Below are 144179 nucleotides of genomic sequence, written 5' to 3' on the forward strand. Positions count from 1 at the left end.
TGCAACATATTTGGAATGGTTAGCTGTAATAATATGAAATTTATATTGTCAGTTTTTTTAAATATGAGAATATCATCAAACAGCAACCGATCACTATGCAATTTTAAATAACAAGACAAAAAAAATAAGAACCAAGGAAGGCAGAGAATTCTACAGATGAGTCTATTTTTTTTGGCTTTTTGCAAGGCAATGGGGTAAGGTGACTTGCTCAAGGTCACCCAGATGGGTAATTATTAAGTGTCTGAGCTCGAATTTGAATTCAGGTCCTCCTGACTCCAGGGCTGGTACTCTATTCACTGTATCATCTAGCTGCCTCCTGATGATACATTTTTTAAAAATGTCATCATTTGTAGTTTCCTGAGACTTGAGATTATAATTGTTACTTTCTTTTTTTTAACTTAAAATATTTAATTTTTTTTATCTTTTATTAAAGACTTTGAGTTTGTAAATTTTCCCCCTCAATCTTACTTCCCTCCCCCCCACCTCCCCACGGAAAGGAATCTAGTAGTTTACTTTCTACGGAAAGGCAGCTCCCCTGTGATCGCTTAGCAAATTTTAAAGTGGTAAATAGAAGGAGGGTGGAACTCAGCATTATCAGGAATATAGCCACTAATCTCTCATTGCATAAGTACTTAAAATTATGATCAATAGATATCTATTTTGGAGAACTGAATGCGTGGTTAATATTCTTCTCTTTCCTCTCCAGATCCAATCTGTAGTGGGCAAACTCCCAGGAGGGAAATTCCTTCTACTAGTGCAGATGGGTGACTCCTCTGCAAGAGTCAGAGGGGTTCCTGGTTCACCACGAGGGTAAGTGATTTGCCCAGTTTCCTACTTTACAGGTCGGAAACCAAAGGCAGCAGAAGCTTGGGCAATAACAGCTTGTATTTTGCCCATGGACTGCCAGCATATATTTTAAGCGAAGGGAAGACTCACAGTTAAGTGCTTGAGTTGCTTCTTTGAGAATGCTTGCTTTATTAATTTGGTCTAAGTTAATTGAGAAGAAAAAATAACTTGCTTACGTTATAATTCTACAACGTGCTGTTATTATGCGTGATTATTCCAAAGCATAAGAGCTGCAAGGAAAAGTGTTTGAAATCTCAGCAGGAGGCACGTCAGGCCCCCGAATGCTTCTAAAACTTTGTAATTTATTTTGGAAGAAAAAATATTGTAATCAGACGAGTTAGATATTCTCTCCTCTCAGGGCAATCCAAGGAACGCTGGAGCTTCTCGCTTTTTCGTGTCCAGACACTTGACAGGTGGCGGTGGGAGCCCCCCCCCGTGCTGGGCGCAAGCGTAGCTCCCTGCGTTGGGAGCTTTGCTTTGCCACTTCCCGCGGCTTCCAGCTCCCGGCCGTGGGTCGGGTCCCCCCAGGCCGGGGTTACGCGCTCCACTTGGGCCGTGGGAGGGGAATGCAGCTGAAACCGGCGGGCCCGTTGCTAGGATGCGGGGGGATGCGGGAGGATGCGCCGCAGACAGTCCGGACAGGGCGGGGCGGCAGGCTCCGCGTGCCCCCCCCCCCCCACGGAATCGGGCCCAGAAAAACCAGGCGTAGGGGTGGGGGTGGGGAGCGGCCCCTCCCTCCCCCCCAGCTGCGCAGAAAGTTCCATCCAGAGGTGGCGGCCGGCGGGGTCCCGCTGCGCAGGCGCACTGCGGGGCCGGGGGGGGGGTGCCGGCGTCTCCCAGAGGTTCCGAAGGCTCCGGCTGGCCGGCGCGCGCACGTCCCCGGGCGTGGGCCGGGCCCAACGTGCCTCCCCGCGTGCAGGCCCGCAGGCTCCAGCCGCTCCCGCCCGGCCCAAGTCCATTTTCAAAGGAGCGCGGGTGAGCCGCGGCCGACGTCCCCTCCCCTCCCCCCCCCGCCCCCGGCGGCTCCGCTCCGCCGCTGCCGCGGAGCGCCCCAGTGCGCAGTCGCGGTAACCAAGGCGGCCGAGGCGAGTGAGGATTTAAAATGGACGGCACATGCGCAGTGCGGCCCTCCCCGCCCCCCGCCCCGGCCCCTCCTCCTCCGGCTGGGCCCGGCCGGCCGCTCCGTGCCGCCGCCTCCCGGCCCGCCCGCGCCCGCGGAGCCCCGGCACGCCGCCGCCCGGCCCCGCCCCCCGGCCCGCCCCCTCGGCCGCCCCCCGCCCCGTCCCCCTCCCCTCCCGCCCCATTACAGATGGCCGCTCCCCCCGGCCTGTGGATAACGCCGCCGCCGCCGCCGCCGCCGCCGCGGCCCCCGCGCCGGGCCCTGTGACTCGGGCAGCCCGGAGACAGCGGACGAGCGAGACGCAGCGACAGAGGCCGGAGCCGCCGGCCAGCGACGTGCGAGCGTCCCCGGCCCGGGCCCCGCGCGGCCCGGCCTCCCGGCCCCGGCCCCGGCCCAGCCCGCCGCCCCTCCCCCTCCGGCGGCGGCCGCGGCGCGGGGCGGCGTGTGCGCGTGTGCCGGGGCCCGGGGGCGCGGGGGCGGGGCCGCTCGCCGGCTCCGGGCCTCCTCCGTGCGGCGGGGCCGGGCGGGCGCCGGGGGGGGGGGCCCCCGTGAGTGCGCGCGCAGGCGGGGAGGGCCGGCGGCTCGCGGTGTGGGCTCGGGGCGGAGCGGCGGCCGCGGCGAGCGTGGATGGATCCGCGCGTGGCCTGGATCCAGCCCGAGCAGAAGGGACCCGCTAATGCCCTGTGGATGCAGATCTGGGAGACCTCGCAGGGCGTGGGGCGCGGCGGCTCCGGCTACCCGCCCTACTTGTGCCTCAACTCCCCGGCGCTGGACACGGCCGCCGCCCGCAGCGGCAGCCCCCCGGCCCAGGCCGGCCCGGCCGCGGCGCCCGCCCCCGGCGGCGGCCTCGCCGCGCCCGCGCCCGCCGCGCCCGCGCCGCCGAGCGGGCTGGTCCCCGCCGGCCCGGCGGCCGAGGGCGGGCGGCGGCTGCACAAGTCCCCCTCCGTGTCCTCGTCCTCGTCCAGCTCCTCCACCAACGAGTCCGGCACCGAGAGCCCCGGCTTCTCCTCGTCGTCCTCGTCCTCCGGCGGCGGCGCCTCGGCCAGGACTCTGGCCGGGGGCGGCGGCGGCGGCGGCGGCGGCGGCCCCTTCCCGGGCCGGGCGGGCGGCGGAGGCCCCGCCGCCTTTTTTAACTTCAGCGAGAACAAACTGAGCGATCTCAGCGGCGCGAACGGCCACCACCACCACCACCATCACCACCACCACCACCACCACCACGGCGGCCTCCTGGCCCCGCCGCCGCCGCCGGCCCCGCCGCAGCCGCCGCCGCCGCCGCCGCCGCCGCCCGCCTCCTCCGGCTCCGTCCCGCAGCACCAGTACCACCCGGGCCGCAGGAAACGGGAGAACAAGGCCAGCACCTATGGCATGAACTACCTGCTGTCCGGCAGCCGCGGCGCCGCGCTGAGCAACGACCACCTCCCGCAGGAGCAGCAGCAGCGGCCCGGGACCCCCTGGAAGACCAGGACCTACAGCCCGGGCATCCAGGGGTGAGCAGCGGCCGGGCGCGGGGCGCGCGCGCGCGTGTGTGTGTGATTGTGCATGCATGCGTGTGTGTGTGTGATTGTGCATGCGTGTGTGTGTGTGTGATTGTGTGTGCGCACTGCACGAGGCGGAGCGGGGGGCGTGACCGGCCCACCCGACGGGCCCGGGCCGCCGCGCTTGAGACTTCCCCGGGCGGTGGGAGAGGGCATGCCGGGGAGAGCGAGCCGCGTGCAGCGGCCCAGGACGCGGCCCAGGGCGCCCGGGCTAGTCACAGCACCTCTTCCCTTACTGCCGTGGCGAGGAAGGGCGTTTGAAGTGTACTGGAAAGTGATGGTCGCAGGCTCTCTGGCTAGCGAGGAGGCGCCCCCTTTTAAAAATTTTGCTCCTTATTTGGCCCCCAAATCTCGAAAACAAACCTGGGTGCTAGAGATCACGGCTAACGGCAGAAAGAGATGGACAGACGTGTGAATTGGAGGGTACTAGGCAAAAGTCACTGGAACCGAGAGCCAGCCGGGCCGGCGTTTTGAAGTTGCATTTAGATGCAAATTAAATTGCTTTTGGCCTTTGAGGCAGCATGGTATAATTTACCACTGCTAACTTCAATTTGTCTTACAAGAAAAAGAACCATTTTTTAGTATGAGTGTTAATAGCTCAGATTATAAAATTTAACAGATGAAGGAAAAGACTACTGGAGTTTTATAGATGACTTCTCTACTCTGGCACCATGCAAAATTTCTATACCAATAATCACATAGAAATGGAATGGAAATTTGAATTTTTCTCCACTTTTTCAAACAAGGAATAAATGTCAATGATCTTATTTGTCTTAAAATTAGCAAGGGGTTTTGATTGTGTGGGTCAGAATTCCATTTTCCTAAAACATAAATGCAGACATCTTGAAAGACAAGAAATTTGGGGTATGTGTTGCACCAAATGATTGCATTTTTCTGTAATAATGTAATAGAGTAGCCTAAAAACTAATTCAAGAGTCATCTTTTGTAATACAATTTAATTGTGGCTAAATGATCATACTTTTTTTTAAAAAGTTGAAAGAATTGTAAGTCTCAGTTCTCATAGTACTCATTTTGTCATTGGAATATGTAACTGAAAATATTCAGCTCACTCAAGAAGCTTTGTTAGGTCAGTTATGTGTGAATTTTGGTGAAAATGTTGGATCCAAGGAAGTTTTAAAAAATGTTCTCCAATTTGATACTGTCCTAAATATGAATATTTAAAAGTACTCTTCTCTTTTCTCCCTCTTTCCCATCTCTCATTTTGCCATTTGTATGATTGAGAATTTGGAAACGAAGGCAAAAGATTTTCCTTCTTTTTTTTCTTCATTGAGTTCATTTCAATAAATATTAATAAGTGCTTCTTGTGTTAAAGCACTAGGCAGGCCACTTGGTACACTCTTGTGTTATGGACTGTTAAAGTTTATTTTTTTCCAAGCAATCAAGATAATAAACTATAGTCAATGTAGAAACTATCACTTGAATCTTTTAAAGTAGGCCCATCCAAATTTTCCAGCATTATACACTTATTAAGAGAACAGATTATTGTTGTATTCTCCAAATGTGTGTGTGTGTGTATGTGTGTGGGGAAAGTGATAGTAAAGGATTTTGTTTAAACTAGGTCTTTTTATTTCCTTGGGGGTGTTTTTAAAAATCAGTTTAAGTACTTTGGAATGCATGGAGATTGATACTTGAAAGTATGTATGATACATTATAGCCTCATACCCATAACTTGTTTCACCTGGTTTGAATTTGAAGTCTAAATGTGTGGCCCCTGAGAATGCTTAGCAAGGGTAATAGTTTTTAAATTTTTAAAAATGTTTTATAGCTTCCTAAGTAAAGATTGCATTTGTAAATTTGAATAGTATAATACTTCAAAAATTTTTGTAGAGTTCTTGTGTGCTTAAAAGTTAAAGTGTTTGAATAGAATGTCTTATTAAAAAAAATGAGACACATATGTCCTGTACTGTTTAGTAACATCTTATTTACAGATGGTTAAATATTGCCCATTTTGGGAGGAGGTATGTTTTAGTTTTGTAGTTTTTTATTCCCATCATACATGTCAGTGCTTTGCCAAATGATTTTGCAGACTGTACATAGTTGTCCATACTGTGTTGTTTATCATTACTAACCTCTCCATTGCCAGGTAGTAGAACATTTTTGTGGAACATGGAACATGGCTTAGAGTTAAGTGTTATAAGCCCTGAACATCTGTTAATTCTTAGTGATACCCAAATGCTTAGGGACTTTTATCTAAAATGTAACACCCCCCCCCCCCAACAATTCACACTTTCCCTTCTTTCCTTTGATGTCTCCTTGTATTTTTGTAAATTGAAGGCAATCTCACTTTTTTGCATTAAACAGAAGAGAGATTGATGGCTTGTCACCTATTTCCTGAAGGGGCTGAAGCAGTGGCCCACTTCTTATGTTACTTTCATGTTAACTATAGTTCTTTTAATAATGGGCTAAAGTTTGAAAGTAGAAAATCAGAATTGTATCAGAGATTAAGGTAGAAAAGACTATGGATTAATCTGCATCCAGTTTGATATTTGTGGCAACCTAGGCCCCAAAACTACTCCTTAGGTTTCTGCTTTGGGGGCTGAACCTGCCAGTGACTTGTGAATATGCCTAAAGTGATGGTTTAACACTACAAAAGGGGTCTAATCCACTTGAGTCTGGAAAGGAGCTACAGAAATAAGCATAGATAAAACTTCGGAATTTTCAATTGCCTGATTAGTCAAGTGGAGGATCTGTTGCCAAAACTGCCTATTCCTTCATAGTTTGAGGTTTGGTTGTGGAATTAGGTTGTAGCTTTAACTCATAGGCCAATTGGATGTTTGCCTGATGAACTATGTAACAGTCTGTATTTTTCTGGAAAAGTGTAGGGGGAGAATCAACAGTGGTTTTCTACTCTTAGAACAAGTAGCTTGGCATTATGAGTATTTGCCCATTTGTTTTGTGGACTTAACTGAATCTTGATTGTGATAAGGGAAAAGCAGGTCAAAGGGTAAAAGGAGCCCGAACAAATGGGAACTTTCAGAAGGAGAAAAGGGGACAGGTGAAATGTTTGCTTGGGTTTTGCTAATCTATATTTATATTGGTTCTCTTGAACACTTTTGATTTTCTTTTACATTAAAAAGGCAGTCTGAGAATAGTTGATAATTTTTGAGAATTAGAAGACAGCTTAAAATTGTGACTAAAAGAGTAATTTTGTCAGTGATATCAAAAAATCTAGTACCCAGTCCTGTCTCTGAACTTTCCTGGGTTACTATCTAGTATTACTTGATCTTCTTGGTTTCTGAAATAAATACCTTGGCTTTTTTTAACCTCTCATCTCCCTGCCACCCAACATTTTGAGGGTGACTGCAAAAATTTTTGCTTCATAAATCAGTAAAAGAGGGGGAGAACTTCTATGTGTGTGTGTGTGTGTGTATGTGTAGGAGAGACTAATTATTGAATAATAACCAAAAATAGAGTGTATATTATATATATATATATATGTTATAGAGAAGCACTTGGGTATTATTGAGATAGAAGTGGGGCTCACTGGTCTCTTTTTAAAATAAGACAGTGGGGTTAAGTGACTTGCCCAAGGTCATGAAGTTATCACTGGTCTTTTGCATTTTATGCCATCCCATAGGGATTAGGGTTGTTTTGAAATTGAACAATTGATGACTCAAAAAATATCCCCAAACTTAAAAAGTCAAGTCTGCCCCTTGTATGTAGTGCATGACAATGCCATACCCTTGGGTCTTGCAGCTCTTGAACTTAATGACCATTATCATGTGCCATATATTTAATTAGTGGTTATTGGTTGCAACAGTTTTTTGTATCAAGATCTTTCCTGTTGCCCCTTGGGGATACTTAATTTGGTTTATCTTTAATTCCAGTTACTCGAAGAAAAAAAACCAACAAATTACTGTTTTATTGTGTTTTTATATATATACACTATATAATAGAAGAAATATTCATTTAGATTTCAGAGAAGAGCAATTTTGGATTTATTTCTAACTTTTATGTTTTAAATTCTTTAATCCTATGAGGGAATTGAGAAAATCTAGGAACTTCATTTTCGGGGGCAGCTAGGTGGTACTGTGGATAGAGCATTGGCCCTGAGAGTCAGAAGGTCCTGAATTCAAATTTGACCTCAGACACAAAATACTTATTTAGCTGTGTGACCTTAGGCAAATACTTAATCCTGTTGCCTTACCCCCCCCCTCCAAAAAAAAAGAAAAGAAAATTTTTTCTTTCGGACTCTTATTTTTATTTATTTTTTCAAGATGCTTATTTCCTTTGTAGGACAGTTTAACACCACTATTTTGTATTTATATTTTCTCTCTGCCTCATTGCTTTTTGATACCTTTGTTGTTATACCCCAAAGAAAAGGTTCAACAGGCTATTTGAATATTTTTTAAATTAAGAATGTTTTTCTATAATCAGATATATATTTAGGTTCTATATGTATTCTATAACTGGATTTAATAATCAGATATAATATTTCCCAACTGATCGTTTTGCAGATGAGGAAATTGCAAGTACAGAAAGGTGTAAAGTGACTTCCTTATAGTTAAGCTTAATAGAACCAGCATCCTAGTTTCCTAAATGCACTAGGAAAATATTTTTTTTTCCTAATGACCCGTTGTACTGATGTTTTGGGAGCAGCTAGGTGGTAAAATGGATAGACTCCCTGGACCTCAGGAAGACCTAAATTCAGATCCTGCCTCAGATACTAACTGTGTGACCTGGATAAGTCACTTAATCCTGTTTACCTCAGTTTCCTCATCTCCAAAATAAACTGGAGAAAGGAGATGGCAAACCACTACATTATATTTGCCAAGAAAATCTCAAAGGGGGTTGGGAAGATTTGGAAATGACTGAATCACAAAAACAACAAACTCATGTTTGACTATTTTGAATCGACAAGATGCCATTTATTTTATATATACTCTTTATTCTAGCCCCACTCCTCATTTCCTCTCACTTAAGAGGAGATAGAGAGCCTGTGTGATATAATAAAACTTATAATAATAAGCTCAGAGTTCAAGTTCAAGCTTCTACATGGGCTTTTTGTGACATCACACAAGTTACAATCTCTCTGAACTTTAGTTTTATCATCTGTAAAATTAAGAATTTGTGTTTCTTTATATAAGGCAATACTCCATGATAAACTGACACTTCCTAACCCTTTACATGGATGTCTGCTGATGTTATATGATGTTATTGAGAATATGCCCCATTATTTTATATGAGTACTCAGGAGAACTGGGAGAGAAGTGCAATATGGAGAACCCTCCCTTCCAACATCAAACTTGAATATGTGTGTGTGCGTGTGTATATTTATTTTATTTTATTTTTTATTTATTACCCAATAACTTTTCCAGGGTTTGGATTCTACTTATAATGTTCAGGTTTTTTTTTAATACTAAAAAAATTATACAATTTTTTTCTTGTGAAAACAGCATAGCTACTAGCTTGGTGACTCTGGGCAAGTCAACTACAACTGCCTCCCCTCCAACACACCAACAAACCTCTCTCTCCTAATAGCATGGGTATTAGGTAACCTAATTTTATTCTTTGAAGAATAAAATACAGAAAGTAGGAAGTATTCTAAAAGTAAATAAACCTTATTGTAAAAAAGTGTATTTTTTAAATTCCAAAGTACTGAGAGGCAATGGGTATAGTTTGAAGAAGGATGAATTCAAAGTTAGGATGCCTGGATTTGAGTTCTGCCACAAATATATCCCTTTCTAATTATATAAACCTGGCTAATTCACTTTACCTTTTAGCACCTCGGGTTCCACTTCTTTAACATGGGGATAATAATACTTAAAGTCACAGGACTGTGAAGAAAGTTCTTTGCCAACTTTTAGCTGGGAGTTAGATGTAGTCATTGTGGCTATTGGGTTGAGTCAGGAGGTATAGAAAATGAAAACCTTCAGGTTAATACCCTCTTAACAATGACCAAGTCACTTTCTGGATTTATTACCTTATCTACAAAATGAGTGGAATAAACTAGATAATTTATGAGAGAGTTGGACTATAGGGGTTTGTAACTTTTTTTTTTTAATGGAGAATCATGGACCACTTTGGCAGACTAGTGAAGCCAAAGGACCTCCTCAGAATATTTTTTTTTAAGTAAATTCATAATAGAAGGAAATGCTAAATTTCACTTAGAGGTTAGTAAAAATAAACACATGATTTTTTCCCCCCAATTTAAATTCATGGACTCCCTGAAGCCCAAATCCATAGATCCCAGATTAAGAATTTCTAGAATAGATAATCTCAAAACTCCTTTCCAGCTCAATTTATGAACTGATAACATCAGGTTTTTTCCCATTAGTTCCTTCTGATTTGCTTTTGAATATGTTCAAATCTCTTCAATCCTAAAAAAAAAAACCCTTTTCTTTACCTTCTTAATCTTTCTCTTTGACTACTAACCTCCTGAAAAAAGTAGTCTGTGCTACATTTCCATGTCTCCAGTTCTTCTGCTCTTCAGCTGTTGAAGTTCTACTAGGTATTCTATTGAATCCATTCTTTTAATTCACTTTTCATCAAATTTAGTGACTTTTTTCAAAGATAACATCTTATAATGGGAACAGTTGATTTGTGACAACCCCCCTATAGGATATTCTTTCTTCCTAAACTGCAGTGCTCTTCATTCTCATTATATTTCTTTAATAGCTTCTTCCAGTTTGCTTCAATGATTGACTTTCCTAATCTTTTAGTAATGGTTTTTCCCAAGACTGTGACTTTGACTATTCTGTTTTCTCAATTCATTGGACAATTTAATTTTTTCCCATGTTTTTACCTATTGTCTCTCTACAGATGCTTTTCAAAACTTTTATTTCCAGTTGAACATTTAATTGGTGATCCATTCAAATTGGATCTATGAGCTTAAAGATTTGATAGTTTCTTTAGGATGCAGATCACAACCAATCTATGCCTGTGTCTTTCCTGGCTAAGCTTTCCCTTTAGTTTAACACAGGGTCTAATAACTGTTTAAGTCCTTCCTCTAGTCCTTCTGATATTCCAAGAATACTAGTGGTGCATTAGGACCTTCTACTAGTCATCCTAGGTTTTGTCAAGTGGCCGACCATCTTGTCTTATATAGTTCTTTATTTTTTTCTCAGAATTTCTCATTAATTATATTGCTTCTCACAATTGCCACATTCTTTATTGTTCTTTGTGTGATAATAATTTGTAATTATTTTGGAGGCACATTACTATTAAACTGAGTATCTGGTCACGACTTCCCCCTCCACCTTGGCAATCCATGAAACAAAGGCACTAGAGATACAATGACAAAAATGAAACAATCTCTGACCTCAAGAAGATAACATTCAAGTAGATGGAAACAAATTGTAATTACAAAATACATATGCATTCAAATGCCAGCATAACATATATTTGAGGCCATTTTGGGTTGAGGAAAGAACAGTAACAACTTGGGGATCAAGAAAAAACCTAGTATTCTGAAGGTAGTAGCACTTACTTAATCAGAGACTTGAAGGGAGTTAGGGATTCTGAGAGGCAGTAGTAAAGAAGGAACTGAATTCAAGGAGTGGGAGGGGGCCTTGGAAAATGAAAATGGAAGATCATGTGCAAAGCATCTAGGGCTCGTTTTTCTGGAATATAAACTCTGTGGTGAGGCGGGGAGAAGAGAGATGAAATTAATCTAGAAAGACTGAAAGGCCTAGTTTCAAATGCTAAGCAGAAAAATGACTCTCCAAGCTCAAAAAAGTCTTATTAGCTTGGAGAGTCATGTGATCAGACTTATACTTTACAAATATCAGTTTGGCATCTATATGAAGGATAGTTGGGAGAGTTAAAGACTGCCCCACCTAGCCGCCCCCTTGTACTTTCTTTTAATAGGTTTTTTAAATTTAATATTTATTTATTCTCATTTTGTATTCTCATGCTAAGAATTTGTTGTTCTGAATGTACATAGCTGATTCAGGAATTGACTCCTTCATCAGTAACTAGTAATCTTTTAAAATGTAACCAATATCACTTTTTGTAATCAGCAATCATTTATTTAAGCTCTTGCTTTGTATCAGGCACTATACTAGACTATATAAAAAGTGAAACAATTCTTTCCTTCAAGGAATTTACTTTCTGTAGAGTAAGATAGCATACACACACACACGTGTATATACAAATATAAATACTAGGTCATTTTTTTTCTGAGTTCAGGAAAAACCTTATTTATGTAAAACATAACATTTTAACCAAGCTTTGAAGGAAATTAAGCATCCTATGAGTGGAAAGTTAGGAGGGAGGGAATTCTGGGTATAAGGAGATAGTCTATGCAAATGCAAGAATATGGGAGATGGAATGTCACATAGGAGGAATAGCAAAAAAGACAGTTTGGGTGCCTGAAGAATGTGTCATGGGTGCTTAATCAGTAGTGCTGGTAGTTTTTAGTTGTTGGTTAGATATTTAGTTTCATTCAATAAATTTAATCGTAATTTGTCCAAGATTTAAGAGATATGCTTTTGTAAGGAGAACAAGTTTTTTCATCTGATAAGGGTGACTTGTACTTTGTTTAAAAGACTTAGAAGCTTCCTTTCCTTTTCTGGAGACTGAACTTAAAAATGACAAAAAGTCCAATTCTGCCTATCTTAGGGAAATCTTTTAGATTTTTTTTTCTTTTTAAGGTTTTTGCAAGGTGCAATGGGGTTAAGTGGCTTGCCCAAGGCCACACAGCTAGATAATTATTAAGTGTATGAGGCTGGATTTGAACTCAGGTACTCCTGACTCCAGGGCCAGTACTTTATCCACTGTGCCACCTAGCAGATTCTTTTTAAAAATGCACATATGTCAACCTTTGGAGCACAGGCCAAAGCTTCTTTCATATAGTAATGATTAATGACTATTATAATTTTAGACTTAGGCAATGCAGATTGTTTGAGACTGAAACTGTTCTTTGAAATTAGAAAATCCCCCTTCCCCCTTTTCTAAGAGACATCACTGGTAAGGATTCTCTTTTGCTTTAATTACCAAGAACAGTCCTGCTGTACTTGCTTGTTTATATATTTGTTTCTGGCAGTTTTTGTTTATAAATGTTCCTGTGCTTGTATTCTCCATTGCCTCACTCAAAGAGTGGAGGCAAGGAATAAACGGGCAGGAAATAATTGTTTAATTTTCTATAACACCCGTAAAACTGAGGTCCCAGAGGTCATCTAGTCTAAATGAGACAAGACATGTAAAGTGCATTGTAAACTTTAAATTTAGCACTATTTAAATCTTTCATTATTATTATTATTATTATTGTTATTATTATTTTGATAGATGAGGAAAGGCACTTGGGAAAGTAAAGTGATTATTCAAGTAGTAAGAGAAATAGAATTCAGGCTTATTTTTAACTTAGTGTTGAATCTATGAATCATGTAGCTAATAGTAAAAGCCTCTGTTATTCAGTACTTTTCTAATTAGAAAGCTCTAGTTTAGAAACTTATTCAAGACTAATGTGGAAACTAGACTGACAATATTTTGTTAGGAAGGAAGTATGAAAATGCAAGTTTAGTTATTTTATTGACAAGAAAAAAGTGAATAGGAGTATAAAAAGAGTGAGGTGACTCAGAAATATTAGGAATGATTAGGATTTATATTGTATAAAGTAATCAAGTGGAAAAGCAATAGTAGAAATATGCACCATTAATTATCCTCCAGTCACTTAGCAAACTAATAAATTCAGGAAATGAATTATTTTTTTCTTTCGCATCCAAATTTCCATTTTTGAAGGGGTTCTGAATATACTGAAAGTATGAAGTTTTAGAACTTCACAATGATAAGAAAGTGATTCAAAAGCCTAGTCAAAATTAACTTGCTCTCCTTTGGCTTCCTATTTCTACAGTCCAACTTGATTCTCTTTCTTTTTTTCTTTTTTTGATTTTCTTTCATCCTTTGCCAGTGCTCTGGACTAGGTTTTCTTAGAGTGATCTAGCAGGAACTTCAGATTTGCATATCCTCTTCTACCTTGTTTGTCTCTCAACTCTTTTTACCAGCCCTTTACATTGAGGAAGTTGCTTAGTTTTTCATATTTTAAAAAAGGGGACAGTAATGCTTATACCTCCAGTCTTTAGTGTTCAAAGACAAGACCAACTAACTATAAAGTAGACTATGAAAGTATATTATGTGCATGCAGCTATGTACAGCATGGTTTTTTAAGATTGGAAAGCAATTAAAATGATTATGTAATACTTTGAATAATACTTTTGCTAAAAAGATTTGTAAAACATAAATCAAGTGTTTCTTGTTTTCTTCATTTTACAAAAAGTGACCTTCAAAATTTAAAAATTTTGAATGCATTTCAATTTAATTAATTGCAAAGAATGCATTTAAAATTATTAAGCCATATAGATAAATATGAATATATTGTATAAAGCTAATTATGCTTATATATTATCTAGGTTTTAAAGTAAGTGTTGCAATTCTTCTTTGCATTTGATTTTCCAATCAATTTTGATTTGGGTGAGATTTCTCACCAGTTCTCAACCATTGTTCTGGAGGGATTACAGTACTAGATTTGGGAATCTACCAGATCAGTTCCTAAAGACTGCTTTTGACAGTTCTTGCAAGCAATGAGAAATCTTCATAAGTATATTCTTGTGAAATTTAAATACTCTACAGGCTACATCTTCAGTTCTGTTTATTTTCAAATACTGAAAGTTGTCATATTCTGATTTTGTGGTTTTTAGTTCGTGTCAACTCACTTTGATTAACTCAGATCTTTTGTTTTAATAATAGCCTGTAACTTTTGGGAATATAGAGTCAGGGATCACCATTTAATACGCATGTGTGTAGTATACATACTGGCAATGACTTGTCCAGGGTCACGCAGCTAGCAATCATTAAGTGTCTGAGGTCAAATTTGAACTCAGATCCTCCTGACTCCAGGGCTGGTGCTTCATCCACTGTGCTACCTAGCTGCCCCCCTTTTATTTCATTCTTGAAGAAGACCATGACATCAGGGAGGTGATGTCATGACAAGCACATGAATTGGTTTTGAGTGAAGGGGTGCTTGTGTTTCATTTTCTCCTCCAGGATCTTTTGGATCCAATGACCAGATATAAATCAGGACAACTAGAGATGACACTCAGGGTTAAATGTCTTGCCCAAAGTCAGTCACATAGCTAGTAAACGTCAAAATGTCTGAAGCTGGATTTGAACTTAGTTCTCCTGACCCCAAGGCCAGTGCTCTATCCACTGCGCCAACTAGCTAGATGATGACAATACTGACTCACTAATGGCTAATGGACTATAGTTTAGAAAAGGGTGATCTAGACTTCTGAAAAAATAGTCTGTGGGGCCTGAAAACACGTTAGGATGGCAGTTTTCTTTTCAATCACTGAGACAGAATGATGTCATGAGCACCAAGTTGAGCATGGGTGCTGTTTTATTTTTCTTCCATGATATTTTATTTTATAGTCTTGTCTTTTTCAGTTCAAACAGTCTGTCTTGAGACAAACTTTTTTCAAATTCCTTTATAATAAAGAAGTTTATTGTCACAGATTGTTAGTGATTCTTCTCACTGGAGTTCAGCCTTTGGACAGTTCATCTCTCTAACCTTTCTGGCACATAATAGGGACTTAAAATGCCTATTGAATTACATTGTGGATTTCATGGAAGATTGGGTTGGAGGTACTTTGCCTTGTTGTGATGCTGGTAAAGAATTAGCCAATTTAGATTAGATTTTACTTGATCATAAATGACTAATTTGAAAATCCATTGACTTTGGAGTTTGGATGTGACCTTGAACAACTTAACCTTCCTGATCCCAGTTTCCTCATTTGTAAAATGGGGGGGAGTTGAACTAGATGGCTTTTTGTTCTTGATCTATGATCCTATGCTCAATTTTAAAACGTGGTGAAATGAGCCACTGATCTGGTAGTTTAGACAGTGACGGAAATAATAAATAGTGTTGATAGCTGACTTTATGTTATTCTGCATTTGTATGGTGTGCAGAATGACAGAACATAGCAATGACTGCGTAGAAGATGAGAGAGACCCATTACCAAAGACTGAAAGGATCCTGGCTGACATAGACCAATATATCCCTGAAAAAGCCTATAATTATTCGGAATGTATTCTTTACATCAAGCTTAGATCTACCATTGTGAAAAGACTTTATATTGTTTCTAGTTTTGTCTCATGGAGCTAAGCAGAACAAGTCTAATCGCCCTTTAACATTAAAACCCTTCAGATAATTGAAAAATACCACCACATTCTTTCTCAAGGCTGTTCTTGAGGCTGAGCATTCTCAGTTTCAGCAATCTTCCTTTGGCCCATTCTCCAGTGCTTTCTTGGAACTGATTTCTTTTCTCTTAAAATGCAATAGTGTTGGGGCAGCTAGGTGGCTCAGTGAATAGAACACTGGTCCTGGAGTCAGGAGTACCTGAGTTCAAATCCAGCCTCAGACACTTAATAATTGCCTAGTTGTGTGACCTTGGGAAAGCCACTTAACCCCATTTGCCTTGCAAAAACCTAAAAAAAATGCAATAGTATTTCATTACATTCCTATACCATAGTTTTTAAAAATCATTTCTGGATTGATGGACATCTATTTTATTCCCATTTTTTTTCTTCCAGCACAGAAAATGTTGTAATAAATATTTTGGTAGTATAAGACCTTCCTTTCTGACTTTTACCTCTTTGGAGTTGTATTTAGTAAGGATCCTGTTGAATTTGAGATTTTAAACATTTAGTAATTTTCTAAAAATCAAGTATTTATTTTTCCTGAACATTTGGACCAATTCACATTTCTTCAGTGATATCTTTCCATGGTCCTCCCAACATTAACTATTGTAACCCTTTGTTATCTTTGCCAATCCCATAGTGGTTAATGCTTAATTTGCAATTCTATTAATAGTGTTTTGGTACATTTTTTTCCCTCACTGGGTTGTTAATATGTTTGAGTTTATCTTTTAAAAATAAGTTCTTAATCTCCTTTGACTGAAGATGCACATGCACATAGATCTTATAAAAATCTGAATTAGTTAATATATTGGTGCCTTGTACTGCTATTATATCAGACTCTTTAGGTAACTCTGCCCTGTATTCTTTATTGAATTAATTTTTTTTTTCACTTTTGAATTCATAAGAACTTCTTTGCACCTCGACTAGAATTTAAGTCTCCCCCCCCATCAACCCAATCACCTAACTCCTCTTGAATTTGACTTCTTCATCTATATTATTAGAACTTTGGACTAGATGATCTTCAAGTTCCCTTCCTGTTTTGTCACTTTAAAAAAATAAAATAATTTTTTAATCAAAAAATTGATTTTTTTCTCTTTTCCACTCATGCCTACTAGAAAAAAGAAAACAAAAGAAAAACAAAACCCTGATAACATTTATACAGAGTCGAGCAAAATTGTTTCCTACATTGGCCACATATAAAAGTATGATTCTCTATCTGTACTCTGAATTTATCCATTACCTTTCCAACAAGAGGTGGATAACATACTTCCTCATTTATTGTGTTGATTAGAATTTTTAAATCTTTTGAAGTTCTTTGTTCTTACAGTGTTATTGTTTTTGTATAGAATATTCTGGTTCTGCTTGCTTCACTTGGCACAAGTTTGTACATGTCTCATCAGGTTTCTCTGAAACATTCACTCCATATTCTTCAGCACAGTAGTATTCCATTATTTGTCTAATTCAATTTGTTCAAAGTTTCTCCAACTGATAGAGACCTTCTTTGGTTTCTATTTTTTTTTGCATATGGGCTTTAAATTTGAGTGATTAAGCCTGTGTAATCTTGGAAAACTATTTTTTTCTCCCAGAAATTTAATTACATAAATAAAATATGGGAATGGTTAATCTGCTTAGCAATTCCTTATTTATAGGCAGTGAAAAGGTAGATTTTTTTCCTGTCTCACAAAATGAGTAACTTTACATGAGGGTCCTTTAAATCTGTGATCTTATGATAGACTTTTTAGTTCTTTCTACCTTTTCTGCAAAATATTAAGCAATTGTATCCTTTATCTAAACATTCTGTAATGGCCTTCCTCCAGTGCATAGGTTAAGCTTAGGCATGTATTTTTCCTCTTTCTGTTTTTGTGATGGAGTTGTTGCTTTTGCTTCCTCATTAAGATAAATCATGTATTAATTGCTTTGATTTTGACAAAGTTCCTACAGATGGCTAGAATTCCCTATTATCAGAATATTATTCATCTGTGCCAGATATGAGATGTTTTTCATACTCCTCATCTAATTCTTTTGTCCTTTTTTTTTTTTTTTAGGTTTTTGCAAGGCAAATGGGGTTAAGTGGCTTGCCCAAGGCCACACAGCTAGGTATATTAAGTGTCTAAGACTGGATTTGAACCCAGGTACTCCTGACTCCAGGGCCGGTGCTTTATCCACTGTGCCACCTAGCTGCCCCCTCTCCCTTTATCCTTTTCCAAATATTGTGCAGTATGTTTTCTCACTCTTAGATTCCAGAATTTCCTCAGTAAGCATATGTTCCAAGCATTGTGTTAGGGACTGGGGATGCAAAGATAAAAATGTATTCTCCACGCCAATTACTTTCTAGCCCTTTTCTAAACATCCAACAAAAAAAAAAACCAATACTAAAACAAATGCACAACCTTTGGAAAATACATTCTTAATTACATTTGTGAGTCTCCAGGAAAACATTCTTTCCCCATGTCATATTATATGTACTTCATTCATGGCCAAGGACATATTATTTTTATAGTCTTCTATTATCTTCTCCAATCCTTCATATTTATTCTGAAACTCTATAGTGATGAAAACTCCACTTTAGACCTTAGAATGAACTAAAGTTTTTTCAGGAGGGGTGGGGGCAGAACAAAGCAAAACTTATAGTAGTAAAAGGACCTTAAGTTACTTTTTGGATAGAGGGTAAGTATCTTAGGGAGAAAAACCACTTGGGGTGGAGGGAGTAGATGGTATAATGGTGGTACAGTATAGTGGGATGAGAACTATTTTGAAAGCACATTTTCAAAGCTTAACATTGCTACCTAGCTCTTTGACCATGGTTAAGTTCCTGAGGAATTTCAGAAAGCATAAACTATGATAGAATGTTGGAAATGGAAAATAATATCCTTTTTTTTTTCAAGAAAAAGGTAGATTACAGAAACCATAGCTCTGGGGAAATTTGTATAGTTATTGGCAAAACTGAAGAAGAAAAGAAGTGATAATTGCTAGGTGTTCCCTCTCTTAATTGAACCTTTATTGACCTTGTTAAGGGGGCAGGACAAGAAAAATTCTTATTTCTATTTCAATAGGTACTGAAGTTCTTAAGTTAGAAGTCTAAATATTTTTGGTATTTTTTTAATCCTTAGAAACGTTGTTATATAAAAGTGTTAGGGTTTTTTGGTACCATTATATTTTAAATTTATTAATGGATCAAAAAAAAACTTGTGGGTTGACCTGTGAATTTATCCATATTATAATATTTCTATTGGAAAATGGTTCAAAGTACCATTTATATTTATAAACTCTCTTTCAAATGTGACTTATTTGTAAATTGAATACAACTTTTGCTAGTTAACTTTGCTCCTCTTGCCAGACCCTCAGTGATGGTGAGACAAGATTTATACCCCTATGCAGGTGCTAGCATGCTACATGGTAAAACATCTCCTATACTTGAATAAGCCCCTTATTTTCCATATTCTATAATATATGCAAAATGTGTGATACAGTATCAAAACTTTGTTCTTTGGGGTTCAATGTAGACTGTCAGATGGATCAGTGAATTTTAAGAATAAGTATGGGATGAAATATGCCCTATTTTGAAGCTGAAGCAGTTAATTTTTAAAGAAACCTGTAAGATGTGATAAAAATCTTTTTGAGGAAGTGAGGAGAATTAAGACCTAGTGAAATTTTAAATAGTGTATATTGATGAAGATATCAAGTTCATTTAAAAAACAAAGTAACTTGAATTAAGCCAATGAAACTCTCTAAGCAGATTGCTCACTAAAAGATCTTGGGAATTCCACCCCATATTTCTGGTGGTGGAATATATGGGGAACTGAACTTAGAATCAGAAAGACCTGAGTTCAAATGTGATCTTGACACAGGCTGTGTGACCTTGGATAAGTCATTTAACTTCTGTCTGCCTCAATTTCTTTATCTGTGCTTGTAAAGATGAGATAGTACTTGTAAAGAACTTTGTAAATCTTAAAGTACCCCATAAATGCTAACTATTATCATTGAGTAAGTTTACATTACTAAAAACAGGCCATTCCATTCCATGGGTGGATTGGCTATGAGAGACCTGGGTTTGAGGCCAAACTGAATTTGGGCAAATTACTTAACCGAAGACTGCCTTTTCTTTATAGGTCAAAAGTGAGAATGAATTAGATCTTTTAAGATCTTCTTTAAACCCTTGAGGGAAGGAAACTTGTTCTTATTTTCTTTGTTTTCCCATTGCTTAGTACTGAAGAGCTTCTTAATAAATATTTGTTGATTGAATCTGATTATAGCTCCAGCATCCCATGCCTGAAGTAATTGAAATGTCTGTGTTTAAGTGAGACCTGTTTAGGGTAGTTAAGATACTATTAGTTTTTGAACAAAATCTCCGAATCTGTGCCTTTTCTATCAAAAGTTGTCTTTTAAAAAATCTACTGAATAACTTCTCTTTTCTTAAAATTAGCATCACAATACTTATTTGAGGCAAAGGTTAAAAGACTTGGTAACTTCTGGGTACAAATTGCCCTCCTCAGTATTTAACTATTAAAAACTCCAGTTATCTAATAATGTATCTGCTTAGTAGAGGTGAATTATTTTTCTTTCTGCTATTGGCTGCTTCGTGGCCCATCTGTTTTGTGTGTGTGTGTGTGTGTGTGTGTGTGTGTATAATTTTAGGTTTTTGCAAGGCAGTGGGGTTAAGGGCCGGTGTTCTACCCACTGTGCCACCCAGTCACCCCCTCCCCCATCTGTTATATTCTATTCTCTTTGACAATTCTTTTGGAGGGGTTTTAATTATCTCATTACATTCTTTTTATTCAATGAATGTTTATATAATAGTTCTTGATTTATCTTGGTTATTCTGACCCTAATCTGTGGTCTAGATTTTTCTTTGCTTTGGTTCTAACTTCCTCTTCTATCTACCTCCTTTTGCATACAGGACTTTCTCAGAACCTGTGCCTGAAATGTATTTCTTCCTTAATTCCAATTGAGGGAATCTCTAGATTCTTCTCATGCTAATTCTTCCACACTTCCCCATTTACTTTGTATTTAATTTGAATATATTTTATATTTACTTTTCTGAATAAATGTGGCCTCCCAATAGAATGTAATCTCTGTGTGGGCTGAGATTTTTTTTTTCTCTCTGATCTTTGTATTATTCCCAACACTTCAGACCCTGGTGGTGGTACAAAGTAATCTCTTAATAAATATTTATCTAATGAACGACTCAACATTCTTTTTTTTTTTTTTAAAGTTTTTGTTACAAGGCAAATGGGGTTAAGTGGCTTGCCCAAGGCCACACGACTAGGTAATTATTAAGTGTCTGAGGCCGGATTTGAACCCAGGTACTCCTGACTCCAAGGCCGGTACTCTATCCACTGTGCCACCTAGCCGCCCGGTGACTCAGCATTCTTATTTGAAAATGGATGCATATAATTTCATTTCATTCACAACTCAAGTATAACTCACCTTTATCCTTTCCTTCCTGGTGAATTGATATTCCATTATAAAATATAGCTTAGAAAGACATTTATCGACATTAAAACAAACTATGAAGTTTTGAGTGAATTAAAAGCATTTATGAAGTGCTTACTATTTGCCCCTAAGGTACTTGCATTTCCTTAGATTTATTCTTACATATAGCCTGCCAAAATCAGGCTGTCTTCAAATGAGTAAAGCAGCTTGAATCAAGGCTTTTTAAAAAATGAAGTTAATAAAGTTTATGTGTAAAAATTGAGTTTTCAGTGAAAATCCCTGCTTAAAACTCAGAGAAAGTGTGGTGACTTTTAAAAAATGTATCGCTAATGCATCATATTAAAAATAACTTGTTTAGTTTGTTGCTTTTGAAGCCTAAATTCTATTTACTCATAATTTTTAAAGGTCTGAATCTAGATGTTCTAATACATTTTGCAAATAGGCCTAATTTTGCATATGGGCTTTAAATTTGAGTGATTAAGCCTGTGTAATCTTGGAAAACTATTTTTCTCCCAGAAATTTAATTATATAAATAAAATATGGGATTGATTAAATTGCTTAGCAATTCCTTATTTATAGACAGTAAAAAGGTAGATTTCTTTTTTCCTGTCTCACTGAATTGGGTTGTGAATGAATGATGTTTTCCTGTTGTTGAACTATACCTAAAAAAATAATACATGAGTGGTAGAATGAAAAGTTTTCCATGAAGACTCATGGTAGAAGTCCATTAGATGTGCAGCAGAATTATGGGAAGGAGGCTGTGACATTTAGGGAGACTTTCCCTCTGCCTTTCCCTATCCCTTCACCACAGAGTCTGAAGGTTCAGATTGAGGGAAGAAGTGAGAAGAACCATAAAAATTAGATATTAATAGAATTAAAAAATAGAAAATTTTTGGTGGAAAAGTGTATGATGAAAACAAAAGCTCCATTTTCAAACTGAAATGAGAAAGAATAGTTATTCAAAATTATACAGATTTGTAGGTAGATTAGTTCATTTTAAAATCTTAGAATTTATAAATTGAAAGAAAGGCATTGGAGAGAGAATAGATCTTGGAGCCAAAAACACCAAAGTCTTGATTTTACCACACCACTTTGTGACCCTGGACAAGCCATTTAAGCCCTCAGTTGTTTAGATAACTCTCTGAACCCCCTAAGTTGTGGAGAAAGTGTCTATTTACCCAGGAAGAAAGAAGTTTCTCACTTATAAGTTTTTAAACTAATGAAATTACAGGTCTAGTTATTACTCCTTATCATTATAGCCCAAGACAAATGAATACAAAATATGCTTATGTTAAACTTTTTCTGCTAGAATAAAGTCTCTTTTATAAGATAATTAATATAGATCTATGCTTAGTGTGGTTATACATGTATAGTTTAGATTAGATTGCTTTCTGTCGGGGAGAGGGAAGAGAGGAGAAAAATTATAAAACTCAAAACCTTGCACAAAAAATGATTGTTGAAAAACTATCTTTGCATGTAATTGGAAAATAAACAAATAATATAAAATTACTTAATAAATAAAAAATGAAACTAAATAAACAAAATATTTGATTAAAAAAAAAGATTGATGTCTTTCTGAATCCACAGTATAGGAACTCAGTCGAGGCACTCAGATGTCCATAGGAAACAAAGTATAATGAGAACCTCAAAAGTGCATAACTTTAATTCTTTCAAATGAATGCATGAAGTTTAGGCAACAAGCAAAGGAGCTAGAAGTCTTAACAAACTAGGAGGGAAATTTGACTTTATAGTTTTATTGAGACTTGGTGGTAATGAGATGGAATATGGAACACAAATCCTGATTAACTTTAATTCAAAAGAAAAAAGACAGTTAAAGATGGGGAATGAGTAGCATTATATAGTAATTAAGGTTATATATTCATGTGAGGAAAATCTCATGGAGATGAAGAATGGTGGAGAACATCAGTGGAGAAGAAAACAGAAGCACTGTGTCATCAGAGTATACTACTGATTCCTGGCTAGAAAGAGGACCTAGATAAGGAACATTGTAAAATGATCAAAAGTCTGACACAGACATACTTTGTTAGTATCGAAGTGATTTGAAGTTATTCAGATTTCTCTTGGAGCTCTCTGTGTCTCCTTTCTTTTCCACAAATAACTTATTGAATTAACTTAATTATAATTTCATCCTTCAAAAAGTGAAGGAATCAACATGGGAGAATTTTTTTTTTGCATATGATTAATGGAATCCGATGAGATTTGAATCTCATTGACAGGGAATCCAGGTTGGGTAGAAATAATGGTAAACTTGGGGTAAAGTAACAATCACTTTCTCCTAGAGTTTTTGATAGAAAATAATAAAACTAGGCATGGAACCTTGATTTAGGGGAAGGATAGATTTCAGAGTTCAGAGGAGTAATAAGTAGGATTCCAGAGGCTAAAATTCTATTGGAATATTACCCCACAGGGATAGGAAAAGGAACTATAAAGGATAAAATTCTGAAGATAGGAAGGGAAATTATTCCAGTATCATTTGGAATTCAGTAACAATTCTCCTGGCGTTTGCTTCTATATCTTTTTCATGAGTCTTTTTTTTTTTTTTGTATGTTTGGTTTTTTTTGCAAGGCAATGGGGTTAAGTGGCTTGCCCAAGGCCACACAGCTAGGTAATGAAGTGTCTGAGGCTGGATTTGAACTCGGGTACTCCTAATTCCAGGGCCAGTGTTCTATCCACTGTGCCATCTAGCTGCCCCTCTTCTATATCTTTAAAAAAAATTTTTTTTATTTAGCTTTTTGCAAGGCAAATGGGGTTAAGTGGCTTGCCTAAGACCACACAGCTAGGCAATTATTAAATGTCTGAGGTTGGATTTGAACTCAGGTACTACTGACTCCAGGGCTGGTGCTCTATCCACTGTGCCATCTAGCCGTCCCCTCTTCTACATCTTCTTGGTGACTTTTGTCAGATCTCTCTCTCTCTCTCTCTCTCTCTCTCTCTCTCTCTCTCTCTGTCTCTGTCTCTGTCTCTGTCTCTCTTTTCTGTATCTCTCTTTCTCTATATATACATACATGTTTTGTTTACTGTATGTCAGGCCCTATGCTGAGGTACTGGGCACACAACAACAGCAACAACAACAACAACAACAACAACAACAACAACAACAACAACAACAACAACAACAACAACAACAACAACAACCACCAAGGTGGTTCTTATTCTTAAGATGCTGACATTTTAATAGGGGGAAAGTCTATTGTAAAAGGGAGTAGGGAAAGGAGGGTTGGGGAAGGAAATGTAAAAGTGGAAAGGGAGCTAATGGCCAAGTTTTCTCATGATCTAGTGCTTCCAGACAGGAACTCAACAATTACTGTATCTGAGTTTTGAAGGTTGGGGGGGAGAATAAGCAGCCTAGTGGAGTAATAGAGCTCTAATGTGATAATTTAATTATTATTTCTATGCTGATGTCTGCCAGATCTACATATTCAACCCTCATCTCTACAATTTCTAATTGGAATTCCATAGGCATTGCATACTCACCAAGTTCAAAACAATTCATTACCTTCTTTTCTTTTCCTTTCCTTTTCTTTTCTCTTCTCACCCCCACCCCCACCCCCAGTTCCAAATTTCCCTATTTCTCATTTGCTCCAAGATTCTTAACTTTAGATTTGTCCCCATTATCAATGCTGTTAATTGTTTTCTTTTTCAGTTTTGTTATCTTTTATTTAGACTATTTTAGTAGCCTTTTAATTGGATCTCTTTGCTATGTTTATTGCTTCTAATGGGTAGCTAGGTGGTGAAGTGGATAGATTTCCAACCCTGGTTCAAATTTGACTCCAGACACTTGACAGTTAACTAGTTGTATGACCTTGGGCAAGTCACTTAATCCTGATTGCCTCACATCCAGGGCCATTTCCAGTCATCCTGGTTCATATCTGGCCATTGGATCCAGATGACTCAGTTCATGTATTTGTCGTGGCATCACCTCCCTGATGTCATGGTTTTCTTTGAGAAGGAAGGACAAAACATTATTATTATTATTATTATTATTATTATTATTTCTTCCTAATTTTTAATCCATTCTCCAAACTTCTTAATTGTTATTTCTAAAGTCCACATCTTACCATATCATACCTCTGCCTTAAAAGCTCCAATAGCATTTTAGATCACAGTACCAAATATAAATACCAAATATAAATTCTGTTTAGAATTTCAAGTTCTTCCCAAACTGACTTCAGGTCTACCTTTCTAGATTTATTATATATTACTCCCTTTCATATACTCCTTGCTGTTCCTCATTTTTGAAACTTCTGAAGTCTGAAAATATGTGTAATGTACAAAACTTGTAGACCTACTTTTGTCAAGGGATGAGATGGGGATGTTTTCTCCTATTTTTTCATTCAAGCCATTTTTATAATTTTGTAACATCCACTTTTGATTTTTTGTTTATTTCTTTCTTTTACATTGTTGATATTATGTATATTGGTTTTTTGGCTTTGATTACTCTGCATCAGTTCATATAGAGCTTTCCCAGTTTCCTTGTATTTAATTTAATTACGTTTATCATTTTTAAAGTACATTAATCTTCCATTACATTCATGTACTAGAATTTGCTTAGCTATTTCTCAATAAATTGCTCTCTATTTTTTTCCAGTTTTTTTTGAATGACAAAAAAGTATTGCTTTAAATATTTTGGTGTACATGGGAATTGTCACTGACTTCCTTAGGGTATAAGTCTAGTGATAGAATCCCTGGGTCAAAGGACATGGACATTTTAGTCACTTTATATAATTCCAAATTATTTACAGCTCCATTTGAAATATGCCAGTATACCTATCTTTATATATCCCCTTCATCTTCTTCTATCATCTTTACCTGTTTGTGAGATATGAGGTGAAAATTCAGTGTTATTTTGATTTGCAATTCTTTCATTAATGTTTTGAAACATTCTTTCATGTGCATATCTTTTTTTGAGTATTATTTGTTATATATATATCCTTTGAAAATTATCTAGTGGGGAATTATTTTTTGGCCATATGTATGTGTGCATGCCATATATACATAAATATATAAAATAAATGCACATATGCATACACACCTGTTAATTGTTTATGTATATATCTTGAATACCAATCCCTTATAAGAAAGATTTGATGAAAAGATTTTTTCCTTCTATTGTTCCCCTTATTTTTGAGTATATTCATTTTGTTTGTGTAGAAACTTTTCAGTTTCATATGATCAATGCACTTATCTATTTTATCTTCTTTAAACTGTCTCTACTGCATATTTGGTTAAGGATACATTTCCTACCCATTCTTAACTTTTTTTGTAGTGTGATCTCTAATACTAAGGCTGGAGATGTCTTTGTTTTTATTCTATTTGACAGTGATTTTGATCTTTATTCTAGCATTTAGAAAACATTCCTATGTTAAAAGTGAATTATTTCCTGGCAAGTAAGTTTTATTTCTCTAGTCATAATCCTTTTTTTTTTTTTGGCTTCTGGGGGGAGGGGTATTTCTAATTGGTATCTTTAGTGTTCTAATGTTTTCTACTATTTTCCACTATCTTATTCTATATCCATCATTGGTTGAAATAATTTAATATTAAAGTATATAATGATTTAATTTAAAGGTTTTTATCAACTTCTTTTTTATCAACTTCTTAATAGAATTTCTCTCCATTTTTTCATCCTTTTCAAAAGATGTTGATATTTAAACTCTAATTTCCTAGTATTTTCTTTATAAGTTCATTATAGAGAGCTCTGTAGTGTGAGATATCCAGATGAAATGGTTCTTGTATGACTCTCTATGAATCATCCTGACATTTGTCTGAAATTTGCTTATAACTTCTGAATTCACTTAAAACAATTGTGTTGATTGATATTTGTTGCTAGGCAAGGAACTCATAGATGGGTTTTAAAAACTACATGCATTGTTGATTGTTAGCACCCTCTACTGAGTGCTCTGGAACTGCACAGGCAGAAGATAACCTCACAATACTGAAAGATAACTATATTTTTCTGTTTCATTACCATTTCTAAAAACTTCATTCAGTTTACTGATTTTGAACATACATCTTTGTCAGAGTGGTTCATGAGGTATCACATTTGTTATCTTTCCATTATAGTAGACCCCACTAGAAATTATTTTTGTTGCAACTGGGGGGTCATCACCACATTGTATCACAGTGTTTTAAGGAGATTGTACAGAACTTTTGTGAAGGTACATTTAAATTAAAGTATTGAAGTAGATTCTCGAAATTATCCCATTTCAAGGCATCATTCAATCTCCTTTTCAGTTTACTTGGTAATTAGTGCAAGTCTTCTCATTAACAATTCTAAGCACTGTTTTAGTGGAGATGCAAAGCTAAATACAACTATGTTTTTTGCCCTAATGGAGATTATAATCTAGTACAGGGAATGATAAAGGATCATTATAATGCACAAGAGAACACAAGTAAATTAGAGTAACAGGAAGATTTAGTGGAAAGAGCTTTTGATTCAAAGGCAGAACACTGGATTGTAGTTATGGCTCAGTCACTATGTAATCATGCTTGGGTAAATCATTTAGGTTTTTTCAATCCAATATTCTTCTAACTATCCTATCCTAACATTGTTGGGTGAATGGTGCTTTATATACTGTAAAGTGCTGTATGAATATGTACTATTGTTATAATGGGTACAAAGAAAAAGTATTGAGAATAAATTTTTTCTCATTGGCATTTGGGTAAGGCTTCATGAAGAAATGAAGAATGATTAAGATTTCAGTAGTTAGTCGAACAGGGATGAAATTGCTGATAGAAGATGCTCTGGGTGGAGAGAATAGCTAAAATGGAAAACAAAAAAGTTGACTTTTTATATTTAAACATTAATACTGGTAAAGTAATATTTTTGAAAAATATAAAGAATTTAGAAAATTTAGAAAGATTAATACATAAAATTGTTTTAGGTACTTTTATAAATCCAAAGTTGCTTTGTTATCTTAGGAAGCAATAAAAAATTAATAAGTACTTACCATGTGCTAAGTGCTAGGGAATAAAAGTACGAAGAATGAAATCAATCCTTACTCTTACAGAACTCATTTTCTAATAGGGGAACATAATGATAGCTTGAAGTTTTGCACAGTATGTATGTTATCTCATTTTGATCATGTTACATGTATATAATGATATATGGTATCTTTTTTATAAAATTCCAATATTTTATATAAGTTAGAGTTGGTATATTTTTAAAAAAGGAGAGAAATATTTCTTTCCCCTTAATTTTCTTCCAGATGGGAAGAAAAAAATTGGAAAGCAGTAATTAGAACTTTCTTTCTTTTCCCAACAACATCCTCCTCCCTGAAACAAAACCTCACCATCCTTACCATCACCTTTATGTATCTAATGATAAATGTTAATGTAATAATTGATTCACTAGCAAACTGTGGTTAACTTGTAGGAAAAATCTTTCAAGGAAAAAGCATTGTAACCAAATTGATGAATAGTGAATTAATGAAAAATAATTTATTAATCCTATAATTTGTATAAGTGCTGGGGGTAATAGTAAAAAGAGTAAATTCCCCCCCCCCCCCTTTCAAAGAACTCACAAACTATATAGAAGATTTTCTCTGCAAATGAGATAGAAAGGCCCAGTGGTCTTTTTGATGAAGCAGCAAATAGATGGTAATCCATCTTTGAAGGGTGACTAGATGACACAGTGGATAGAGCACTGACCTTGGAGTCAGGAGGACAGGAGTTCGAATCCAATCTCAGACACTTGATATTCACTGCCTGTGAGTAGGCATGTCACTTAACCCTGATTGCCTCACATCTAGGATCGTCTCCAGTCATCCTGATTCATATTGGGATCCAGATGGCACTTGGAGGAGAAAGTGAGACTGGTGACTTAGCACAGCATCCCCTCACTCATATCCATTTCATGAGCTTGTCATGTCATCACCTCCCTGATGTCATGGCTTTCTTCAAACATCATCATCATCATCATCATCATCATAATCCATCTTTAATATCATGACTTTGGTGAGAACTTTTTCTGTTTCACAATCCTGTGGCTCTTAGGGATGAGTGGGCTCCTATAGAACCATTTCTTGTCACATATGCAGAAGGAGCAATAGGTTGCAGGGACAGGCTGAAATCCAGGAGTTATGGCCCTATCAGCCATGCCCTATTAGTATTATTGGTGGATCCCTTCTCCTCAGGGATTGCTCCATAAGATGGTATTCTTGGTTAAGTAGACCCTTGTGTTCAAGCCTTAAGATATCACATATATCTCAGGATGATTAGAATTTCAGTAGGCAGAAATAGGAGCAAGGTATTCTAGATGAGTGATTAACATAAATAAAAGTTTAGAGGTGGGAAAGCATAAGATATGTTGGAGAATAAGAAATGTATAAACTATTAGATGACACATATGAAATTCAAGAAAGATAATGGTAAGCCCAAAATATCAAATTTGTTCACAAAAAGCTAAAATTCTTTATGTTGTATTTACTTCTTGGTAATATTCTTTCAATTTTGATCAGTATGAAGGTACACAAGAGCTATATTTACGAATAATGTGAATAATGCAACTTTTAAAATGCAATTAATTACTGCTACTTTGCCTAATATACTTTTTGGAATAACTTTTGACCTTCTAGTAAGTAAAGGTTCTAGATCTCATCAAGAAAATTAAAGTTTAACTAAAATAATATAGGCTAAAATCTAGTTATAACATCTTATAAATTAAAATAGAAGAGCAATTATCTGCCTGGAGTTTAGAATTGGGGGAACAGAATAAATTTGTTGATTAATTAGTCATTGTCCAGGATGGAAATTATCTAATTCTACTCTTGGGGTGCATATAATAGTTTAATAACATATTTAAATTTTTTCCACTTTTCTTTGCTTCAGTGATATTCATTAAATAAACTTCTGACCTTAATTTATTTTCAAAATAAACTGTCTCCTTAGTTGAGAATGAATTGAGTAGCTGATGAGTATTTTGGTTTGCTTGATGTTTATGCAGATAGGATAGGACCTTGGCCTGTGTTTTTATTGTTACCGACTCCTAGTTGAGGATACTAACTCTACAATGAAGTTTGATATCTTTTCTGCATCTCAAAGTTTAAGAGAGTTGTCTAGAACCCTGAAAGCATAAGTGACTTGTCTAGGGTTATGTGACTCATCCATGCAAGAGGTAGAATTCCAACTTGAGAGTTCTGGGGTTGAGGCCAGCTCTCTTTTCACCCTGCCATGCTATCTCTCAGAGTGTGTGTGTGTGTGTGTGTGTGTGTGTGTGTGTGTGTGTGTGTGTGTGTGTAATATATAAATTAATAAACTATCATTCTATTTTATTAATTTATTTTCTAAAGCTTTTTTTTTAGCCTGAATCAGTTCCCAGATCCTCAGGACTTTCTCCTACAAGTTTAATAAAATTCTTGAATGTTCAGATATGTTCAGATCCTTGACCCATTTTTGACCTTAATTGATTTTCAAAATAAAATGTCTCCTGACTTGAGAATAAATTGAGTAGCTTATATTAGTAATATTTTGGTCTCCTTGATAGTTATGTGGATAGGACTAGAAATTAGATCTGTGATTTCACTGTTATAGGAAACTCCTAGGTGAGGATGCTGGCTCTACTAATGCAGTAGATATTTGTAAAATGCTCTGAAAATCTTAAAGCACTATGTGTGTGTTAGCTATTTTATTTTTCAATATTTCAATTTCAGTATTTGAAATATTTATCAATATTTGTGTTTCTGAATACTTATTCAGAAGTTATAATTTGATATATAGTTGATATTTGTTGACTAGGTGTCATATCCAACAGTTTGATCCTTTTAATCTTTGGTGTATGAAATTTGCTATCCATTAAAGACTGTTGGCAAAGGACATGTTGGCTTATATGATTCTGATCATTGGCTGGTATATCTTGGTATGTTTATTTAATATTATTGCACTTTAAAAGGTAATCTGATATTTCTACAATATTGGAAATATATTGGTTCTTCATTTTAATGTGATATGGAGTTTAACAAATAATAAAGCACTTTGTAATTCTTAAAATGGTTTGTAGAAATGTTAGCTGTTCTGGTGCTAGTGTGTTATTGTGGAAAGAGTGCTGGACTTGGACTAAGGAAAATCCCTCCCTGCCCCCCAACTTTAGTCTTTATGAGACTGTGCTATGTTTATTCATTCTCTGCTATTTGCCTTTGTGTTTGTCTTTTTCACATTTCTTTAAAAAATTATTGTTCTTACTCCTTCCCATGGAGCTATTTTATTATAAAGACAAAAATTTAGCCAAACTGACCAACAAATTAAAAGAGTTTGATATTACATACAATGTTTCCATACCCATAACTCTGTGATGAAGTAGGGAGGAGTTGCTTCTCTTCTTTGGGATGAAGCATGATCATTATAATTTCACAACATTAAAGTTTTTTAAAAGCTATTTACTTATTTTGAATTTTACAATTTTCCCCCTAATCTTACTCCCCCTACCTCCCACAGAAGGTAGTCTGTTAGTCTTTACATTGTTTCCATGGTATACATTGATCTAAGTTGAATGTGATGAGAGAGAAATCATATCCTTAAGAAAGAAAAATAAAGTATAAAAGACAGCAAAATTACATAATAAGATTTTTTTTTTTTAAATTAAAGGTCTTTGGTCCTTGTTCAAACTCCACAATTCTTTCTCTGGTTACAGATGGTATTCTCCATTGCAGATACCCCCAAATTATGTTTGATTGTTGCACTGATGGGATGAGCAAGTCCATTGAGGTTGATCATCACTCCCCATGTTACAACATTAAGGGGTTTTTTTTAGGTTTTTGCAAGGCAAATGGGGTTAAGTGGCTTGCCCAAGGCCACACAGCTAGGTGATTATTAAGTGTCTGAGGCTGGATTTGAACTCAGGTACTCCTGACTCCAGGCTGGTGCTCTATCCACTGCACCACCTAACTGTCCCACAACATTAAGTTTTAATTATTTTGTTGTTCTTTCCATTTATGGGTTTCCATAAATGTATATTTATTTTATTCATTTAAATTTTTCTGTAAAGAGGTTCACAGATTTTACCAAGCTGCCAGAATGATCCAAGTTACATAAAAAGGATAGAACTACCAAAAGACCACATGTAACAGAAGAAATAGTTATCTGCATTAATAAATATATATGTCAATCCATACATGTATAACGTAAATGCATATATACATGCATACCTATACATAGAAGATATAAGTAGAATATTTTTGAAGACTGTCCTGTCAAACCCCTTCCTGTTGAGGACGGTTGTCCTTACATAAAGATTGCTTCTGAGTTATGTAGCTTTTTTCCCTCTGCTATTTTAAAAAAAAATTATTTCAACTACTGTATTTCCCCATGTACAAGATACTTCCATGTATAAGATGAACCTTAATTTTGGGGACCAAAATTTGAAAAAAAATATATTACGTAAAGTTATTGAACTCAAGTTTTATTCATCATAAAATTTATACAACTTCCCATTGCTTTCAAAACTCCCATCCATTAGCTGCTTGTCCTCCTCTCTATTTGATGATGAATCACTGTCTCAGGAGAGGCTCTGACTGCTCTCTTGCCTGTGTTCTGGTCTGTAGTTGATCACAAGCTGCCCCTGGAGTGTGGATAAAGGCTTAGTCTATTCTATTTCATGAACCTGAAGCACCAATCTGTCTTCCTTTGAAATCAGTAACTTCTTTTTCATCAGCAATTTTTCTGGTCTCTTGCTGAACCATCTTTGTGGACACAGGAATTCCAGTGGCCCTTTGCTCTTCAATCCATCTCTTCAATTTCCTCTCTAAATCAGAACATTTTTCTGACTTACCTCTCAAGACCTTCTTCTGGTGGGGTGTTTTCAGTAGGGTTTCTTCTTCTTCTTCTTGTAGCCTGTCTCACATTATTTTCTCAGTTGGAGGAGGACCAGACTGACATTTAGCAGCATGATTTCCATTCATTTTTGCAAACTGGATGCATTTGGCACTGTATGAAAATCTTTTCTGAGCCATTTTTGGGCAGAATGGGGCAAAACATAACCTAATATACCAGTAACAAATTGGAAACAATGTGTTGAGATAACAAGTGTGAAAAATGGGAGCAAGTAAAAAATCTTCAACCACTGTATAAAATGCTCCCAGTTTTTAGACCCCAGATTTTTTTGAAAAAGCACATGTCTTAAACATGGAGAAATATGGCATATGCAAAGAGAGTTTTCAATATTCATTTGCTTGTAAGATTTTGAGTTTCCTCACCCTTCCCCTATGTTAAACATATTTTCTTATTAGTCCATTATATATGTAGCACAATTTGTTTAACCATTTTCCATTAAGTAAGCATATTCTTTGCTTCTATGTTTTACCTATTACAAAAATACTACTGTAAATATTTTTATATGGATCCTTTTCTTATCATTGACCTCCTTGAATGAATATATATATATATATATATATATATATGCATATTCATGTTTTAAAAGTCTTAGTTGGCCAGTGAGTTCCCTATGTATCTACTTGTGCTTTCTTAAACTATTTGACCTTTCCTCCCTCATCAAACTCATTTTTTTTGTGCCTTTTATAATCTCTTTGTTGAAACCTGGGTATATATCATACTGCTTTCCTCTTCTTTATATCAACACATCCATATACATTTATATATGAAGCAGCCTCATTTATAAGAATTTGGCTTAAAAGGCTTCCTGGTATAGGTACCAGCACTTTTCTTTTTTTACTCTTCCCAGTGATTTTGTGCTTTTGCTGAGCTGCTTTCCATTTGCTTTTAGAGGAAAACTGATTGGTTTTGTTTTAACTTGATGTACCAGTTACTCATCAGTGCCATAGGCAGTTGGAGTTGCTAGTGCAGCATTTTGGTGTCAAATTGGGGCTAAGGATAAGGATTTGGGAGTAATGCATGTAGAAGTAATGGCTGAAATCAGAAGCATAGGTTTGGTGGAAATCAGAGGAGGAAAAAGTGTAGAGATTGAAAAGAAAAGGAAGCTTCATAGTCTTGGGAAAAACCTTATTTTAAAAGTATAAAGGAGAAGGAAGAAATGTAAAAGCCATCCTACTAAGGTCATTGACATAGGTGAAAGAGAAATTGTATCCTAGAATCATGGATCTAAAAGGGACTTCAGAGTCATACAATCTAACTCCTTTATTTTACAATTAAGAAAACAGGCTCTGGCAAGTTATGTGACTTTTCCAGTGTTACATAGCTAATAAGTGTCAGATATGGAACTGCTTTTAATACTGCTTTAATACAGTGTTTTAAACTGTTTTAATACAGTGCTTTAAACTGCTTTAATACAATATTTAAGGGTCATTGTGTGGAGGAGCCTTAATTTAAATATAAATCCTAGAGTTCCTTGAGATATAAAGAAATTAACTCATCCAGGTATACATAATGAGTTCCTGAACATGATTTCCTTCTAGTTGATTTGCCTTAATTCAGGTATTAGCATTTTCCCTATTATCCAAGGCAGCTTCTATGATTATGCACCTTATGAGTTAAATGGCACTACTTAATAATGTTACTTCTGTGAGAAAGTATGCTGCTTCTATACCTATGATTTGCAAAATGAACTTTTGAGATTGAAGTGTTATGTATTTATCCCACAATAAAATAGTTTGTCTCTTCTTCCTATCAATCATACCTTTCAAAAATATACATGTTCATACATTGATTTTCCATTGTGAGTGAATTAGATGCTGTGATTTCTTTTATCTGAGAGGTGCAAGCACCTAAAAAAAAGCAAGAATTTCCATGTTTTTATGTTAAAATTGAGTACATTGGCAAACATTTCAATTATGAAAGAATGGTAAAATATCTTACGATCACTTGTTGCACTATTATTAATTCCTCTAGAGGCATACTTTTCTGAATGAAACAAATGTCGTCCATTAAAACTTAGCTGTAAACTGCATTTCTGTAAAACGAATTCAACTTTTTCATTTTTTTTACAATCAGAGATGTACTGTAAAACTGGACACACAGAAAAATCACACTTAAGACAGAAAAATTATAAATTAACAAGTCTAGGGAAAATACTGTATTGATCAACTATTACTAATTGACAGCAAACTTAATGGGAAAAAATTCAGACTTTCTTAGTCTCCTCTCCCCTCTCCAGAAAAAAAGTGACAGAAAGAACATCAACTATTGATTAATATACCCATCTTCCCATCAATATACAATCTCAGTGCCAGACTTCTTTGCATGAATCATTGGCATCCTTAATGAAGGTATCAGTCAAGAAAGTAGAGAGGTTTTCAAAAGCAAAAAAAAAAAAAATTAATGGAAATGTCTTTTCCATATTGTAATTCATAGAAAGATATAGAAGATATAAAATCCTGTTGTGCTTGTTTTTGACTATGAAAACCTGTTTTGATTTGGTTAAGTGAAATACAGTGTAAGAAACTTTGCCAGTACCCATCCATATTTCAAAATCTCAAAATAATTATTTACTGAAAATCATAATAGAAACAACCCTATTCAATGACTGTCTATTACTAAACATTAGTTGAGCTCTTAAAAAAGGGAGATATGTGTTTGTCAAAGGTATTATTCACTGCCATTGAGATGTTCCAGCAGAGTCCAAGTCAGGGAGGGATTTTGTTGAGAAGGAGGTCTTCTATATGCTTCAGTTTGCAGTTTATTTGTTGTGCTGGTTGAATAAAGACTCAGCATACTACAGAGCCTCTTGGAAGAGTTCTGAAAATACTCAAGAATTTGACCTTATAAAGGAAGGGAAGCAAGGAAACAAGCATTGAAGTGCCTACCATTTGCCAAATACTGCTAAGTACTTTAGCAAATATTATCTCATTTGATCCTTACAACCTCTGGGGAGGTAAATGCTTTTATTATCATCATCCTCATTATGTAACTTAGCCAACGGAGACAATAGAGGTTAAACAATTGGTCCAGGGTTACACAGGTAGTATCTGAATTGGAACATGGATCTTCCTAATTCCAGGCTGGACTCTCTTCACTACCCCACCTAGTTGCACATCAAGAATGTTCATTGTTCAGATTGACCCTTGTATTTGGAAGGACATCGGATGAACTTGTCCTACAGGATATGTATCTGGGACAGACCATAGCAAATGGAGAGCCAATTGGACTTGGAGTTATACACAAGGAGGATAGTGGTCCAAATTGTCTTGAGAAACCAACAGTGTTCTTAAAAGACTCCACGTTTCCTCTCTTTAATAACAACATTTTAACATGTGTTGTGTGGAGTGAGACATAGAATACTAAAGTAACTGCAAAATTAAAAATTAATATTGCATTGGAGAGATGGCAATGGAGAGATCCATAGTAGATATGAGCAGAACTGGAGCCATTTGGGTCCAGTGTCCAGATATGGATCAGGATGATTGCTGACAGGGTTACTAATTTGATGAATCAGGGGAATACTACATATATAGTTTGCCTGGATTTTAGTAGCACATCTGACAAAGTATATGATGCTATTATTATATGAGCTAAGCAAGAGTACAATTTATTGGATTTTACCCTGAGTGAATAGCTAGATCTTGAATACTAATTAATAGTTTTATATCAATTTGGAAAGAATTTTCTCACAGAGTATCCCAGGGTTCTGCATTTGGTCCTGTGCAGCATAATATTCTTATCAGTGATTTGGATCAAAATGTGGATAACTCTGCTTACCAAATGTCGAACATTTTTCTCACGTTATGGTAGCAAGACACAAGTAATAGTATTATTTCCTTTAAAAATCACATGTCCACCATGGAAGTTTGTTTAAAAAAAGAGATGTGTTGCAACAAATCATAGAGATATTTTCTACTATTCTCATTGTTTTATATGTTCATTCAAAGTTAATGCATTTAATAGGAAAATGATATAATTAAATAGAACTTGCTTTTTAATAAAGCTTTTCAAGGCTAGATTTGTTTTTTTTTATATTTTTGCTCAATTGCATATACATTTTTTTAACATTAATTTTTTTTAAATTTTGAGTTCCAAACTCTTTCCCTCATTCCCATTCCCTCTCCTTGATGATTTTATATTGCTTGTATATATGCAATCATGAAAAGAGTATTTCCATATTAGTGAGACCAAAAAAAAGCCCCTAAAATAAGGTGAAAAATAATATGCTTCAATTTGCATTCAGACTTATCAGTTCTTTCTCTGGAGGTGGAGAACATTTTTTATCATGAGTCCTTTGGAATTGTTTTGGAACATTGTATTGCTAAGAATAGCTAAGTCATTCACAGTTGATCATCATACAATATTTCTGTTTCTGTGTACTGTGTTCTCTGTTCTTGTTCACTTTAAATTAGGTAAATGTAAATCTTTCTAAGTTTTTCTGAAAGCATCCTGCTTTTCATTTCTTATACCACAATAGTGTTCCATCACAATCATATACCACAACATTTAGCAATACTTCATTTATTGCCTAAGGGCATAGCTGAACAAATATGTGGTTTAGACTAAGTGTTTCTAACTGTAATAAATATGAACCTGAAAATTTGTAAAGGACTTATTAATTCAATTTGTCTTCTAATTTCTTGTGTTTTCAAATTTTCTCATTTTCTAGTGACATTTCAACCTTTTTGGTGCTTTAACAGCTAGCTCTATGAAGCTTTACTCATTTAAAGATCCTTAATTAAAATTCATTCCAGTTTTTCTTGCTTTTATTCTTTCATTCAGAGACTTCCGCCAGTGTCCAGTAAAGGACAAGAATGTGCATACTCAGGATATGGTCTTAATCCTCTTTTAGTATTTCACCAAGAACTGTCTTAGCATTCATTTTCAGTATGTTTGGGTTAATGGCCCAATAATTTATTTTTATGATTATCTAATGAAATATTCTGACAACCAAATATAAACTGGTTATATAGAGTTAGTAAGAAAGTTGGAGCAGCTTCTAAGGTTGATGGAATGATTTTTGAGTGTTTCTGATACAGGGAAATTTAATGAGAAAAAGAAGACATAAGAAAGTATATTCTTTTGGTAATTTACAGATTCTGTTCTAACTCATGAGATAAACTAAAATAAAATTCTAACAAATTCTAACAAAGTACAGTCCCTGAAAAAGTTCAGCAAAAAGTGCATAATTGGTAATATCTTATACTTTTATATATTTACCAGTTGTTAAAATGAAACAAAGTATATTTCTAAAACTTTTGCTGTATTTGACCTTATTTTTTATTGCTGTTCAATGCTTTTGTCTTAATTCAAATAATTGTATCTTTCAGATCTGTATCATTTTATACATGTTAATTACATATTTTATTGAGTTTTCTATACTTACTCCTTTGGCACAATTATATTACATTGCATTCATGTATTTGCCTAGTCCTCAGCTTGTGGACTCATGGTTAATAGTGATGCTGTGACTTTTTCTTGTTCTCAGTAACTTCCTAGGAATAGAAATTAAGTGGAATTGCTGACTCAAAGGTAATGGACAATTTTTATAACTCTTCTTGAATAATTCCACTTGCTTTCTGAATTTCTTGATCCAAGTCACAGCAGTGAATTAATAAGCCTGTTTTCTCACACCCTTATCAGAGCTACCTGGTTCATCCTGTACTTGAAAAATAATTCTTATTACAGCATAATTGACAGATGCTCGTGCAACTTGTGCTTGATGACCTCCAGTGAAGAGGAACCCACTACCTCCTCAGGCTTTTCATTCTACTTTTGGATAACTCTTATCATTAGCAAGTTTCTGCTGCCACCACTTCTATCTTCGGCTCTTGGTTCTACTCTTTGCATCTAAATAGAGTATGTCTCATACCTTATCTACATATTACTTTTTACTTATTTGAAGACAATTTCCAAATCTTCCCCAACACCCCCCCCCCATAATTTTTAATCTTTTTAAAAACATCCCTTGTTTCCTTACTGATTCTTATAAGAAGGCCCTTAACCTTTCTGGTTGCATAACTGTGAACACTTCTGGCTTAGCAAAGTCCTTTTCACATGGTATCACCCAGAACTATGTACCTCTACTCTGTTTTCTCTATACTCTTGATAAGATCTGACCAGAGCAGAGAGATTATTACTTCCTTATTCTAGGAAGCTATTATATAACCCAAGATGGCATTAGCTTTTTTTTGATTGCTACCACAGCGCTGTTCTGTTGATTCATTTTGACCGTATTGTCCTCTAAAACTCTCATATCAGACAAAATGCTATTTTAACATGCCTCTTTCATTTTATACTTATGAAACTAGTTTTTTTTTGATACCCAATATAAGATGTCACATTTCTGGTTTTGAATTTTATCCAATTAGATTTATCCCAATGCCTGAGACTGTTAAGATTTTTTTTTGCATCTTGATTTCAGCTTTGTATCATCTAAAGACTTGATAAGCATCCTGACTGTGCCTTTATCCAAGTCATTATTTTAACCTCTCAGTACTCCACTAGAGCCCTTCTGATGAGCTGATTTTTCACTATAATGAGAAATCTTTGATTCCTGCCATACAGCAATTCAAATCTGTCAGATTGTTTTAGTAGCTGGCCTGTATTTTTTCAAAGTTTTCCATAAGAATACAATCAAATTTTAATGAAACATCTTGTTTATATAGTTAAAACTATAGTTTCAATATTTCTCATGATCTACTTATGTGAAACCTTGATAAAAAAGAAAATCAGTTTACATTTAGTGAAATCATGCTGGCTCTTTATATTACCAAGTCCTTTTCAAGATGTTCACTATCTTTTTTATGTTCTAAAATTTTCAAGAAATTGATTGTAATTTCTTTAGCCTCGAGCTTATACATTGTGTTGAAACTTGAGGCATTTTGCTGTACTTCTTTGGCATCTCACTTTTTTCTCTATAATCCATCATCTCACTGTGATTGTGGTTCAGGAGTAGTACTTTTTTTGAGTACCTGATGGTGGAGTTTAGCACAACCAGGTGACTTGAATTCATCTATAGCATGTAGGTATTCTCTTTATTTTCTTGATTATCTTGAGTGTCAACTCCCTGTTAACCATCTTTATCATTGTTCTTTCACTTTAAAAAGGTCTTTCTTTTTGGCCCATAAAGCAAGCTAAATAAGGGAAGATTGAGCAACTATTTCCTTCTTTTTGTTATCAGTTTTCATCATATCTCTCCTGTGCTCCTCCTCTTTCCCCAGTTTAACTTTAACCTCCCCCCACTTTTTAAATAGAAAGTTTTGTGTTTTCCTTGGTCACTAGATAGCTCATTCTAATCTTTAGTTTCCCTTGCTAGTCTTACAGAATTGTAGTATGTTGTTGAATTCATCTTCTGATATCAAGTCTTTGTTTCATCTTCTATGTTAAATTTTTTTTGTTTTAAATTTTTTTTATTTTTATGTTATATAGTAGAATCTTTCCTTTTTTATATCATGGATTCATCAAGGTTCAGTAAACATGACCATTTCAATATTCAAAGACTAGAAAAAAGAAAACTTATATGCAACTTCTATTACAATTTTTGCAATTGTATGTTAAATTTGTTATGATGGTAATAAAATTTCCTTGGTTTTTACACCCTCTTCTGAATTTCTGTTTACTCTTCTATGTGCTTTTTGGTTTCATTGATGTATTTGTTATTATTTTTCATCACTGTCACTACTCACCAACTCCAAACAGCTTTCTATTCCTCTCTCTCTCTCTCTCTCTCTCTCTCTCTCTCTCTCTCTCTCTCTCTCTCCCCTCCCGCAGTAAAGCTCTCCATAGTATATAAGTACAATGAAGCAAACCAGATTTATACATTGGCCATATCTGTGTAAGCCTCATCTTTCACTTTTAATTCATCTTTTATATCAAAGAAGGAAGTATGAATCACCAGCAGCATTTGAAAATCATAGTTATTGCATTGATCAGAGGAGTTAAATCTTTCACAGTTATTTTCCTTTACATTATTGTGATTATGTAAGTTTTCCTTCTGTTTCTGCTCACTTTACTTGAACAGCATTTCATATATATGTATATATGTATTATATATATATATATATATATATATATACATACACACACATATCTTTGCAAGTTTCTTTGAATTTATGACTTTTTTTTAATCCGTGCATTAGTATTTTATTACGTTTAGTTACTATGATTTATTTTATCATTCCCTAACATATTGGCACTGACTTTATTTCAACAACAAAAATGACAGACCTGTAGTGTAGTGGATGAAACACCAGCCTTGGAGTCAGAAAGGCCTGAGTTCAAATGTGAACTCAAACACTTGTCCCTTACTAGCTGTGTGACTTTAGTCAAGTCACTTAACCCTAATTTCCAGGCCCATCTCCAGTCATCTTGATCTCTGACCACAGGACCCAGGTGGCTTTGCAGGAGAAAGTGAGACTGGTGGCTTAGCACAGTTCCCTCTCACTCAAATATAATTCAAGTGCATGTTATGGCATCACCTCTGTAATGTCATGTCTTTTTTGAGAACATAGGATGAACATCATCAGATCATCATAACAAAAAAGACTGATACACACACACACATTTGTATAAAGGAATCTTTTTTTTTAGGGTTTTGTTTTTTTTTTTTTTTTTGCAAGGCAATGGAGTTAAGTGGCATGCCCAAGACTACACAGCAAGGTAGTTATTAAGTGTCTGAGACTGGATTTGAACCCAGGTACTCCTGACTCCAGGGCTGGTGCTTTGTCCACTGCGCCACTTAGCCGCCCCTAAGGACTCTTATTCTTCTGGTACTAATATCAAGGGAGTATAGACCTTATAATAGTAGTATTTCTGGGTCAAAAGATATGCCCAGTTTAGTGGCTTTTTTGAAATAGTTCCTAATTGCTTTGAAGAGAGGCTGAACTAATTCATAGTTTCAACAACAATGCATTTGTGTTTCTCTTTCCTAATACCTTTAACAACTGTCATTTTATAGTTTTTTTTGCCAGTTTGATGGATGTGAAATAGAAACACATATTTGTTAATGTAATTTTTGGTTAATTTAGTTTTAAAAGTTATTAGTATTTGGGGGCATTTTAGATTTAATTGTTGATAGTTTGCATTTCTTTTGAAAACTGCTTGTGAAGTTATTTGATAGTTGGGGACTAGCTCTTGTACTTATATATTTGTATTAATTCTTCTTTTATTTCTTGAATATCAGGTCATTATCAAGAATTTGCTGCAAAGATTTTTCCTAGTCAATATTTCTCTTTGGATTCTAACTGCATTGATTTTATTTGTGCAAAATTTTCAGTCTTATGTAATGAAAATTGTTTATTTTATCTTTTATGATAATCTTTGACCCTTATCAAGCAATATTACCCATATATGTGAAAGTTATCCTCTTTTCTTCTCTTTGAATTTCTTTACAATATGATCTTTTATATTTAGGTCATATAGTCATTTAGAGTTAATTGTAGACAAATCTAATTTCTTCCAGATTGCTTTTTATTTTCTCAGTAATTTTTGTCTAATAAGGAATCATTACCTCAGGAATCGGTATCCTTGACTTTATTGAACACTATTCTATTATCTGATTTCTTTTGTGTCTTTTTACTCTGTTCTAGTGATCAAAATAACTTTTTTTCCAGGTTCAAATTGTTTTGATCATAATTACTTTCTAGTGTAGTTTGAGATGTGATACTATTAGACTCCCTATTAATTTTTTCCACAGTTTCCCTTGAGATTTCTTTTTTTTAAGGTTTTTTTTTGCAAGGCAAATGGGGTTAAGTGGCTTGCCCAAGGCCACACAGCTAGGTAATTATTAAGTATCTGAGGCTGGATTTGAACTCAGGTACTCCTGACTCCAGGGCCAGTGCTCTATCCATTGTACCACCTAGTTGCCCCTCCCTTGAGATTTCTTAACCTTTTACTTAATCACATGAATTTTGTAAATTATTTTGGCTAATTCTGTAGAATAATTCTTTGGTAGTTAACCATGGCACTAATGAAACTAATTTAATAGAATTGTTATTTTTATTTTATTAGAACAACCCAATTATTAATACTTAATATTTCTCCAGTTTTTAAAAATCTTTTTTTTCTGTAGATTATTTTGTAGTTGTAGTCATATGATGCCTGAATGTATGATAATAGGCAGATTCCCAAATATTTTATGCATTTGGAAGTTATCTAGAATGGAACTTTTTTCCTCTCTGCTTAGTAATAGTATAAGTAGGCTAATTTTATGGGTTTATTTTATATGCTGTTCTTTTATTGACATTTCTCAATTCCAACTAATGATTATCATTTATCATATAATTATTTGGTACCACATAACCTGAAAAGATCAATAATTTTGTTTCTTTTTTGCATATGTTATCTCTCAATTTCATTATCTTGTTTATTTTAATAGTAAGCATTTCTATAAGCATATCAAAGAATAATGGTGACAGAGGACATTTTTACTTTACCCCTAATTTAATTGAGCATTCTTCAATTATGAAATTAGCTCTTGGTTTTTAGATAGATATTGTTTAAGGAAGGCACAATGTCTTTCCATAATTTTTTTTTTGCAAGGCAAATGGGGTTAAGTGGCTTGCCCAAGGCCACACAGCTAGGTAATAATTAAGTGTCCGAGACCAAATTTGAACCCAGGTACTCCTGACTCCAGGGCCGGTGCTTTATCACTGCGCCACCTAGCTGTCCCCTTTCCATAATTTTTAATTAAAAAACCCCCCAAAACAAATCAGTATTGTATTTTATCAAAAATCTTTATTGTATCTGTTTATGAAATCATGTGATTTTGTTTATTTTTGTTATTGATATGATATATTTTTAGTTTTCCTAATGTCGAATCAACTATACCTACGTGTGCGCATGCGTGTCCGTGCACACACACACACACACACACACACACACTATATTTTCTCTAATGCTTTTAAGTATAATGTATATATCTATGTGAATTCCCAGTATATATCTACATCGATCTAATTATGCAACTCCTATTTTTCCAACTCACTGGAATTGTTTCCTTTTGTGAATTTAGAATTTCACTCTTAAGAGTTGGCTGTTCCTTTTGGGTTGACTTCCTCTGTAGATTTTTAGATCATAGGATCGAAACCATCTTTTCTCAAAACCTTTTAAAAACTGCTTTCCTAAATCTGGGATGCATATTAGATTATGCTTGGCCTTCTTGATTTCTTTGTCATGAGAGAACTTTCTACAAAAGGTTCTTCTCATTTCCAACTCAATACCAGTTATTCTCTCTTAATGAAAATGATATCTAGAATAGGAATTTCCCCTTATGGTTCCTCCTCTTTTTAAAGAATATAATTTTCATTAAGATAAGGCAAGAAACTATTAACTGTACTGCTTTGGCAGAAACAGATCTAGCAGATGCCTAAGTGTTTAAAATTCACTTCTCATCGCTGTGTTATGCCTTTGTGCCAGCATTGTGATGTTTCCTGAATTCATCTATATTTTCTCATTCAGTCTATATAATGATATATTCTATGACAAAATGATTTGTTTTTCCCTCCACTGCTCTTCACCCAAATGCTCACTATTCATTAGTCTTTTTCCTGAATGTCCTTACATGAGTTCATATTCTTAATATACAATTTTACTTCATCCATTCCCCTTTTTTTACTTACTTTTTCTTTTGAGTGTAGTATGCTGATTCAGAGAGATGATTATAGAGTGAATGGATAGTTTTAGTCCAGAAGATCTTACTTAAAATTCTGCTCATGACACACATTTGCTTTATGACCTTGTGCAATTTAATCTTTCAGTTATCCAGGAATTTCTCTAATATTGTAAATTACAGAGTAAGTCCTAATTTACTAGACCTTTCTAGAAGGAGTTTCCTTATTGGATATTCTCTTTACCAATGAAATCATGACTCTGGTTAAAAAGAAATCCTTTCCATATCCAGGTTCCATTTATGGCTTTTATCCCCAGAAAGCCCTAGTTCAATTTGGTCATTTCTTGTCTTCCTCATCAGAACATCTTGATATGTGCATAAATTTTAGAAATTTGTGAATCTTTATTATGGAATGGACTGTAATTCTACAGATTTACATCCATTTTCAATATATTTTGCATATCAAATTTGTGTCAGATTTTAATTTGAAGATTTTTTTCCCTCATATCTGTCAGTCTTCTTCAAAGAAAAAAATGATTTCAAAGAGTTGTGGCATCATACAAGTCTTAGTTCACATTTATAAAAAAAAATCTTATCAGTAGGGATATCATGAGACACCTGTCAAATGACTTGTTAAAGTTAAGGTATATTATAGTAACAATATTTTTCTGATCTTTCAACTTGGGATCATTTGTTTAAAAAACCACTGGTGTTATATGTTATGTGACTTGTTCTAAATGATATTATATTGGCAAAGCTGATTAAATGAGCATTTCTTTCTTTTTTAAATGCTCATATTTGTTTTTAATAATGTGTTCTAAAAAATTGTAGATTAAAATCAAACTTAACAGACTAGAGTTTCTGGAAGTTAGTGGCAACATTTGCCCTTTCTTCCTTGGACAGTTTTTCTGGGACATCTTCCATTCTTCACTATTCTTAAAAGATGACAAATAACTATTCAGCAGTTATATCTGTTCATTTTTTTTTTTCCAGACAGTATTGGATTGTAGAAAGAGTATTGGACAGGCCCGCTGTAGATTTGAATCATAACTTTGGCATTTTTCTTTATGAATCTAAGCAATTTATTTCATATATCTGTTATTTGTTTATACTACTTAACACTTCTTGTGAGTCTTACAAGCTAAATAATTTTGGCTACTTGTTAGCACCCTGGAATAGAATTCATTCTGTTAGAGATTTTTGAACTCATTAGGAACAGCTTCGCATTTGAATAATCCTTCTACATATTTTGTGCTTCTTATGAATAGGAACTGTTATTTTTTTGCCTTTCTTTGTATCCCCCCCCCCCGAATTTATCACTTAAAGATGTTTGTTGACTGACTGATCAAAGGCTGCTTTCTTCTTTCAATTTGAAGTTGATTTACCTTGACAATGAAAACAAAGTATAATTCAATTTTTACTTAGTCATTTGTCAACATTGCAAATGTTTACAGAGCTTTGTATGTATATTTTGATCTTATGCCTTACATTTATCTAAAAAGGCCCCTTTATGTTCTTCATTTAAAAAAAATACGTCTCAGATTCTTCAGGACTTGGTGGTTCTAGTAGAATGCTAGACTTGGGGTTAGGAAGATCTGAATTCAAAATTCTATCTAAGCAGTCGTTACCAGTTTGACCTTGTACAAGTCACTTAACCTCTATGCCTTAGTGCCTCAACTATAACTCCATTTTCAAATGGGATTAGACTTGATGGTCTGAGCCCTAAGGCCCATTTTAGTTGTCTGGTGATACTGTGAGACTTTTCTCATACTATACTTTTATGTATTTTTTGCTCTTTTTGGTTTTGTTCTTCAATTAGTTTTCTTTTCTCTCTCTCTCTTTTTTAAGGTTTTTGCAAGGCAAATGGAGTTAAGTGGCTTGTCCAAGGCCACACAGCTAGGTAATTATTAAGTGGCTGAGGTCAGATTTGAACCCAGGTACTCCTGACTCCGCGGCCGGTGCTTTATCCATTACGCCACCTAGCCGCTCTTATGCTTGACTACACTATTTCTTAAAACTAACATTAATTTGAACCATCCAATTCTTGATTGTAGCTCCCTAATGCATCGTCTTGCCTCTTGGTTTAGCCTGCCCACTTTTTGATTTACCCTGTGAACTGCTACCAGGTAAATCATCCTAGTTCATTGCTCTGAGCCACAACTCTAATTTAAAAGTTCTTCTTACTACCAAGTAAACTCGTGGACTACAGTCAACTAGTTTCTCATATTATAGGTACTCTTCCATGTCTCATTTTCTTATTCCTTTGTCTATTCTCCGACTGCCTTTACGTATAGAACCCTTACACCTTAATTAAATTTTCTATTCCCAAATCTACTTCTCAGGAAGACTTAAGGAGCAACCCAGATGCCATCTTTGTCTTATTTTTCTCAGCCTCAAACTGAAATGATTTCTCCTCTCTCAAAATTGCATATGGTCAGCTACTTACATATTTTTCATAATCACCATCTCTTTAACATCAGAATAATTGCCTTTAAAATGGAATCTGTATCAAATCTAATTTTGAATCTCTGGTACCTAGCACAATGTCTTCCACATAGCAATTGCTAATAAATGGTTTGTCAGAGTGAAAAAGATATACAAAAGTTCAAAACTAATTGAAGAATAGGGGCGGCTAGATGGCGCAGTGGATAGAACACTCAACAGAGACTTAAGTGTCTGCTGTGGGTGAATGAGGGATGAAGAGGGATGTGTGTATGTGGTAAGAGAATAGTGAAGAGGAAAGAAGGATGAATGGAAAGAACTTTCCAGTATAGTAGCTTAGAGCAAGATTATGTGCTTTTTCCCTCAGTATATCCCCACCTTTACATAGAATGGAGGGAGGTACACCATTCTTATAATCTCTTCTTTGGGAGCAAACTTGATAGTTTCATAACATTCAGTTTCTATTTGTTAGGTTCATTTACATTATTTTAAGTATTATGCTTTTCCCCCAGTTTAGTTTCTTCAAGGTGCTTCAGTTTGTGTTATTGTTATAATACGGTGATATTATATCACATTGATGTATCTAAATAGGTTTGGCCATTTCCCAGGTGATGAACTTCTGTTGTTTCCTGTTTTTGACTGTTGTAAAATGTGCTGGTATAAATATTTTGTTGTATTTTGGACATTTTATATTTTTTAAATCATTCCCTTCTTTGGGGAAGTAGAGTGAGGATAAGGGTAATTATGCTCAATAGGAAGATGTCTGGGTTAATTAAAGTAGATGGATATTTTAGGACTTTGCTTAGCAAAATTGCAAATAACTCCAAAATGCTTTTACCAATTCCCAGCTTAATCAATAGAGGGTGTTATTGTGCCCATCTTTCCACAACTCGTTTGAGCTTTGACTTTTAATATAATCATCTAAATGATGTAGTGGATGGAGTATTGGACTTGGAATTGGGAATCCTGAATTCAAATTCTGATTCAGTTACAAAACCCAGGGCATGTCCCTTAACCTTTGTCTCTTTCAGTTTCCTCCTCTATTAAATTGAATAATAGCTTTTTTACCTTCCAGGGGTGTGATTAGGATGAAATGAGAGAATATTTTTCAAATGCTTTTCAAACCTTACAGTGCTGTATATAGGTGCCAGCTATCATCACCATCATCATTATCATCTTTTGATTTAATTTTATATGCATTTCTCTTCAAATTAGTGATTGGAATTTTATTTACATTTCTCTTCAAATTAGTAATTTGGAGCAGTCTTTCACATGGCTCTTAATAGTTTGCAATTCTACTTTTGAGAACTATTGGTTCATTTCTTTTGACAGTTTCTATGTTGAAGAAGTCTTAGGTAATTATGCTAGCTGTCTGGCTCTCTTGAATATTCAATCCATATCAGAAGTATTTGTTGCAAAGTTCTATCCCACCAATTAAAGACTTCATGACTTTCCTTCTTAGTTGCTGTGATTTTGTTAGGACAATTTTGTGTACTAGAAATCAGCTATTTTATCTTTTGTGATAAATTTTTTTGTGAAATATACCTGATCAATTAGCACCATTTAATGTGTTCTGGTAACTTCGACTCAAGAGAATGGATATGAATGAATGAAATGATTGCTACTCACAAAACTCTTACATTTAGTTCTCTTAAATGGTGCAACTTTTCATATTCTGGTCATGCATATTTTTTGAGCATTATTATGCTATATTATCTGAATGCTGATTTAACCTTAATTTCCACTAAAACTACTTGACAGTTTTGTCATCAGTGTTTATCAAATAGATAGTTTACTCTCAAGTCATTTGTTTTTACTGGTTCATTGAAAACTAGGTTAGTAGATTGTGATTCTTGGTTATCTGTTCTTATTCATGTGATTCACTTCATTGTAATATTTTCTTTATTGCATTAGTCTGAAACAGTAATATCTCCAAGGTATGCCTGTACTTTCAGTGACCATGTAAGTAAATATGCAAAAAAAGGTAGTATTAACATTTTTTAAACCATTCAATTAAACTGACCATGGGCAATAATTTGTCATTTGTTACTTAAATGGGATTACCTTTAAATTATTTCCTCCTGGATTTTATTAGTATTATATGGAAATACTGTTGATTTTTGTGAATTTATTTTATGTTATTTTTACTGAAGCTTTTCAACTCAGTTGTAATCTTTGATTCCCATATTTCCATTTACATCCTGAATAAGTGGTAATTGTGTCTCCCCTTTGCCTGTGTTTATACTTTTAATTTCTTCCTTTAGTTTTTACTCTTAACATTTCTAAACTTAATGTTGGGAGCCAGAGGCATGCTTATTTTATTAAAGCATTTATATGATTTGGAGTGTTCATTTCAAATAAATATTTATACCAATTGTTTTTCTAATGATGAGGTTGGGTCTTATAGATGTCCAACTTAATCATACTGAATAATTTTTGGATGTATTAATCTAAAATTAGAATTTTAAAAAGAATATTCATTATGATGGTTTATAGTTTGATTTTTTCTTTTCGGTTTAGACATTAAAACTATATTTGTCACTTAAGACATTTGTTAATTTTTCCCTAATTTTTGAGAACAATTGATATGGCATAGTATTAATGCTTTAATTCTTTGATAGAATTCACTAGTAAATCTATTTGGTCTAGGGATTTCCCTTCTGTCTTTCCCTACCCTTCCAGAGTTTCTACTTCAATTTCATTTTTTTGAAATTGGATTAAGATTTCTGTTTCATATTCTATTAACTTTTATTTTTTATGTTGCAGATAATTCATTTCTTTCAGATTCTCTCATACTTTTATGTGTATTTATACTTTATATATTCTCTTGTGATTGTTATTTTACTTTAGTTAATTTAAATTTTTTCTTTAATCTTTTGTAGAGGTTTATCTTTTCAAAGAGCCAGCAATATAGAGTTCTTTAATTTTCCATTTATTTCTCCCCTTATTTTAAAGATTTTTTAGGGTTATTTTTCATTTTCTTATTTTTAAAATTTCATATTCAAATCAGTAACCCTCTTTTTTTTCCTTCTAGTCAGTTCTTAATATTAATTTCTGATTTATTTCTTCATTTTTTTCTGGTTGTGTGTGTGTGTGTGTCCGTCCGCCCCCCTTATGGGATTAATGTTTGTGAAGTACGAACTTTGCATTTCCTATTTTCTCCAATTTGTACCTTTTTTACCTTTAGTAGACCTTAATTTATTCTCTATTTTCTTTTCTTTTGCTGTGCCTAACTTTTAGAAATAAGGAAAATAATGTTAGATGGCAGCAGTATACCACAGAGTCACTCTCTCTCATATCATAAGACTGATCTCATTTCTTGGCCTCATCATGATCATCTTCCTTCCTTTAGGAATATTTTTTTCTGTCTCTGATTCTGTGACCCATCGCCCTTACTACTAATGATACCTGCTGTCTTTAGAAACTAAGGCATACTCCCCCTCCAGGTTTTGCTTCCTTACCATACCATTTTTACTCCATGGAAATATGGTTCAGTAGAAGATACTCCTTCCCTCTCCTCCAGTTCTCCAGCCCATTTTTTTGTTTCTTACCATTTTTATCAAGAGACATAGGAATTGTCATCTCTTTACTCATCGCCCATAGATTTATATTATCACCTATTTCTTCTGTTTCCTACCTCATTTTCCCCTATTTTTATGCATCTCCCCACTCCACTATTCTCTCCTGAAGAGATATTAGTTCACAACTTTAAGGGGTCCGAGAACTTAGACCTTGGCACATAAGTGCAATTCTTTAATGTTAGCTTCTTCTCTTTTCCCATTACAACTTTAACCTCTGTCATGCTTTTTATACTTTATCATTTATTCTTTCTTTTATATAGATCATTCTTTAACAAAAGGACAACCTATAACCTGTATCTATGAGACAATTTCATTAGTTTTTTCCTTGGAAGTGTACTTATTTACTTTCTCTCCCTTGTCTCATGCCACAAATATATATTTTTAAAATGATTAATTTGGTCTGTAGCAATGTTTGTCATTTGGAGTTTCACCTTGCTCATTTCTTTGAATATAAAATTCTATTGCTCTAATTTATTGTGAGTACAGACACTGCTATGATATTCTCTTCTTGGCTTCCAAAATTTGTTAATGAAAGTATTTGAAGTATGAAGTTTTATCCTGGTAATCCTTTGTAGATTTTCATGAGTAGTGCCTTGTTGTCTGCATTTGGAAATTCTAAATTTGTGTTTCTTCAGCTATGTTATTAAGCTTTTAAAATTTGTACTAGCTGAAAGATTCAGGATCTTTAATCACTGGACATATCTTTGATGTCAGTTCTTTAATTTATATAGAATTCATGACTTCTTTTAGTATGGAAACTTTTGCAAATCTTCTAATATATTTTCCTCAACTTCAGTATTTTTGTGTTAGTGTCTTTTTCTGTTTCTCTCTCAAAATTTCTATTACTTTGAAAAGATTCTTGATCAAAGTCAATATTTCCTAGTCTTAAGACTCTGGAATTTCTTACTTCATTTCCAAGACAACTAGGGAGTCCACATGAATCTCTTTTATTAGGCACTATTAGTTCATTTTCCTTTTTTATTAAAATTTTTCAAAGTATTTTCATTTTTCAAGTTTCTATTCATTTTTCATTCTGATTTTAGCTCTTTGTTCAACTACATATGAGCTAGGATTTGATAATATAGTATTTCAAGTTTTCTTATATTCTCTTGACATTCTTTTGCCAATTCCTTTTCTGTAGATGGGGAGATCTTTGAAGCTGATTTTCTAGGTGACTTCACCCTTTTCTCAGTAGAGGATGTGAGGTCAGAGCTCTTCCATGAGTACTGGTTTCCAGTAATGGTTTCCAGTCCCATTACCCTGCTTTTCTATTGACCATAAGTCCTCCTGGCCTTAGTTCCCCAGTTGGTTTCTCTGTCTCCTCAACAGCCCTTTTCCTTCCCATGAATCAGTGTAGTAGTAGTAGTAGTAGTAGCAGTAGTAGTAGTAGTAGTAGTAGTAGTAGTAGTAGTAGTAGTAGTAGTAGTTGTAGTAGTAGAAGAAGAAGAATCAGTGTCTGCTGTTTTTGTAGGTTATGTGTCAAGAAGAATAGGCAAGGTCACTACTACACTGTCAGAGAAGGAAATGTCCCCAAAGTCACAAGCCTGGGAGCTTGATGTTATGTCCTTTGAGGCAGGTGTTTAATAGTTGAGGTTAGCAATGCTAAGTGAGAGTCTTAAGTATTAAAATTTCCTGGAGTTAACCCACGAAGCCTTTTTCTTATTTTTTTCTCTTCAGCTGTAATTTCTCTTGGTGCTGACTTTAGTAAGTGTCCATTATTGAATACTTTTCTCATTTTCTCAAAATTTGTGAAACTCATAAAATCAGCTGTATGTAATAGAATGACAATCTTTTAATTTTTTAAAAAAGGTGGTTTTTTGGCTTAATAACTTTAAATATATATCAATAAATATAGGATATATTGATTTTGAGATCAAATCCTCAAAGTCTAGATTTTTGACTCCTTATCTAAGAGGTACTTAGAAGTTTGTGAAATGCAGATTTTTGGAATGTTTTTGTTGGTGCTGATTAATTGAAGTTATAATGTTGCAGGAAAAATATGGCTAGCTAAAAGTTTCAGGAGTTCGAGCAGATTGGTGACTCTGATCGGAAGAATTTAAGGACAAAAGAAAGTTTATGTATTGCTGTATTTAGCAGAAAGAAGCTAAGGGGAGAGACATTAGCAGTAACAACAGCTGCCACAAGAGGGATAAGCAGTAAGAAAAGGTATAGGAGCATGAAAGTTTATCTGGGGGAATCATGATCCTCCAAGAGTGGATTGGCCATTCAAAGCAAGATTAGCAACTCAGCTGAGGAGAGGTAAGCTTTTAAAGGGTCAGGAAGAGGACAGGATCTCATCTCTGAGAGAAGAGGTGAGGTAATTAAGGATATCTAAATAAGGCCCAGTAGGTCAAACATTTCAGTTGGTCAGATACTTATGAAAGCTTGGGCAGGGATTCATTGCTTTGTTGATAAGGGCTTGTCTTGTTCCTGGGGCAGGGATTTAGTCAGTCCTTGCCAGGGAGGAGCCCAGGTACCTTATTAAAAGTTCAGCAATCTCATTTCCTAATCTTGGACAGTGTGATGAAAGTAGAGTTGTAGAGGTCAGTGGTCTTGAGCAACAGGATACAGGTCAATGTTAAATATAAGATACATGGTCAGTGCAGAGGCAACAGATTAATTATATAACATATTTCTCTTTAACATTTTTTCTACTTCAATAGTAACTTTAATTGATACTTGAATTATATGTTTTTAGCCTATTTCAGAGCCCTTACTGACTTTCATTCATTGCACTGAGTAAATGTTTACTGAATGATACTATGCAGAAAATTATTTTTATCCTCATACCATGCCTTCAAGTTAGGGTAGGGCATGTTGTATTTCCTTTTAACCAGTGGAGAAATATGTCTAACATGTCTCAGGGTTCAGGTGACTTGTATAAAATTATATGAGTGGCAGTAAGTATGTTCATAAACACCAGTAAATTTAATAAAGATTAAACTCATTTTAAATGAGAAAAAAATGAAGGATCTTTAATTTTGTCTAAAAGGGGTAAACTGAACTTGCCTAGGGGGGGTCCGTCTGTTTGAGAGGGTCTGCACCTAAGTCTAACTAACCTTAACTCTGCTCTCTTCTCTGTGTTTTTGGTAGGTTCATCTTACTGATAAAAGAAAAAAAAGTTATTGAAAATTGATTTTATGGTTTCATGATTAATTTGTTAATTGTTCTTTCTAGTTGTGGGCAGTTTGATCTTTATAGTGATAAATATATTGCATTAGAAATAAAACATAGTATATAATACTTTTAAATTGCTTTCAATTCATTTGATAAAGTATATGATTAATTATTAACAGAGAGTTCTGTTGTAATAATAAAAGTGTTAAAACTATTTTATTTCATTGCTTTTTGACCCTTTTTTTAATAAATTCATTCCATAAAACTTTGACTTATATTCCTAGACTAACTTTGTTCCTTAAGCTAATGTTTACATTTGAATTATGGTTCTTACCATTTTAATAAAAATTTTATGCAGTTTAATGTTATTCCAAAATGTTGCAATCATTTTCATTTCATAAATCATAAATAAATGGCATTAGCTCTTAATATTCAATAAGTTTGGGCCACTACAATATTGAAACTCACAGTCACTCCCAGGATTTTGTAAGTATGGTCCTTGCCATCTTTTCAACTTTATAAAGTTTTGTTCAAGACAAAAACAATAAACCAAAACACCCATTTAGTAGATAGCTTGTTGAAGTCATTTTGCTTTTTTTTTATTTGATAGAATACTTTTAAGTCAGTTTTTTTTCTATTTTATCAGATGTGGATAAACTGTATATTTACCAAACTTTTCAATATAAGCACATTAATTTTAATTATATATTTTAAAAATTTTGTAGTACTAGTTTTATTCTTTTCTGTCTCCTACTTAATTTCCACAATGAAATGACAAACTAACCTTCTTGGAAGCTGTGATGCTAAATTGACATCAGTACTTCTTAACTATAAAAGTGAGGTCTGTCAGTTATTGACATAAATTTTTGACTGGAAAGATAAATGATTTGAGGAAAGTGGAGGTGAGTAAACCTTTTGGAAGATCTGTCTTTTAGACCTACTATTCAGGATTTGTTTTAGAAAAATAAAAGCAAGATAATACCTTTTAAAATTAATTTACTTTTTTGCTGTTCTCCAAGGTTTTCTTTTAAAGAAAATTCCTTTAGATGTTTGTTGGATTAAGTTAAGCAATGTTAATTCTAAATAACTTCAAATTATTTGACTGTAGTAGGATTCTGTGACTTCCTATCATCTATGCATTTGTTGCTTATTCTCCCATATATCCTTATTCCTCCCCCCCTTTTCTGTTTTCATTTCCCCTTTTTAATACTTTCAGAGTCAGATTCTTTTGTGTGACTTGTTTCTGATTAGTTCAGTTATTATTAAAAATGTACTGTTTACACATTTAAATATAAAATGACCTACAGCATTTAAAAATTATTCCTGTGATTTGTTTATATGACTTTATTAATACAGCTAATAGAGCTCTACTGTTAAATAATCTCAGGAAGCTTATTTATGCTTATAGTGATGATTCTGTCCTTTTCCCTTTTCTTTTTGCTTTTAGGCTTCATGAGGAAATAATTGACTTTTATAATTTCATGTCCCCTTGTCCCGAAGAAGCAGCTATGCGGAGAGAAGTAGTTAAAAGAATAGAAACTGTCATAAAAGATCTTTGGCCTACAGCTGATGTAAGTACATTTTTTCAAATCTCTGTACCATTATATAGGTATGTTTAGAAATATAACTGTCATAAAGAATAAGGCCTATTTTCTGGGTAGAGTGCTATCAGTAGACATCTTGTAGAAAGGTGTGATTTTTTTTTTTTTTTTTTTTTTTGCTTCTGGCTTAGAAGTTAAGAATTGCCCAAACATTCCTTTAAAGTACTTGCCATCTGAGAAACAGTACAATATTCAATAGGAACCAAATTATAGAAGGAATAATCTGCATTTAAACCTGGGCTCTTTTATCTCTTACCTGTTTATTTTGGACAAACCATTTCATTTCTTGACCTTTACATTTTAAAAATATGAACTATTATTTGCATATTTTAATATATTTAAAAGTTTTTATTTAATTAATTATCTCTTAAATGACCAGCACTTTGCTATGCACTGTGTGAGAGAAAAGATGGCTAAGGTGTGGTTTTTGCACTAAAGGTATTTATAGTAGACTCTGTAAATTTGACATTTATCCTATAAAACTTTTCTTTCCCTTAAAAAGTTGATCTTTAGGTACTACTCTTTGTATGTTTTTTTCAGGTCATTTATAAAAAGTTCCTGAAGATAGGAGTAGTTCTGATGAAGGCAGTGTGATATAGTAGAGAAAGTCCTGGCATTGAAGTCAGGAAAGTTTTAGGCTTGGGATCAGGAAATCAGTACTGATCCTACTTCTTACACTTCTCTTTGTGACCCTGGGCAAATCATTTAACTTTTTTTTGGCATCAGACATTTTCTTATAACTTACGTTCCTTTGCAGTACCTTGTGCTCATGAAATCACAGTTTCTTAGAAGACAATATTACTGATTCCCATTCTAGATACTTCTATTTATCTTTCTCTCCTCCTTTATTTTCTTGTTTAACCTTAATTTAAAAAAATCTCCCTTCCTTGGAAAAAAATTATTTTAAAAACCTGCTTCACTACTGTTCTCTCCCCTTGACTCCTGCTTTCAATCGGAAATTGAAGCCCTCTATTGTGTTCCATACTTAAAGTCCTCATTCTCTCATGTTATAGTCTCTTCTTTTGCTTCTGTCTCTGATGAAAAATTGCCATCCTTGCTAAGGCCCATATCCATTTATGCCCTTAATACCTTCTCGTTTGTCTCTAAATTTTTTCAACCACCCCCCGACCCTACAAATTTGCTGGTGTTCTCATTTATACTAAAAAAAAGCAAAACAAAACTTCATTTGACCATGCTATTTTCTCATTCTTTTTTCCTAGTTTTTTTTTTCTTTCATAGGAAAAGTCTTCCTTAGTCAAGGAACTCCTACTCAGTTTTTGACTCCTTAAAATCTGTTTTCTGCCACTATCATATCCTGGAATCTATTGTTTCATGGGTTAAAAGTTTCTGAATTGCCATCATTCATCTTATTTTTTTTGGACAGTTTTCAACACTGTCAGCCACTCTTTACCCTTAGGGTACTACTTTGGCTTCCATCAGTCTGTTGTCTCCTACTTTTCCTCCTTCATGTTTCACTATTTCTTTTTACCACAACTGCTTTGTTGGCTCTCCATGCTTCTCCATACTTCCCCTCCCCCTCCCCTTCCCCCTTCACCTGTGCTCTATATTGGACTCTCTGCCCTTTCTTTTTATTCTTTCTTACTTGGTGATTAGTTCTTTTTTTTTTTTTTAAAGGATTTTGCAAGGCAAATGGGGTTAGGTGGCTTGCCCCAGGCCACATAGCTAGGTATCTGAGGCTGGATTTGAACTCAGTTACTCCTGACCCCAGGGCCAGTGCTCTGTCCATTGTGCCACCTAGCCACCCCTCTTGGTGATTAGTTCTAATGGGTTCAGCTATTATTTTGATTCATATAACTTCCAAATTAATACCTGGTTCTAATTACTTTCTTAAATTTAAGTCTTCTCTCACCAACTCGCTATCTCCTGCTGTTTGTTTTTACTTGAATGTTCTATAGGCCCCTCAGACTTATCAAGTCCAAAATGGTTATTAATAATTCTCTTCACTAAGATTGTCCCATTTCCAGATTTCATTATTTTTCTTGAAGTTACCCCATCTTTCCCATTCATCTAGATTTAGAAACTGAGTCATCCTTGGTTTTCTACCTTACACCACTCCCAACTTCTCATCCATCCCATTTCTAAGTTTTGATATACATCTCTTGAGTTTGTCCTCTTCTCTCCATTCATACTTCCACTATCCTGGTGTTCAGACCTTTCTCATTTTTTTCCTAGTCTGTTGTAGTATCTTTCTGATTTCTTCAACTATTTCCTTGCCTAATCTACTATCCTCAGAGCTGCCAAAATATTATTCCTGTTGTACATCTTTGACCATGTCATTCCTCTTCAGTGAATTCCTATTGCCCAAACACTGGCCCCAGCATTTAGTGCTTGCTTTTCTGGCCCTAAGCTAATTTTCAGACTTAACTTCACATTGCTACTTTTTACAGCTACTTTTTTACACAGTGATATTGCTGTCAAACTGACTTACTTTCTTTCCTGTACTTGACCATTCCCTGCCCCAAGTCCTTTTCGTAGGTGTTCCTAATGCCTATAATAACACTATCTCCTTCTTTTGCCACTGAGAATGGTTAACTCTTTCAAGGTCCAATTCATCTACCCTTTCTTTTCTGAGCCACTTTAGCTGGCTGCTCTCTTCTTCAAATTATTTGGTGTTTAATTATCTGTTCACGTAGTGTATTTTGAAAGCTTCTTGAGGTCATGAACTGGTTTTTCACTTCTCCATTGGTTGTGGTGTTGTATGTCCCTAATACCTTGTACAGTACCTTGAATATGACAGATATTTAAATATTTATTAAAAAGAAATTGAAATTTGGAAAATCTTTGTTAGTATTAAACTGTCATTAACAGTCTTGGTTATCCAAATGTAAAGTTTTTACATTAAGAAAAAATTTAATAGGTTAATCAGGCATGAATTCCTCTTAGGAAGTTGTTTATTTGAGAATTCAGTTAGAGATTCTACCCCCTTATTCATAATGAAAATAAGATTTCATTATTTTTCAGGGTGTGTTGTAGACCAGGGTCTTACAGTTAGTGGCCATTTGCCAGTTCTTCAACACAGTAACTGTTTTTAATGATAGGTTACATATTTTGGCCTATAGTTATCCAGTTTCACCATTGAGTTCCTTCAAAACTCTTGGTTTGGTGTCATTCCATTAAAGTGATTTTTCTATCTCTCAAAAAAGTCTAGAGAACATCTTGTACAATTTATCAGTGGTTGCTAATTCTACTTTATCTATATGAAAAGACATTTTGTGAATGAAAAGTCTTTAATGACTTCCTCAATGAAATGAAAGACAATTCAGTGTATATTTTGATTTCTTGGGGTTATTTTTTGAACTTTAATCACTGATCCAATTATTTATCTTCCTGCTATTCTGTTTGATGTATAAAGAAACCTCTATTGTCAACACTTGTTTTCCTTGAGTCCAATAAGGTGTTTAAAAAAGGATTCCTTTGTGTCAGTTGCTTAACAATTTCTGTCACCCCGCCCCCACTCTGATCTTATAAACTATGGCCTTACAATTCCTTTTTAAAAAATTGAATGATGAATTTTATTGGTTTTCCATCAGAAAATTTAATCTTGAAATATATAGTAAAAATTTTTATCTTTGCCCTTGATTTTCCAATTTTAATAAACTCTCTAAAAATCAAGGAAACTTTCAGTTTAATGAATTTGTAATGATTTTGATTTATTGGCAAAAATATGATTTCTTCTTTTATTGGTGAATTTTCATCAGTAGATAATTTTTTTTTACATTTCCATGAAATTATGGCATTCTTTGCTTTAGAATGAGATGAATAAAACCTGACATAGTTAAAATAATTTTTATTTAGACTTTATTGACCTAGGCGGCATATTGGCATATAATCAAACTGTTCTTATTATTTAAAGCTCATAAATATTTGAGTGAGTAGCCTGTCTAATTATTGTGCTTTAACATGTGACTCATTTTAGGGATAATTTTTTTGTAGCAGTCTAAAAATATTGCATAAAAGGACTATAACAAAATGTTGTGTATCCTGTGAAAATCTAGTTATTTTATTATCCTTACCTTTAAGCTTGTTTCTAATTCAATTTTTAGGGAATCCAAGAATTTGAGAATTAGAAGGGACTTCAGTGGCCATATATTTTAATATCTCCCTAAAAGGAATCCTCACTATCAAATGTCTTATTAATGGTCATCTAGACTCTGCTTGAAGACTTCTGAGTAAGCAGGAAAACTACCACTTTTTTTAGGCATCCATTTTCGCTTTTGGACAACTCTTAATAACTGGGAAATTTTTTCACAATAATAAGACTTAATCCAACTCTTTGCAATTTCTACCCATTGTACTTGTAGTCTGGCACGAATAAGTTTAAAAAACAAATTGTTTTCTATTTTCTCTACTTGACAGTTCTTTAAATTCCTCCTCCTCCAATTTTTTTTTCTCCTCAGTTTCTTTTATCCAATCCTCATATGACATGAATTCCAGACTCTTCACAAGGATGGTTTCTCTCACCTGGAATCTCTCCAATTTATTCATGTCCATCTTAAAGTGAAGGAACCAGGTCAACATAATCCTCTAGACATAATCTGAACAAGATAGAGTGTCGAGGAACTCTTACATCTTTTTTTTGTAAATCTGTTGACACAGTCCAAGGGGACTTTGTTTTTTTTTTTGACAGTCATGTTATATTGCTGAATGATACTGAGTTGGCATAGGTCACTAAAGCCTCCAAATCTTTGTCATGATAGCATGACTCTGTCAATCTGGTATTTATGAATTTAACTTTTTGTTAGTGTGAGATTTCCATGTATTCCTATTTAATTTCATTTTACCTCAATTGTGTTCGCTATCCTTCCCTTTTTAATGTTATCAGCAACTTTGATGGGTCTTTGGTCCTTCTCTTTATTCAGATTTTTGATAAAAGTGATAAGCAGCACAGTTCCAAATCCATATTCCTGGATTATTATATTGCAGAACTCTTGCCCTCCTGGCATTGAACCATTACAACTGCTTTTTGATGCTGACTGTCCAACCAACTCTGAAGTCAAATATTTACATTATCCTCTCCACAGTTTTCTGTCTTTTCCATCTGAGGAATTTGAGATTCTTAGTCAAAAGTTTTGCTAAAATACATAAAAACTATATCTATGTAATATCTTATTGAGTAATCATCAGAAAAAATAAAAAATGAAATAATATTAATTTGATATACTATTTTTTGTATTTTTCTTTTTGTAAGGCAATAGGGTTAAGCAACTTGCCCAAGGTCACACATCTGGGTAATTATTAAGTGTCTAAGGCTGGATTTGAACTCAGGTCCACCTGACTCCAGGGCTGGTACTGTATCCACTGAGTCACCTAGCTGGCCCCATATAGTCTATTTTTAATGAAGCCATACTGGCACTTTCAAGTCACCTTTTCCATTTCCAGATACTCACCAACCATCTCTTTAATGATTCATTCTAAAATTTTTCTAGGAACCGAATTCGAGTTCACTAGTCTATAGTTTGCAGATTCCCTTATTTGGAGAAATCAAAACATTTGTCTTTCTCTAACCTTCTGGTATTTTATTCATTTTTTGTAATTTTTGACATAATATCAATGATGACTCAGTAATCACTGGTTTGTAAATATTGTGTATTAGTGTTTTTTAATGCATTAGGAAAGATCTTGATTCAAATAATGTTTCTGATACTTTTAGTGTACCTTGCATCAATTGGCAACTTCTCTGAGATTCAGTTCCTTCACCTTTAAAATGAGGATTTTTACCTGTGTTCTTTTAAGGATTGAGTGAATAAGTAAAACACTATGCCAAATTCAAATCAGTTTTTTTATTTCTATTGTAAATTGAGCCACTTTTTGATATTCTCATAAATGTAATTGCCTAAGTAATTTATTTTGATTTAGTAATTTAAATGTCATTTATCATAGGATTTTCAAAAATTGCAGTAGTCATTTTAAAGTTATTTAGGTGGAGCAACATGATTAATTCCTTGGTTTTGAGAGCTTTAGAGATTTATACAATAGGAATAGGAAATCAATAAAGTAAGAATGTTCTTAGATTGTAAAATATTTTCTTTCCAGTTGTTTAATTTTGATTTTTTGTTTTAATATTAAAATTCTATTTTGATTTTGTGCCTAATAATAACTATTTCTTTTTATGTTAAGCTTGTGAGTTGCTTGAAATGTTTTAGTTGAGAATATCTTTTGCTTTTTAGGTTCAGATATTTGGCAGCTTTAGTACAGGACTTTATCTTCCAACTAGGTAAGTTAGTTTTAAATTAAAATTATACTTGTTTAGTTTCTTAATTCTCATTAAATGTGTTTTTATATACATTAAAGATTTAAAGTGGTGTTTGCTTTTTTTAAGTTTCAAGATTATACTTCACATGATTATAGCCAAATCAGGATTGGTTAAGCCACCTATGGGAAAATGGTGGTAAGAAATGAAATATCAGCTTTCAGGGTTTTGATTATAATTTCATGTTCATAATTTGCAGTTTTAGTTTTGCATCTGTTTGAGGGTTCAAATTCCTCATTATAAAATGAGTGGGTGAATTACTTGGCATCTAGATAATTTAATTCTATGATTCAATGATTCTGAGTTTGAGTTTTTTAATTTTCTACTTTTCCTAGTATAGGAATTTTTTATTCATAAAGATTTGTCATAATTACATAAATTTTATTAAAAGTTTTGTTTTTAAGAGTTAATGCTTGTTCTTCTGGCCTGTAACTAGTATTTGCAGATTGAGGGAGAGACAGTCTTTGAAATTTATGAGGCTTCAAGATAACCCCAGGCCAAACCAAATTACATTAAGAAAAGGTGAATTTGACTTGGAAAACATTGTAATAAGGAGAGAGCACAGAAGGGTGAATCAGGAGACTTGGGTTCTGTTTTTAAATTATGCCTGTAGGATGTCTACTTAACTTCTCTATTTTTTGTCAGTTTACCTTGGGAAATAAGTTGCCTTTTACCAGTGAGGAGTTAATAGAATTATTTTGTGGTCCTAAAGACAGAGTGAATGATTTATTCATATTAAATGTTATATACTGTTTTACTTTTAGAATACAATTAGTATTTATTTCATGTTTTATTGAAATTTTACTCTGTTTTGTGTAGTGACATAGACTTAGTAGTTTTTGGAAAGTGGGAACGTCCTCCTTTACAGCTGTTGGAACAAGCACTACGGAAACACAATGTGGCTGAGCCATGTTCCATTAAAGTACTTGACAAAGCTACAGTAAGTATTTTTTTTACAAGTAAGAAAGCAGGTGGGTTTAATGACCTAAAAAAAAACTGCACAAGCAACTGTTTGAGTCTAGTAGATTATGATGATTTTATATGTTATATTATTATGTTGAATTTTTCAACATCTAGATATTGTCTACGTTAAAATTTGAGTGTGTATAATTTCAATCTTTTTGTAATATATTCTGTAATCATGATCAGCAGCAGTATAAAAACTTAATGGAAATCTTAATAATCAGTAGAACAAGAGCTAGTAAATAATCAAGATTTTCTCATCAGAATGCCATAATTTTACTTAAATTTAATTTCTTTCTTTGGGGAGGGAGAGAAATGCTTCAGGTTAGAAATCTTATAATCATTTAGAGACCCAGCAAATGGGAGGCTAGGGTCTTTTTAGGTTTGTAATGTACTCTGGTATGTTAGCAAGCTCCAAAACAGTGGCATTATTCCCAGAGAGGATAATTGCAAAGGAATTTTGTTAAATATTTGCTGTTTTCAAGTGAATAAAATTTCATTTTTAAATTTCATTATTTATAGTATTTAGAAGGCTAAAAATATCTTATGTCTTTATATTGATGAAGGATGAAATTGTCATTACTATAAAAGGTTAAATTTGTTGATAAATTAAAGTACTTGGAAATTCTAAAAAAAGTTTTAATTTAAATAAGTTTAGACTAGTAACAGATAAAATCTTTTTTCATTATCTTATTTCATCGCTGGCAAATTTTTGTGGGAGGGATGTACCTTTACCCTCTCTACTAAGGGTACCTAGGGCTCCCAGACTCTGTTCTGTAAAAACAAGAATAAATGAGATGTCAGTTACGTTTACTGACATTGTACTTTCATGTGAAAGCTTTTTGGTGTAGTCATGTATGATACTGATTTAGATCTGACACTAATTATGAGGCAACTACGTGATACACTGAATAGAGAACTGGACTTGGAATCAAGAAGATCTAAGTTCAACTTCAACCTCAGATCCTTACTAATTAGGTGTTTCTGGACAAATCACTTAACCTCTAACTTTTTTTTTTATCTGTAAAATGGAGATATAAAATCACCTACTCCTGGATTTGTTATATGAGGATCAATTGAGATAAGTATTGTAAAGTGCTTAGAACAAAACCTGGTACTTATATAAATGTTGCTTATTTTTATAATTATTACAGTAATAATGGTAATGCTAAGCTGTGTTATTTTTGAGCATTCCTTAATCTTTTGGAACCTCATTTTTCTCATTGTTAAAAATGAAATGTATTACTAAGATCCCTGTAAACTCTTGAACTGTAAATTAATGTATTATATATCATCTTGATGTTTTTTCTAATTTGTACTGTAAGTGCTATGTATTTATATTTTTATAGTTATTCTGAAAAAATATTTTTTATATTATTTACATTTCTCATAATCTAATTTATGATTATAAAGTGATGTAGGATTATAGTCTCTTCAGAATGGAAGTATTATTGCTAAATGCCTTTTATCCAACTGTGTTTGCAATTCTGTTCCTAAAATTTAGCAATTTCAAAAAAATCTTATTACTTCAAGTATTCCTTAAAAACTTTTTTCAGGTACCAATAATAAAACTCACTGACCAGGAGACAGAAGTAAAAGTTGACATCAGTTTTAATATGGAAACTGGTGTGAAGGCAGCTCGGTTGATCAAGGATTATATGAAGGTATGTTTATTATGCTAAAAGTTTTAGTTCTTTGATTTTAAACTCTAAAATTATAAGAAACTGATAGGGGATTTATTGGAAAATGACTTTATATTAGCCCCAGTTTGTGCTACAAAGTTATAATCCTTTTCTAAGTAAACATTAGGTTTGATTTTCCATTCAACTTGAGTATTTTTGCTACTATTTACACTACAAAGTTTTAACTGAGAGAGTCTCATTCAAAATAACCATTTGGCACATTGCTTCTACATTGTCAACTATCTTGTTCTGTTTTTAAATTTGAAACAAAGTAGAATTTTTTTTGGTTTTTGCCAGGCAATTATTAAGTGTCTGAGGTTGGATTTGAACTCAGGTACTCCTGACTCCAGGGCTGGTGCTCTATCCACTGTACCACCTAGGCACCCTTAGAATTTTGTTTTTAAGAAATCTGTTAAAATTATCTTTCCAGTATTTATTTGTAGAAATAACACAGAAGACTAGCCACATCTATGAGTTTAATTCAGGATTTTTAATGAGTTAACTGAATCATCAATTAGTTGTGACTTTAAAACTTAAAAATATAACATTGTCTAATATTAAGTTGTAACTATGTTGCTACAAGTTAAAAAATTCAAGGAAAAGTATGTTGTTCTTTGAAATGTGCTTCATTTTGATTAAAATGAACTTAACATTTTGTTTGAACGCTTGATTGAATGAAACATTTAATGGTACTGCGGAAAGTTGTAAACCTTCCTTAATGTGATTTATGTTTCCGATCATGTTAAATTGTGATAATAAAACCTTTTTAAAAATGCCTTTTATTTTTTCCTCCGGTTACATGTTAAAACTTGTAAAGTTTTGAGTTCTAAATTCTATCCCCTTCTTTTCTCCCCATCCTTAAGTTGGTAAGCATTCAGATAAAGGATAAGTTTTTAAAGATTTCTTCTTCTTCCTCCTCCCCCCTCCCCTCCTCTTCCTCTTCCTCCTCCTTCTTCTTCCTTCTTTTTAAAGATTTCTTCTTTCCTCCTCCTCCTGCTCCCCCTCCTCCCTCTCCCCTCCTCTTTTTGTTTTTACAGGGCAGTGGGGTTAAGTGACTTACCCAAGGTCATATAGCTAAGGAATTATTAATTGCCTGATACTAAATTTGAAGTCAGGTTCTTCAGGGCCATGTGCTCTATCCACTGTACTACCTAGCTGCCCCATGATTTCTTCTTTAACCCACGTTTTACAAGTACTATCAAGGAAGACTAGTACCTTGATGTGAGGACTGCTTTCCACCTTTGATGTCCAGCTAAGTCACTTAACTCACACCTGTGGTTCCAGAGTGTAGCATTCTCAGTGTCTGTACTCTGGAAACCATTTTAGCAGATGGACTAAAACAGATTGAGGATAACTGAGAAGGTTCATCATGGGGGGAGGGGCATATACCCCAAGCACATGAAGCCTTCCACTGGGAGAATGGGTAGATGTGAATAATTCGTTTCAGCAACCATATAGGCAGCTGAAATAGATGCTGTGGAGAACTTAGAGCTTGGTTAGACATCAAAGATGCAAAGGCCATCCACTGTATCTAGAGCCATCACCAGCTGTCTTGATTTTGTCATGCCACTGGACTGTGGATGACTTTGGAAGAGAGTGAGACTTTGCCACACTGTCTAACTTACACATGAATCAAAAGATATCACCCATATCATTTTAGCATTCCTGTCTCGTAGTCCTGTAGTGACAGGCAAGTAATGAAGCAGTGGGTGCATATACACTGAGAACTCCGGTCAAAATCCTGCACACAGGAAGCCTAAACCATAGAAGTAGCAGTGGGATTCAACAGCCCCCCTGTATATCTGAGCAGCTTTTTAAAGATCATACAAGGAAGGGGGCAGAAAAGGTGTCATAAAAATTGTCTCCTTACCCAACCCTGGCCTGATTACCATGGCAGGCAGGGATTCTATCCTGCAGTCAAAACACAAAAAAATGTACAAAAACTGCTTCAGAGATGATTATAATTCCCTTGTAGCACATAGACAGCACAAGATCCAATAGACCTGAAAGATGAATGGCTCTTCTTGCAAGAGAACTCAGCAAATATCACATTCAAATAGCAGACCTGAGTGAAGCAAGGCTTGCAAATGAAGATCAACTTACTGAAGTTGGAACTGGATATACATTTTTCTGGAGTGGCCACAGTGAAGGAGAGCATTGGGAAATTGGGACAGGTTTTTCAGTCAAAACTAATCCAATAAACAAGCTTGAATGCCTACCAAAAAGAGCAAGTGACAGATTCATGACAATGCAATTGCCATTTGCAGGAAAACACCATGCCATCATCATCAGTGCCTATGCTGCCACCAAGAAGAACTGTGATGAAGTCAATGAAAAATTTTATGAAGACCTGGAGACTCGTATCATCAATTTGGGCAGCTTGGTGGAGCAGTGGATAGGATACTAGTCTTGGAATCAGGAGGACAGGAGTTCAAATTAACCTCAGACACCTCACATCCAGGGCCATCTCCAATCATCCTGATTCTTATATGGCCACTGGACCTAGATGATTGGAGGGGAAAAGAAGTGAGGCTGGTGACTTAACACAGCAGCCTTCCACCCAAATCTAATTTATGTGCTTGTTGTGGCATCACCTCCCTGATGTCATGGTCTTCAAGACTGAAGGACAAACATCATCATCATCATCATCATCAATGTGCCAAAAGAGAAGAAGTTATAATTCTGGGTAACTTTAATGCTAGAGTAAGCTCAGATCACAGACATTGCAGGGAGTTCTTGGGCGGAATGGAGTTGGAAAGAGCAACAGCAATGGTCATTCTACTACATGTGCATCTCATGACTTTTTCATTACAAACACTATCTTCCATTTACCTAAACCCAATAAAACTTCCTGGTTGCTCTCTTGTAGCAAACATTGGCATCTTATAGACTCTGTGATTACAAGAAGAGACAGACAGGATGTGAGAGTGACAAAGATAATGTGTGGCATAGAGTATGATCACAGACTTATTCTCTCCAAGTTAAATATTCACATTCAAATGAAGCAGTGGCCTGAAGGCAAAATGAATATCAGTAGAATTAATGTCAAGAAATTGGAGTGCCTTTCTGAGTATGAACAGTTTGTTGCTGACCTGGAGAGAAAGTCAGCAGCAGGGGAGCCAAAAAGGAATGGACTGCTTCCAAAGATCTGGTATACAGCACTGCATTTGCTCATCTGGGTCAGAACACTCACATACATCAAGACTGATTTGATGAAAATGATGGGGAAATACAGAAGCCACTAAATGAAAAACAAGAACTCCACAGGGTTTATCTGCAGGATAGTCCATCCATTTCTAAGAAGGCAGCATTTAATTCCATCAAAAGTAAAGTACAAGGGAAGCTTAAAGAGATGCTGGACTCTTGGCTCAAGGAACTCAGTAAGAAGGCAGATGAAATTCAGTTTTATGCAGATAGAAACAACCCAAAGTACTTTTATGATGCCATGAAGGCTATTTATGGGCCAAAGACATACAGTGCATCTCAACTACTTAATGCTGATGGAGTCACATTGATTAGTGATAGGAACATGAGCCTAGAGAGATGGGCTGAACAATTCCAACGTATTCTTAACCTCTTCATCATTCAATGCAGAAGCTATTGACCGTTTATCTCAAGTTGAAGTCAATTCATTCCTAGCTGAAGCTGAAGCCGAAGCAGAGGTTTAGAAAGTCATTAGACTTCTTTTATGTGGTGAAGTAACTGGTGAAGATTCTATTTCATCTGAGATTACAAGGTGGGAGGAGGGCGGGGTCCCATCACTTATGTAAAGCCAACTGAATTTTCCAAGGATAAGTTTATCCCCCAGGAATTAAAAAATGTCCCCATTGTCCATTTCTATGGAGGTAAACTGAATAGATTGTTCTGTGAGTGACAATCACAGAGGTCTTTCTCTCTTAGTTATTGGTGACAGAATTCTTGTCAGAGTCCTCATTAATAGACTGATCCTTCACTTGGAAGATGGTTACCTACCTGAGAGAGCCAGTATGACTTCAGAAAGGATTGAAGAACAGTTGATAAGGTGTTTGCTGCCTGACAACTCCAGGATAAATGCTAGGAGCAGCAGAACAGAGGTCTGTAAAAATGTTGTAGATCTGACCAAGGCCTTTGTCAGTCATTAGGGCTTATGGAAAATATGTCAAAATTTGGTTGTCTGGAGAAGTTCATCAATATTGTATATTACTTTCATGATGACATGCTTGTCCAGATTCTGGATGGTGGACAATTTTCTCACATTTCTTAGCAATGGAGTGAAACAAGGCTGTATTCTTCTCCCATTCTTTTTACTACGATGTTTTCAGTCATGTTATCAAACACCTTCACTGAGGATGAACATGGCTTCAAAGTTAACTATTGAACTGATGATAAATTCTTCAACTTGAAAAGGCTACAAGTCAAGACCCAAGTGGAGGAGTGTTGGTACATGATCTTCTTGCAGATGATTGTGCCTCTGAAGCTCAGATACAACAAAGCATGATTCGATTCTTTGCTGTTTGTGCTAATTTTAGCCCAACAGTCAACATCAAGAAAACATAGTTGCCCTCTCAGCAATACCACACCATGCACATATCTTAACATCTAGCAGCAAAGATGATAATTTTAAGCCAACATGTCCTTATCCTGGTCAATAAACATCTAGGATCAGATACAAACTTTTCCTACATTTCCTACTTTATTAAGCATTATACTATTCTTTATTAGCTATACACTACCCTTTACATACTGTACAAAGGCACCATGTTGTAGACACTTCTACCTCCCATTGCTGAGCTTTTGAATGGGACATCCTTAGGATCTTGAACATAATTCCTTCTTTATTTCTGCCTTCATGTCTTTCAAATCTTAAGTCTCCCCTAAAGCCTTTTTTGCTCTTCTCTCCAGCTACTTCTTCCCACTTCTCACCCCAACCCCAGTAATCTTCTATTTATTTTGGATATATATTTTATTTACTTGTGTTTGTATGTGTCTTTCTTGTAGAATATAAACTGCCTGAGTTAGGAGCTATTTCATTTTTATTGTATCTCCAAATCTCATCATTTTGCTTGGTACATATTAAGAACTTAATAAATGCTTGTTGATTGGCTGATGAAATTTTAGATATTCATAGACAACAGGATGATTGAACATTGTGTTTGAGACTATACTATAGGAAGACCACCAGTGTGGTGGCCATTAATTAGAGAGATCAGATACCAGGAAATATATCAGTGGATTAGATATAACAAAAATAATGATTTTGAACCATCTAAGAAGCTGGAATATTATACAATAGACACCACAGTCAAGAAGACCCAAAACTGAGGTTCATCTATTTCCGACAAAGCATCCTATACATTTCCTGTCTTGACAAGAGCCAATTCCTTGGGCATGGACAACCAAAGGGTCTAACATACATAAGTACCAAATCTGTAACTTAATGGAAAAATTCAGCATATTGGCCACCTTTCAGTCAGTTGCTTGTTGTTAAATTTCATTCTCTTGACTTCTTTGATGACTTTACCCTGACTCCTTGGGGCTTCCCTTAGTCCCTTAAATAGTGAGTTCTTCATTAAAAAAATATAGTACACCAGCCCTTGAGTCAGGAGTACCTGAGTTCAAATCTGGCTGTGGCCTTGGGCAAGCCACTTAACCCCATTGCCTTGCAAAAACCTTAAAAAAAGAAAGAAAGAAAAAATATCATGAGAGAAGTCATTGTTTTTATTTACTTTTTTGTATTCTAAGGTGTATTTTTCTGAAACAGCAAAAATTGTTGAAGAGGAGGGAAAAATGTTAGAATTAATTATCACTAGTATTACCAGTCATTTTCTAACTTGGAGTATATGTTCCTTAGTGAAAAGGATTAATAAGCTAAATTAAGAAAGAGTAACCAAAAGTAGACAAGGATCATGTGATTGTATAATTTTTCTCCTCATTGTTTAGTGAAATGGGATAAAAGATTTGTGGATAACTGATCAAAATATTCATGTCATATGTGTCTGCTTTTGTTTGACAAGCATAAGCATAGTGAGACTTATCTGTGATTACATCCCTCCTATGAAATTTCTTAGATATGTCACCACAGGGAAGTGATTGAGCCTCAATTTCTTAGTCTGTATAATGAAAATAAATGGGGTAGTGATGGTAGGGAGATCTCAATAAGAGAAGACTCTTAGTAGGACTTGAGATACATTAACATTAGGCTGAAACCAAAGAGCTGAACACAAAATTGGAAGTATTATAAAGTTAGAAATTCTAATCAGGGTTTATGTATACAAAATTAGAGTTAAAATAACTTAATGGGAAAATAGTTAAGGCAAAAAAATTGAATATTATTTAACAGAACTCACAGGTAGTATATTTTAGTTGAGTATTTTGTTCTACGGCCCCACTACCATTTCTCTTATATCATGGAGTCGATTTTAAGTTCTAAAAATTTATACAAGCAGTGTCCAAGCTCCAGTAGATCCTTATAAGTTGGTAAAGCCTAGTAGATGGCCTTCCTCTAGAAGACTGATCACTCTATGGCGATTTTTTTTTCAGAAATAGCAGTTCATTAAATTAGTCATTCAAGGACATATGATCTGTGTGATAGAGGACTTACACTGATGAAATAAGTCTCTAATCCTTTGTATCTTGAAGTATTAGATGCTTAGTTTGAGAAAACATGGAAATAGTTATTGATGTCTTTGGTGTGCATTTAGACACAGTTGCCTATGATTACAGGGTAGGCACATCTTACTGCTCAGATTGCTGTGGTAGCACATCTAAAATCTATGAGGGGTCTTTGAAGGAGTGAATAAATCTTAGTACAAGATGAATCTGCAAAACAAGTCAGATTTAGTTAAACAAGTAAATGTTTGTTGCACACAATGCATAGCGCACTGTGCTACATGATGGAAATATAAAAACAAAATAGTCCCTACCTTTGATGAGCTTATGTTTTCCAGGGATCTTACATGTAGAGAGAGAGATAAGTAATGCAAATAAATTGAAAGAGGTGGAACATAGTAGCAATCAGGGAGATCGGGAAAAAGTCTAGTGTATTTGACATTGAAACCTTAGCTCTGTTTTGACAGAAGATAAATATTAAAAAGCAGAAGCAAGGGAAAAATATATCCCATAAGTGAGGGGCTGCCAGAGCAAAGCCATGGAGGTGGAAGATGGAATGTTATATGCAGGGAACCAACTGATAGAATAGAAATAACAATTATCAAATACTTGTACCACAGTGATCAAGTATATTACTGGATTAACCAGTACCATCTCAATCATTTTTTATCCAGAAATTTTTGACTTCATCTTTAAGAGAATGTATGCAATTTTATATTAATTCAAATTGAAAAAAATGGCTTGCTTTGCATTCAAATTTGAAGATACCTAAATTGGATGAATCAGATTGCTAACTTGCTGATGTTTAAAACATTGATATCAAATACATTAAATACTTTTTAAGTGTGGAAATCTTTTTCTTTTCTGAATGCTAATGTTCCATGATTATTTTTCAGTGACTAGAGCTATACACACCCTATTTATTTATTTGTTTGTTTGTTTATGGTAATGGGGTTAAGTGGCTTGCCCAAGGTCACACAGCTAGGCAATTAAGTGTCTGAGACCCCATTTAAACTCAGGTCCTCCTGATTCCAGGGCCAGTGCTCTATCCACTGTGCCACCTAGTTGTGCAACATCAGTACTTTTTTTTTCTTTTTAGGTTTTTGCAAGGCAAATGGGGTTAAGTGGCTTGCCCAAGGTCACACAGCTAGGTAATTATTAAGTGTCTGGAACCCAGGTACTCCTGACTCCAAGGCCGGTGCTTTATCCACTACCCCACCTAGCTGCCCCTTACATCAGTACTCTTAATAAAATCTTTATAGCCAAAACAATTGTTCTTTATTAGATGCTTATCTTTACAACTAAAAACCAACTCTTTACTTATAGCATACAAAAATAAAGATGTTTATAGCAAATGAAGATGGATAGATCATCCATTTAACTGGCTCAGAGTCATACCCTATAGCTTATGACCACAAGTTAACATTGGATGATGTAACCATGGCCTATTATTCTGAGCAAGATTTTCAAAGTTAGGCAAATTCTAGTGCATCTACTTCCAAAGAGGTAAAATCAGCTGAGGAAGATTTTTTTATATGTAATAAAGAACATGAATGAAACATTTTATTAGAGGTTTTGCTCAGTTCTACATGTCTATTATAAGTGGTTTTGGTCCCCCCCCCCCCCTTTTTAAATCTTCTTGGGGTTGGTGGAGCAGAAGACAGGGAAAGGGAAGGTTCTCATTTACTTAAAATGAGAAAAGAACAGAAGGAAGGCCAGAAGAAATCACTGAGAAGCAGAATAGTTTTGAAAGTTACATATTAAGCTTATAAGAACTATAGTTAAAAATAAAACAAGCTTTGCATAATAGAGATGCACAATTTGATGTACTGTTTTGAAGTAAATGGAAATGTTTATTGTGCTATTTGGCATTTAAGGCTTACGTGTGTGTGTGTGTGTGTGTGTGTGTGTGTGTACCTATGCTTTTAAATATACAGAATATATTAAATATACAGAACAGAGAAGTATAAAGGAGACATTTGTTTCTGTCTTTACCTTTTAGGATGTATGTATGTGTTGTTTTTTTTTTTTTTTTGGCATTTTTTTTTTTTGCATGGCAGTGGGGTTAAGTGATTTGCTCAAGGTCACACAACTAGGTAATTATTAAGTGTCTGACACCAGGGCTCTATCCACTGCACCACCTAGTTGCCCCAATATGTGTATGTGTATTTTTTAAAAAAATTAAGTTTACAGTTTCTTTCTCAATCTTTGGTTTTCATATTGAAACATTTGTATTTGATTAAATTCATAATAATAAAGAGATGGAATTATAAGCAATATAGACGGTTTTATATCAAAAAAGCATTTTATCAAAGATATTGAAATTCAGCCTCCCCCATACTTCTTTAAATTATAACTTTTGTATGAGGTTGAGGAGTGAGTGAATCAGATTGTATGAATTGAGAAAACCCTTTATTCTCTAGTATACTCCATTAAACAAGTAGTACTTTTTAGGACCTTGGAGAAGATAGAGTTTTCCTAGGGCTAGTTTTCTTTAGAGGAAGAGAGGTGAACTTATTTCTTCATAGTATATCTTTTCATTAAGAGCTGTTTAAAGTTATCTTCCTTGCCTCATTCTCCTCTTGTAGCAAAACAAAACCAAAACCAAACAGAAGATGCAAAAATTTTACCCAGCTGATGAAAAGCAACTTTAGAGATTGTCACTCTATATACCTATGACAGCTGTTAAAGCCTTTATTGTCATTCACTTGGAGGTTTTAACCCCTCTCCTTTATCTCCCTCCCCCCTTATTATTGAATTTGTTTTAAAATGTATTAACTATAGCACATATATATTTTTTTTATTTACAGAAATATTCATTGCTGCCTTACTTGATTTTAGTATTAAAACAGTTCCTCTTGCAGAGGGACCTGAATGAAGTTTTTACAGGTGGAATTAGCTCTTATAGCCTAATTTTAATGGCCATTAGCTTTCTACAGGTAAGTAATTTCTCCTTGATCATTTTTTAAAGATGAACTAATTTATATGTTTTATATTCCAGTTAGCCTTCATGTTGTTTTATAAGAAGATAAAATGTTTTTGTTCTTTTTTTCTCTCAGTTTCTCCTTATTCTTATTGCTTTGGAACATATGAGCCTTATATAAAGTGGTTTTGTATAAGTAAATCTGAAACTTTTTGTATAAGTTTTGCCCATCCTGAGTAATGTCTCATTCTGGAAGTACCTGGTGGAACTTTCCTTAACTTTTTTGCCTAAAATCAAATTCATTTGAACAAATATGAATTCACTTCAGTTTCTGTCTCATTCCCACTCAGTTGCAGCTTTAGTTAGGTGGAGCCATCTGGTGTGTATATACATATACGTATACACATACACATGCCCACATATATACACACATACACACACACACACACACACACGTCTGTGTGTGTGTATGTGTGTATCTCACAGGGTATAAACAGCCTCCAAATGGGGGGAAAAGAGATTTCCCCCATTTATAATAAGAGGAATTTTGCTATGCTACGTCTTATAAATTCTTTTTTTCTCCCCCTAAATGATGTTCTACTGTTGTATTCAATAAGCTTTTACTAGGTACTGGGGCTATTTATAAAGATAAGAATAAAACCATTCCTTCCCTCAAAGTGCTCATATTCTATTACTGTTAATTTAAAAAAAATCTTTACTTTAAATAGAAAATGGTTATAATTAGTAGATGAATTCAAAATGTGGAGGAGCTGTTCTTTCCTGACAGAGAGCTTGAATATCCTTTCATTAAAGGAACATTCATCAATAACATTTTCATGCTTTGTCCTTGAGAAAATAGACCAACTTAAATACTTTCCCCCCTTCCTATTTTCATTAATCATTTTTAGAAGGCAGTTTAGATAAGATAAAGATTTTATTAAGATGTTTAGGAAAGTTACAAATACTTTGGAGTAGTTCATTAGATAGTAAGTTGTAGAGTTTTGCCAGAGTTCAGAGCAGTGTTGTATATTGGGAAACACATTTAAAAACTGAGCTTTGAATCCCATTTCTACTTCTTAGGTAATCTTGGACAAGTTTCTGAGTCTTTCTGAAAAATGGGAGAGAGACTAGAAAATCAGGAATGTGTCTTTGAGCTCTAAGTATTATGATCTAAGACTATCAAAATTATGGGATCATATCCAGATCTAGAATTGTAGGGGGATTAGAAACCACATTGTCAATAATCTCATTTTACAAATGGTTCAAGGAGGCTAGCTCCTTATCCAGGTTCATAGGAGAGGATGGATTTGAATACAGGCCTCCCAACTAAGGAGATATCTACTCCCTATAATTAAGTACGATCTTACTTTTTTTGTAAGGGACATGAGATAATCACTGTCATCAATATTGTGATGTGGTAGACATGCCTTAGTATAGGTGTACCTATTACATGCCAAAAACTATAGTGAGAGCTGAGAATACAAAGAACATATACAGAGTCTCTTAAAATATCCTTAATTCTATGAATATATTTATATATGGCTATATATGCATATATACTTGCATAGGTATATATGCATATATATGTACATAGGTATATACATATATATTTAATAATCTTTTAAATAATAATACTTAAATTAGAAGTAATCTTAGAACTCATACTCATAATCATACTCAACCCTCTTATTTTACCAGATAGTGAAACTGATTCTTTCCTCTTTGAAACATAGTAGATTTATTTGGATTCTTTGAGTCATATTAAAATAATCCTCTTTAAGTAGTATTTTTCTTATATTCTTCATTCTTACACAATATTTTCACTGATGGCTTCCATAGAACAGATGTAGTATTTCCCAAATGTATTTCTTCAACCTTAACTTCTGTCTTACTTTCTGTTTCCCTATTTACACTACCTAAAGGTTACCTTCACTTGAATATTCTGTTGTCACCTTGAACTCATCAAAACAATAAGAGTTACTATGGTATAATGAATATTATGTAGTGTCAGAAGACTTGGAATCAAATTTGAGCTCTGCGATTTACTATTATGATGTTAAAGTCCCACTTCCTTTTCTGGAATTCAATTTTCTTATAAAATGAAGGGATTGGACTAGATGATAGCTTAGTATTCTTTTTAGCTCTGAATTGTGTTATTCTTTATTCAGAACTAAATTAATCTTTTACTGACCTCTACGTGTAAACTAACTGCTTTTAGTCTCCTAAGATAGAAAAGTTGACACTTTGAATCTTATCTCAATCCCCTATCCAGGCTGTCAACAAATAATTTTTTAAAAAATTGTTTGTTACTCATTTTTCTTGACAGTAACTATTATCAAATCATGTCTGTATTGCCACAACAGCTTTATAGGTGGTCTGTATTTTTTCTATGCAATTTGATCATAAATTTAGATGAAAAATCTTATTTTACATTCTATTATATTACCTAATCAATAGGATAGTGTTTTACATTTTTCTTTGGAAGAGTTTAAGCTATAATTGTTTTAACTTTTCTTACACCAAATATTTTTAAACAGCATAATATGGAATGTTAATTTCTATTTTAAATTATTTAAAGAGAAAATTTTATGGACTACAGAATTCTGATTAAGTTCCCTGGATTCTTGAAGACAAAGACTAATTAGGTAGCCTAATTATTCAAAAAGAATGAGAACTCTCTAGGATTTTGTAAAGCTGATTTCCTTTATTTCTTTGGTCTACATACTAGGGCAGAGTTTGTTATTTATCAGCTTTATATTCAGAGAACCTATTACAATACTCAGTTGGAAAGCAATTACTAAATGATTATTTAATTGATTAATATTGCTTTAAGTAGGGTTCTGTTTTTAAATGTGATAGATTGTATATCTTATTACTCTTACTCTATTGGAGACAGTGTAAGAAGAAGATATCAAAGCTTTTTTTTTCAGAAAGGAAAAGCAGCTGCTAGCCACCCCTTTCCTCTGTAGTTGTTTAGATTTAATGTAAATTGAAATTTTCTCTTTAAAGTAAAATGTAAGGTGGATGATCATGGTGACCGGAATGACATACTAATTTGTTTGAATAGTGGAAATATGCTTATTAATCATTACACATTAGGTCTGTTGATTTCTGTTTTATATAAAATGTGAACTATTCATTCTAGTGCTGCCCCCTTTTGGCTTTACTTGAGAATGTCAAGAATATTAGATTTGGACTGGTTTAGGATCATAAATTTGTACAATTTATAAATTGGTGGTCATCTAGTCAACAGAATCATTTAATGGATGGGAAAACTGAGGCTCTGAAAGGTTAAATATCTTGTCCAATATACCATATGTAGTAAATAGTAGAACTTAGAGATTTTAACCAAGGTCCAGAGTAATAAACTATTCTCTTAGCAGGACCTAGGAATAGAGTAATTCTGCTTAAGACAGTATTATGAATAACTTTGAGTTATACAAACCACAAATAGATGAACAATTTTGAAATAGTTCATAATTCAAATATGCTATTAAAATATATTTTCTACCATAATTATGCTAAAATACAATCTTTGATTCAGAAAGCAGTTAAAATTCAGGGCCTTAGGATCATAATAATAACCACCATTTAGTGATTGTGAGAGAAGAGCTGGTCAGTAAGAGATTTGAATCTTATAGGATGCCTAAACAACAAATAGTTGATGGTACATGACATGTTTAGAAGATTCACTTAGATCTGTGCTGAGGAAATGTGTTTTGTTTTTTTTTTGTAGTTGCATCCCAGAATTGATGCCAGAAGAGCTGATGAAAACCTTGGAATGCTTCTAGTAGAATTTTTTGAACTGTATGGAAGAAATTTTAATTACTTGAAGACTGGTATTAGAATAAAAAATGGAGGTGCCTATATCGCCAAAGAAGAAATCATGAAAGCCATGACCAATGGGTATAGACCATCCATGTTGTGCATTGAAGATCCTCTACTGCCTGGTAAGACCAAATGAAAATCACTAGAAATCATTCAATGGAAAGAAGCAGTATTCTTCCATTTTAAAATTTAGGCATTTTATTATTTGATTAGGAAATACCATGAAATTGAAAGTTGTGAAGATTTCTGATTGTCAAAGATTTCCAATCAGTAATAATCTTAACCAGAAAAAGACAATAGTATACATATTTCCTCCCCCTCTCTTCTCTTCTATTCCCTCTCAGTTGTGAAGATTATATATTAGTTAATATTTATTAGCTATTATTTTTGTAAAATAAAATGATTTGATCTAGTTAAGTATCTAATTTGAATGAAGTCTGACCTGGTTGAGAGGATCAAAGCTTAGACCTAAGTACCTAAGACCTAAGTTGTTAAATTCTGTCAGGTGTATGCCTTGTAGTGTGTAATTAGTTTTTAAGTTTAGATTCTAGCTCTCAAAGTATCTTAGCTATTTTGGTCTGTCATTTTCTTAATAATTGAGAAGTACATATTTGTTTAGGAGATTCCAGGTTTTGCTTTTTTTTTTTGTAAATATGTAAAAACTTTATGACCAACTCTCAATCACCCATTTTCAAGGTAGGAGAAAAGGTATAGTAAAGCATAATCTGAAAATCATTTGTATTTTAACTTAGATTACAGTTAGAGATAAACACATTCAATTATGTAATCATTCAGCCACCTGTTTCTCCACTCACATCCTGTTGTATGTATCTTTTCCTGTTATTGGGAACCAAAATTTGACTGGAAAGTCAAACCCAGGTAATTGCTATGGGTAACTGTGAACTGACTAAAGCAGATGCCTTATGTAAAAGTAAATGCAAAAATCATCTGGATAATTGTTCTTTAAATGCTTTGTAGATTTTTATAACTGTCATCTTATTATAGGAAATGATGTTGGCAGAAGTTCATATGGTGCCATGCAAGTGAAGCAAGTTTTTGACTATGCCTACATTGTTCTTAGCCATGCAGTGTCGCCACTAGCAAGATCATATCCAAACAGAGATTCTGAGAGGTAATTATGGGTCTCTTATATTTTTGAAATTTTATATTCAATTACCTATCTTGAAAGAGTTGATATATTCTTTATTAATATCTGGAAAACACTAACAAAAACAATTTCTGTGATTACAGGGGTTCAATTTTATTTTATTATTTATTATAAAATCAAATTTTATTGGAAAATAATTGTAAGGAGTATGAAAATACGTATTCTGTCAAATGATCCAGAGGATACAAAATCTAAATCAGAGAGGTTAACAGAACTAGCATTTACTTTAGGCCTCTTTTCCTCAAGTGATCATATTTTGCTGTTTTCAAATCTTTATCCAAACCTGAACAGTTGGTAGTTAATGATTTCTTAGATTTTGTTATCTCTGTAGGAAGTCTGCAATTTACCAAAATTCAACCTGTGTATAAACTGAACATACGAAGGAGGGAGGTTTTCAGAGTAACTATAGTCATCTCATGTCTCTTTAAAAGTCAATTCCATTTTTGTTCCTTAGTTTAATTGACTGGGAACTAGGCTCTCAAACATTTTGGTTTCCAATCCTTTTGCACTTTTAAAAATTGAGGACCTCAAAGATTTTTGTTAATATGAATTGTAACTATTGATATTTACCATATTAGATAAGAAAACATCTTAGCATTATTATGAAATTAATTTTCATCTTGAGGACCCTCAGGAAGGTTCTCTGGATCTGTCAATGGTTCCTTGACCACCCTTTGAGAACTTCTGACATAGAGATTTGTTTTAGTGAAATATAGAGATAACAACATACTAATTCCTGAGGAATCCCCTCCCTATCTTCAATATTCTCCCTCACCCCTGCCCCTCCACCTCAGCAATGAACTTCTCAACTACTTAAGAGGAAGAAGAGGGAGGAGAATGCAATCATACTGGAACCAAGAATGTAAATTGTCATAAAATATATTATTAATTAGGTATAGTTGAAATCATAATTAATGGCCTTAAAAACCTAACCACTATTTATATTTCTATGATGCTATTCCAAACAACCAACTTTATAAATACCATTTTAGCACACAACTCATTCATAAGCTTTTAAACCAGCTTATGTAGACTTATATCTCATGTTATACTTCATACAATCTGTTCTGTTTAATATGTAAATTGGTTTTAGATGGCTCTTCATAATTTTATCTGTTGACAATGATTCTCCTACCCAGGTTATTAGAAAGAGACAAAATTCTGGTACTTGAATGTTTATTGAATATATAGATTTGACAATGTATAGAACCTCTTGTCAAGAGAAACAGTTTTATCTATATGAAATTTGAAATTTTGTATATACTGTATTAATGTACTTATTCAGTAGATTTTTGGGTGATATACTATTTAGGATTTTGAGTTAATTAAAAAATTTTTCTTTGCAGGGGAAATTAAGAGCAACTAGCTCTAGGCCTGAAGAGGAGAGGGCTAGTACGCAAATAAGGATCTTGTTGAGCACAACTTCCATAACATGATCTCTTAAGAGGACTTAAGCTTATAGCAGCATCCAGTTTCTGAAATGTAAACAGGATTTTTACTTAATAACAGAAATCAAGGAAATTTTATAAAATGTTAGATTTTTTGTGATTACCTTTGACTTAGCAAGATGTCATGTTAACATATTATTTAGATTTAGCTGATTAATAGGAAGGATACAAGATAATATTTAGAAATTTCTACAGTAATCTCCAAACTTTTTTTTAAAGTACACTAGGAAGGATCATCAAAGTAACACAGGAAGTGATTGACTATAGAGGATGGATCAAAGAAAAATGGGGAAACAAAATTAATCTATCACCTGATCTTGGTAAGAAAGATAATTATGTTTACAATGATTTTCATATATTTCCCAGATAACTAACATTTTCTAATCTTAATAAAAATTACACAACATAGACTATTTATGAAACTCTTTTTTTCTCAATTTTTTTCCTTTAACAGATAATAGAATAAAGATAAAAGAGCAGATAACTCCATGTAATGGGGATCAGCCTCAAAGCAGAGACACAGAATCACCTTTGACTTTACCTTTGTCTAGTACTCAACCTCTTTCCTCTGGTTCATCTGCTTCTTCTGTATCTTCACTTTCTGGAAGTGATATTGTAAGTACAGATTATTTAGTAGTTTGTGGTCAATGTAAAACACCACTAATAGTATGATAATACCTTCTCTAAAATATTTCTTTAATACATTGCAATAGTGTAATTAGTGGTTCAATGTTAAAATCTCTCTTAAAGTTTGTATTTTACAACAGAATTTCAGTACCAAAATTCTGTACAAATGTTTTCATTAAAAATTGTCATAAAGACATTAAACTTGATTCATTGCTAAATACAGCCCTTTATCTTTGCACTTATAATATGGAGGATACAGTCCATCTGGTCAATGCATCTACACTACTTTAAAAGAAAATCAAAAATTCAGTTTCTTACTATGGAATTTAAAGATACTTTTGCAATAGGGAAAGAGACAATAAATAAAGACTTGCATGATATTATTAGTTATGTTTCTGCAATATTATTTATTCCAGTTGAATTCATATTAAAATTGCTTCAAAGAAAGTAGGGAATTTTGTAACTTGGGTTTCAAACTGACAAAAATATCAGGCTCATAAGATTTCATTAGTATTAGATCTGTTGATTTTGTTTGTCATTACTTATGCTTTGGAATATAAGCTAATATTCTTTTTTATGAAGCTGCTTTTCCTTTCTAATTTTTCCCTACAAAAAAAGGATTCTGATACACCACCTTGCACAACTCCTAATGTTTACCAATTTAGTCTGCAAGCACCATCTCAGCTTATGGCCAGTTTACCTACAGCATTGCCAATGCCAAGTGGTAAACCTCAGTCAGCTCCTACTAGAACGTTAATAATGACAACCAATAACCAGGTACGATTATTTTTATATTTTTCTAAAATGTTATTTTCTCATTTCTTGAATATAGGATTCCATTTGGTTGGAGATATTTCATTGGAAGAATTGTTTCCCCACAAACAGTGGAAGTTTTTTGTTTGTTTAGTTGGTTAGGTTTTTTTGGGTTTGTTTGTTTGTTTTTTAATTGTGATGTTGTATGAGGAATATAGTACTGTGTTTAAATAGGGAAATTAAGAGGATATTGGTGCTAGGGCCAGGAAGTTGTTGAGGACATAATATAAACCTCATATAATCAGGGACACTTCTGAATATGAGAAAGGATCAGAGACTATCAAGGTAGCCTTGGGAAGAAAAGGGTTATTTTTAATGTGACCTTTGTGTAGCTTAAGTTCATTCTCATACTTATACACATTCTTTTTTTTTTTTTTTAACTTAAATACATTCTTTCTCATCTAGGTAGATATAAACATGTCTTATTTTTACCGTCTCCTTTCTCCTTCTTTTTGCCTGTCTTTTGTGAAGAGATGGCTGAGACTTGTCCCTCGACATGAATCCTTGATCTTAATTTATTTTATCATCTTCAACAAATCCCTTCTTTTGTCATCCACTCTCTTAATAATCTTTGATCTTTTTGTATCTATTGGCTCCTTCATTGATGCCTCTAACTATATCCTTGTACCCCTATCCTTAAAATATCTGATGTGGTCTTATCATTCCCAGAGGTCATCATCCTATTTATTATATTTTCCTCTTCTTGACTAAATTCCTTGAGGAGTCTTTGGGTTCTGAGGGAGTATGGTTGCAGAGCTGAGAAGCATAAACCATTGAGTGACAGGTTAACTTTGCCCTCCTATTGAAGCCTTGTCACCAAGTATCACTATACTGACAATTTAGTCCATTCTGAAATGATTAGTTCATCACTATAAAATTTTCATATTGATGATTAGACCAACAAGGTTTAGCTTAACCCTACTGTTGAATGAATATCACTGTACTGAAGATTTAGACCATGGAAGAGAGAGGTTAGCTTTTTATGTATTGTTGCCAGTTTGTCTCCAAAAATACAATATTGTTGCTCTGCCCAGCATTACTGCAACACTAAGATGTCTTGATTACATTACATTACATTACATTACATTACATTACATTACATTACATTACATTACATTACATTACATTACATTACATTACATTACAACTAAGTGACTAAGGCCCCCAAATGTATCCAGGCTGTCACTAGTAGTCCTGTTTCCTATAGTAACAGATCTTAATGTATAGATGGTTCTGGAAGAAACTGATTTTAATCAACATAATGTGCACATCAATTGATGTCATGTTCTTCTTTAATTACAAAGGACAACAATTCTCTTCAGTCCTCTCACTTGATTGTATGATCTGGTTTTTAAGCTCCTATTTCAAATGAAGCTAGTCTCCTTATAGCCAACAAGCGCTCTCGCTCTCTCTCTCTCTCTCTCTCTCTCTCTCTCTCTCAGTCAGGGTTAAATGACTTGCCCGGGTCTCATACATAAGTACCTGAGGCTGTCTTTGAATTCTGATCCTCTTGACTACAGTGCTCTGTCCACTATACCACCTAATTGGCCCTCGATTTTTTTTAATTTTAATTTTAATTTATTTAATTTTTTTTAAAATTAAGGCAATGGGGTTAAGTGAGTTGCCCAAGGTCACACAGCTAAGCAATTATTTAAGTGTCTGAGGTCGAATTTGAACTCAGGTCCCCCTGACTCCAGGGCCAGTGCTCTATCCACTGTGACACCTAGCTGCCCCTCAATTATTTCTTAATTATTAAATCTAATAGCTCAAATATCTTGCTTATTTTGGTGACCTTTGATACTCTTGATCATTTTCTTCTCCTGGATGCTTTCCTCTAGGTTTTTAAGGCACTGTTCTCTTAGTCTTTTTTTTTTTTGTCCAAGTTTCTCTTTTCTAGGTTTTTGTGACACTGCTCTCTCCTTATTCTGTTCCTATCAGCCTAACCCTGTTTCTCAGTCTCCTTTTTTGGTTCTTCATTAAAATATTACCTACTGATTGTGGGTGTTCTCCAAATTTTTTTTGAACTCTCTTCTTTATTCTTACTTTGTGGTCTTATCAGCTCCCATAAATTCCGTTTTTAGTTTTGTATAAGTGATTTTCCAGATACATATATCTGCCATTAACCTCTCTTAAGCTTCTGTTTTGGATTAATAGCTACATATTGGCATCTTAAACTGGATGTCCTGTATGTACCTCAAACTTAACCTGTCCAAAACAGACTCTCCCCACAAATCCTTCCCTCTTCTAAACTTCCCCATTATTGTCAAGTTTTTATACCTGGGGTGTTGTCCTTGATTTTCTTCTCACACTCCACATATCCAATTAAATGCAAAGTCTAATCTCACCACTTTCTACTTCTCATTGTCTTAGATATATGGCCTCTTCTCTCTATTCACACAACTAGTATTGTGGTGCAGGTCTTTGTTGTCTCACATCTGGTCTATTGCAGTAGACTCTGTTGTCTCCCTACACCAATCCATGTTCCATTCAAATGTCAAAGTTATTATTATTCTAAAGCTCAATTGTAATATTGTCATTCCATCCCCATCTCCACCCCCAACTCAGTAAATTTGAGTGACTGTTAATACATTGAAAATCAAAGGTAAAAATGTTCTGTTTTACAGAGCACAGCGATTCATAACCTTGTTCATCCCTACCCTTTTCTCCCCTGTACAATACTCTACCTGCCAGCAACACCTGCCTTCTTGCTCTTGCACACAATAATCCAGTTCCCAATTCTGTGCCTTTTTTTATAGCTGTTCCTTGTCTGAAATGCTCTGCTTTTCCACCTTTGCATACTGACTTCTGTTTCCTTTGAGCCAGTTCATATATTACCTTCTGCAGGAAGATTATCTGCTGTGTATTCTGTATCTGTCTTGAATGTACATAGCTGTTTGTATATTGTCTCCACATTTGGAAGAACTCTTTGAGGACAGGGTCTTTGTTTTTGCTATTATTTGTAATTTAGCACAGTTTGTGACACATAGTGAGAGCTCCATAATTGTTTGCTGATTGGCTAGCTTCTTTTTCTTCTCTAATTCCCTTCTTAGATGTGTCCTGCTTCTCCCCCCCCCCCCCATTGCATTCTGAACTTAAATAAAAAGTATAAGTAGACAAACATGCACATAGGTACATAATAGCTAAGACTTTAAATTAGCATTTAGTGGTAGTTTGTTGAGAGGATTAAGGGGATGTAAGGAGAGGTGAATAATCCTCAATTTCCAGTTACTAATTTAATTATAAAACCTGAAAATAGTAGTTTTGAATACTGAAATCATAGAAGTAGACTATCTAGTTTCCTTCCATTAAATGGTTTAATTTCAATAAATCATATTTAAATTAGAACTGGACACTTTTCAGCTTTCAGAAGCATTAAATATTTTTAATACACATGCCACAGGAAAACCTTCTCCCTTTTGAGTGACAGAATGCCCTGTAAACAAATCCCGCCTCTGATGTTTATTATATTACTTTGTGCAAGTCACCTAACTACCCTGGGCCTGATATTTTCCTCATCTGTAAAATTAAGGGATTTTGAACAAGATGACATATTAAGTTCTTTCCAGCCCTATATCAATAATCTTTTTTAATATTAACTTTTACTTGTTTTGTAAGTAGAATTACCTTGTGTTGTTGTCGTTGCCTTATTATGAGATCCTTTTGATGTTTAGTAAATCTCTTTATTTGGGGATGGGGGATAAGGAGGAGGGAGAGAGGTCCATGTTACATCTGTCTTAACTTCCATTTAGTGAGTAGTGTTTTAATATAAAGAATACTTTGTTTTCCATCTTTAAAATTTTCAGTTTAAAGTACTTTTTTAAAACTTTATATTTTCTTCCATTTCATTTACTGAAAATTATTTTTAGGATTTCAAGTAATTGGGAAAAGGATTTTTCTCCCCTTTTGAGATATGATTAGTAGTCTAAAGAAAAGATTTGAAAATACTTTAATTTTGCATAAGTTTTCAATTTGTGCTTCACAAAAATACATATGCGAAAGAAAGCATCCCTAAGTAGGCAAAGAATTTTAAAAATTTTATAGATATTTGAGCATAAAATATGATAACTGCTTCCCAATGCTTGTTGTACATCATTTATTTCATTGTGGGGAAATATTGCAACATTTGGTTCCATGTTTTACATGATGGATTTTTAAAAAAAAATGTTGACATAGGAGATACGTTTTTTTGTGCAGTTTCAGGCAATTATCGTTTATTATTTGAAGTTCAATATTTGAATGCATATGAGGAACTAAAGTTAAATTATTTCCCTAGATGAAAATGTTTTCCTCTTCTAAGACACTTTGACTTCTTTGCCTCCACTATATATTTAAGTGCATATCTTATATCTCTCTTTTGTAAATTGTAATTTTCTTGAGATAGACTGTCTTTTTTTTTTTCACTTCTTAGTGCTTAGGCAGTTAATGTTTTAATTTTAAGTTTTACTTTGTAATCTGGGTTCTGACAATTAGTGAAAACTGCCTTAACAACCCTTGAAAAGTCCACTTTTCCAGTCTCAATTGTTGTGGTGGAATTAGTGCTTCTTTTGAAGGTGTCCTCTTATTACCTAAATGACCTTAGACAAATTATCCAATCTCTCTTGGTCTCAGTTTTCTTATCTGTAAATTAAGAGCTGAACTAAATAACTATCATAGTTACTTCCCACATGAAATCTATGATCTTTTGATCCTGTTTTGTGTTGGATTTTTCAATTTTTCTAACCATTTAAGCCCAAGCAGTATACAAAGTGTGTCAGGTGATGATTCCTTAATAGAATCAAAGAATGCTGAAGGTGGACAGGATTTCAAATATTGTGTCTGTATGACTCTCTTTCTTTTGATGAAAAAACTGAGGCCCAGAGGGATGATGAGATTTGCCCGGGGCACACAAGAAATGGCAAAACCAAGTGCTGAGCCAGAGTTCTCTAGTACTGTGCCCATCACTCCCTTGCAACCTGACCCAAGATGAGTATCTTTGTCCTTCATTTGGACTTTTGGTGCAAAGCTTTCAGGATAGGGGTTTAGGATTTAAACTTATCTCAGAGATATCAAGGGTCATGAATTATACTAAGATCCTTTTTCTCCTTTCCCCTTAAAAAATTTGGTGTCTTTTTTTTAAGGTTTTTGCAAGGCAGTGGGGTTAAGTGGCTTGCCTAAGTCCACACAGCTAGGTAATTATTAAGTGTCTGAGGCCAGATTTGAACTCGGGTACTCCTGACTCCAGGGCCAGTGCTCTATCCACTGTGTCATCTAGCCACCCCTTGATGTCTTTTTAAAAAATTTTACATCAGTCACTCTTCAGTATTACCTTATAACACATCTCATTTAACCTTCCCTTGTAGATAATAAACATACAACTGACAAAAATAACCATGTGTGATATTGTACCTGTTTCACACCTCAAGTTTCCCATCTCTGTTGAAAGGAAGAATGTAAATTTCATTTTTTTGTTCTCCTTAAAACCAACATCATCATTATAGTACACAGAGTTCATCTTCCTTTTACTGTTTTTTTAGATCGCTGTAGTCATCATTGTATATATTGTTCTCAGTTCTGTTTTCTTCTTTATCACTTTACACATATTCCTATATTTCTCTCAATTCCTCATTTTTATTTTTAAGATACTTATGTAAGTTTCATGTTATTATCTTATATTCTAATATTCTGTATTATTTTCATATATCACAATTTGTTCAGCCATTTTCCAGTTGATAGGTACCCACTTTGTTTCTTTTCTTTTCTTTTTTTTGCTGCCAGAGTACTGCTATTCATATTTTGGTATGTATGGGACCTTTCTGTCATTGACCCTTGTGGTCAACTGCTTCTCACAACTCCATGAAAGCAAACTTCAGTTAGTGAGAGAGAGAGGGAGAGAGGAGAGAGGAGAGAGGGAGGGAGGTACATTGGAGGAATCCTTGCTTTACATTCTTAGAGCAGTTTTGTGAAATCATCCAACCACATTGACATTAGAGGGCCTAATTAAGAGTCTATTTTTACTCTTTATTTGGGGGTTAAACTTGTATTGATCTCAAAATACAACTGTGAAACAGTTCAAAATATGAAAAAGAATTATTGAGTAAGATTCTTTTAATAGTGGAAAATAATGAAAATATTGAAACAAATAAACTGAAGATGTTGGTATGTAGAAAAACAATTAGGCAAAAAGTATCATTACTTTGCTCGTAACCATCATCCACAAGTCATAATAGTCAAATCAATTTTTGGACTTATTGTGATGAGGAACATATTTTTACTTAATGATACTAGGAAATTTTATCTTAAGAAAATGAACTATTAGTTTAGGTCACTTTAGGGTGTCTAGTTACTTAGAAAATCACAAATTCACATTTGTGTTGTATCATAATTTTATTTAAGCTTGTTAGACTTTCCCAATTATATTTTAATTTTGCTGACTACTTGAACCTTGTCCAAAGTTGATGCTCAGGTTAGACAGTTGTGTTTTTAGAATATTCTCCTTAAATTGAAAATTAATAGTAATATTCTAACATGAGAGAGTATTTCTTGATTTTGAATCAGTTATATTTATGCAAAATTGTTACTTTATGAATTGGTCCTATGTATTACATTTTAATAATAACAATTATTTTAGAATTTACAAGTACTTTACATGCAATGCATTCATAATATAGTGCTTTAGGATTTGAATCTCACACAACTCTGAGGCAGATGCTATTATTATCCCCATTTTACAGATGAGGAAACTGACTTAGGAAGAGTGAGTTGCCTAGGGACACACTGTTAGTAAATCTGAAGAGGAATTTAAACCCAGGTCTTCCTGCTACTTGGTATATAGTGAGTCTAATTCTAAATAAAATCTATGATTTTAGACTTTTAATAAATGAAATTAACTATTATAATGTACTTTTGTTCAAAATTCATCTCTAAGAATTTCTCTTTTGTAATTTTAGTACACAAATTTCATTGATTAAGATAAATTTATTTGTATTTAAACTATTCTACTATTCATTGAATGTTTATTACTATTTCTTTTTCATAGACTAGGTTTACTATACCTCCACCTACCTTAGGCGTGCCCCCACTTCCTTGCAGACAAGTTGGTATTGAAGGGACACCGTCTTTGAAAACTGTTCATCACATGTCCTCTCCTGCTGTTCCTTCTACATCTCCCAACCCACTCTCAAGCCCCCATTTGTATCATAAGGTATGCTTTCAAAATCTTATTAATGTAGTATTTGAATTCATAGTTTTAGACATCCTAATATATTAATTTTAAAACACAGTGGTTGAAAATATTCTTTATACTACTTGCTAGATATTTCATTTAACATCTTTGTCACAGAATTATATTTTAAAGACAAATTCACACACACACACGTATATATATATATATATATATATATATTAAACAAAAGCTATTCTTGACAAGTAGGGCAGAGGAAATTTAAAGTATATTAATTGTCACAATTCACATGTTTCTTGTCATCTAATGGTCTCAGTTTTTATGTTCTTAGTAGCAAATAGAACTCCAATTTACTACGCTATTAAAGTAAAAAAATTGTTCTGTATTAAAAACTGATTGTCATGCTAAATGCTTCTTTATTATTTATTTATTAAGGATCAAGAGAAAATAAATACATTACTTTAAATCAAATTAAAAACTAGTACTTGGAGAATTGGAGGTGGTAGTCTTAGCCACTGTTTCATAACCGACATTCTTGATTCTCCCCAGTTAGTAAATTCTTTCATTAAATCAAAGTGTTCTACTTTTTGTAACATTCTTAAGGATTTCTCTTTTTTATCAAATTGCAACTCCCCTAAAATATATGTGTGTGTGTGTGTATCTCCTAAAGTAGCAGTAGCAACAACTTTCATAAAGAAAACAAACATGTTAAATGTAAACTATATATGTAGTCATGTATGTTTTATATGTATGCATGTACATGCATATACACATACATACATACACACAGTGCATAGGATAGTTTCTCAAGTATTGATGAGATTGTATGCCAGGCAGACTCTGAATGTAAATGTTTCAACACCATAGAATTTTTTTTCCCCCATAATGATATTGGGACTTTGCTCCCAATTCTGATATATTAAGGGATGTATGTATATTAGTGATAAAAATGAATTCCTCTTTTTCCTTACGCTTCCCTCATTTCTTTACTCTAGCTTCTTTATTCTTGGAATAAATGTCAGTGAAGGAGCAGAAATAGTAACATTTTTTGGCTAAGCTATTAGTTCCTTTTTCAATCCTCTAAGAGTGAGAGTATTTCTTACTGAATGAAGCTATATAATAATACTACTTAAACTTCAACAAGAATGATTAATAGGTACTAATATACAGAAAACAGATTGCTAATATAAAATTGAAAATATTCCATTTGAAATTCAGAACTTCTAAGAATAAAGAATAGTCTTCCAAATATACTAAATGATTGAAATTTTGACTTATCTTCTCCCTGTCCCCCAGATTTATTACTCATTTTTTCATGGAAGTTTTCCAGCTCTTAACTTGAGTTCACTCTTCATTTGTATTTAACCTAATTGTGAAATAGTTTCTTTTTTGATCCTGAATGTCTTGTAATATATTCAGTAAGTGCAGAGTTTGCTAGACAGCTAAAAACCCAATTATAAACCTTTGTCTTTTTGTTATGATCTTTAAGTAAATGATTCTGGAAGTTTATGATAAGGTCCGTTTTTTTCTATGGGAAATAGAAATAGATTGATGTATATGAATTTAAAGAAATTATGTAGGTATTTAATATTTACCTAATATTTAAATTGTTCCTCAGTTTTAGAATCTTCTGTACTACATTTGCCAATTCTTAGTTTTCTAAATGACATGTAACTTTTTCCCCTATAGTTGAGATAACTGACCTTGTGAATATTATTGAGAACTTTCTATCTTTTATTATTTTTAGCAGCACAATGGCATGAAATTTTCCATGAAAGGAACTCATAATCATAACCAAGGCAATGGTTACAATCCTGTTGGCAGCAGTGGCATGCGGCAGCCTGTGGGCAACAGAGGACACCACCAATATAACCGTACTGGCTGGAGAAGAAAAAAACACACACACACAAGAGACAGTTTGCCTATTAGTCTCAGCAGATAATGGCTCATGTCGGAATTATCGACCCCAAATTTTACAAACCGAAGCTGAGTGACATTGGACACTTAAACTGGGGAACTGAGACCAGCATTCAGCACATCAGCGTATGGGTATTGTGAAATATCTGCAGCTGATTATTTTGCATGTTTCTTTGTGTGGTGGCAAAGTCCATCTTAAAGAAAAAGTAGTTGTGCTCATCTGTGAAGCCTTATTAAATGTGGAAGTTGTTTTCTGCCTTCCCAGGATTATTCATTCAGTGCCGAAGCAGCTCTTCATAAAGAACTGCAAGATTAAATGCTTTGGCATTTTTGCTGTAGCTGCATTTGTTCCTTAGCAGTTTGGGTTTCTTATTTTTATTTCCATCAAAGAAGCAAAGGAGAGTTAAACCCCTGATGTTTTTTTTCCCCCAGAAGACACAGTTGGGAGTTTATAACAGTTTTACTGCCCTCGTGTTTTGTTTCAAATTTCAGAACTTTTTTTGCTCTGTAAATATTGAACTTATAATTTGTGCAATAACTCAGAATTTTTTAATTTAATTTCATATTTTCACATAAGTTATATTTAAGGGAGGAGGGAATTTTTTTAAACCTTATATCCTTTCCCAAGTTGCATTTTCTAAGTTGGGTTTATAGTTTTGGCAGGTTGAATGTCATTAGAAACACCACACTGAGGGTTTTTTTTTTTTAGCCTTTTTTTGTTTTTTTTTTTCCTTGGGTAAAATGTGAGGCTTCTTGATTCATAATGAATGGACAGAGTTTGGCTTATGGTTTTATGAAGGAATTAAGACCATTTTGACCCTGCCTCATTAGCTCATTAGTCTGGCCTCTGTCAGTTGTCTTGCTCTGACCAGTGAGTTTTAATTGTTTTTTTTTTTCTTTTTAAATAGACAACAAATCCAGCAATTAAAGTGCCAGAAGTTTAACTTTCTAAGGGTGAGAAGAGGGTTGTCACAATATAACATCCCCCAAATATTTAAAAAAATTGTGAATTTTGAAATGCTCCAGTCAGTTTTAGTAATGAAAAAGAAACCTGTAATGACTTGGGGGGGGGGGGGGGGTCTGCTGAACATCATTACTGAAAAAGGTTTGCCCAGTTTTAGGAATGTGGAGAAAGGAATTATGTTGATTCCATTATGGAATCTGTATAGTAGTATGCATTAGTTCTGTTAAGAGCAAATATATGAAAAGTACTTGACCTGCTCAGTGCCCTCTAGGAAGTATCTTTTAATGTATTGTAAGAGAGCACAGCCAAGGGTTGCACACATCTGAGTGACTGGCACTTAATTTACAGATGCATACAGGTATACTATGCAAGTGTATTCTGCCATGACAACCACTGTCTTTGTTACCTTTTTTTGAACAAGAATATATACATCCTGCCTAACCCTGAGTTTTAGAAGCACCACAGTTGTCCTGGAGTTGGTTGCATTTCATATGCCATCTGACTTCCTGTTTTTAAAATGAGGGGTTTTAGCCCTGCTAAACACTACAGGTGGGTTGTTTTTTGAAGTCCACTAGTGGAGAACGTTGAGAGGAAAACTTATTACCATGACATCTAAATGATGTAGAGAAGTGGGAAGTTTTAGAATTGATATCTGAATGTTAAAATAGGCATCTAGCATGATAAAGCTTTAAAATGTCTGTGGTATGCCTTTTGAAGCAGGACTAGCCCACATTGTCATTGGAATCTTTAAACTGCAACTGCAGATTTTTTAGAAGGAGGGCATTCCAGAATAGAGTAGCACATTTTTTTCTGCAGTTCTTGATGATTGAAACTTATCAAAAATATTTAAAACTATTTAAATTGTGAACCTATTCATAAACAGATATTTATAAAGACTGATACATAGGCCTATACTACTAATCTTTACACATTAGCAATATTGAGTATAAACCTACATTAAGGAAACCACTACACAGACTTTAGTTGGTATCTTATGTAGTGTGCATTTTAAAGCTAGATTCATAGAACACAGGTATCATGTTCCATTTCAGTCATGGTGAACCAAATGAATTGGCCTGGCTACCACTGTGGTTATGTGCTACAGGTTTAAAAAAGATATCATGTTTAGATTTTTTTTTTGTGTGGACAACAATGTGGAAGCTAAAATTGACATATTTTTATGTAAAGTTTTTCTATTCTTTGATTTTTAATAAACTTTGGAAACCATTTTTGTCTTTGTCTTTGTGAATATACATCTTTCTTTGTTAAATTGCATGTTTTTGTGGTTTGGACCACCTAAATTGGATTTAAAAAAAAATCCTAACTTAATATTTCCTTTCTCTGTCTTCTAACAGATCTATTTACTTTCCCACAGATTTATAGTTATGCTTTTCCCCACGTATCTTAATTTTAGTTGAATTTTTATCAGTTTTTCCAGACCATAGCTCTTGATTAGACAATTTTATTGGTACAGTGAAGCTTTGAATTTCAGATATCAAATCAAACATATTTTCTAGAGGCTCAAAACACTTTAAAGTTGCTTGATATGATTTCATTTTAAAATCTAGTTATGCTTTTAATGAGAACATTGTCTAAAAATATCCCACACATTTATAATTCAAAGAATGGTAAACGTAAGACAGTCATCACTGAAGTCTTACTATGTTGACTCTTCATGGCACAGAGGGATCCTGTATTTATTCTGGAAGACTATGACAGTGGAAGACAAGCTCCTGAAATTACTGCTTATCTAGAAAGACTTCAAGTGCAGACTTAATAACAGACTTCTCTCTCTGTCACCTGGATTCAGTAAAATTCAGCAACTATTCATCACCAGAAAGTTGGCTACCAGATGGCTTTTCTTTGGTACAGGGAAAGGTATGCTGGGGGGGGGGGGGTAGAGGAAGGGGATAAGAGAAAGATTATGCCAATGTGGACAAATCATGGATCTTTCCAAATATTCAAGAAAGAATGAAATTTAAAATAAAAAAAAATTAAAGATAAGTTTTAGACATAGCCTTTCTTCAAAAAGGAAAGCATTTTTCTAGAGATGAGTTTGGTTCCCTCCTCCCTCCCTTCCTTTTCTTTCTTTCTCCCCCCCCCCCCCCCCCCCCGTTTCTCTTTTTCCCTTGTACTTTGTCCCTTTACACAAACATTCTTATGAAAGGAAAGAATAATTACTAATTACTTGTTTTGGATCTTTCTGAAAAAAGTTCAGAGTTGAAATTTTGCTACCTTATTGCTTGTCTTTCTAAGCTGTGTGAACTTGTCCATTGACAAGAGCAGCATTAAAGACAACTATTTCTACCTCTTTAATTTGCCCCCTTTTCCTCTGGAGCAAATGGGTTGAGGAAAAGAAATATCTTTTTAAAAGTTTTTTTTTTAAAGGACCAGCAATTTGTGAATGGGGAAAGTATAGCTAATATTGCCACTCAGAGTTTGTTTTATTCTAGACTTTGCCATAACATGAAGTTCTAAAAATTACAGCTTATAAATAGGAACTCTTTCCCAAAAGGATTTTTATTTCCTCAGAGGAAAAAATGATGAAAATAGATTAAATTTTTAAGGAAATATTGAACAGGGCCTCATTGCAGATGTTTTTAGATAAGCATTATTAGCCTGTCTTTGGTCTCTAAACAAAACCAAGTTTATAATATTTAAGGGCTCAAAGGGACCTTGAGGTCATTTCTTTCCTTCCCTCTCTTTAGTCAATACAAAGTCTAGAGAGGTAGTGATTTATTAGGAGACAGTGGAGCTTCCAGAAGGTATGAGGGGAACAACATGATCTGACCTGTGCTTTAGAAAATATCAACTTGTCAACTGAGTGGAGAGGAGAGACAGGGTGACTAGTTAGAAGACCATTGGAATAGTTACAAATGAGAGATGATGAGGGTTTGAACTAGGGTTGCAGTTGTGAATGGAGAAAAGGTAATACAGTTTTAAGCTACAGTCAGGTTTGTGGTCCACTTTGTTGGCAATGCATTTGTATATGTAGGGTAAATATGAGTAAGGAGGACAACAAGGTTGTGAGTTAAGGTGACTGGAAGAATGTTAGTGCCTAATAAGTTCCAGAGGAAGAAGGGTTTATGAGGAAATTGTTCCATTTTAGATATGTGTGGAGTCTGATGTGCCTATAGGTTATTCAGTTCAAGATTTCTGAGAGATTAGAAATTTGTGATTATAGCTCAGCAGAGAGTTTAGGAATATCTGTCTCCCTGTCTGTCAATCCATCCATTTATCTATCCATCCATCTAAGAACTCAAGAGAATTGTTGAAAAAAAAACAAATGGATAACATGGAGCAAAAAGTTAGATTTAGAATATGAACCCAAGCCAGTGATCTTTACATTGACTTAATAGTTATTGTTAGTAGCACAATATTAAGAAAAGTTTTAATAGAGCATTGATACTATATAACCATGTTGTCGTTGTCACCATAGACTCATAGGATGTTTTATTTTCAGACAACTTATGCTTAAGGTTAGCAATAACTCCCTAAGTAAATTGTAGCATTCAGTTTGCTCATTTGTAAAATGGGAATGGACTAGGTAATCACAATATCCCTTCAGTTCTAATACATCCTGTTTAAGCCTTATTTCAAACTGTCCCTTGCAAATGTTATTTTAGTAAATTAGTTCAGAAGCTCAATTTAATTGGGCCATTAATAAAAGATAACTGGAACCAGTTAAGTAATACATATTAAATGACACAAAAATATTGTAGTTGCACTAAAAGAAAACAGCTTTGAGATACATATAATCAATTTATAAAGAAAAAGTTACATGATTCTACCTACATAAGGGATAGTGCTTTAAGTCCTTGTCTGTTTTCCTTTTGGAAGATCAAGTGGTAGAAAAGTTAGAAGCAAAGCCAAGAATTCAGCACTAACTTCAAATATGTACTATGTTTGGGAGAGTCCAGGGAAATCACAACTTAACTGTTAATTCCTTTCAGTCAAACTTGAACTGTCATAACTTTCCAATTTGACCAGGTTGGTAACTATTCAACTAATCTTTTCGTGGAAATATTTTTTCTTTTTATTCTCGTTAGCATCTTGATTTATTTTACTTCTTTAAGATCACTTAAGTATATCCTATTATCTCTTGGCAGCTTCAGCTGGTATATTTGTAATTCACTTAAAATGTCTTGTAAGGTTAAAAAGTTGAAGGACCTCATAACCATATAATTAGACATTTTGTTGTTTAGTACTTTTTATTCCTGTATGACTCTTCATGACCCCATTTGGGGTTTTACTAGCAAAGATTCTGGAGTCATTGCCATTTCCTCTCTAGTTCATTTTACAGATGAGGAAACTGAGGCAAGCAGGATTAAATGGTTTTCCTGGGTAAATAACTAGTTGGTGTCTGAGACCAAATTTGAACTTGTGAATTTTCTTGACTCCAGACCTGTCACTATCTGTTTTGCTAGATTAGCAAATTTTATCAGTTACTATGTGAAAGAGTTGAAGGGAACATACATAAGGATTGGATTTTCCATAATTAATAATATCATTTCTTGGTACATGATAGATTTTCTTTTTACAAGTTTAGGTGACATAGTTATGGATACAAATGAAGGACAGACTAGATAAAAATCAAAAAACTAAAAGAACTTTGAAACCACTCCAAGAAAATCCATTTATCTTTTATTAGCAGTCCAATTAAATTGAGGTTCTGAGCTAATTTTCAAAAATACATTTGCTAAGTAAGGAATAGTTTGAAATCAGACTTAAACAGGATATATTAGAACTGAAGGGATGTTGTGGTTAGTCCATTCTCATTTTACAAATGAGCAAACTGAATTCTACAGAGTTTATATTTCTCAATCAGGTTCTATGATTAACACAGTGACTAGTAAAGTAAAACAAAAAAAAATAAGACAAATCTAGATCAAAGCGTCAATAATATATTAGATGATAATTTTAGTGAAAATTTTGTGCTAGGATGTATGGGTGGAGAAGAGAAGAAAAGAAAGACCCTTTCAACTAACTACTCCAGAAAATTTCAAAGAAGAAATTGACTTTCAATACTCCTTATAGGGTGTTAGAGAAGCTAACAAAGGAACAAAGGAGTTCTAGGTATAAGGAGGAGTAATAAAGAGGTATGGGATTAAGTGGAAGAAGCAAGAGCTCACCCATGCTGATTTTTCAGAGGAAAATAGGAGATGAAATGGTAGTACCAAAATTGCACAATAATCTTTGTCCTTCATTTTCAAAGAAGACCACAACATCAGGGAGGTGATGCCATGACAAGCACATGAATTGAATTTGAGAGAGAGGGATGCTATGCTAGTCACCAGCCTCTCTTTTCTCCTCCAGAGCCATCTGGTTCTAGTGACCAGATATGAATCAGGATGACTGGAGATGGTCCTGGATTTGTGGCAGTTGATTGCCTCGTATCCAGGATCATATGCAGTCATCCTGATTCATATCCCATATGAAGGTTCTAAGGAGAAGGATCACATTAGCATAATGAATTTTAGGGAGACAATTCTGTCTAATGCATGAAAAATTTTTCTTTTTAAAAAAATTATCTACCTACCCCTGACTTCTCACCATCTCTGCCTTTGCTTCCTACCTTCCATTTTTGGGTTTAGAAATTCCATACTATCCATGTTTATCAAATTATCTTAAGAATGGTCAATTCTCACATTTAACTTTGTGGATCATCTTTCTCAGATTCTTCATAATATCTAAGGATGACTAGTTCTTTTTTTTCAGATTGATGAAAAATAAATTTATTACATAACACCTTGTCTTTAACAATGTTCAATTTTTTCCTCAGAATACTTGCGTCATTCATGTAAAATAGTTTGATACAGTACATTGTATGTTATAGGTTTTTTTCCTCATAAATTCTAAGGCTCTCCTACTCCTTTCTCCTTTGCTCTTCGAAGTAAGGGCACCCTAAGTAACGTGCGAACAAGTTTTAAGAAAGAAAATTAAATGAACAAAATTTTAATTCCACTATACCAAGTCAGCTCTGAAAATCAGGACAAAATATCTGAATGGATGCTGCACCTTTTTAAAGGAAGTTATCACCTCATGCTTTTTCATCTCAAAGCATGCTCACAATCAGCAACACCAACAGAAAAAATAAAACACTGTCTATGACAATCTTTTTAGTTTGTTTGCTAAACCAAACAGGTTTATATCAATGACAACATACTTATTTACTATCGAATAGCAGCTTTAATACCAGTCAAGTCATCGATTTAAAAAACAAAAAACAAATTCATAGGTTGGAAATTAATCTTTGGGAGTTCTGAAATCTGCTGGAAAAATTGCGTGGCTTTATGTACTTTGAAAAAAATATGTGCTAATTTTGTTGGTCAAAAACACTGATCATGTGGAAAATGAATCAACCCATTGAAAAGACTAAAAAGAAATATATACCAAAATAATCTCAATCTGAATCTTGATTATTTTGTTTGTTTTTGTTGTTGTTAAACATATACTGTATGTTTCAAGTACCAGTTAAAGGATTTTGCATACTATTGGTCAGATAATATTACTTCAAGAGAATTCACCACATACAACAAGGAATGCCTGCCCCTAGCACATTTCACAGCTTCAACTGCTGCAGACTGTCACTGAAAAAAATGCATTGGTCAGTCTGAACCATATCAAGTAAACTATGGACGTAGCATATCCACAACACAAACTGTGCTAGCACTTTCTTTTCAAGTCTAACTCCAAAACAGGTAACATTTGTGAGCCACTACTCCAATCTGTGAAAAGTGGTAGAACTTGGCTATTGGACATTTTGAAGGTGTGGTTGTACAGTACATTCGCACGGCCCATACCAGGTTCCAGGCAGAGAGCTGCATGGTCAGTCAGTCCTGCAGCATTAGCAACAGTGCATTGACATTATTCAGATGCAGCTCAGTACCGGTGTGTCTGATGTGAGTACTGTGGAGGCTGCTGGGAGGTAGTTGAATATCCCATGCTGCTCTGTGGCTGTGATGTGCTTGGTCCAGGGTTGGGATAGGCAGCATGTGGATTGGAACGCTGATAGTCTGAGGTCATGATCAGTCCACCTGAGGTAGTGGTAGGAGGAACAACTCTCACTTTTTTCAATGGGGGTCCCTGTGCATGACTGCTGTCTTGATTCCCTGGATGACCAGTTCCATTAGTATGGTTATTGCCCTGCTGCTGCTGCTGGTTCATTTTGTCTCCCTTGTCATCAGGCTCTTCTTCTGTTAAAAATTCACGTTTAGCATAAGGGATCTGGCAACCTGCAAAAACATCTGATGTAGGAAGTGGATCTTCTAAGAAATAAGGATCCTGCATAGCCTGTTCTGAGGTAATTCGCTTTATTGGGTCCATAGTAAGCAACTTCTGAAGCAAGTGGAATGCTTTACTGTGGTTTAACTTTGTTTTTCCATATACTTGATAAGGCTGCAGTTGGTATATGTATTTCTTCGGAAATCTTTCATTAACGTTGAATGTTCAGGCATCTTTTTTATATCTTCCCAATCTTTATCTGCAGGAAATCCCATTACATTGAATATTCTGTCCAGCTGGTCATGGTGATAAGGATTACTAGTTTTGATGTCTTCTTGTCGACAGTGAAATATTGGTTCTGAAGTAAGTAGCTCTGCAAATATACACCCTATAGCCCAAATATCAATAGCTTTGGTATAATGTCTTGCTCCCAGAAGGAGCTCTGGAGCTCGGTACCAGAATGTTACAACTACTGGATCCAAATCTGCTAAAGGCTTCAAAGGTGAATTAAATAATCGTGCAAAGCCCATGTCAGCAATTTTTACTCTTCCTCGCTCAGGACCTTCACCCATAACTAAAATATTAGCAGGTTTCAAATCCCTGTGCAACACCCAGTTAGCATGCAGGTAGTGAATGCCATCTAGGATCTGATATAAGAGTGACTTGACCATACCCCGAGGTAACTGAACTGGCTTCTTGTTTGCTTTTGAAGCTCTGTGAAACTTGATTATGTGCCAAAGGTCATGCTCAGCATAGTCAAATAGAAGCCACACTTTCCTGTCAGCATGAGACAAAAACACTTTTTGAAGTGAAATGACATTTGGATGCTTAAGCTCTCGAAGTAGTGCTATTTCTCTGCATGCTGACATAGAAATCCCAGTTCCTTCTATTTGTTTTAAAGCATAATCTTTATCCTCTTTCCCGTCCTTCCTCTTGGCCTTGTAGACGTGCCCGTAAGTGCCTCGGCCAACTTTGCAGCCCTCGTATTCAAACAGGTCCTCGACCCGCTCCCGCTCGCTGCTGAGCTTCACTTTGAAGTCATAGTCCATTGTCACGGGCTCCGGGCGGGCGGCGGCTCCGGGGCCGGGGTCGGGCAGGGGCAGCCGCGGCCCCCGGGATCCCGCCCGCTTCACGCCCGCCGGCTGCTGCAGGAGGAGGAGGAGGAGGAGGCCCCGCGCCGGAGCCGGGGACATGCAGCGGACGGGAGCCGGGGCCGGCCGGGCCGGCCGGGGCCGCGGGCAGTCCGAGTCCCCGGCCAGCGGCCTCTATCCGCGCCCGCTCCTTCCTCCTCCTCCTCCTCCTCTCCCGCACACACTCACACACACTCACCCACTCACGGGCGCAGGTACACTCGGCCGGGCGGCGCCAGCACAACAGCCGGTATCTACACGGTACACACACACACACACACACACACACACACACACACACACGCGGGGAAGCGGATGACTAGTTCTTAAGCAGGAATTTTACTCAGGATAGCAAAGAAGGGGAAGCACTGATAACTTTCATTTCTACATCCCCTGTAGTCCTTCAAACACCCATTCTGGGAGAGTTATAAAGAACTAAAAAAAGAGGAAAACATCAGTTCAGGAAAACTAATCAGGTTGATAAACACACACACACACATATATACACACACACATACATACATACATATACTCACACATACATATAGTCCCTCACCTTTTTAAAGAAAAGCTGGGCTGGGCATCATATATTTTCTTTGGTCCAAGCTTGCCCATTAAAAGTCTATAGTTTTTGATAAATTTATGTCCTTTCTATTTACCTAATTGTGAATATGTTATATATGTATATATAGTTACTGACCTTTGCATTTGCTCTTGTAAGTATTCCCATGTGTCTCTGTTAATTATATATCTATATCTATATCCCTATTTTTTTCTTTTCTTTTTTTTTTGCAAGGCATTGGGGTTAAGTGACTTGCCCAAAGTCACACAGCTAGGTAATAAGTGTCTGAGGTCAGATCTGAACTCAGGCCCTCCTGACTCCAGGGCCAGTGCTCTATTCACTGCACCACTTAGCTGTCCCTAACATGTTTTTATTCTATTACATTCAAATATTATAAGTAGTTGAATTTCATCTTCCTCAATCAGCTGGCATCAAATGACTAAGTGAATTGTTTCAAATGTACATTGAAATAAGTTGGGGAAAATTGATTTGTTTCTAGGTATCTAGTAGACTGTCAAAACTTTAAGAGTAACATCAGGGCTAAAATTTTGTCTATTTTATATATAAAATTACATGTGTACTGTTTTGAAGAAAAATTAATAAATATTAAGCACCTTCTATGTGCAGAGCTATACCAAGTGCTGGTTAAGATTACAGGTAGAAGGGGCAGCTAGGTGGCACAGTGGATAGAGCACGGGCCCTGGAGTCAGAAGTACCTGAGTTTAAATCCGGTCTCATACATTTAATAATTACCTAGTTGTGTGGCCTTGGGCAAGCCACTTAACCTCACTGCCTTGCAAAAAAAAAAAAAGATTACAGGTAGAAAAAAATAGTCCTTGCCCTCAATGGAGATGATGTGGAGGAGGAGGAGAATGCAGTGCACAATACTTTGAGAGGCACCCACTTACTGCAAGGAGCTGGGAAGAGGATAAGATTCTAAGACTACATAGAAGGAGCTATCTAACAGAGGTTTGTGTACCAAGATAGTTTAGTATCAATATCAGATGCTTCAGAGAAGTGTAGGAGGAAGAAGTTTGAAAAAAGACAACTAGCTATGTTGATTAAAAAAAAAATCACTGGTGAACTTTTGATGAGGATAAAAACCAATTTGCAAGGGATTGTGGAATGAGTAGTGAGAATTGATTATATCAGGTACAGACAAGTTTTTTTAAGGTGCCAAGAAAGGAGTGAAATATCTTATATATGGACTCAGGAACAGGGAATAGATTTAAGATTTTATAAATATAGTAGACATCCTTAACCATCTTTTCTGCAGTTGAAGAGAATTTTCTTAAGAGTTCAGAGAGTTGAACATGACTTAAGTCAGACAACCAGTAATTGTTAGGGGTTTGACTTGAACAACAATATATGCTACTTATATTCCTACTCTGATTCTCGCAAATAGCCCTGTGAGATAGGTGTTATAGTAGCTCTATTTTAGACAATTTTTAAAAAAAGGTTTTGAGAAGTTTAATAATTTGTCCTAGTCGCACAGTAAATGTCTAAAGAAGTTTTAGAAGCTTGGTCTTCCATATTCCAAAATCAACACTCTATACTCTGCCATGTTGCCCTGTTTTCTTTAAAACTTGTGAGAGAGAATCCATTACCTTCAAGATAATTATCCATTTAGCTTTAAAGTATATTAATCAGTTTGTGGGCATTTAGTAGGAGATTTCTATTAAGCACTGGAATGTAAGCAAAGTTTTCCCTACAGCAAGCCTAATCTGCTTTTCTGTAATTTCTCCTTATTGCTTCTAGTTTGGTTTTCTGTAGTAATGGAAAACCTAATTCCTTGTTAACTTAATATTTCAAATTCTTCTAGCATCTATAATGTTACCACTGCCCTTTAATTTTGAGGCTAACCATCCTTCAATCAATTACATGGTAGAATCATTAAGTTCTTTACCATCTTGATTACCTTGCTTTGTATGCTCTCCAATTTATGTCCATGTCCTTGCTCAAATCTGGTTCCCAGAATTGAGCACTCTTCCAAATATGGGACTGACTAATGCATTAAATCTGAGGAGAACCATATTGCACTATTACTTAGACCTTACTTGAAGTTCAGTGAAAACTCCAGATCTTTTTCAGACACATTACTATCTAATTGCTCAATTTCAATATTATTACCCACAAACTCTCCCTTTAATTATATATTCCAGATGTTAGCAAGGAATCAGAATCTACAAGTAGAAACTCAAAAGCATGAAGAGAATTGCCTAATAGTTGCACATATGGTAAGTATTAGAGATGTAAATGGAAGCTAAGGTTTCCTGACTCCAATTCTAGCTCTCTGTGTCATACTTAGCTCCCTGTGTGCATTTGTAGATAACTGAGGTCATGTTTTTATTTGCTTATTTGCAAACTCTTTTCTTGAATTGTATCTCCTGTGGATTTCTGAGTTTCTCTACTATTTGTCCCAACATTGTAGATATTCTTTGTGGTATCTACTTAGCTGATATTCATAGGCCATTTATTTCCCTTTCTCTTTCTTTTCAGTTTGAAATCTCTTGATTAGATTTATAAGATTCCAGAAAAATAGACTTTTATAAAATAAAATTTTACTTCACTTTATTAGGTACATTCCATCCCTGATACTATTATTCTTATATTTAAAGTCAGGGACTATAAATCTAAAACTCGTTTTCATATGCCCTTGCTTTCTTCATAAACAGTGATAGAAATACACTTGAGTCCATAAAGTCCTCAATTTTATGACTAAAATTTCATAATCGACTTCTGGCGAAGATGGCAGAGAGAAGACAGGCACAGTTCTAAAGTCTCCTGATCTCTTCACCATCTATCACATGAAACAGACCTCTTAAAAGAAATCTGACCCACAAAACCCAGAAAGAAAAGCCAGGAGAAAGAACATCTACCTCAGGATTTGTCTCTGGCAGCAGAATTGGCTGAATTCCGGCTGGTGAGTCTGGGCTCAGAGGGAGGATCAGCCCAGGATCAACCAGATTAACAGCTGAATTGGAGCTGAGGGCCTGAGAGCTGGACCTGCTGGATCAGAGGTGGGGCTGGATGACAGGGGCTTGGGTCTGCAGGGGAGCAGAGGCACTGGTGTTGGTGCTGTCCCCCTGGAGTTTGGGGATGGGGCTGGGGGGGAGAGTTCTGGTGCAGGAGAGCTGCCAAAACCATCCCTGGGCTCCTTGGGTCTGAGGAACTCTGAGTCCATGCCTCCATTGCAGCTGAAGGCTCTTCCCAAACAAACAAATGCAGACTACTTCTGCCTCAGGCCCAGGTGTGTGAGCAGAAGAACCAGCCCAGCTGAGAAATGACCTTAGGTCAGGGTAAAGCCCACCATTGATTGAAGGCAAAAGAATTCAATAGCTCCAACCCCTCCCTTCAAGCAAAGGGAGAAGGCCTCAACCAAGGTCACAGACACTCCAGAGAAAGCAACCAACACCTCCTACTGGCCAGCCAGAGAAACTGCACTCAGTGAGTAAAGCCTTTAGTGATCCCAAGCCCTGGTGAACCAGCCCCCCTCCCCCAACTCAAGGTCTTAGCAAAATGAAGAAGGATCAGTGTAAAGGTGGATCCATAGAAAAGTTCCTGGAAGGGAAAGACCCTAACTCAGAGAGACCTGGAACCTCTGAGGAGAATACAATCTGGTCTCCAGCACAGAAAGACTTCCTTGAAGAAATAAGGAGCTTAAAAATTTGGGAGAGACAATTAATACCTTGCAACAAGAAAACAAAACCTTAGAAAGTACAATTGGACAAATACAAAAGGAGAATAAATTTCTCAGATCATCAGTTGGACAATTATAAAATGAGAATAAATCTCTCAGATCATGAATTGGCCCAATACAAAATGAGAATAATTCTCTCAGATCCTCAAATAAGCAAATGCAAAAAGAAATTAATTCTCTCAAAACCTCAACTGGTCAAATGGAAATCTCTTTCAAAAGCAGAATTGACGAATTGGAAAAGGAGATGCAAAAAGTTAATGAAGAAAACTCCTCCCCCCAAAAAATGGAGTGCACAGAAACTAATGACTCCATGAGACAGCAAGAGTCAGTTAAACAAAATAAAAAAATAGGAAAAATAGAAGCAAATGTAAAATACCTCATCAACAAAAGCACTGACCTTGAGAATAGATTGAGGAGGGGCAACCAGAAAATTATAGGACTTCCTCTAAACATTGAAGAGAAAAAAAGCCTGGACTTAATATTATAGGATCTATTGATGGAAAACTGCCCTGATATCATGGAGTCAGAGGGCAAAGTAGTTATTGAAAGAGTACATTGATCCCCACCAGAAAAAGATCCTAAAATGAAAACACCAAGGAATGTTGTAGCCAAACTCCAGAACTATCATATAAAAGAGAAAATCCTACAAGCAGCCAGAAAGAAATTTAAATATCAAGGAGCCATAGGATCACGCAGGACCTGGCTGCATCAACATTAAGGGATCGAAGGGCCTGGAAATGAGATATTTCGAAGAGTAAGGGAGCTTGGAATGCAGCCAAGAATCTACTTTCCCGCAAAGCTAAGCCTTCTCTTCCAGGGAAAAAGATGGACATTTAACGAAATGGAAGAATTCCAAAAATTTCTGATGAAAATACCAGAGCTAAATAGAAAATTTGGACATCAAACAAGAGGTTCAAGAAACACATGAAAAGGTTAAAAAAAAGTGTGGCGGTAAAAGGAAAAAAAATGCAATCCAGTAAGTTGAAACTGGCTACATCCCAGCATGGGGGGGAAAAAGATTCTCATAAATCTTGAGAATTGTAACTCTAACAGAGAGAATATACCTAGCCAGAAATGATGGACATTCATGACCTATCCATGAGACTACTATCTAATGGGATGTAACTGGCTTTAACCCCACTTGGGAGAAAGACCCTAATAACTCTCAGGAATTTTGACTCTATTCGATAAAAATGCTGAATTAGAAGGGACAGACAGACACTCAGAATTTTCTATGACTTAGATAGAATGATTTACAAAACACTACCTCCTTAAAAAGGGGTCAGGAAAGAGACTGGAGGAGGGAGGGGAGTGAATGGGGTAAATCTCATTACACTAAGAGGTACAAAAAAACCCTATGGTAATAGAGGGGAAGAAGGGAGCAGATGAGAAACACCTGAATCTTCTCATCAGACTTGGCTTAAAGTCAAACTACACATACTCAGTTAACTTATAAAACATCTAACCTTTCAAGTATTAAAAGGGGAGGGGGGATGGAGAAAGGGAAGGGGAGTGGGGGAAAAAAGGGGAAATAACAAAAGGGAAGGGAAAAGGGGAAAAGGCAAAGGGGAAAGAAAGGGGAGGGTGTGATATAGGAGGGCAAATACACTGAAGGGGGGTGGTATTCAGAAACAAAATACTGGGGAATACAGATAAAAGGGGGGGAAAGGGGGAAAAATACAAACAGAGGGAAGATAGCATGGAGGGCAATAAAGAATTAGTAATCATAACCTTGAATGTGAATGGGATGAACTCTCCCTTAAAATGTAAGCGAATAGCAGAGTGGATTAAAAACCAGAATCCTACAATATGCTGCTTACAAGAAACTCATTTGAAGCAGAGCGATACATATAGAGTAAAAGTAAAAGGTTGGAGTAAAATATATTTTGCTTCAGCTGAAGTAAAAAAAGTAGGGGTAGCAATCCTTATCTCAGACAAAGCAGTGGCAAAAATAGATAGCGTTAAAAGAGATAAGGAAGGAAACTTTATCCTCCTAAAAGGTACCACAGACAATAAAGTCATTCAATATATATATATATATATATATATATATATATATATATATATATATATGCACCCAGTGGGACAGCACCCAAATTCTTAGAGGAGAAGCTGAAAGAAATACAGGAAGACATAGCAAAACTCTACTAGTGGGAGACCTCAACCTCCCACTATCAGATCTAGATAAATCGAATCATAAAATAAGCAAGAAAGAAGTCAAGGAGGTAAATAGATTGTTAGAAAAATTAGACAGGGTAGACTTATGGAGGAAACTGAATGGGGATAGAAAGGAATATACCTTTTTCTCTGCAATACATGGAACTTATACAAAAATTGACCATGTACTAGGCCATAAAAACCTAATGATCAACTGCAGAAAGGCAGAAATAGTGAATACATCTTTCTCAGATCACAATGCAATAAAAGTTATATGCAATACAGGGCCAAGGAGATATAGACCCAGAACAAATTGGAAACTGAATAATTTCATTTTAAAAAATGAGTGGACCAAAAAGCAAATTATAGAAAGAATTAACCATTTTATCCTAGATATTTATAACAATGAAACAAAATACCAAAACCTATGGGATTCATTCAAAGTGACTCTAAGGGGATATATTATAGCTCTAAATGCTTACATGAATAAATTGGAGAAAGAGGAAATCAATGAACTAAACATGCAACTAAAAATATTAGAGAAATAGGGCAGCTAGGTGGTGTAGTGGATAAAGCACCGGCCTTGGAGTCAGGAGTACCTGGGTTTAAATCTGGTCTCAGACACTTAATAATTACCTAGCTGTGTGGCCTTGGTCAAGCCACTTAACCCCATTTGCTTTGGAAAAACCTAAAAAAAAATTAGAGAAAGAACAAATCAAAAATCCCCAATTATATACCAAATTAGAAATTGTAAAAATTAAAGGAGAAATTAATAAAATTGAAAGCAAAAAACTATTGAATTAATAAATAAAACCAAAAGTTATTGAACTCCCTAAAAAAAATAATCTCCAGGGCCTGATGGATTCACAAGTGAATTCTACCAAACATTTAAAGAAAAATTGGTTCCAATCCTATATAAACTCTTTGGAAAAATAGGGAAAGATGGAAGTCTGCCTAACTCTTTCTATGAAACCAATATGGTACTGTTACCTAAACCAGGAAGAGTTAAAACAGAGAAAGAAAATTATAGACCTATTTCCCTGATGAATATAGATGCACAAATCCTAAATAAAATCTTAGCAAAATGATTACAACAAGTCATCACTAGGATAATACATTATGATCAAGTAGGATTTATTCCAGGAATGCAGGGCTGGTTCAATATTAGGAAAACTGTTAGTATACTCAATTATATCAAAAACAAACCTATCAAATCATATGATCATATCAATAGATGCTGAAAAAGCTTTTGACAAAATACAGCATACATTCCTATTAAAAACACTAGAGAGTGTAGGAATAAATGGACTGTTCCTTAAAATAATTAGGAGTATCTATTTGAAACCATCAACAAGCATTATATTCAATGAGGAGAGGCTAGAGGCATTCCCAATAAGATCAGGGGTGAAACAAGGGTGCCCATTATCACCACTACTATTCAATATTGTATTAGAAATGTTAGCATCAGCAATTAGAGAAGAAAAAGTAATTGAAGGAATTAGAATTGGGAAGGAAGAGATAAAACTCACTCTTTGCAGATGACATGATGGTCTACCTAGAGAATCCCAAGAAATCATCCAAAAAACTACTGGAAACAATTAGCAATTTTAGCAAAGTTGCAGATTATAAAAGACACCCTCATAAATCCTCAAATTTTCTATATATGTCTAGCAAGAAACAGCAGGAAGAGCTAGAAAGAGAAATCCCATTCAAAGTAACCTCAGACAATATAAAATATTTTGGAGTCTAATTGCCAAGACAGACTCAGAATCTTTTTGAAAACAATTATAAAATACTTCTCACAAAAATTAAATCATAGTTAAATAACTGGGCAAATATCAACTGCTCATGGATAGGTAGAGCTAATATAATAAAAATGACAATTCTACCAAAACTAAAATATCTGTTTAGTACCCTACCCATCAAAATTCCAAAAAATTACTTTAACGAGTTAGAAAAAATTGTAAGTAAATTCATATGGAGAAATAAAAAGTTAAAAATTGCCAGGAGCTTAATGAAAAAAAGTACAAAGGAAGGTGGCTTAGTCCTACCTGATCTAAAATTATAAAGCATCAGTCCTCAAAACTGTTTGGTATTGGCTGAGAAATAGAGTGGTGGGCCAGTGGAATAGACTAAGTGTAAAAGCAGAAGATGATTATAGTAATCTGCTGTTTGATAAACCCAGAGTCCAGCCATTGGGATAAAAACTCCCTCTTTGATAAAAATTGCTGGTATAATTGGAAGTTAGTATGGAAGAAACTTAGATTAGACCAACACCTCACACCCTTTACCAAGGTAAGATCCAAATGGTTACAGGACATAGACATAAACAATACTATAAGCAAATTAGAAGATCAGGGACTAGTCTACCTGTCAGATCTATGGAAAGGGGAGCAGTTTATGACTAAGGAAGAGCTGGAGAATATCACCAAAAATGAATTAGATGATTTTGATTACATTAAATTAAAAAGCTTTTGCACAGATAAAAAGCAATGTTACCAAGATCAAAAGAAATGTAGTAAATTGGGAAACAATCTTTACAACTAATGATTCTGACAAAGGACTCATTTCTAAAATATACAGAGAACTGAGTCATATTTTTAAAACAAAAAAAATTCCCCAATTGACAAATGGTCAAAGGATATGAAAAGGCAATTTGCAGATGAGGAGATGAAAGCAATGCATAGCCATATGAAAAAATGCTCTAAATCATTAATTATTAGAGAAATGCAAATTAAAGCTTCTCTGAGGTACCACCTCACTCCTCTCAGATTGGCCAATATGACCAGGAAGGATAATGATCATTTTTGGAAGGGTTGTGGGAAATCTGGGACACTATTACACTGATTGTGGAGATGTGAACTCATCCAACCTTTTTGGGGAGCTATTTGGAACCACGCCCAAAGGGCAACAAAAATGTGCATACCCTTTGACCCAGCAATACCAATACTGGGTCTATACCCTGAAGAGATGATGAAAAAGCGTAAAAACATTACTTGTACAAAAATATTTATAGCAGCCCTGTTTGTGGTGGCAAAGAATTGGAAATCAAGTAAATGTCCTACAATTGGGGAATGGCTTAGCAAACTGTGGTATATGTATGTCATGGAACACTATTGTGCTATTAGAAACCAGGAGGGACGGGATTTCAGGGAAGCCTGGAGGGATTTGCATGAACTGATGCTGAGTGAGAGGAGCAGAACCAGAAAAACACTGTACACCCTCACAGCAACATGGGAGTGATGTTCAACATTGAAGGACTTACTCATTCCATCAGTGCAACAATTGGGAACAATTTTGGGCTGTCTGCAAAGGAGAGTGCCATCTGTATCCAGATAAGGAGCTGTGGAGTTTGAACAAAGTGCAAGGACTATTCCCTTTAATTTAGGAAAAAAACATCTTATTGTCTGATCTTGTTACCTCTTAGACTTCTCTCCTTCAAGGATATGATTTCTCTCTCATCACACCCAATTTGGATCAAGTTACAACACGGAAACAAATTAACTACTGACAGAGTGCTTTCTGTTGGGGGGTGGGAGGAGGGAAGCAAGATTGGGGGGAAAAATTGTAAAACTCAGTATCTTTAATAAAAATATATTTTAAAAAAATTCCTAATTTTAGTAATGGTTTTTAAATTCCTTCTGCTTATAACATTCATACATATGTGAATCATCAGAAAGCAAATAGTAGCCCTCATATTGGATAAGCCTTGAGTGGTTCTATACCCCTTCCGAGTATTTGCTCTGGGATGAAAGCAAATGTCTCTATTGTTACGTTGAAGTAACCAAGTTTCTCTTTGGTTCTCTGTTGAACTTTATGATCATCATTCCTTGGTGGACCTCTTCAAACTGTTCAGGGGCATTTTCTTTATTGAAGATTATTATAGCTATTACTTTGTTTGAAGTGCTTAGTGATCCTTCTTGATCTTTTCTGATTTCTTTCTTCCTCTAATTTCTTGTCATAGTCAGTATTTTTCTCACTTCTTCATTCCTTTGTTTTCACGTTGAATTTTATTTTTTTTAAAAGAAATACATCATTTCTTCTAACCTAGAGTACAGAAATGTTCCTTGAGTCCTTGCCTTATCTTCAAGAAGGGAGATTATAGTTGTGGTTATGGTAAGAAAATAAATTGAGGGATCACCAACAGAGTTGTGACAAATATAAAGTCAGTAGGACTAGACAACTGTGGATGTGTGAAGTAAAAAGCAATTTTCATCTTTTGAGCATTAGTTACTTTCAGAAAAGAAATCAAGAAAAGAAATAGATTTTTTTCATAGAAATATAATAATTTAATTTTTGATATGTTAGATTTGGGGTACCAATAGTATATTCAGGTTGAAGAATTCACATGGAATTAGAATCTGTACCTTATATTAGGAGTGAGAATATAAATTTAGGAGTCATTCACAAAGAAGTCATGTTAACAAATGAGAGAATAAATGAAGAAAGGAGAGAGGAAGACTGAGGAGGTAAGCTTTCCAAATGTAAGTATTAAGTTGTTGCAAAGTAGAATGAGAAATAGGAAGGAGTCAGTAAAAGCAGTTAACAAAGTAGAAGGGGAACAGGAAAAGACAAGGAAAGAGAGATTATCAAAAGAGGATTACCCCCAGTGTCAAATACTAAAAAGAAGTCAAGGGGGATGAGAACTCTGCAAAAAGGGTGTTAGATTTGGATGTTAGGAGATCATTAATGACAAAAATTTCAGTAGAGTGGTCAGTAGTGAAGCCAGATTTGGAGGTGTCAAACAGTGGGTGTTGAAGTGGAGACATCAGAGAGTTCTTTGCAGAAGATTTTTGGGTTTGAAATGGGAGTAGGACAGTGGAACTACAGGTTAAAGGAAAGTGTATTTGTGTGTGTGTGTGTGTGTGTGTGTGTGTGTGTAGGGAGGGAGAGAAGAAGGTAGGTAGAGGAGGAAACAATAGAGAAGGGAGAGATTAAAGATGGATTTCAAGAGAGAATGATTGATGGAACAAAAGTCCTGAAGAAGCAGGATTACGTTGTTTCTGTTTCAGCTTCCAGCTTCCAGAAAGATTTCCTTTGCACTGATTTGTGTTATGTAATAATAATAATGATAACTAACATTTTATATAGTGCTTTAAAGATTTTAAGACATTTTACAAATATTATCTCCCTTGATTTTCATAAGAACTCTGGAAGGTAAGTCTATTATCCCCATTTTAGAGGTAAGGAAACTGAGGCAGACAAAGTTTATTGAATTGCCCAGGTCAAGCAGCTTATAAGTGTCCAGAGTCAATTTTGAACTCAATTCTTGACTCCAGGTCCAGTGCTCTATCTATTTAGCCACCTAACAATTCTCATTCTGTATACTTGCAAAGAGCAGCAAACTAGGAAGCAAAAAGAGGGGAATATGGAGATTCATTGAGCAGATCTTCTCCCTTGAATTGAAAATTTTCAGGACCTGGAATGATTTTTTAAAAGTGAAAGGCTGTCTTAATTTAATAGGGGTACCAATAGCATATTCAGGTTGGATAATTCACTTGGAATAACAATGTGTACCTTAGATTAGGAGTGGGAATATAAATTTGGCCAAATATCCAAGAAGTCATTTCTACCAAGTCAATCCAAAAGGCATTATTCAAACAAGTGCTTTAAGACATGTCACTTTGAAAACCAATGTACTTCTGCATATTTATTGCCTTATATTGTCATTTATTGACAAAAATCAACCTAAAAGGGATAATTTAGAGACTTACACTTTTGACAAATTGATAATTTTTATGGCTCTTGAAAAGACTTTTTTCTTTCAGGGTTGTTGGAAAAGTCTTTATTGCCAGCATCATGTTAGTGTAAAAGGTGTCTGTTTAGTTCTAATTCAAAGCAGAAAGAAAAATGGTCTCTTCCATTAAGAAATTTAAACTCTGCTGATTTTAATATGTAAACAGTAAAGTGTATGTATGATCCTTTGTGAAGGGGAAGGACACTAACAACTCCAGGGGTTTAAGAAAGGTGACACATGTGTTTAACACACTAAATTGCTTATTTCTATATAGATTTATCAGGTAAATCCTATAAAAGCCATATAAAATGTTTTAAAATATCAGATCAAATATTTAGTTTTAGATTTATATTCTTATAGGCTAAATTTAAGTTGGGATATAATAAAAAAGGAATTATAATGGAGATTGTATATTAATAGTTTCTACTAGCATTAATGAATGTGACAAAACACAAAAGCCTAAGTGATTTTTTTGTACACCACAATTCTTGTGAATAGAAGTACAACTGAAAGAACAGCTCACATCTGTCTATGTGAAAATACACCCTACAGATGTAGGTTCCTTTTGTAGGGAAAAATGGTCCATTTTGAAAAATACTGGGATATCAATATTTGGATTTGCCTTTTCACAAAAACCTTTTCTTGACATATATTACATTCCTAACTGGATTATCAAACAAAACAGGACCCACACGATTGGAAAGAATTTATAGAGGGACTAAGAGAAAGGGAAAAAATATAAATGGTTCTACTGTCATTTGAAATATTTTCTAAGATAGTCATGATAACATTTTAAAGTAGATCATTGAGAAATTGGAAGCCTTGCCAGCCTTCTTTAGTATACAACTGGTTGAAATTATAGATATCAAGAAATGATGCATCCAGATTTTTGCTTTTTTCTTCTCTATGTTAATAAGAATAATTTTTGGTGGCACACTAATACCATAAAACAAGGATTTTATTTTGTGAGTCCCTTTTGGAAACAAGGGCCACTGATATTTTTGAAATGGTAAGATTTTTTTCCCCTACATAATTTTGACCTGAAAGAAAAGCCTTGTACTCTTTGCATATATAGAACTCCTTATTGCTTGGTGTAATGCTTCTAAGTTTTCTAATTTTGAGAAAAAGAACTCTTCTTGTTTATGTCACTTATTTTTTTATAGTAACATGATGTTGACAAAGATCTTCCAACAATCCTGAAAAAGGTCTTATCAAGGGTCATAAAATTTATCAACTTATCAAAAGCAAGTCTTTATATTATCCCATTTAAAAGTTGATAATAACATTATCAGCAGACTATGTAGTGCTGCTTAATCATACAAAAGTGTACTGGGTTTAAAGATAACAAGTCTTAAAGCACTTGTTTTAATAAGTCCAGAAGTTATACTTTTTCTGAAAGAAAAAAGTTAAGCATTGAAGCACTCTGAGAGAAGGGATTTTATCTACTGGTTGTTTTATCCAACTGAATTTTTTTTACTCACATGAATCAGAAAAATCAATTCAAGGCCCTGAAGTCATCAGTATGATTGTTTCTGAAATATTACAAGCCTTCTTGGCCAAGCTACAACTATGAAAGAGTAGGGGGCTGACATCTATGAAAAACTTAGAAAGGCTTACAAAAGTGCCTTACCAATATGGAATAGTGATAAAAGATTGGCAATTTTTCTAAAAAGAGATGTCTTGCAAATATTTGGAAACAGAACACTTTTGAAAGTTATTTCTATCTTTACAGCATTAAAACTTGATTGATCCATAGATTCATACTTACTTTTTTTCTGATATAAACTATATTAAAGAAGCTGACCTAGCCAAAAGATGAAATTAAAAAACCCTAAAGAATTCTGGTATTCCTTGAAGATACTCCTATCCTCACTTTGTAAAAAGAACTATAGAAACTTTAATCTTCATTTGCAACACCTCTATTAATGGAGATTTTTAACATGCAGTCATCAAAACAAAAAACTGACATCAATTAAATATCCAACATGATATGCATGTGACCTTGTTAAAGATACCCCAGAGTTGGATGTTATTATTTTATGTGAAGGAAAAATAGCCTTCATGATGTATCTTTCTTTAAAAAATAAAATTTAACACCTATACTTTAATGTATTTCCTTGTTATTTAATGCATTAGTAAAGAAGCATATATATATCACTATCTCACAAATTTTGAAAGATTTTATAACTATTTTAATATAATGCATTTCTCTTGTCATCTCCTATATTTTATGCACTTAAAAATGTTATTATGAAAAGTCTACCATATTTACCAAAGAGGTCTATAGGAAGAAAAAGAATGAGGGTATAGTAAGGTATTTTTTCCCTGACTTGACTACTGAATACTGTACCAAGCAGCCTTTGTTAGACTTGCTGAAGAAAGCAAAATTGGTTGTTTTTATTCTTCCTAAGAGTACATGAATGTGATCAAATTGCATGGTATTACACCATTCTATGGTCTTCAAACTGACCCTTAAGTCATTGATTTTCACATCCTATTTCAAAGCAGTATTATATGAATATACTTTGACCTAGATCAGTGGAAGAATTATTTAAGCTGAGCGATCAAAAACAATGAGTTATTTCTTATTTCTCCTACTTGGCCACTGATAGAGCTATAGAAGAATGAAGTGTTCACTAGGCCTTCTGAGGAGAAGGAATGGCAAAGTTCAAGAATTAAGTTGCAAATTTGATAGCCTACTTCTAGGTAACTAGAGGTTGATAGAATCTAAGTATTAAATTGGTAAAATAGAAAAAAATTGTGTACAGGGAGACCGAATTTTTATTAGTCATAACGGATCAAAGTTGGAAATTCCAACCCATTTTACCTTTGTTTTGTGTGTGGTACAGTACAATCTCATTACTTTGGTTCCTCCTACAGAAGGTTTGATGAGTTGGCTACACATGTACTTGGTTGCTATTTACCTTTGTAGCGCTTATGAAAAATGGATTTGTGCTTTTTTTTCTGACTGTAGACGAGCTATTGAAAGTGGAACAGAAGAAGAAACAAACCTTCTGGAAATTCATCTACTGACATCTATGAACAGCTCTTGCAGTTGTTGTACAGTGCAGCCAGTATCTAAGGCACAAACAGTATTCCCTTCTGAAACACCTGAGGAAGGTCAAGAAAGAAGCATACCCCATGAAAAAGCCCAAGGTAGTGAAGACACACCTTTGAGACATGATCATCCTGCTAGAGATGATGGGAAGTATGGTGAGCATCTATAATAGCAAGAAATTAAACCTGAGATGATAAGACACTACTTGGGTGAATTCTCTATTGCGTACAAGTCTATGAAACATAGCCAGCTGGGTATTGGATCACTGATTCCTCTTGTTTCATCCCTCTCAAATAACCCAGATCCTAACAATATAAACAAGAAGGTTCTTAGGGGAAAAAAAGAAAAAAAGGTTTGCTACATAAAGTGTAAGTGTAAATTTATCTAAAGTTATCTTTAGAAAGAACATGATCTCTAGGAATTTTAAAAGTCCTTGTTTATATATAAGAAAGCTGATGGACTCCAATTGAAGTTCATTCTCTGTTATTCAGTGAAGTAGGTCATCACTATAAGATGTCACCTTAGATAATCTTTAGTTTGCCTACTTCAAGTTACTGTGTGGAATTGAAAATAAATATTTTGGGCATTTTGTTCATTCAGATGGACCCATCCACAATTAAACAGACCTATTTCCTATTTAGGTTTTTCTGAATGCTAAAATGCCTTCAATTTCCCATTGTGTAAGTACCATATTTTTCTCCTTCGTCTTTGGATACACATAGTTTCTCTATCTTGCTCTATTCTTTTGTGGATTTACAAGCTCAAGAACCTGCTTTACCCCCAAACTGTCTAACTTAAGTCTTTCTTATTTTAAGGTTTTCTTTTCAGAAATAATACAACAAAAGATGACTAGTTAGAAAATTATAACTATAAGAAAAAACAAAAAGAAAGTCATTTTGCCTAGAATATAGTAAGAGTTAGAGAAGTGACCTAATGATGCTTTTTACATGGATTATAGCAACTTAAAGTTCTCTACTTCTATTATTTTCTACAATGGGAGTAAATGGCCTTAAATTACATCAGTACTTGAATAAGATACAAGATCATGTGGGTGCCAACTACAACCCTTATATGATTTCTCAGTCTTGGGAAGAGGAGCAAGATCAGAGGGAACTTCTACAATTTGGGTAGTAAGAAAGAAGGGGAGGGAGGGAAGGGAATAAGTATTTATAGAGCAACTTCTATGTGCAGGCACTGTGTTAGCAATTTTATATATATTATCTCATTTGATTCTCACAAGAACCCTTGGAAGTAGGTGCTAATATGACCTCCATTTTACAGTTGATGAAAGTAAGGCAAAGAGAATTTAAGTTAATTTAACTTGCCCAGAGTCACCTAACTAGTAAAAGTGTCTGAGACTGAGTAGGAACTCAGATCTTCCTGCATCCACGTCTACTGCTCTGCTCCAATTTGCCTCTACAAGAGGTAGAAAGAGTTTTTAAATGGTTGTACTTTATTTCAACAAATAACTAAAGATTTAATCAAGAGCTTTCTATAGTTGAATGCTTATAGGAACAAACAGATATGACAGAAATAATTGCTCATGATACCCACTGATAAAAACAGTACTAATGTTCTAATTCTTGACAAATATGAAGGGTAAGAGGAATTTCTTAGTGATCCTTGAGAGTATTCCATTAGAACCAATTAACAGCTGTATATATAGGTATAGAGAACATGGAAACTAATATTTCCAGGAAAGAATAAAGTATTTTAAAGTAAAAAACAATGACAAACACAAATTGCCTGTGAAAAGACAAAAAAAATCCAGACTTTGACTCATAGAATAATAAAATTAGAACTTGAAGCTATCATAGACTCAGAGATGAAGCTGAGACCAATGGATGTATTAGTCAAGTTCACACAGATAGCTAGAAAATGAGATTTGAATACAGATTCTCTAACTCCAAACCAGTACTCTTCCCTGCTCCACAAAATTATAAAGTGGAATAATGTGATACAGAACAGAAAGGCAAAAGAACCAGTGAATACTTTTAGAAGAATGTAGCTATGTGAAAACAAAGCCCTTTTCTTTGTATCCCCAGACTATATTGAATACTTGGTGCTGAGTAAAAGGAATGTGTTTTTTCAAAGAAAGATGACTAGGTTAGTGAGAGGACTAGACACTATGCCATGGAAGTATGGATTGAGTGGCAATGGTAGGACTTTTAGTATTTGTATGCTTGTCAGAATAAAAAGTTCTTAGACTTGCTTTGTCATATCTTTAGGAAGTGATGGGTGGGAGTTATATAGACAAAGGAAAATTTTCTTAATAATTAGAGATATTCCAAAGAGGAATCTTGGCAGTTAGTGGATATTTTCTCTCTCTCTCTCTCTCTCTCTCTCTCTCTCTCTCTCTCTCTCTCTCTCTCTCTCTCCCCTTCCCTCCCTCCCCCTCCCTCAATTCCCTCTCTCTGCTCTTTTCTGTGTCTTTTAATAAAATCCATAGAAAAACTGAATACCCTTGATAAGATCTAATGAAGGCAGAACAGAATTGGACAATCACCACCTTCTTTCTAGAAGCTGCCTCTCTTAATGCAGTCCAAGATTACATCGACTTTCTTGACAATCATATCATGACTTCTGGCTCATATTCAATGCTTCTAAATTCACCCTGTTTGTTCTCTCTTTTACCCATCTCTCTCCATCTTGTATACAAGGACAGGATGATAGACGTCTGTGTAGCACCACCTTAGGGATGTTCTGAAGAAGGATCTTCCATCAGGCATTGTCAAGGAGATACTACATACACTACATGTTTCAACTATTCTTCTGATCTATCATTCTGTGAATGAAATGAAGCTAATATGGCATGGCCTTCACTTGATAAAGCCATACTGTTACTTATTTTGCTTTCATTTCTATATAGCATGATCAATGAAGAGTTTTTCCAGGAGCTGAAGTCAAGGTTACTAACCTATCATTTGAAGGGCTTTTATTTGAAAGAGATATTAGATTTCCTTTGTTTGATCTTGAGTGTAGGAATAATGAGCAGTGGTTTGAGGTCGCAGATTTAGATTTGATGTAAGAAAAAAGTTTAATAATTTGTAAACAAAGAAGAATAAACTGCCATAAAGATAGTTATTTTTGCATCATATATGATGTTAAGTAGAGAATGGATGACCAACTTTCAACAATGGTACAGATGGTATTCCTGAAGTTCAATTACTTGGTTAGACTGCATATTATCTAAGAAAGGATATTTTCGAATCCAAAAATCTCACTCTGTAAGTTGGTTGGTATTTGACTCCTCTAAGTGTCTTTTATTCATTTGATTTTATTTCTTTTCGCCAGTTTGTCACTAGTTGTATAATTAGTTTGAAAATTATACATGTTTTCTTTACATTTGCTATCTTTAAAATTTTAGAATAGATACCACTAGGTGGCAGTAGGGAATCACTCTCTAAAGAGGAAGCAATATTTCTAAGAATTATGAGTAAATTGACTTTTTTTTTCCCTGCCAGAAATATCCTTTTATTTAGTTGCGCTTGAAAACTCAATCATTAAACAAAGCAAATGACATGAATAAGAACACGTTTTATAACTGGAAAGTAAAGTTGAACTGGTTACTTTCTTCTCTTTAGATTTCTTTTAATTTGTTCAACATCCAAATTTTGTGCATAGCTTTGGGAAATTAGTAAATGGGAAATTTATGAGAGCAAAGGGACAAGGATCACAGTAATTGTAAATCATTAGCTGTAGCCTATTTTCATCCACCTCACATCCTCTACCCCCACCCCCATATATCTTTTTTTTTCCTGTGTCTCTCTGCCTGTCTCTTGGTTAGTCACTTTTTTATTTCTTGGAGACTGAGGTACTTAGATTTATAACTGTATGCTTATACACATATACATATATACATATATATGTATATATGTGTATACATACAGACACACATACATCTCTATATAGTATATGAAATCACTGAAAAAATGTCAGGAAAGCATTTAAAATGTTCTGCGTTTTCACCAATACATAGTACCATTTTTTCATTTACCACTTTTATTTTAGGACCAATTAATTGTTAAATTGTACTATTTCAGGTTGCATGTACTAATAAACTAGCTCTATGGATTATTAATGTAATTTCATATTGTAATGTGGATTTCATTTAGTTTTTCCTGTTAGGCAGCTATTTAGAACTGTCTTGAGTGAGTATAGATCTCATTTATCCATTTTTGATAGTTATGTATCTTTCCCTTTATAGTTATTCTGAAATAGGAATTGCACTGAAAAATATATAAAATCTAAACATGGAAAATAATTTATTATTTTTCTGATAAGCCTGTGGTTGCTATAAGAAAATCTTGATCAGAAAATACCCTGTGACCTTGTAGTAGTTCCATGTTCTTCTAGGTATACTTAATGAATTGTCCAAGACATTGTTACTTGCCTTTTCAGCATATGTCAGAAGTAGGACTTCAGTTTTCCTGAATACTGATAATTTATGCATATCATCATTATTAGCAATTATGATTAATAACAGAGACAGGGGCATACAGTTCAGTCATGGCATTCTGGTAAGATATGGGGTGTGTTCAGTGGGTAAGTTTAAAGTATAAAGAAGGATAAAAGAAGAAAAAAAAAACCAGAGTTCTTATTCCTATTTCACAATCTAGTAAGTAATAATAATAGCACCAACTTCCCAGGGTTGTGAGGATAAAATGAGTTAAGAATGCATATGTAAAGAGCTTTGCAAACCTTTTGCTATATAAATACTAGGTAGTGGTGGTAGTGATGGTAATAGTAGTATGTATAGCTTCCTGCCATCTAAAATGTTATCAAATTTTTTTATGGCAAAATAAATTCAAAGATTTGTTGTTGTTGTTCTCTGTGCCTGACTTGTCTGTTCCTCTTCAGCTTTTTTGAGCCAGAAGGGTCCTCTAGGAGTTCTTCCTCCTCCTGCCTGTGAAGTTAATTAAAATTTTATCAAAATTCACTGAAATGAACATTTATTGAAATCCTCTAGGACTCTTAATATTATTGACTTTTCTATATAACAGCAATTGTGTGTTTGTGTGTTGTGTATGTGTGTATGGGGGGGAGCCTACTGTGTGCAAGGTCTTTTTCTCATTTTTAGAGGTCCAGCTTAAGTCAATTTCTGATGCTCCTCTTCATGGAGAGGAGGGTTTGTTTCCTTGTTTTGGTGTCTGAAATTCTCCATTATGTTTTTTGTAGAACTTGACAATTAATTAGTCACAATACAACCTTGAATTGTTGAATTATTATCACTGTCATTGCCATTCAACTTTTTACGATTTTAGTCATTTCCCCAAGTACAAACTCCTAAAGCAGGGGTAGGGAATGTCTTGCCTATTAAGGCCCTCAAAATCATTTGGTATGGCCTACCATGGCAACTTGAGGTGGGACTTGAAGTTCAATGAATCTAGGAGCTTTTTAGGGGTGAATTAACTAAATGTTTGACTAAATAGAGCAGGCTAATTTTTAAGTTGATAATTTTGTATGGCCTGCAAATGATGTTGTAAATATCCAAATGACTCTTGTCAGGAAAAGGAAAAGGGTATATTTTTATGTAGTCTAGACAAGGCATTCACCTATAAAATTTTTTAAATTATTTATTTATTTTTACAAGTACATTTTTTAAAGGTTTTGAATTCCAATTTTTCTTCCCTTCTTCCCTTCCCTATCCCCTCTTACTGACAGAAAGCATTCAAAATAGGTTATACATGTATTACTATGTTAAACATATATCCACGTTAATCATGTTGTGAAAGAAGAATCAAATAAAAAAGGGAAAATAAAAACCATTATAAAAAAAATTTAAAAATTGGTAATAGTAAGCTTTGGTGTGCATTCAGACTCCATAGTTCCTTTTCTGAAATGTGAATGCATTTTCTATCACAAGTCCTTTAGAATTGTCTTTGATTAGTATAGTTGATCATCATACAATGTTGCTGTTAATGTGTACAATGTTCATCTGGTTCTGTTCACTTCATTCAGTAACAGTTCATATAAGTCTTTCCCAGAATTTTCTGAAGTCCTGTCCTTCATGATTTCTCATGGAACTTTTCCTTCACAATTTGTTCAGTCATACCTCAATTGATAGGCATTTCCTCAATTTCCAGTTCTTCACCATTACAAAAAGAGCTATTATAAACATTTTTGTTCATGTGAATTTTTTTTACCCTTTTTTGTATCTTTGGGATACAGACCTAGGAGCAGTATTTCTGGATTAAAAGATATATCCAATTTTATTGCCCATGGTACATAGTTCCAAATTGCTCTCCAGAAGGTTGGATCAGTTCACAAATCCACCTTCAGTACATTAGTGTCCCAGTTTTCCCACATCCTCCAACATTGATCATTTTCCTTTTTAGTCATATCAGTCATCCTGATAGGAATGAGATAGTACCTCAGAGTTGTTTTAATTTGCATTTCTCTAAGCAATAATAATTTAGAGCATTTTTCCACAAGATTATAGATAACTTTAATTTCTTCATCTGAGAACTTCCTGTTCATATCCTTTGACATTTATCAATTGGGGAATGACCTGCATTCTTATAAATTTGACCTAGTTCTGTATATATTTTAGAAATGAATCCTTTAACAGAAACACTAGCTGTAAAAATTATTTCCCAACTTACTGCCTTCTTTTTTTGTGCAAAAACTTTTCAGTTCAATGTAATCAAAATTATCCAGTTTCTTTGATCTCTCTCCTTTCCACAGATCTGACAGAGAAATGATTCTTTGTTCTCCTAATTGGCTTGTGGCATTACCATTTATGCCCAAATCCTTTATCTATTTTGACCAAGGTATTCACTTTCATTCATTTTTATTCTCAGAACTGGTTTACTTAAGCTATGTTAAATAATGGTGATAGATCTGGGGTTGACTCTGGATGGGAGGGTAGGGTAAACACTCATACTACTTCACATTGGTAAGCATTTCATTTATACAAAATCTGGCAATATGACATCATTAACTCTTAAACATAAAACATTTACTAAACTGTAAGGCAAAAGCAGACATAATACTCAATAGAAGGCAAAACTGGAATAATAAAAAATACTTCAGCCCATTCATAAATTGGGGTCACAGTATCTTGCCAATGTATCCAATATCCATGAGGAATGTTGGGTACTAGATGAGAAACACATAATGGAGATGCATGAGTGGGGAAAGTCACATTCCCATGTAAATTCATAATACCAGACGGCAAAACTGCTTTCCTTGAGGAATAATCTGAACAACATAAGCTAGCCGCTTCTCATCTGATCTTTACTCTTTATTCTCCCTCTGGGCAAAGCTGCTTCTCTTCTTGAACTGATGAAACAATAAGTTCTTTTTTTCTCACAGACACCTTTAACAGGACATTGAAGAAGAAAAATATAAAATCTGTCAGTGACAAGTAGTTCCTTAAATCAAAAAAACTGTCTCAAGTCCTCAGACTTGCAATATCATTTGTCCAATCAGCTCCAAGCATATAGCAAAGTACAGTTTGCAATAAAACAGATGCAAAACCTGCTTCTCCCTTTGAAACCAGAGAAGTCAAAAGAACCATACGCTCCTTGAGTTTTTCTCCCTGAGATTGTAGATGACACTAGAACAATAAGCCATCATAGCAGTAGGAATTCATTTTCTTCCAGAAATTGCTCTAAAATTTCTCCAGCCAATCAAGTCAACTTTTCCTTCTTTAAATCAGAAAGTTCCCAGCTAGGCAGTTGAAAAGTTAGCTGTCAGAGCTGGAAGGCTTATATGTCTTCTGTCTCTGGCTGCTGCCAGTAATGATGATGGTGCTGCTGTTGCTCCTTCTCACCTCCCTTCCCTCTTCTTCTGCCTTCTCTTCCTGTTCCTCTCCTCCCATTTTCCTCCTTTTCTCCTCTTCTTCCTTATGTTCCTTCCTCCTCTTCTTTTTTCCCTCCTCCCCCTCCCCCAACTGGTTTGCTCCTTCTTGGGCAAACAGTTTTCATAGGAAAGGGGCAGTATTTTATATTTGTGTTTCCCACAGTACCCAGAAGAATGCTTTACACAGGATAGAAGCTCAGTAACTATTTGTTATAATTACATTTGCTTCTGTAGATTTAATTTTGCCTTTCCATTGCAATGCAAAGGTTTTATGGCAGGTCCCTAAATTCTCTCTGTCATCTTCCCCTCCAATCAGAAACAAATTTATAGCAATATTATAGTATTTCAAAGATTGTTAAAATGTACTTTATTAATTTATGCTATATGAATAGCAGTATAAAAGTTTAGTCCCAAAGGTAATTTTTTGAATTTCAAATTTGAAAGTCATAATTTGCTAAGGATTTTTTAATAATAATTAAAAAACCCTTTATCTATAGGACCATTAATTTTGTTCCTTCAGAGTAGAATACTTTTAATGAAAAAGAGATTTGAAAACATCGAGGGATTTGGAAGAGAGTAGATAATGACTCATATTTGTATAATGTATTAAGATTTCCAAAGCTTCCTAAATGATTGTATCCATCAACAATTCATAGATATACAGCTTGGGGTCTTGTTGCTGAAGATCTCTGGGTGATTCTTCCACTTGTATCTGGGCCAAGCCTGCTGTTCCTTTGGCTACTTTTATATTATCTGACCCCCTATGCCTCTCATCATAGAAGACATTTTCCAGGCTATTGATTCTCACATTTTCAGGCAGACTGAGAACTTAAATTCCCAGGTACTAAGAATTTTTCTAGGATCTTGGCTGAAATATTTGCTGCTGCTGAGCAGTCTTGTCAGAGAGAGGGCACTCTTGTATCAGGTTTTGCTTTATTTCAGCGCAACAAAAACAAGCTCTTATTACCTTTCTAGTCTCCTCAGTTGCTGGGGGAGGGACCTACATGCTGCTTTTGTGAAGGAGTGATTTCTTTTCAAGTCAGAGGGTGGCTCTATAAGTTAGGTTTATGAATTAAACTAATTCTAGGAGAGAAACATTGTGCCCAGTTTTTAAAATAGAACATAAAAAAGAGTAGCAATGATTATCCATAACACTCTCAAACCTCCACTTACCCCACCCCTTTTCTACTGAAACAGTGTCTGGGAAATCTCTTCAGTCAGAATTAGGACATTTTAAAAGAAACCTTGTTATTCCCACCCAAGAGGATTTGGTTTATTTCTTCCAGTCCCAAACCAGGCAATTCAGCTCTGTTGTGCTGTTTGCTCTATTGTTTTAGTGGTCAGTCAAGATTCATTTTTTTGCCTTGGTTGTTAGTGGTCATGACAGGGAAAACTGTCAATTTCTGTAGCCTTGGAAAATGTTTGTGTTTATGGTTTGATTCTGACAGCATGGGTCAGTGGCAGTGAAAAACATCCAAACCTCAAGTTCCCAATAACGTGTAGAAAGGACACTTAATGATTTGGTCGTTCAGATCTTATCTTCCTGGGAAAGACATTGAGGTGTTTGTTTATTTTTGTTAACTCCACATTTACATGCTTATTATTGCTCTCTAGCCAATGATGCAAAAAATGAAAAAAAGGACAAGAATAAGATAAGTGATGACCAACATAAGTCCCTTGGTGTTGGCTAGGAATGATGTGTCTGAATCTGTTTGTTTCTTAACACTTAAATGTGTGTGATTTCTTTAGGATTGAATACAGCAATTCCGCAGCCCTAGAAATGGTTCACAATTTCTTCTAGAATTCTCCCTCTCCTCCTCCTTTCAGATAAGCTCTGGGGAGTCTTATCTCAACTTCCACCCACTCACAATGAGCTAAGTCACATCTTCCTTCAGGTTCTGTGAGGTATCTTTGAGATGGTGGAGCTTACTCTAATGCATTCCCTTTGAGCATCTTTTCTGGTTATTCAATAGCTGTTTATTAAGTGCCTCTACTACTATTAAGTGCTAATTGCTGAAGATGAAAAAAAGTTAAAAGACAGTTCCTACCTTGAAGCAGTTCACAGTTGAATGGGGAAAACAACTATGTATAGGATAAATTGTACAAGCAATATACAGGATAAATTGAAAATAGTCAGCATATGGAAAGTATTAAATAATCAGAGCATTGAGAAAGGCTTCCTGAAGAAGGTAAAATTTTAGCTGGTACTTGAAGGAAGCGGGGGAATTCAAGAAGCAAATGGGGAAGGAAAGTATTGCAGGTGTGAATGATGGCCAAAGAAAATGCCTAGCATTGAGCATAGGAGGTCAGTATCACTGGATGCAGAGAATGTAGAGGTGGAAGGTATAAAATGTAAGAAGACTGAAAAGACAGAGAGGGTCCAGATTGTTAGGACTTGAATGTCAAATAGGGGTTTTTATATTTGAACGTGCTGTTGATAGGAAGTCAATGGAACTTTTTTTTCATCTTTTGTTCCTGAAGAGAGAACAAAATGACATCATAAGGGTGATGCCTTGTCTTGATTGTGAATTGGACTTTAAATGAGACAGAATTTTGAAAAGACATCAGACTCACTGTTTCCTCCCATGATGTAAATTGCTATTGTTCTGGCCAGAAAATTTGAGGGTCTTCCCATCCCAGATTAGTATTTATAGTCAGAGCTGAACCACAAGCCTTGATACCTTGATTATTCAGGAACAATTTGTACCATACAAAACAATTTCTCTGATTGCTACACCCCTTCTGATTTCTAATAGGTAAAGCTGCTTCTCTTGTTCTTGAGCTGGAGAAGCAGTGAGCTCTTTTTAGTTATAGTTGCCTTTAACAAAGACATTAAGAAAAAGTGTTACATTCTGTCAGTGACAAATTTTCATAAGTCAGAAAACTGCCAAGTTCCATAGATCAAAAAATCTACAAGAAAACACTTTGACAGTTAAGTGGAGGGTGGGCTTGTGGTAGGGAAATCAAGCATTAGTCTATTTCAATGGTCTAGACCTGGGTAATAAGAACCAGTAGGTTGGTGGCAGTATTAGAGGAGAAGAAAGGGAGAGTATGTGTGGAATAGTACTATGTGTTCTCTATAATATCATTAGCCCAGTGATTAGAATTCCATTATTTAACCAAGTAACATCAATTAATTTTTATAAGGGATTTACTGAGATTACAAAAGTACAGATATTTCCTGAAAGCATCCAGGGGCAAAATCTCCTCTATTGCTCTTTTATTTTTTTTTCTCCTTTTGAACTTAAATACAAAAGAAAAAAAGAAAAAAAACATTTTTATGTACAAAAACAGAACATAAAGAGGATTCAATATAAAACAACAAGTTTCCATTTCACTAAAGTCTAATTTATAAGTCCTACACATTGTTTTTTTCTTTTTCTTTAAGACGATATGGTTAAGTGACTTGCCCAAGGTCACATAGCTAGGCAGTTATTAAGTGTCTGAGGCCGAATTTGAACGCAAGTCCTCCTGACTCCAGGGCTGGTGCTCTATCTACTGTGCCACCAAGCTGTCCCCACACATTCTTTTGAAAGCAATCCAGCTTTTCTGTGCTTCTTTCTTTTGTTTTCTGCTGTGTACTTTGCGAGTATTGTATACTTTTTATTTAATTTTTTCATTCCTCTTTCCCTCTTCTCACCCTAGGGAAGGCTATAATTAAACATGAATATATACACCAACACACACATATCTATAAAGATAAATTCACACACATATGTATGTTAGAAGATAGTATGAATATTTCTATTTGTCAGTTCTATCTCTTGAGTTAAATAGCCTTCCTTCATAGATCCAAATCTTTCAATGTTTTTCTAAATCAACCAGGTCACCCTTTCTTATATCACAGTAGTTTTCCTTCACAATCATATCCTACCTGAGAGATTATCTTTGAAAGTTCTGGGGGGGGGGGGGTCTCATCCCAACCAATTTTTTGCTTTCCTTTCAATCTTGGCTACATTGGTTTTATTGATGCAATAAAATTTTAATTTAAAATAATGGGAATTATCACTTCAACAATGCTCTCATGTTATAATATAGTTTAAGGTGTGGTACTGCTGAATCTCCTTCCTTTACATTTTATTCCCTTAGTATCTTTGAAATTCTTGACCTTTTGCTTTCCAAATTAATTTTATCATTTTTTCTAATTCAGTAAAATATATATTTTTAGTAATTTAGTTGGGAAGGCATTGAATAAATACGTAAAATTGTCATTTTTAATTTATTGGCTTTACCTATCCATAAATAATATTTATCTAATTATTTAAACTGACTTCATTTGTATAAAGTGTTTTTTGTTTGAGTCCTTTTAGTTTCTGTGTTTGTTTTGACAGATATGTTCTTGGGTATTTTGTACTATTTAGTTATTTTAACTTATCCAAAATAATATTGGTGATATATAGTTTAGTTTCCCTATTTTTCTCTTTTAATTAAATTTATTTTAGCTTCAACTTTGATATCATGATTGCCACCCCTGATGTTTTACATAAGAAATCATACTCCAGCATTTTATTTTATCTTTGTTCATCTTTCATTTTTATTGTGCATCTTGAAAACAATATGTTTGAATTCAGAGCTTTAATCCATTCTGCTATCCCTTTTTATATTTTTTCTGTGTGAATTCATCCCATCCACATTTTAAGTTATAATTTTTATAGTGTATTTCCCTCTCCTATTTTCCCTCACTATCCTTCTTGCCCTATTTATCCTATCCCTCCTCAGTGGTCTAATTTTCTTTCTTTTTTTACTCTTTGCCTTGCCCACCTATTCCTTAATCTACCTACCCATATCCTCTTCCTAGCCCTCTACCTTAATGTATCCATCTTTGTAAGAGTTTCTCCCTTATCCCTTCCCCTCCTAATTTTTAATTTACATACCCTCCTAAAAGGTTTTCCCTTATTCTATCCCCTCCATTCTCTTATTTCTTTCTAAATTTAGAATTTAAATCATTCTAGGGGAATATGTTATTCCCCCACCAACCCATTTCCAAACAGAATGAGGTTCTAGTACAACTAGCCCTCCTCCCCATTTGCTTCTTCTGAATCAATTCTTCCTTTTGTGCCTCATTTGTATGGGATAATTCTTTCTTTTTCTCTCTTTCTATGCAGTTTTAATCTTTTTAAGAATCATCCCATCATACTCAGTTCAGCTCAAACCTTTCTTTCAAACTACCCATATAATTATAACATTTGCATATAAAAGTTAAACAATTTGACTTTGCATCTCATAATTAATCTTTAATATTTACTTGATGATGCAGTGGATATAGAGTACTGGTCTTAGAGTCAGGAGGATGGGAGTTCAAATCTGTATCCATATAGAGGTGCATAGAAGAATTCTTTACTGGAAACTACTCTAAGTTTGAGTTCGCCTTCTCCAGGGACCTTGGCACTTGGCACTTACTAGCTGGGTGCACTTAACCCTGATTGCCTTGAATTCATCTCCAGTAGTCCTGATTTATATCTGGTCACTGGGCCCAGATGACTCTGGAGGAGAAAGTGAGACTGGTGACTTAACATAGCTGCTGTCCTCCCCCACACTCAAATCCAGTTCATGTGTTTGTCATGACAATCACCTTCCTGTTGTCATGGTCTTTGAAAATGAAGGACAAACATCAATATTTCTCTTGGATCTTATATGTCAAATTTCCCATCAAATTCTGCTCTTTTTGTCACACAGAATCTCTTCTAAACCAGTGTGGTCCCTGGAAAAAGTGAACTCAAATTTAGAGTATTTTCAGAAAAAATATTCTTCCATCCACCTCTAAATGGATACTGATGGTGGGCAACATTACTACCTTGTGGCTGTCTTTAGTCCATCCATTATAGAGCATCTAGAGTGGACTTGGCTGCCCACAAATTATGGCTCCTGAACCCAGTATGCTTCTTTCACCCTTCAAAGCCCACAAAGTCACAATCATATCTGATATTTCTCTTTCAAGAACAAACACAAAGAGGCAAAGATCAGAGATTCATATTTACAGGACCTATGTTGGCCTCAGGATCTTCCCACTTGGAAACTTAGGGAAAGTCTGCTTCATTCAAACCATCCAGGAGTTAAAAGAAGGCTTGAATTACCCTTTTGCAGATATTTTGTCTCATTTCAATCCAGGTCTTGAGATTTTGTATGGATTGAATAGTTGTAAATGGGCAAGTGATTTACAATTACTTTAAATATCAAATTAATAGCAAAATATTTATGCTGTATGATATTTTGGGGGGCCATATTTTGAATTCAGATATTCTGAAGTAATTTTATAGGGACATTTTGTTAGTTTAAAATACAGATAAGAGACAGAGATTGGACCTGTGAGATCATCTTTATAGGGAACTCCCAAGTAAAGTAACTTTATGCAGGACAACACCATCTCTGCAATTTGTAGTCTTAAATTATTGCCTAGAGTTCTAAGAAGTTAAGTGTGACTTTATCAGAATCACACAGGCAATAAGGGAGATGGATAAGTCCTTGAACTCAGATCTTCCAGACTCTAAGGTCTACCCCTTGTATGTTATACTACATTGCCTTTCTTAATTTAAGGTAATAGATCTTGAAGAAGAGCTTAAATTTTTTGAAGAGAAGAGAATAGTTTTATGTCACTGAGGCATCTATTTGGTAGCTTAAATTATGACTGAATGGTTGTTTAGTAAAGAAATCTAATTTTATAATTGGAAGAGAGCCATCTAGATAGCCCCAAGGAATTTGTATAATGGAAGAAAAAGCACTAGATAAGAATAAAGAGAATTGAGTAGAGCCAAGATGGTGGATTGGGGGCAACTACCCAGTTGAACTTTCCCAAAATTCTTCTCCATAATTTTTTAAAATAACACCTTAAATCAAATTTTGGAATAGCAGAACCAATAAAAAGACCAGAGCATAGACCAGAAGAGCTGTGATCATGCCTCTTTATAACACCTTGGAAGAAGAAAAAATATGCAGAACCCAGGAAATAGTTCTGAAAACAGAAGCATGAAAAAGTTTGAAACTTGGGACAGTGCCTCCTCATCTTCACATGAATAGAACCCAACTTTAATATCAAGTTCAAAGTCAAGAAATATTCTAGAAAAGTGAGCAAATAACAATAAAATAATTTGATCATAAAAACTGGGGCAGGGAAGACCAAGACAGAAACTCAGAATAAAACAATATGAAAACAGCTACAAACAAAGCCTTCAAGAAAAATGTTAATTAGACCTATGCTCAACAAAAAATTCTGGGTGATGTAAAGAAAGAAATAATAGTGGTAGAGAAAAAATTGGGAAAAATGATGGTGGTACACAAAATTATGAAAAGAATTAACATATTAGTAAAAGAGACAAAAAGAATACTAAGGAAAATAATACATTAAAAAGTAGAATAGACCAAATAGAAAAAAAGGTACAAAATCTCATAAATAAAATATCTTTAAAAATTAGAATTGGGCAAATGAAAGCTAATAATTCTATGAGACATCAAGAAACAAGCAAAGAAAAATAGGAAAATATGAATTATCTCATTGGGAAAACAACTAATCTGGAAAATAAATTGAAAAAGATAATTTAAGTATTATTGGGCTACCTGAAAGTCATGATCAAAGGAAAAGCCTAAACATCATATTTGTTTTTTAGGTTTTTGCAAGGCAAATAGGGTTAAGTGGCTTGCCCAAGGCCACACAGCTAGGTAATTATTAAGTGTCTGAGACTGGATTTGAACCCAGGTACTCCTGACTCCAGGGCCAGTGCTTTATTCACTGAGCCACCTAGCTGCCCCTAAACATCATATTTCAAGAAATTATCAAGGAAAACTTTTAACATCTCAGATCTAGAGGATAAAAAAAAATGGAAAGAATTTACCAATTACCTACTGAAAGAGAACTAAAAATAAAAACTCCAAGGAATATTATAGCCAAATCTCAGAGCTCTCCCCCAAATGCTTCAAGCAACCAGAAATAAACAATTCAAATATTGTGTAGTCATAGTCACAATTATACAACATTTAGTGATTTTCACATTAAAGGAGTGTAGGATGTAGAATCTAATTTTCCAGAAGACAAAGAAGCTAGGATTACAACCAGGAATCACCTACCCTGTAAAATTGAAATCTTTCTGGGGAGGGGGGAGGATATTTAATGAAATATTGGACTTTCAAACACTCCTGACAAAAAAGACAAGAGCTGAATAGAAACTCTGACATTCAAACACAAAGCTCAAGAGAAGTATAAAAAAAGGTAAGTGAAATATTAATCATAAAGAACTCAAAGTTAAACTGTTTACATTTATATATAGAAAGATGATACATGTAACTCTGAAGAACTTCATAATTATTAGAGCAGTTAAGAAGTTTACAGAGATAGAAGTGTGAGTTGATAATGTTGGAATGATCTTCAAAAAAAATTGAAGAAGTGAGAAAGAATGAATACACTGATATAAGGGAAAAGGGAGAGGTAGAGGGGGAAAGTTTTTCATATAAAAGAAGTATGTAAGGGATAACTTTTACAATAGAGGAGAAAAGGAGGACTGGTAGAAAGTTGGGGTGGTGTCAGGCAATACTTAAATCTCACTTTCATAAGAATTGGTTGAAAGAGGAAAAGACTATAAACACTCAATTATGTAAAGAATTATAACTTAGATGAGGGGAAAAGGAAGCAAAGGGGGTAAGAGAAGGGGAGGGGGCTAATAAAGAGGAAAGAGATTAAAGAAAACCGTAGTTTGAAGCAAAATAGACTTGCAGAGAGGGGTGGGAAAAGAGGGGAAGAGCAGAGTCAAAACCCTAATTGTTGCGTCCAGGCCACTCAGCCATACCTACAACTTCACATGATTTCTCCTTTACCTGTCCTTACAACCAAACTCTATGTAACCAGCCCTGCCCTCTCCTGCCCCTTCCCCAAATTATGACTAGTCTCCTGGGAATACTCCAGCAACCTTCTTTTTTGGTTTGCTTTCCCAAGTATCCATGATGCAGTCTGGGAATAAGGTCCAAGTTCATTTGTGGCCTAAATGGAGTTGCTTTCCATTGCTATGGAGCAGTGACATTGCTATGGAGCTTTGTTTAAGCACAGAACCTCATCTAATCTTAATTTTGCTGCACTTTTCTTAATATATCTGTGACTTTACCCTTTATAAGGTCCATCCTTCCTTCTCTTCCTAGAAGAGCAAGGTAACCCTGCTTTTCTCCATGTGCCCCTGAGGTGGGGTATGAGTAGAAACTCCTTGAGAGAGGGACTTTTGTCAATGCTTTACACATAGTAGGCATTTAATTTTTAAAATTTTTAAAATTTAAACTATGTGCTGAAGGGATAGAGCACTGGCTTTGGAATCAGGAGGATGGGAGATAAAATCCAGCTTCAGACACTTGACACTTAACACTTAATAGCTCTGTGACCTTGGGCAAGTCACTTCACCCTAATTGCCTTGTATCAGGGCCATCTCCAGTAGCCCTGATTCCTATCTGGTCACTGGACCTAGATGGCTCTGGAGGAGAGAGTGAGACTGGTGATTAGCACAGCAACCCCTTCCCTCAAATCCAATTAATGTGCTTGTGATGGCATCACCTCCCTGGTGCCATGGTCTTTTTTTGAGAATGAAGAACAAATATCACCATTTAATCTGGCTGGCTAGTTTTTGCCTAGGTATTCCCTTGCTTCACTCCACTCTCAAAAGATCTTATAGTTTAGAAAGCAACATATATAATCTTATTACTAAATGGAATATGGTAAATATGTAAGAGAATATTAACAAAGTGTTCCAGATCTCTGCACTTCTGCAGAGGACAATTAGCAAAATAGCTGAGGAGAAAATAGCGTTGGACCTAGTTCTTGAAGGGTTGATAGGGTTTCCCAGGTGGAAGTCAGGGATGGAGGACAGTGGAGAGAATGATATAAAAAGCCATAGAAAGGGAAGAAAGCAAGACATTTTTTAAAGGAAATGGTGATTTTTCTTTCTTTGGAATGTGAAGTCCATGAAGGGAAGTAATGTAAGAAAAGGTTAGAAATGAAGCTAGAAGTGTCTTGGGGAAAACTGAATTTCAGTTTAAGAAATTGGTACTTGGTAAACTACAGGGATCCATTGAACTATTTTGAGTACAAAAAAGATATAATCAAAGCTATGATTTATAAGAATTAATCTGTTGATGTAGTGTAGGATTAACTAGAGAGACTGACTAGGAAGCTATTACATTGGTCTAGGTGAGATATAATGAGGTCCTGAGTGATAGCAAGAGAGAGGAGAGGAATAGAAGGGATTTGTATTTCAGAGGTATTACTAACAAGAATAAGAAGCTAATTGAATGTGCATGGTGAGGGAGAGGGATGAGTGAAAGATGACTGAGTTTTTTAACAGGTCTGGGAAGATAATGCTGCTAATTTAGCAGAAATTGGAAAGTCTAGTTGGTTGAAAAATTTTGTTTTGCTGTCCATTTGGATAAATGAGGTTTCTTTGCAGAGGGAGACAGAGAAATTGGCCAGGGAACCTTGAAGGTCTCTTTTGGTCTCTGATTCTGTGAACCAGTAACATTTCTGTATTTATTTTTAGGGCTAGACTAAAATACATTTAGTGTTCAGCATATAGAAACATGTTCCTAGTGGGAAAAAATTCCAATTTAAGTAATTTACAAAATAGCTTTTCCTGTTTCTCTCCTTCTAGTTAGACACACACAATCCTTCTGCTTGTTATTTGGAACCCAGCATGAGGCTATCAGCAGGCCTGGGCATGCCTGAGGCTGCCTTTGCCTTTCACAGGTCAAGGGCAATTTGTAATACATTGTACCCTTGGGACTCCCTCCCTCTCTTTCTCTCCATTCTCCTTCACCACCAATCTTTCAAATTATAATAGTGCTAGGGTCTCCAGAGGGAATGCAAGTCCTATACTTCACAATTGGTTGGGTTTCTCTTATTTTTAGCCTAGGTACACTGAAATATTAGTGGGGACCTATATCCCTTTTCTTTTTTTGAAATACCTTTAAATTATCTTTATATTTTATATTATATATTATCTTTAAGAAAGATAACTATTTTTTATTCCTTTTCAGATGCTGTGAAGTATGTGAAGTCCATCCACTGATAATTTTATGATTGTCATTTATTGAATGTCATTTTTTTAAATACTGAAATACTTGTTCTTAGGATCTCACATATTGTTCATTTAATCTTTGGAGTCAAAACTAGCTGAGATAGATTCTAATTTCTAATAAGATTCTAATTTCTAGCATTGATTTCCCTCCAAACCAGCCATCATACATGTAGGTGTATCTATATGTATACATATGTTTATACATATACATATATTTTTGATCTACCAATTAGATATTATAAAAATAACTGTTATAATTATCAGTCCATTATTTTCAACTTGAAAAGAGGAACACTTTTTTATGAAAACCACTAAAGAAAACTGGAATTTTTTTTGATGATGCATCAGAGGCTTGATTAAACCAAACGTTGAGGAAGAATTCAAGGTAAACCTGGAGAATGAATTTTAACCCTCTGGGGTACATTTGATACAGGGAGATTTGTTAAATGGAATTGTAGACTTAGTTTTTAAGAGTCCAAAATATTGGTATTTGGTCAACTCTCTTAAAAGTTAAACCTAAAATTTCCTTAAAAATTGATATTTTATTTGTTCAATCAGTCACTCATTTTTTTCTTATTTTTAAGTAGCAAAGAAATCCATTTATCCAATTTGATAACAAAACAAAAACTAGAGAAAGTTTCCATAGGAGAATATTTACCAGTAATTACAAAGTGAAGGAGCTCACCTATTTAGAATGAAGTAACTTAGTTCCAGGAAGAGAGTTCTACCCTAGGGAAGTTCCTCAAAACCTCTAGCATAAAAAGCTAAGGATAAGGATATTATGGAGACTTCTAGCTCCTCTTTGTTGACTTCTTTCCAGAGTCTTTTTCTACCAAAAGTGGGGGGTGGAATTATCCATCTTCTTTTTTAGAAACTGAAATCCAGAAGTGTCTGAAGCAACCTGAAAAGGAGACTGAACTGATTGGATGGAACTCTTCTGTCAGTCTTAACAACCTTGCCCTGCCGCTCCCTCTACGGTTAGGCAGTGATTTACATGGATGAGAAGAGAGTCTTTTACCATTGGGCTTTGGGTTTTGGGTTACATTCCTCTCCTGGACTAAAATTTATAGTCCTTGGGAAAGATCAGCTGGGATAAACCCTCAGCCTATAACTACTATTGCTGTCATTAGTCCTCATCTAGAACAAATGATATATAACAATAATAACAACAATTTAGTCAATGATTAGTCCTTCAGTTCTGTCATTGATATTTTTCAGTTCCTAGACGAGAACTAGTAATTGATACAGGCTCATCATCATGGATATTATAATTTTGTGATGTTTGATGTTTGTCCATTTTTTTCCCCAAGACAATGAGGCTAAAGTGACTTGTCCAAGTCACACAGCTAGGTAATTATTAAGTATCTGGAGTTGGATTTGAACTCAGGACCTCCTGAATCCAGGGTCAGTGTTCTATCCACTGTGCCACCTACTACCCATGTCCTTCATTTGCAAAGAAAACCATGATATCAGGGAGGTGATGTCATGACAAGCATGTGAATTGGATTTGGGTGACGGGATGTTATGTTAAGTCACCAGTCTCATCTTTTCTTCCAAAGATATCTGGGTCCAGTGGTCAGATATGAATCAGGAGATAGCCCTGATGTGAAGCAATCAGGGTTAAGTGACTTGCCCAAGGTCACACATAGTTAGCTAGTGTTAATGTAGTGAATTATGCATGTACAATTTTACGGTCAGAAATAAATTCTATAATCTTAAATGCTGTTAGATCTTGTTAAATGGAGGGTTTTTGCTCTTGAGATGTAAATGGACTCCTGTTGTTCCAGTGTTTAATGTAAAATTTGTATCCTGTCTCCTTAATTCTCAACCCCCAGCTTCCAATCTTCAACCCAGTGACTGGCACATGGTGGGGGGAGGGAATTCCCTCCTTTTGCCCTCAGTGCCCAGATAAGGGGCAAGACTATAAAACCTGAGCATTTCCCCCACTCTCGTTACTGTTCATGAGTTCTCTCTGCTAACTGGAGAGAAAATTCGATAAACCCTTCTATGAGTAATTGGTAGCTGTGGTTAAAAGTACTATGATAGTCCTCTCATTACTCCTTTGAACTATTTTGTAAACTTCTATGGGGCTAGATTCACAACTCCCCCCCCCCCCCCGCCCCGCACTTATTTAGTCTACCATTCAAACAATAATATTATGTAATTTTTATTTGTGATTTCTTGAAATAGAGTTCTGGAAAATCAGACTTTGATAAAACCTACTGAGATTCAAATGGACTTCTTGACTTTGCCTTTCAATCTGAATCAGTCTAATTCACTGATTGGCCAGTAATAGGTTCCTACCCAAGCCTCATTTGCTCATTGTTTGAGTTCTAGTGGTTCAAAGTGAGTGTAAATGGCAATTGTTTCTGTCCTGGTCAGAACCTCCGAAGGTCTCCCTTCCCATCCCAGACTGATTCTTTTATGAACACAAGTTCATATGAACACAAGTTGCCTCAATTTTTAGCTATCTTTTAAATACTAAATGGGTATTACCTCAAATAAACTGAGATTTGGGAAAGACAACTTAAAAAGACCAAAGTTTCCCACTGCATCCTGGGTCACTGCTAGTCTTCCTGACCTTTGTTTTGCTATTGTACCCTGATGACTCTGGAGGAGAGAGTGAGGTTGGTGAGGCTGATGATTCTGTATAGGTCTGCCTTACTTAAATCCAGTTCATTTGTAGGTAAAGACATCATACTACTCATGTCACTGATTTTTTTTTTTCAAGAACCATGGATAAACAACAGGCAAAACAAGTTTCTATTTGCTAACGAATATTTCACTATAGTTGCATAGACAAGAAACCAAAGCAAGTCATTTAAAGGATTTACAAGGGAATTATTGACTTAATATGCCCTAAAGATGAGCATAGTTTCTACTTAATGACAATGTATCAAAACAATCTCACATTGTTTAAATGAGTAAAAAATGGAAAGGATTATGATATTGTATTTACTCACATTATTTCTTGGTCTTCTAAATTTACATTTTACTGTTAAAATGAAAGGGTTGGTGAATATTGTAATAAAAGTTTTTATCTAGAACTTGTTTTTTGATATACTTTTACATAATTTGATAATTTAAAATTATTAATCAGCATTTCTTCAATATGGACATTCCCTCCACCAATTCAGATCGTAGCCTTTGGCAACTTTTTGATTTTGTGATTGTCCACATTTCCCTCACATCAATTTTATCTAGAATCTACATATTTTGAAAGCTACCTTGCCCTTTCAGTATCTCAGAGATACTGTCTAAGACTTGGACTGTTTTTCATTCTTTGTATATAACTGATCTACCTCTTTTCTGTTCATACACAGATTTAGAATCCAAAGAACTGTATTAAATTTCATTTCTGCCACTTACTACCTGTCATCTTAGGCATATGTTTCATCTTTGGAACCCCAAATCAGATACATGGATTGCAAGGAAGTTTAGTTTCCCCCCAGCCTAAAAAGAGCATGAATGGCTATGAGATTTTTCCATGACAGAGGGATTCTGACAATATTAAAGAGTATGGAGAGGGGACATAGAGTCCTGGAGAAGCAAAAGAGAGGTAGCAGCCAGTACTAAGTGAAGAATGCTACTCCTCTAAACAAATTAGAAGCATGAGCAGTTAAAACCAATCTTTGATTGTTGGCTTCCTTATAAAGTGACCTGCTTGGAAGGAATTCTTCTGTGTCTATCCTACCTTGTTGCTGGAACAAATAAAAGTATCCATCCTCCAAACTTGTGGCCCTCTCTTTTCCCCTTCCCTAATAATCACTTCTTCAAAAACTGTCATAGAAAGTCTTGTTTGTTGTTTACACTATGATGGTAAGTTTTGTCACCATAAAAATAAGCTCATTTGTATTGTTTTCTGTTATTGATGGAGGAGAGAGTGTGGCTAAAGGAAATTCAGTAACTAGCTAGGATTTTTCAGTCACTTACAAGGACATGGAGGCCAGTCTCTGCTGAGCATCCAGGAAAAGAAAAAGAAAAAGATTTCTTCTATACTCTTAGAGGCTCTGAGCTATGTTGAAGTCTATATTCAACAATAATAATTTCCCCTGAAATAATAGGGTAAAAGAACACTGTAAACCCATAGTATTATTGCCCTAGACTTAGATAAGAATTATTTATGAGGTTACTAGTAACTCTAGGTTACTAGTGACATTTAGGGCCTTCCTATAAAATGAGGAGGTTGGACTATTTGATCTGTAACATTTTTCCAATTCTAATGTACTTTTTATTATCCTTTATACCACTGCTTACTTGATTATGCTTCTACCAACTGCTACAAATAGAAGTCACTTCAAGGAGATCTGAAAGAACAATTTGCCACATTTTGTAGAACCTCTGAAACTTTGGTAAGAGGAATACTTAAGCAGTGTAGCAAGACAGATCATTTATGCAACTTGAGTTTCTCTTATCAAGTGAATCAATCAGTCAACAGGTATTTATTAAATGAAATAGCCCCTACCCTCTAAAGGGGGGATACAATGTATGTATATTGTCAAAGCATAAGATTCTCAAAACTATAATCCTGGCAAAAGATTGATTTCATTATAGTAAGAAATCCTTTACTCCTAGTTATCCTATTTAATTACAAACTAAAGAAGACGATGATCTGGGTGCTTGGGAGACTGTCCTTTCAGGAAGAGACAATAAGAGATTTGATAGAATTGTAAAAGGATAATGGTCTTCGAAGAGCAGTTTGGGGTGGTGATCATTAGGCCACAAAGAGATTAATGATTTTTCATATTTTCTGTTTCTGTATAAAAATCAACTTTTTCCCAGTTGAAGGGGCAGTCATTTTCTTGAAATTGTCTTCATCTTTAGGTTTATAAGGTAAATCTCAGAGAACAAAACTTCATGTCTAATCTATAATTTCTGTCAATTTTGTTTTTAATCCAATATTTTAAAGTTTTTTTTACCTTTTTAGGCATTTGACTGGATGTGAGGTGAATGAAAATGAAGAGTGTTGGATTGCCAACCTGAGTGACTTGCAGGATAGTCATGTCCTCAACAGCATCGATAGCACAGAAAAGGGATTGGTTTGAGAGAAAAGATAATGAATTCTATTTTGGACATAGTGAGACTTCTGGGCCTCTGGTATGAAATTTCTTGTAGATAGTTGGAGGTTCTTATTGAGAACTTAGGTAAGAGACTTTGGTTATATAGATTTGAGTCATCTCAAACCCATGGGAGCTGAACTGAGCTTGAAGGAAAATGAATTTCAGTAGGCAGACAGGAGGATTAAGTTCCTTCAAGGAATGGGACACTGTCTGAATGCACAGAGGTGGAGAGTATAGGACAAGATGTTAAAATAGCTTGTGATCGGTTTGTCTGAAAGCTATTGAAGAATACAAGAATGGGAGCAGTGTGAGAGAAGTATGGAAAACAGGTTGGTACACAACTGAGTATAAGGAAGTCAGAGACAGAAAGGAAAGCCCCATTATATGAAAGTATTCATCACAGCACAGTTTGTGTTTGGGGGAAAAAAACCTGAAAAAGTAGGCAACTATTTTGTGGTGAATGGGTTCAGTAATATGTCATAGCATATGAATGAAGGAGAATAATTACACCACCATAAGAAATGATGAATGTTAAAAATTCAGAGAAACTTGAGAACTGACCCAGAATGAAATAAGCAGGACTAAGAAAACAGTATACATAATACCTATAACAATGTGTATGAAAACATATATATATATATATATATATATATATTTATGTATATATGTGTGTGTGTATGTGGCATGATCATATAGCTAGGTGGTACAGTGGACTGACTGCCAGGCCTAGAATTAGGAAGAACTGAGTTCAAATCTGATCTCAGACACTTACTAGATCTGTGACTCTGGGTAAGTCACTTCATCCTTTTTGCCTTAGTTTCCTCATTTGAATTTTCTTGACAGAGATATTGGAGTATTTTGTCATTTTTTTCTCCAGCTCCTTTTATACTTAAGAAACTGAGACAAACATTTAAGTGACTTGTCCAGGGTCTCATATCTAGTAAGTATCTGAAGTCAGATCTGAACTCAGGTTTTCCTGACTCTTGGTCCAGAACTCTATGTCCCTCTGAAACTTCACTGTTCTGACCAGAAAGTCAAAATTGTGGCACTACTATCTGCCTAGTCACAATTCACTCAAATTTCTGGGCAAAGGAACTAGGACAACTTTATTCCCATCAGTATTACAAATTCAAATGTCTAAAATGTTGATAAGCATTATTAAAATAAGATAATACTCAAATATAAGGATTAAACAATAATGCTCAAATATAAGGATTAAACAATCTTGGACAGCTTGGAGATGCAGAGGATAGACCGGCACACCTGAAGTCAGGAAGACTCACTTTCTTAAGTTCAAATCTCTTCTCAGACACTTACTAGCTGTGTGAAATGAGCTGGAGAAAGAGCTCTAGTATCTTTGTTTCTTTTTCTTTTTCTTTTTTGAGTGTCACTACAAATATTTTTTATTTTTTTAAATATATTTTTATTCAAGATGTTATTTGAGTTTTGCATTTCCCCCCCCAATCTTACTTCTCTCCCCCAACCCTCACACAGAAAGCAATCTGTCAGTCTTTACCTTGGTTCCATGTTGTACCATGATCCAAATTGAGTGTGATGAGAGAGAAATCATATCCTTAAAGAAGAGACAAGAAGTCTAAGAGGTAACAAGATCAGACAATAAGATATCAGTTTTTTTTCCTAAATTAAAGGGAATAGTCCTTGAACTTTGTTCAAACTCCACAGCTCCTTATCTGGATACAGATGGCACACTCCTTTGCAGACAGCCCCAAATTGTTCCCGATTGTTGCACTGATGGAATGAGTGAGTCCTTCAAGGTTGATCATCACTCCCATGTTGCTGTTAGGGTGTACAGTGGTTTTTCTGGTTCTGCTCATCTCACTTAGCATCAGTTCATACAAATCCCTCCAGGCTTCCCTGAAATCCCGTCCCTCCTGGTTTCTAATAGAACAATAGTGTTCCATGGCATACATATACCACAGTTTGCTAAGCCAGTCCCCAATTGAAGGACATTTACTTGATTTCCAATTCTTTGCCACCGCAAACAGGGCTACTATAATTATTTTTGTACAAGTGATGTTTTTACCCTTTTTTCATCATACCAGTAGTGGTATTGCTGGGTCAAAGGCTATGCACATTTTTGTTGCCCTTTGGGCATAGTTCCAAATAGCTTTCCAGAAAGGTTGGATGAGTTCACAGCTCCACCAACAGTGTAATAGTGTCCCAGATTTGCCACAACCCTTCCAACAATGATCATTTTCCTTTCTGGTCATATTGGCCAATCTGAGAGGTGTGACATGGTACCTCAGAGAAGCTTTAATTTGCATTTCTCTAATAATGATTTAGGGCAATTTTTCATATGGCTATGGATGGCTTTGATCTCATTTGTAAATTGTCTTTGCACATCCTTTGACCATTTGTCAATTGTGGAATGGTTTTTTGTTTTAAAAATATGACTCAGTTCTCTGTATATTTTAGAAATCAGTCCTTTGTCAGAATCATTAGTTGTAAAGATTGTTTCCCAATTTACTACATTTCTTTTGATCTTGGTTATAGTGGTTTTATCTGTGCAAAAGCTTTTTAATTTAATGTAATTGAAATCATCTAACTGGTTTTGGGTGATGTTCTCCAACTCTTCCTTAGTCATAAACTGCTCCCCTTTCCATAGATCTGACAGGTAAACTAGTCCTTGATCTTCTAATTTGCTTATAGTATTGTTTTTTTATGTCTATGTCCTGTAACCCATTTGGATCTTATCTTGGTAAAGGGTGTTAGATGTTGGTCTAATCTAAGTTTCTTCCATACTAACTTCCAATTATCCCAGCAGTTTTTATCAAAGAGGGAGTTTTTATCCCAGTGACCGGACTCTTTGGGTTTATCAAACAGCAGATTACTATACTCCTCTCCTGCTTTTACACCTAGTCTATTCCACTGGTCCACCACTCTATTTCTTAGCCAATACCAAACAGTTTTGATGACTGATGCTTTATAATTTTAGATCAGGTAGGGCTAAGCCACCTTCTTTTGTACTTTTTTTCATTAAGCTCCTGGCAATTCTTGACTTTTTATTTCTCCATATGAATTTACTTACAATTTTTTCTAACTTGTTAAAGTAATTTTTTGGAATTTTGATTGGTAGGGCACTAAACAGATATTTTAGTTTTGGTAGAATTGTCATTTTTATTATATTAGCTCTCCCTATCCATGAGCAGTTGATATTTGCCCAGTTATTTAAATCTGATTTAATTTGTGTGAGAAGTGTTTTATAATTGTTTTCAAAAAGATTCTGAGTCTGTCTTGGCAAATAGATTCCCAAGTATTTTATATTGTTGGAGGTTACTTTGAATAGGATTTCTCTTTCTAGCTCTTCCTGCTGTATCTTGCTAGACATATATAGAAAAGTTGAGGATTTATGAGGGTTTATTTTATAACCTGCAACTTTGCTAAAATTGCTAATTGTTTCCAGTAGTTTTTTGTATGAGTTTTTGGGATTCTCTAGGTAGACCATCATGTCATCTGCAAAGAGTGAGTTTTGTCTCTTCCTTCCCAATTCTAATTCCTTCAATTTCTTTTTCTTCTCTAATTGCTGATGCTAACATTTCTTATACAATATTGAATAGTAGTGGTGATAATGGGCACCCTTGTTTCACCCCTGATCTTATTGGGAATGCCTCTAGCTTCTCCCCATTGAATATAATGCTTGCTGATGGTTTCAGATAGATACTGCTAATTATTTTAAGGAACAGTCCATTTATTCCTACACTCTCTAGTGTTTTTAATAGGAATGGATGCTGTATTTTGTCAAAAGCTTTTTCAACATCCATTGATATGATCATATGATTTCTGATAGGTTTGTTTTTGATATAATTGAGTATACTAACAGTTTTCCTAATATTGAACCAATCCTGCATTCCTGGAATAAATCCTACTTGATCATAATGTATTATCCTAGTGATAACTTGTATTCGTTTTGCTAAGATTTTAGTTAAGATTTTTGCATCTATATTCATCAGGGAAATAGGTCTATAATTTTCTTTCTCTGTTTTAACTCTTTCTGATTTAGGTAACAGCACCATATTGGTTTCATAGAAAGAGTTAGGCAGAGTTCCATCTTTTCCCTATTTTTCCAAAGAATTTAATATAGAATTGGAACCAATTGTTCCTTAAATGTTTGGTAGAGTTCACTTGTGAATCCATCAGGCCCTGGAGATTTTTTCTTAGGGAGTTCAATGATGGCTTGTTGTATTTCTTTTTCTTAGATAGGATTGTTTAGGTATTTAATCTTCTTCATTTAACCTGGGCAACTTATATTTTTGTAAATATTCATCCATTTCACTTAGATTATCAAATTTATTGGCATAGAGTTGGGCAAAATAATTTCAAAATTACTTTAATTTCCTCCTCATTGGTGGTGAGTTCACGTTTTTCATTTATGATACTAGCAATTTGATTTTCTTCTTTTTTTTAATCAAATTGACCAGAAGTTTATCAGTTTTATTGGTTTTTCATAATACCAACTTGTGGTTTTTCATTTATCAATTCAATAGTTTTTTTGCTTTCGATTTTATTAATTTCAGTATTGAAATAACTTCATTGTCTATGGTACCTTTTAGGAGGATAAAGTTTCCTTCCTTATCTCTTTTAAGACTATTTTTGCTGCTGCTTTGTCTGAGATAAGGCTTGCTACCCCTGCTTTTTTACTTCAGCTGAAACAAAACATATTTTGCTCCAACCTTTTACCTTTACTCTATATGTATCTCTCTGCTTCAAATGAGTGTCTTGTAAGCAGCATATTGTAGGATTCTGGTTTTTAATCCACTCTGCTATTCACTTCCATTTTAAGGGAGAGTTCATCCCATCCACATTCAAAGTTATAATTACTAATTCTTTATTGCCCTCCATGCTATTTGCCCTCTGTTTGTATTTTTCCCCTTCCCCCCCTTTATCCATATTCCCCAGTATTTTGTTTCTGAATACCACTCCCTTCAGTGTGTTTGGCCTCCTATATAACCCCTCCCCTTTCTTTCCCTTTTTCCCTTTTCCTTTCCCTTCCTTTTGTTGGTTCCCTTTTTTCCCACTCCCCTTCCCTTTCTCTGTCACCCCCTCCCCTT

The 144179-nt window shown here is 35.0% G+C and overlaps 1 protein-coding gene and 1 pseudogene across 2 annotated transcripts; one reads left to right on the top strand and one right to left on the bottom strand.

Moving 5' to 3' along the window:
• The first annotated feature begins 2545 nt into the window (after positions 1–2545).
• On the top strand, positions 2546–92607 carry TENT4A (terminal nucleotidyltransferase 4A). Of its 2 annotated transcripts, XM_074207172.1 has the most exons (14): positions 2546–3088; positions 3227–3453; positions 55133–55256; positions 61475–61521; positions 62377–62497; positions 64077–64184; positions 73601–73729; positions 77450–77663; positions 78547–78673; positions 80377–80477; positions 80612–80772; positions 81403–81561; positions 88613–88777; positions 90507–92607. In XM_074207172.1, the coding sequence occupies exons 1-14, from the start codon at positions 2594–2596 to the stop codon at positions 90696–90698; spliced, it is 2370 nt and encodes a 789-aa protein (XP_074063273.1). In that variant the 5' UTR covers positions 2546–2593; the 3' UTR covers positions 90699–92607. The 2 variants fall into 2 exon arrangements, with proteins under 2 accessions (XP_074063273.1, XP_074063272.1); XM_074207171.1 differs by having other exon boundaries at positions 2546–3453; positions 90504–92607.
• A 4762-nt stretch (positions 92608–97369) lies between these two features.
• Positions 97370–99921, bottom strand: LOC141502428 (cyclin-dependent kinase 8 pseudogene; annotated as a pseudogene).
• Between the last annotated feature and the right edge of the window lie 44258 nt (positions 99922–144179).

The sequence above is a fragment of the Macrotis lagotis genome, chromosome X (assembly GCF_037893015.1).
Source record: "Macrotis lagotis isolate mMagLag1 chromosome X, bilby.v1.9.chrom.fasta, whole genome shotgun sequence".
In the NCBI taxonomy this organism is placed as follows: domain Eukaryota; kingdom Metazoa; phylum Chordata; class Mammalia; order Peramelemorphia; family Peramelidae; genus Macrotis; species Macrotis lagotis.

Coding starts and splice junctions, on each gene's coding strand:
- TENT4A (XM_074207171.1), top strand. CDS start 2,594: ATGGATCCGCGCGTGGCCTGGATCCAGCCCGAGCAGAAGGGACCCGCT. Junction 55,257..61,474: donor ATCTTTGGCCTACAGCTGAT/GTAAGTACATTT, acceptor TTTGCTTTTTAG/GTTCAGATATTTGGCAGCTT. Junction 77,664..78,546: donor TGAAGATCCTCTACTGCCTG/GTAAGACCAAAT, acceptor ATCTTATTATAG/GAAATGATGTTGGCAGAAGT.